The sequence below is a fragment of the Hydractinia symbiolongicarpus genome, chromosome 7 (genome assembly GCF_029227915.1).
Source record: "Hydractinia symbiolongicarpus strain clone_291-10 chromosome 7, HSymV2.1, whole genome shotgun sequence".
Taxonomy (NCBI): domain Eukaryota; kingdom Metazoa; phylum Cnidaria; class Hydrozoa; order Anthoathecata; family Hydractiniidae; genus Hydractinia; species Hydractinia symbiolongicarpus.
The window spans coordinates 9,519,090-9,663,268 of record NC_079881.1 but is presented as its reverse complement, the minus strand read 5'-3'; the positions used below and the strand labels follow the sequence as shown (position 1 = coordinate 9,663,268).

At 33.5% G+C, this 144,179-nt stretch overlaps 10 protein-coding genes across 13 annotated transcripts; 5 read left to right on the top strand and 5 right to left on the bottom strand.

Annotated features, from left to right (window-relative positions):
- The first annotated feature begins 6,430 nt into the window (after window positions 1-6,430).
- LOC130649254 (gamma-aminobutyric acid receptor subunit rho-3-like) lies at window positions 6,431-10,226 on the top strand. Its single transcript, XM_057455508.1, has 5 exons — window positions 6,431-6,626; window positions 6,912-6,994; window positions 7,353-7,484; window positions 8,941-9,275; window positions 9,483-10,226. The coding sequence occupies exons 2-5, from the start codon at window positions 6,913-6,915 to the stop codon at window positions 9,717-9,719; spliced, it is 786 nt and encodes a 261-aa protein (XP_057311491.1). The 5' UTR covers window positions 6,431-6,626; window position 6,912; the 3' UTR covers window positions 9,720-10,226.
- A 16,255-nt stretch (window positions 10,227-26,481) lies between these two features.
- Window positions 26,482-27,581, bottom strand: LOC130648477 (uncharacterized). Its single transcript, XM_057454529.1, has 3 exons — window positions 27,398-27,581; window positions 26,867-26,976; window positions 26,482-26,706 (listed from the first exon to the last, which is right to left on the bottom strand). Exons 1-3 carry the CDS (start codon window positions 27,579-27,581, stop codon window positions 26,482-26,484), a joined length of 519 nt encoding a protein of 172 aa, XP_057310512.1.
- A 4,108-nt stretch (window positions 27,582-31,689) lies between these two features.
- LOC130649385 (uncharacterized) lies at window positions 31,690-34,294 on the top strand. Its single transcript, XM_057455656.1, has 2 exons — window positions 31,690-32,298; window positions 32,397-34,294. The coding sequence occupies exon 2, from the start codon at window positions 32,428-32,430 to the stop codon at window positions 33,397-33,399; it is 972 nt and encodes a 323-aa protein (XP_057311639.1). The 5' UTR covers window positions 31,690-32,298; window positions 32,397-32,427; the 3' UTR covers window positions 33,400-34,294.
- A 27,754-nt stretch (window positions 34,295-62,048) lies between these two features.
- LOC130648912 (nuclear distribution protein nudE-like 1-B) lies at window positions 62,049-70,846 on the bottom strand. The gene is made up of 8 exons (XM_057455042.1): window positions 70,667-70,846; window positions 70,416-70,569; window positions 67,388-67,536; window positions 65,526-65,662; window positions 64,558-64,913; window positions 63,836-63,945; window positions 63,441-63,501; window positions 62,049-62,641 (listed from the first exon to the last, which is right to left on the bottom strand). The coding sequence occupies exons 1-8, from the start codon at window positions 70,771-70,773 to the stop codon at window positions 62,612-62,614; spliced, it is 1,104 nt and encodes a 367-aa protein (XP_057311025.1). The 5' UTR covers window positions 70,774-70,846; the 3' UTR covers window positions 62,049-62,611.
- Window positions 70,847-73,609: 2,763 nt separating this feature from the next.
- On the bottom strand, window positions 73,610-101,821 carry LOC130649464 (uncharacterized). 3 transcript variants are annotated; one of them, XM_057455739.1, is made up of 11 exons: window positions 101,734-101,821; window positions 88,104-88,229; window positions 84,463-84,606; window positions 82,074-83,528; window positions 80,640-80,753; window positions 80,259-80,357; window positions 79,806-79,931; window positions 77,488-77,576; window positions 76,610-76,681; window positions 76,121-76,186; window positions 73,610-75,287 (listed from the first exon to the last, which is right to left on the bottom strand). In XM_057455739.1, the coding sequence occupies exons 2-11, from the start codon at window positions 88,215-88,217 to the stop codon at window positions 75,140-75,142; spliced, it is 2,427 nt and encodes an 808-aa protein (XP_057311722.1). In that variant the 5' UTR covers window positions 88,218-88,229; window positions 101,734-101,821; the 3' UTR covers window positions 73,610-75,139. The 3 variants fall into 3 exon arrangements, with proteins under 3 accessions (XP_057311722.1, XP_057311720.1, XP_057311723.1); XM_057455737.1 differs by lacking the exon at window positions 101,734-101,821 and adding an exon at window positions 88,687-88,780; XM_057455740.1 differs by lacking the exon at window positions 101,734-101,821 and adding an exon at window positions 88,687-88,780 and having other exon boundaries at window positions 76,121-76,174.
- On the bottom strand, window positions 95,155-98,671 carry LOC130649465 (uncharacterized). The gene is made up of 5 exons (XM_057455741.1): window positions 96,872-98,671; window positions 96,598-96,730; window positions 96,312-96,445; window positions 95,880-96,057; window positions 95,155-95,696 (listed from the first exon to the last, which is right to left on the bottom strand). Exons 1-5 carry the CDS (start codon window positions 98,198-98,200, stop codon window positions 95,431-95,433), a joined length of 2,040 nt encoding a protein of 679 aa, XP_057311724.1. The 5' UTR covers window positions 98,201-98,671; the 3' UTR covers window positions 95,155-95,430.
- A 2,130-nt stretch (window positions 101,822-103,951) lies between the features above and the next one.
- LOC130649468 (protein chibby homolog 1-like) lies at window positions 103,952-106,322 on the top strand. Its single transcript, XM_057455745.1, has 3 exons — window positions 103,952-105,177; window positions 105,644-105,768; window positions 106,028-106,322. The coding sequence occupies exons 1-3, from the start codon at window positions 104,979-104,981 to the stop codon at window positions 106,100-106,102; spliced, it is 399 nt and encodes a 132-aa protein (XP_057311728.1). The 5' UTR covers window positions 103,952-104,978; the 3' UTR covers window positions 106,103-106,322.
- A 151-nt stretch (window positions 106,323-106,473) lies between these two features.
- Window positions 106,474-121,846, top strand: LOC130649466 (netrin receptor DCC-like). Of its 2 annotated transcripts, XM_057455742.1 has the most exons (9): window positions 106,474-107,107; window positions 107,179-107,349; window positions 118,045-118,254; window positions 118,539-118,561; window positions 118,673-119,012; window positions 119,128-119,358; window positions 119,600-119,899; window positions 120,477-120,698; window positions 121,458-121,846. In XM_057455742.1, the coding sequence occupies exons 1-9, from the start codon at window positions 107,005-107,007 to the stop codon at window positions 121,751-121,753; spliced, it is 1,896 nt and encodes a 631-aa protein (XP_057311725.1). In that variant the 5' UTR covers window positions 106,474-107,004; the 3' UTR covers window positions 121,754-121,846. The 2 variants fall into 2 exon arrangements, with proteins under 2 accessions (XP_057311725.1, XP_057311726.1); XM_057455743.1 differs by lacking the exons at window positions 106,474-107,107; window positions 107,179-107,349 and adding an exon at window positions 116,823-116,982.
- LOC130649467 (hemicentin-1-like) lies at window positions 109,824-115,667 on the bottom strand. Its single transcript, XM_057455744.1, has 8 exons — window positions 114,814-115,667; window positions 113,065-113,268; window positions 112,687-112,709; window positions 112,273-112,612; window positions 111,495-111,725; window positions 111,039-111,341; window positions 110,517-110,735; window positions 109,824-110,402 (listed from the first exon to the last, which is right to left on the bottom strand). The coding sequence occupies exons 1-8, from the start codon at window positions 114,920-114,922 to the stop codon at window positions 110,110-110,112; spliced, it is 1,722 nt and encodes a 573-aa protein (XP_057311727.1). The 5' UTR covers window positions 114,923-115,667; the 3' UTR covers window positions 109,824-110,109.
- Window positions 121,847-126,510: 4,664 nt separating the features above from the next.
- LOC130649493 (uncharacterized) lies at window positions 126,511-132,020 on the top strand. The gene is made up of 2 exons (XM_057455775.1): window positions 126,511-127,140; window positions 129,378-132,020. Exons 1-2 carry the CDS (start codon window positions 127,121-127,123, stop codon window positions 131,494-131,496), a joined length of 2,139 nt encoding a protein of 712 aa, XP_057311758.1. The 5' UTR covers window positions 126,511-127,120; the 3' UTR covers window positions 131,497-132,020.
- The last annotated feature ends 12,159 nt before the right edge of the window (window positions 132,021-144,179 follow it).

Sequence of the window (144,179 nt, the reverse complement as noted above, 5' to 3'; positions counted from 1 at the left end):
CAATTTTTGTGTTTGTAGCCTCGACTGTGTTAAATACTAAGGTATCAAAACCTTTATGTATATTCTTTATTAACATATTATTTACACCAAAAATTATAATTTCGATCGAAATATTAGAATTCGGTAGTCATGTTCGGTATGTTTATCTGCGAAGTGTTAACTCGCATGACTTTTTCCCACAAGGTTGTCAATACTCTCAAATTTCGAGGTTGTGGCAGCTTATTTGAATGAAAGATCTTGCAAAGCAAAATGCAAAAATAAACTTAGAACTAAGTGAAAAATCAAAGGTCCTACTAATCAGGTCAATCTCTCAGCCTATGTTAGCTTCACATAACGCTTTTCCTATTTCTCTAAGTGGATTTACAAAGCTAGAAACATTTGGCAAACAGAACGGACACGAAAAACATTATTTTACCAAATTCTGTTTTTTCTTTTCTGCTTAGGTTGACATTGCAATCAAATCATTATTTTAAATTGAACCACTTTGACATATCTTTATGAAAAAGAAATTGCGCTCTACAAATGCACCATAACTGATCCCATTTTTAACCCTTTTAGTACGGGGAAATAGGGCAAAAAGCCCCCTGAGCATTTCGTTACTTTCTTAACTTTTATTGGGGGGGCTTTTAATTAAAGAATTTCGAAAGTGTCTGTCGTTGTACATAATTACGTGGTGTATGTTGGATGCTAGATAGATACCAAGGTGTTGCGACGGATATATACAGTTGGGGTGGATAAAACACAGAGCAGATTGGAAGCAAACAGAAAATACCGAATGCGAAGTCTTTGAATGCGGTATTACACAGGTGTTTACAGCTATAAAAAATAAACTTTCTTGAAAAACGGTTCATTATATTTTATCGTCAAAATAAGAAACTTTCTCGTTGTTATGACGTCATGTATAATCTCTGTGACTTCACTAGCAATGTAATATTTTTATCTAGGGTGAGTGATATTAATACAATAATAACCGATTACCCCGGGCTGTACCGCAAAATATCGCCCGAGGTCTAAGTGTTGACCGAGCTTGCGAGGTCGGTGCAATGACTGATGGCGATATTTTCGGTAGAGCACGGGGTAATCGGTTATTATTGTATTTGTTAACCGTCTAAGTTAGATAAAAATATAAAATAAGAATTTTGGTTTAGTGTTCTTATAATAATATAATTCACTAGCACTACTTTTGTTAACACTTGAGGTCAAAATTCGAAACAGTCCTGTCTAAAAACAAACATTCTATTTAGAATTCGAAAGTCCCTATAGAATAAAACATTACGATGTTCGACACGTACAGAATAATGTGTAAAGTTGAATGCGCAGCTAAAATATAGTTACAACGAATATTGAAGTAATGTTTTTAACTAGCTAGCTAGCCAAGAATAACATGGGCTTCAACGAGTTTTATATTGACTCGGTAACCACAAAGCTGAAGGAACGAATCTGAAAATGAGAGGAGACGTATTTGTTATGATTTCGTCGCCCTGTATTTAGTATTTTTAATAAAACTGTTTATCAGATCATCGTTTTTTATGGACAGTGTAGCTATTTAACTAGCCATGTTGAAGAAGCATCCAGACGGAATGTTGCTGAATATGGTTATTTTAACTGTTAAACTTGACATTGTTGTTGTTTCTGTACTATGAAAATGTTTTTATCGATAAATGTATTGTAGGAGTTAGATATATAATCATTTCCAATGCTTCTTAAAACTTGTTTTTCGTGCTTGTTTACATTTTAAGCTACCATTTTTCTTAACGACGGGCAATACCGCAAAATATCGGCCCGTCGTCAAGAGCGCTAAGCCAATCAAAATGCCTAAAAACCCGTATTGGCCCGCATGAAAATCCAGACGGTTAACAAAAAATAAAAATACTTTCATGTCAGAAACGCGACCATAAAAGAAGGCCGGTAAATCTTTAGTTGGCAAACACAAAAATAGTATATCAAGATTAGGAGGAAATTGATTAACACTTTTCCCGCGTTTATGTTATTATTGTTTTGCATTTCACGGGTTGCCATGACACTGATTAACTTATTCTTTAATTTCTTGTTTTTATCTCATTCCACTGTTGTAAGAAGCGTAAAAAACATAACTGACATTTCTTTTCTAATTTACCTTCTGTTTTTTAGGTTGTTGTTGTTGTTGTTGTTGTTGTTGTTGTTATTTTCACACCTGAGCACTTAACGGGACATGCATGTGTATTTTGGAACACTTAGCGGGACACGTTCATTTAGCGGGACATTTTTTGTCCCGCTAAATGTTTAAGGCTGAAACAGCGTAGTTTAGGCTAATTAACACGTTTTCATAGCTTAGACGATGTCCCGCTATGTAGCAAATTTCGTTACAACAGACTTTGTAATTTGAGGCACTTAGCGGGACACGAAGTAGCTCGCCAAAAAATCAAAACCGTTAATCAAAATATGTTATATCTGGTATGAAATGGTTGTCATTGGTAAAAGTAACATTTGTATTGTAGCAACACTTGTTAAAACAGCTTTAAATATTTTACAACAAGCCCCGGCATATCGCCCACATATCGGGACATCTTATGCACTTCGTCATGAAGGCACTTAGCGGGACACAAAATTTAATATTTACATTTGAACTAGTAGATTAATAGCAATATATATTGAATTTAATTATTTCCAAGCAATCTAGGCCTATTGCCACCGTTAATAATTTAATAAATATGGTTTGTATTTATAAAACATATTACGGAATAAGCTGGAGCTTTCTCCAAATCAAATTGCAATATCAATTCTTGTCCTAAAAATCTCTTTAGTTTGCAAATGCGTAAATATCATAACCTACGCAGCAATTTCGTCTGTAAAACTGATGAAATTTTTAGCAGATGACAAATACTTTCCCCAGTGAAAATTTGACTGGACGAATTTAAACGAAAATACAAAAGTGAAAACTTGTTATTTTGTTACTTATCTTCTAAAAATGTCTAAAGTTTCTGAAATACAAAGCTTCTTTGATCAATTCAGGAGATCTAGAAAGTCTTAAGTCGATTGGGTTCTTAAATATCTCAAGTAAAAATATCCTCGGTGAAAGTTTTCCCTGACTAAAACCCCCTATAAGGTATCTATAAGCTTTCCTCACGATAACTGTTGAAGAAAGAAGGGCAATCGTTGTACTGTTGCATGTGAAAAAACTGAACTCTGCATAAATTGTTTACGAACTGTTGAATGCCAAAGCCTGGAATATCTATGGATATGTGAATGTAGGATATACATTTTCTGCTTTCAACTGATAGCATTTTTAGTTGATATATAACCACTTTTGTTAACCATTGTTTTCTCACTTGTCTATTCAGAGAACAATTTTCTGGTCTATTATCTACCGCACTTTCAATGTATTTTCTAACTACGCTGATCTTTTGAGAGAGTTAATCTCATGTAATCAAGAAATCAAGAAATTATAAGCAGATATTCAGCAATGTAAAATCGGATATCCGTAATTATTCAGTCGAGCTTGTGATATTGGACGACGCGCAGCGGAGTCGAATATAAACAAAGCGAGACTTAATAATTACGATATCCGATTTTACCGCGCTGAATATCTGTTATGCACCATTGGAAAGGAACTATTATCTAAAGTGGCGAACCTCTCCATATTTTATTTTATTTTGTTTTGTTTTTGATTTTGTCTTTTTCGTTGTTCTTGTTTCTTGTTGTTTTAAAACGTTCGCGCTTCAGTTATTTTTAGCTCTCCATCTGATCGCTTATCCTTTGTGTACTACTATCGAGAACAATAAAAGATGGAGTGCGATATAATACATCCTTTGTTTGATAACTTTTTTATATTTAATTAGTTTAAACTCTCCATCTGACTGACTTGCGTGTAATTTTTTAAAGGAACTATATATATAAACGAAATATAAGTGCCGGAGAGACTATCGAATATCTCGAGCAGATATTCGATATCGGATATCTGCTGAGATATTCGACTCTCGGCTAACAACTGCAACGAATATCCAAAAATATTCTGTCACCCGCTCCCGCCTGAGGTGCATGATAATGCTAATTATTGCTTTCCTTTTGCTCACGATATTCTTATTATCAAATAAGCTTATCAAAAATGATTAAGAATACTAGTTGATCACTCGCATAACAAAATTGATCAAATGGTAAACTGTTTTTTTTGTTTTTGTTTTTGCTTTTGTTGTTTTTTTGTTTTGCTGTCTTTTTGTTAAAGCACATGTTAACGAACAACGCTAACCAATTTTATAGTCTTACTCATCAAAATCCTCCAAATTGCAGGAACAAAAACTCCAAGTCCTTATAAAATTGCGCGTCTTGGCGGAGCTGCCCTTTGGCGAAGAAACAAATTGATGATCGATATTAGGGCACTTACTGTTTCAAGGATAAGTGTCATTCATAAGAAACTATGGAAGGAGAGGAAAAGCGCTCTCTAATCATACGGTCTAACTTTCAAGAAACTATCCAGTGAAATTTATGCATTTAATTATGCATCTAAATACTTATTAAATTTGTCAAAAACAACAAAAGCATGTTTGCATTACGTTTCCTGTTCTTGCAGTCACGCAACGTTTTATCTTTAACCCCCATAGTTAATCCAATGAAAAGAAAACGAGCCATAATTCACAAAATTGAAAAATTTGAAAAAAGAAATACTCATAATCTCGAAAAATAATACAATGGAATGTTAATAATAATTATTCTGAAGAATGCTTTAGTCGTTCTTAATCGCGTTAGCAGACGTAAAGGTTTGCTTTATACTATTCAAGTTATAGTTAAGAAGTGGTAACGTAATGTATATCTACTTGACTTAAACACCGACGTTTTTTTTAATGTATTTGTGTCTTCTGTTTGGTATAAGCTACATATTTGATTGTGTTTATCTATGATAGATTAATCTAGGCTGAACAAATGTATTTACTGCTATTAAAGACATGGTTTTTCTTTGGATTGATGCACCATTTAGTAGCTCAGAACTTTCATATAATCGATGAAAGGATAGCTACTGGAAAATATGATAAAAGAATTCGTCCTAAACTTAATGGTAAGTTTGCCTTAACTGACAAGATTTGGACCAATTTACCTATTTCTTCAATTTATAAAAAAGTTTGTAACAGATAATAATACTAGGCCCTTCAAATTTTAATATTTAATTTTGCACATGAGAAAGCATGCTATTATATTTTCTTGAATTCAATTTATATGGAGCAATATTTTCAATTTATTTCCCCATTCACAAAAAGGTCCAAAAATAAAATAATGTTTAATTAGAGCAATGATCTCCATTTCTTCGATTTTTCGTTCTTCAGGTTCCTACCAACTTTTTTTTAAAATAGTTTGAATACTCAACGTTAGTGTCTTGAAATACGTAGTAGAATTCTTTCAAACTGTGACTCCTGTATTTAGAAGTTGAGACGAGTTAAGTAACGACCGTTCGCAGGTGTACAATTAAAACGCATAAAAGGTTTTCTTTAATACATTGAAAATCCCAGCATGATGAGTGCCTTGGTTAGGTTTTTTTATTACTCAAGTCGTTAGTTAATCGGAATATTCCACCGGGGAACGCTTGCCGGGCATGTTTCTCACATAGATATTTAGTGTATCCTTGGCCGCCTGTTAGCACGGAGAAATGAGATTTAATATGACGGGGCTTGATACTATGTGAAGGCGTTTTCGATCATAAAACCCCCGGTTTTGAAAGTATATTACAGACAGCGAGTATTATGGTATGGATGAAAATACTGGCAACTCTAAAAACCACAGTGAATAAATCAATGTTTCGCGATTGGTATCTTCTTTGTGAGATAAAGAAACTAATTAAATTTCCTGAGGTTAGATAGAAAAATGATTAATAAATGTTAATTAGAATAGCTTTCATTCTTGCATGAAACTCTTGCCATGAAATAATCATCTAATAAGCATCAGCCAATCACGTTTCCGGAGCCTGTGTTTTTAGAATAATGATACAAAAAACTCTAAATTTGTACGCAAATGTTTTTTCCGCGAAGTGCAAAAATTCTGCGATAAAGCTGAAAATTTTATATAAAGAAAGAAAAAGTCTCATTTTCTGGGGTAGCACTTGTTCAAATTCAATTTGAGTGTTTAGCCGTAAATTAGGAATTGGTAAAATTCAGTTAGACCAAAGGCAGCATTAACTTGCACATATTATTTATTCATATTTATTCAGGTTATGGTAGCACGGTATATAACTGTTTTTAAATAAAACCTTCTTTATTATTTTTAGAAGACACAGTTCGTGTAACCACACAAATTCACTTATTGTATCTTGGGCCAGTAGACGAAAAAACATTTGTAAGTATTCTAGTGGCTGCGATTAAACAAAAGAAATGACATTACATTTTTTCCCAAATTATGTTTTATGTCTGTCCTGGTTTACGTAAATGGAGTAATTTATTTTTAGACGTATGAAATTGGATATTACCATCGTTCCATCGTTCGTGGTGGAACGATCCGAGATTAAAATTCAACACCTCAATTGGAGCCATCACTTACACAAAGCCACCAGCTGATTTCATCTGGATTCCTGATGGTGCTGTAACTAACGCAAAGAAGATTGAGCGATTTGTCACATCTGTGCGTACGGTGTTAAGTCCAAACGGAGACGTTTATGTTTCGCAAAGGTAAAAAACGGTTTTCAAGGAAAGAATGAAGACTGGAAAGCTATTTCTTTATCTAACCATATATTTAAAATGCAGCCAAAAAATTAGCCAATTCATTATTTTGCACATCATATTTATTATTCCTATAAAATAATAATTATGAAAATTAAGAAACTAGAAAAAAAATTACGGATATGTTTATAAATAGACTAGACATTTTTGGACTTTTAAAAAAAGTCCCAAATTAGAATTATACATCCTGAAATTTACCTTTTTTTATCATTTGCAGTATTTGATTTTCCTTAGGATGAAAGCGATTTGTTCATGTCCAATGGACCTTAAAGAGTTCCCAATGGATACGCAGAAATGTCCTTTCTATATGGAAAGTTGTAAGTATCTTCATATCAAAAGATTGCTTGTAGAACTTCATTATGCTCTCCCAAACATTCCTTCTTGCAACTGTAATATTTTCACAGATTCTTGGAGGAAGCCATAAGTGTCAGTAATTTTACAATTGTTGTAAAATATTTTTTAGTAAGCTGCAACAAGCGATTAGATTCATCGATCCTAATAGACAAAATTGTGGCATAATTCAGATTTGCGAAAGTTTACAATCGAGTAACAATACCCACGCCCTTTTACATAACAGTCATATTTAACGGAGTACCGTGCCTCCTTAAAACTTCTGATCTGATCTTCAGAGCACACCGACATAGAATGTATAAATAGAAGATTTTTTTATTTCAGTTAGTTACAAGTCAAAAGATATGGAACTTGTGTGGCATAAAACACCAATCATCAAAGAAAACGCCGACCTGGAAGGATACGTGCTTGATAATATCGAATCTACAAGTTATCTGAAGAGTTACCTTATAAATAGTTAGTAGCTCTTCTTGATCTTTAACACTTTCCTGCATTGTTAAGTGGGCTACAAAACGTTTCAAGTAAGATCTCTCTTCATCCTCGCATATTCTGAGGCACATTGTGAAATAACTGACGGCTTAGAAGGTCAAGGTACAAGAACTATACCCACTTTATTGCAAGAATATAGAAAACCTGTTAATGAATAATTACTTTATGAATTTCTCCTTTTTTATTTTTTTTTTTGGCAGTTAAATAAGATACAGTCTGCAAAATATATACTATATAACAGTAAGAACGAAAGTTTGTTTTGATGAGGAAGTAAGACAACACGAGTGATTGTATTTGTAAAAATGTTACGCTAAAAAGCCTTAAGAAGGCAATTAATACCTCTAGAAAGATGTTGAAGTCATTGTTGTTGCTTTAACTGGCTTTATATGCAATAACTTAGTATGTTTCTGTGCAGAATAAAGAAGAAAATAGCTAGCTAGATCAATAAAGTGTAAAGTTTCTTTTACTAGAAAACTTGATTTAAAAGCAAGGTAAGTGCTTATACAGAATAAATACCATTGATGCCAAATATTTTTAAGATACTTTTCTGTCGTCTTCAGTCATATTTAAGCGTTAATATGATATCTAAGATGATTTATGATGTTGTTTTGGTTCTCATGGCTTACCTTTTCCCGCCATAAGTTCGACTTTCGTGTAAGACACTATAAAAAAAGTGAATAGCTCGTTTTGTACCCCTTTAATCAAATAAAAGTAGAAGTTTCATTTATTTTAGGTCATGTTATTAAAATTTATAAACCAGCGGTGACCGTCAATTTAGAAAAGTTCTAACAAGTTCCATGTTAAGAAGTATACAACGTTTGCATATAGAGATTTCATTACAAGAACAAATTATAGCTTAATCAGTTTGTACAATATTAAAATCTTTCTTTTTTTCTTTTTTGTAAAGGTGCAGCAGTCTTATCTTTGTGCAAAATATTTGGCAATGATTTCAAATGATAATAATTTAAAATACTTTATACGAATTAGCAGCCAGTAAAATTGCCTTTCCGAGATACAATACAGCGTACCTTGAATGCACTCAATTTCAAACATTTTTTTATTTTCGAAACAATATTTTGACACCTCGCTTTTTTTCCCTCTTCTTTTATTGTCTCTGTTTCTCGATGTTTCTTTATCTAGAACAAAGTTTCTGACCCATATTCTATAAAAACGTTGCATACGACTGATCTTAGAATGAGAACCATGAAATTGCGACTGGTTTCCATTAGTCGCTTTTTCTGCGCATAAGCTCACGAGTTTTTGTTATAGTTTGGGTGAATTTAACAAGGCCTTTCGTTCCTCTGAAAAATTGAATTCAATTAAAAAAAACAAATTTTATTACATAGGATTATCTGCATCCACATTGTCTCTTATTAAAAGTTTTAGAAGTCAATATGTAAAAAGATACAATTTTTCTTTTTAGATGTTACAGAGAATTACAACAATTTAGTGTTAACCTTCGTCGTTGACAGAACCTTTGCGTTTTATTTTTATCGTATGTACGCTCCCACTGTTGTGCTGATGGTGTTTAACTTTGGTTCCTTCTGGATCCCACCATCTGCTGTGCCAGCTCGTGTAGCACTCATTGTCACTACTTTATTGACCAATGTTGTCATACTGCAGAGTGTTACAGAACAGATTGTGAAAGTTGAATATGTAACAGCTATGCAGTTGTTTTTGTTGATCAACATTTTATTTGTGTTGCTTGCTGTCGTGGAGTATTTAGTTGTGTTGGCTTTAGAAAAAAGAAAAACTCAGGTAATGTAAACCATTTGCATAATGAATTCCATTCCATCCAAAATTATTTTGGAAAATATGCAGTTGTTTAAAAAGGCATTGTATTCCATTATTTAAGAGCTTTTTCTGTTTTTATTTTGATATATAAGAACTAAGGTGAATAAACAAGCAACACGTTTTCAACCAACTCGCCCATGAAAGGATTTATGTTACTTGTTTATTCTTTAGCAACAATCAACAGAGAAAGAGAAGACCAAACCATCAGGCTTTATAAACAAAACATTTAAGTCAGATGTTCAAAACGAAAATACAATAACTGCACAACCAGTTGAAGAGGAACATTCTCCACAGCATTCCGAATTAAAACATTTTAATGCACAAAAGATTGATCATTGGTCTCGATTAATCCATCCTCTGCTTTACTGCATATTCTGCGCTATATATTTTGGCTATTACAAAAGATAAATCAGACAATTCAAGTATTACCAGAGTTAGGCTTGCTAGTAAAGGCAACATTGGAATTTTTAAAAACAATAAGATTTGTAGTTTGTTAATAATTTGTTATATATTTATATTCAATATATTCAAAGTTTAGATTTGAAAATGGCACAGTCCAGACATGTTGAAATATCATCGTAAATAAAATAGTTATGAAGGAACTTTCATAGAAAGAAAAACTCAAAAAATTGTGACAAATGTGTTGAAAATGCGTTGTATATAATTTTTAAAGTTTATTCAACCAATCCTGAGGCTGCTACGCCCTGCACAGCATTCGTGTGGTGAAGATTTCGAGTGCACTCTTTACTGTGAAAAAAGGCGTAATGCAGAAAATATTTAGGAATGTATAGATGGTTACAATTTAAAACGTTTTTTTTATTTCTTCTGAGCAATGAATTCCGTAGCTACTAAACGTCTATTGTACTAATTATAATGCATGGATAACTATGATAGTAAAACATATTTGTTAAGTTTTGCCTTGTGAGTTTTTAGAATTTAATCTGTTATAATAATACAGGGACTGTGTGTGTCTGTAACAGGCAGAGTGGATGTGTTCATTTTCCTTTGATGTAGTCGAAAAGTTTATTTCTCAAATCTTTAATATTCTGACATTACGGCGCGAATGCAATATCACTACTTCAACGTCAATATCTTACTTTAAATTAATGAAGCCATTACAGTGACCTTAAAATTTGAGGCCTAATAACTAGGAAACAAGATGGTGACGTCAGTCACTTTTCACCATGCGAATAACTAGGAACCATCTGGGACCAACTTGGGTAAGTTTCCCAAACCTGGGTCCCCGAATCAGTTTCGGAATACACAGGTTTATGACGTCATCAAAAAACCTTTAAACCACAATATTTCCGTAATTACATGATCCTATACATTTCAATGATCAGTGACTCAAGATCTATCCGATGAATGCAACAGGTATGCAAATTTCTAAAAAATTTTTACGGTTTTAGTAGGGACTTTGCTGACGGCAGCAATATTTTTAAACCTTTATATTTTCGTTCGTCAACAGCACATGATACTATACATTTTTCTCATCGCGTTTTAAGCCCTGCACATTACAGAAAACGGATAAACGAGCGTTTTTTTATTCATGCACTGGTGACGTCAGCAAAAAAACCCAAAACAACTTATTTTTTTCCATTATTCTTCTGCCTAAGTGGATTTTCCCACGGGCCTTATCGACTAGTTTCACAAAAAGGCACAGTTATCATGTTACACTTTATTTCAGCCAATCAAAGAAAAGGAATCAGCTTTCCGCAAGGTATAATTAAAAAAATAAATACAAATTGCACTGGCTAGTTGTTAGAAAGTAAAAAATAGCATAAACCAATCACAGTACAGGAGAACACGATAACGTGAAACTTTTTTAAGAAAGACAACATGCTTCAATCACATTTACGTGTTGAGGTCGGTGCATTTGGCGACGTTGGTACATTTATATAATACAAACTCATTTTAAGCTGTTTCATAAAAACGTCTATAAAACATCTAGCATTTCTTCTATTAGGACTAGGCGTATTCAATGCGTCAAAACAACACATTGTCGTCTAACGGAGGCTTTAGGAAAACGCCTTTAACCCTATTCGGTCTGGGGGGAGAGGGGTGAATTCCGTCCTCTGATTTTTTTTTAATAACTCCTTATTACTATGTTATATGGCTATAAAACGTACTGAGTTTCAATATTTACCTATTAGACACCTGCATCCCACATTTTTAGGTCCTATACCTTTCAGAGGCCTTGATATTGGCCATTACTCGAAAATACCCCTAAAAATTTAATAACTCCTCTTAGGATTATCCTTAGAACTTGAAACTTGCAACACGACTTTGTTCTATTAAGAAGAATCATTCCTCATAAATTGGACAATTGTATAATCCGATTTCCTGATTAAATGTTGAATTACTTTTATTTAGTTTTCAGAAACTTCAAGCAGAATGCAAAAATTCGATCTGGAACATAAGTTGTTCCTTTTATGACGTACTATAAGTGTGCCAAATTTGATTCAATTTTAACAATCCTATGAAAAGTTATTGAGAGGGACCGGATTCCACCAACTCCCCCCTCCCCCTCCTCCACACCGGTCATAGTATGTTTGAAAACCCTGGATCAAATAGGGTTGTCTTTGGCACGTTTTTTAAACGTCCTTGCAATCTCCAGCTTCTTGAAACGCTTAGTTTTTTTATTTTCTTGCTTCCATATTAGCAACTTATTACAATTGTGGCGGTAACTTAATTTCACGGATGACGAGTAAATTTTTGGCGGTACAACCATAAGCTTAAATGAAATTCAGTCAGTCATCATCAATGCTGCAATGCTGCATTCGAAAGCTTTTCCGTTAAAATCTCTACGATTTCCATTCAGAAATATCTAACTGTCGCTATAACTGATATATACTTTTTTATTCTAAACAAGTAGATAACATAATCTAAATTTACACAGTGCTCAATGTTACACCTCATTTCTGCAACGGTGATTTTTAAGAGATGGTGAGGTTCTTAGAAACTCTTTCAAAAATCTTTTGCTTTGAAATTTTGCCTTGCAACAATATATTAACGGGTTGATTGCAGTTTAACTTTTTGCTAATAAAGCAGAAGCATTCATAAACCACATAGGTAATGCTATGTGTTGCGAAAGTAATCCAATTAGGGTATAAGGTGTCCATGCCATGATGAAAGAACCAAACATGATAAACCATAACGCTAAACTTTTCTGTTCTCCTCGTTTCGCCTTTACGGTTATTACATTGTAGCGACCATAGATGGTGGAAGAGTAACCTGTTAGTCTTTTTATGGTTCTTTTTGCGATTAAAAACGATATTGCGTGAATTATTACAGGCAAAATGAAACAAAATGTGATTAATGAATAAATATATGATTTTGCATTTACCGTTTTTAAAGTCTAATCCAGTGAGCACCATCTTCCAGTAGGTTCAAGAACGTAACGAGACCATCCAAATATAGGACTAAATGCCCAAAATGAGGCGTATCCCCATGCTAAAAGTGCAAAGAAGTTAATTTTAAGTAACCGTGGATGGTCACACGATGTTTTTTTAACAAGATCGTAGGTTCGGAACATTAATAGAACACTTATTATAGAAATAGACGTTATTGCCATCTGTCCGACCACCAATGCAGATCCAATACAGAGTTAAGTAGGTCCATTGCTGCTTACACGGTTAACCACAGAGGGGATGTAGCCACACAACGCTCGAAGCAAATCACATATTGCTAAATGGTTGCAAAACACAATGTATGCGCTCTTTTTCTTGATCCGCATGAGCAGATAACATGTTCCGCTGTTTAAAGCGACCGAAATTATTACAATAATTGCCAGGAAGATTTGCGTAATCTCGACCATATTTTTCTTGCAGATTCAGCTAGAAAATATTAATTATTAGTAGCGCTAGAGATTACAGCTTTTGCATGCTCGTAAAGAAGAAATTATGCACCTGAAACATTTTTCAAATTGTAAATATGTTAGAATGAAGCAGCAGAAAAAATCACTGTCGGATGCTGAATTGATACAGAATTACATTAATGAACATTGGTAAATCTTAAGTTCCCACCTATGCAAATTACGGATCATTGATTTGAGAAGTACATATTAAATGATAACTTTTTAGATTACCCACCACTTTTCTTCTTTTATCCAGTTAAGGTATACTTCTTACTTTTTCATTCCAGGCTGAAAAACAAGATCAGCTTTTCCCTAATAAACTTTTTGGGTGCATAATTTTTTGGTAGGAATTGTACTATTTCCATCGATTTTTTTTTTGGCATACGGAACATTTTCTTTTGCACTTCTGAGTAGATAACAATGGCTTTCCGTTGCTTGTTAGGCATGGCCTTTGAGTTGAAATTTAAAAAATCTTAACCTAGTTAACTAAGATTTTTTTGATTCGACACTATTAAAAGGAATTACTCTTTCGATTTTCCGATGGTAAGGGAAAACACCATGGGTCTACTGTCTGTAACAAAACTCTAACAATTTCAGCACCAAAGCAGTCACATGAATTTGGTGAAATACATTTAAAAAGCTTTGTGGTATTTACATACCGTTTTGCACAGCTATAGATTCATACACCTGGTCTCACCTTTTGCATATGTCGAGATATTATTGTGGTCTTAGAAATATTTACATATCGTTGCTCAACGATGTAGTTTCTTGCTCATTTTAACGACGTACTTTCTTAAGAGTCGGAGAGGTTTTTTGCAGTTTCAAAGGTCCTACCCTGTACAGTCCCGGGATCTCGGGACCCACTTTTTCCGTATGCCATTTATTTTATGTAATGGGTAGAAATTGTATAATTGATTTAAAAGATTACCTCTGTTTTCTTTAATAGTTTCAATTGATGAAAAGACTAACGAAATCTTAGTCAACATAGCTATATATATATTCACAAGAAACCTCCAAAGAAAGAAGCAGATGGTTTCTCTTAACCGGAAGAAATGTACAGTGGCAAGAATATATTAGTCTGTTTAGTCACGTGATCAAAAGCCGTAGATTTTTTTTGCCAAAGTGAACTTACACATTCTGTAGACAGATTTTTCCGAGATTTTACACGTATGCGCCCATCCAAAGTTATTTTCACGACTATGTTTTTCCTTATTAGGCATTCTTCGATAGGCACCTCTTTGTGCAGAATAGTCCGACGTCTGTTTTGATTGATGATAGAAGTTTGTAGCTGTTAACGTTGAAGGGTTACAGGATTTTGAATTTTAAGTATGCGATATTTTTGTATTGTATGTGTTATTTAAACTTCTATCATATCAATTCGTAAAGTTTAAAGTATGTAGAATTGTTCTTATCAAATTAATAATTAGTTAGAAAAAGGAAAAGCTGTCGGATTTCACATTTTTTCGTTGACACTTTTGGACCCCTCCTGGCAGACAGAGCTAAACAACAGCTACAAAGACTGTTCACAATAAGAGATGTTCAATGTTTAGAGTTACATATATTTATAGTTTAGCTAGATAGTGATAGATATTAAAAGAAAGATTTTAGCGACTATAGGTATTTGGGGTTATATTCTAGCTAGTTAAGCTTTGTGTTTGCTATTTTACCACTATAATTACTTTGGTTGCTAAGGTATGTCTAGCTAGTTTTCACAGCTTTTTTAGTGTTTTTTAGTGTTTTCTGCAACTTTAGTGGAAAAGTCTCAATAACACGAATAACTATGCAACAAAAACGTAATTTTCTGAAAGAATTTCTAGCAGATCCAAACCTACTTGTTGGAAAGGATATTCGTCATCGACTTAGAGAGGAGGGAAGTGGGAAAAGTTATGAGCTTAAGTAAGATTGCTAAGAATGTTAAAAGATCTGAGTATTGTGTGCTGTACGCTTCTGAACCCGATAACGTTTGGAAATTTCCATTGCTTTTGGATTTTGAAAAGGAAGATTTGATATTGCTGTAGTTTGCTTATTCTCTCGTTAATTCGGTATATATACTAGTTTATGTTCACATGGTATACATTAGTTTTGTTGATATATAATTTCTAAATGGGAAAAAGTCTAGTCTATTTTAGTCCATTTAATTTTAATATAAACAAGTTTTGTATTGGCATTTGTAGACTGTAAGAGACTTTGTTCTGAGATTTTGTTCTTTGAAATATGCCGCTCTGCTTATATGCTTTTTTTTTATTACTAACTAGAATTTGACTTCAAGATATCTTGGCCAAACATCTGAATGCAGTGGTTGTACAGTTAAACGTGTTTATATACTTTGTAAAAACAATGGTATTTCTGGCATGACTATAAAATGCTTATATTATGTCAATGGCTTTACATTAAAGTTTTTATTTAGCTTAATTTTATGATTTTTTAAATTTTTTTTTTCTGGATTTTTGCCCATCTCTGCCCGCGGCATTTTCAAAGTGTAATAACTTTTTATATACTGGATGAAATTATATAGAATTTTGTGACTTTTCCTAACTTTTATTGGACTTTCAAAAAATAAATAAAAAATATTTCTAAAAATTGTCCTGTCAATGCCACTCTTTTCTCTTTGACAAGTGGTCATATCAACTTTTTTACTGCAGTGCTAAAAATAAATGCTTTTTAAACAAACCAGTTGTATGAACATAAGATTATGTACGTGACAGTGACAAAAAGTCATTATACAATGTTGACATACATACTGTGTAATTTGCGGACCAGAATATTGGTAATTTACAGACCACTATATTTGTAATTTCCTATTTCTTTATTTTTATTGTCATATGATGACGTCATAGGTTATTTTCTCCCACGTCAATCCAAATTCTCTTTATTGGGTAGCTACTGAGTGCCAATAGATATTACCAAGTTTTATTCCATGACAGCTACTTACACTTACAAGGTTCTCAAATATAGATTTTTCAAAGAAAATACTTGAAAATTTGAATTCTGATCGATTTCTATTTTCTCCTTAGAGAAATCTTTTGTCTTTAATCTTACATTCTCATAGTACTTTTTAATGAATAGTACTGTAAATAGTATCAAAAAAAAATACAAAAAGGAGAGTTATATTTTCTTCAACGATTGTGCCATCACTTCCTATGATGACATGTCAACCTAAACATTTTGTAACTAATTAAGTCACAACATATTGATGCTTCTTTGTGCCAAGTTTTGTCACTTAAAACCAAACTGGACAAAAGTTATAGCCTGCGGGCACTTTATACTATACTTACAAGGGCCAAAAAAGACCATACCAAATAGGGTTAAAACTGGTTTCTTTTTTGTTTTACCCCTGTCTTTTTCTATTTAACAGTCTGTTCTGTAAAATACACACCTTATCACGTGGTATTTTTTGTAATTTTAATTATATACTGTTTTATCACAGTCCTGCTTTTTTATTAATTTAATGCAACTTCGCCAATGCCTTTTTTATCACTGGTTTCTTTTTAGTTTTATCCCCATCTTTCTCTGTTAACAGTCTGGCCTGTAAAATAGACATCGTATACGTGATAATTTTGTAGGATTTTTTCTTTTAAGTTCTAGTGACATTTATAGTGACTTATTTCTAGTGACGGGATAGGATTACTTTTTATTTTCAAGTTAGTTTTTACCGTTATTTTACCAATGTTATGTATATTTTCCCATATATGGAAAAGGTAAAAATAGCGGCAAAATGACGTCAGATTTAAAAAAAAATTAGAAATGTTTTTCTTATCATAAATTCTACCAACCCTAAAATTTTTATTCTATAATGTTTAGTTATACCAAAGTTATTGTACATGTAGCAAAGGTCTCAAAATGAGTTTAAAAACAGTCGTTTTGATGCCAAAAATGTTCTACGTGGAATGCACTTATTTTTTCTAATTTTTGCTACCAATTACGCATACTAAAATAGTCATAACTTTTGAAATATTTATCGTAGAAGGAAGTTTGACCCCTCGTTAAATTTCAAATGGCCCAGACATTTTGAAAACAAGAAAATTATACACTCTTACATCTTTAAAACTCCCGAAAGTGCCTATTAGCATTTATTTATTTCTAATAAAGAATATATTAATAATGTATGGTTGGGCACTCCCTACGTCGTAATTAAAGCTTTTTTGTCTTTTTCTCTTTTGCAAGAAAAGATGTACCGTGATAAATAAGCACCTATATATACACGGCATCCACATAAACTATCTGCACGCATCACTATCATATTAACGCACGAAGTGCATTGTGTTCTTTTACAGCTCTTATTCCTATGGAACGCGGATCAACATGCAGTATGTTAGTGATGCGCAATTAGTTTACTGCAATATTATCCGCACAGATTATACTTGCCCGCCATGATCGGAGGTGAAGGTGAAATCAAGGTGAAACATATCTTGTTGAGAATGGACACTCGGATATATCATGGTAGAGATTCACCTATATACACTCTTTATCACAGCTTAACTCTTTAAATTATCCTCAATCCAGCCAACTTTTACACGAGCTTAATAAATGATCATTAAAAATTCCTCGTGCAAATCAAATCGTAGAGAACCAATAAAATAAAATCCTGACCAGTCACCTCACAACATCTAGCCTTGGTTTTGAAACGTAAAGTATATAGTATAAAGTGTACAATTTATACCCATAACATGTTTTTCTGCCTAATTGATCAAAAGAGCTAAAACCACGATTATTATAACAATACATTTTAAACGCATATTTCCGTTTCTTACTTGTTATTTTAGCTACAGCTAAATTACTAATAACAAGGCTTTTAATTATTTATTTACTTCCTACGCTCAAGTTGTGATTGTTCACATATGGTCGTGCTCAATAGATCATCGACGTAACAATACTTATTGTTATTTTTACATGATTTTTTTTTCAAAATGTTTTAATCTTCTTTATACTGTTAGCTCGAGGGACATCGATAGAGTTTTTTTTACAAAAAACTCCCTCTTTTTATTCTGCTTTTTTCGCCTGTTGCAAAAAAATAAATAAAAATAGATAGCATTAACAGTTTTGTATATACGTACCACGGCTGTTTTCGTCATAGACCAACAATATACAGTTACAATAGACTACTGAAACAGCTGCAAAGTCAACAAAGTCAACAAAACATATCGTAGTTGTTATTTTGTGTGTCAATAGAACGACTTATACTCGTCCGCACACAAAACACAGATATAGAAATATTACCTTTCTCCTTTTATAAAATTGACACATTTATTAAATGCGTTTTTGGGGTACAAAAATTTCATTGCAATCTCTGTGAAAATAGACTACATAACGTAGCAAATCTAAAGTGCTTAATTTTCCTAGAAAGGTCCAGAAAAAAATATCCAACTGTAAAATATCATTTAAAACGATTATATTCAAAGGAGGGTTTTATGAAGCATACCATGTCTAGTTGAAACTTATCAGTGCCTTTTGTTTTACGGCTTTAGCCGGGAGAACTTTAAGTTAGGTTCCTTTTTTATCCCCGTTGTTACTACCGAGACTAGTGATGCAGGGAAGGGGACCAGTCTAGTGTAGCAGTACTTACATTGTTAGTTTTTGAGTGTTGATAACAGTACTACTTTGTTGAACGGTACAATAGGTACAAAAACTTATTCTTTCACCATTTCAAATTATTATTTTATGTTCAGTTGGTTTTGCCAGTTTTACCAAGCTACAACGGTTGTTTGTTATTTTTTTTTTTTTTTTTTTGAGAAGCTAGATTTGTATTTGTTTACAAGGAGTTTCAACAGTCTAAAATTCTTTTTAAAAACGAAATAGTTATTTTAAAATAGTTAATTTTAATGATTTTTACGTTTATGTTTTTAAAAAAAGCGGTTTTTCCAAACTTGAAATTCATCTTTCTAATTTCATATTTTTCCTTCGTCTTTTTGTTGAAAATAATTAATTATTAATAATGTGATCATTTATCTGCACAATTACAGAACTAAAGAAAATTCTTGTGAATTGGCAAGTTAATGTACAGTGTATTATTAATCGTTTTTGTTTCTTGGTGTTTGTAAATATTTGATCTCCTCTTGTTGAGGGGATGAAGGTATAAATAAAGCCATAATTTAAAACGTAAAGAAGTCTTCTTTCTAACAAAAACATAAACTACACATAAATTTTATTGGTATTGAAACTACCATCTTTCACACAGGAGAATAATTTACTGGTACTTGTAAAGCATAAACAAAATAAAACAAGGGAAGTTTTCACATTGTTGATACTCAGTTTGTACAAAAAGGGTTGTGAGATTATTCTTGTCTTGGATATAATTTTGAAGCGAAGCGCCACATTATCTTGTCTTTCTTAATCAGAGAGAATTCTGGAATGAAAATATGTTTTAATTGCTTAGACTGCTATTTTTGTGTTGTTTTTTTACCATTTTTTTTTCACAAGAATTGTTAGCTTGGCTGGGATACGCATAAACCGAACAAGTTTAAAAATAAGTTTTATTTTAAAACAGTAAGGTCATTTTTAAAGGATTCGCGCACATTAAAAAAATTATGAACACAATTTCTAAAAAGTGCTTTATAGGCACTTTTCTATTCCGTAACCAAAGTTTCCCTTAATTAATTCAAACTTAGATTGTATTAGGTGTTGTGGTTACAATCTGGATTTATAGCAATAATGTTAACAAGTAGTCAAACTATCATTGACGTCAGAGAGCAATGGGTTAAAAATGCAAGTTTTATGAAAGTGTAGCTGCACTACTGTATTGGTCGGAAAATGTCTGTAGACTTTGGCAGAAAAACTAACATTTTCTTGATGAGTTTTTTTTAAGCTTAGCAAAATTCCGTTCTTAATAAGCTGTTTTTAATATCAACCATAGTAGAGCAATATTGAAAATTTAAAATAAAAGAAAGGATAGATTTATGTAAAGTATAACAAAATTTACATTTAGATTCATAAAGAATGCAAAACAACAAATTAGCAAGCTCAATCGATAGCAAATAAATGCTATTTTCTATTTCTTTTAGCAAAAGTTCATAAATTAACCACCTTATGCGCGAAAAATGTTTTGTAAGTTTTACAAATAAAAGTTCTTCCAAGAATACCCAGAAAACCCATGGTCTCCAATACCGTAGAAAATGGATACATTACCCAAGAAATGTGAGGCAAATTCATTTAATTTTCTGAAATGTTAAAGCTTAGGTCTCCTAGTAAAAAACTGTATTTTTAAGCCATAGCTATTTTTTTTAAATTACATACAATACATCTAAATAAAATTGCAAATAAAAAATTTGCAAATAAATTCCGTTATATAAATCTTGTTGATAATTTGAAAATAACCAAACAGTTCAAATATTTGATTAGTTTAGCAATGAAAATCATATTATCTGGATTATTTAATCCTGGCTCAAGTTATTTTGAAAATCCTATTAGATTACTTTAAAAATTGTTGCAGAGCAACGTAACCCTACGTGCAGGTAATGTTGTAGTCTTGCTGCGTCACATGCATCAATTGTATCTTAATACAATACCTTCAGTTTGAGAGAAAGTGAGCCAGATTTGTTTTTAGCTTTTACTTTTAACCCAAAACGACCAGGAATTTTTTGATAAATTGTTACCTTAGCAATTTGTTTCTGGTAGAGCATATCTAGATGCAAAAAGGATGTTTGAGTTGTGAGCACATGTAGATGTAAGTGAATTTTCAGAAAAAAGGTTAACCGCATGTTCACATGGTTATACTTATGCACAATGAGTTTCAATGACAAATGCTAATGATATTGACTCCTTGATTGGTGCACAGAACCTGAATCTAAACAAGGATGCTGAATTGTATAATGTAATGAAGTCTTGTATGATCCATAGGCAATGTAGTCACCTAAATAATACATCTCCGTTATTAAAGAGGGTGAGCTAAGCATTTTCCTAAGCAGTTCAAGAACGGTTTTATCTCTATCAGATGAATTACTAGACTCACTCAAAATATATACAAAAAGATCTCATGTAAAAGTATACCTGTTCACACAACCTAACATAACATAACCTTGTTCAGACAAAATATTTTACATTTCTCCACACGAAAAAAACTCAACACAAAAAATTTAATGACCAAAAAACAAGTCTATATACAGTTGTAAACAGTGTCTTTAAAAATCTAATTCATAGCGCTGCTAACTTTGCTGCTTTTCATCGATTTCTCGTTCCCCCGTTCATTTCACCTTCTTCTAAATTTTCTATTACGGGATTAGGTTTGTAGTTGTTATTAACACTTACAGTTTCAATCAGGTTAGGGCAATTTATAGGGCGCTTAAGGGAATTAAAGCCGGGTGTTCTCACCACTGATACTGATGACGTAATTCCGGCAAGTGATCCAGTTCTCCAGCGATTCCAAAATTGATCTACTATTGTGGAAAGTTTTTTATATTAACTGCTAAAATCGATCTTGACGTTAGGGGGGCGGGGGTGAAATTCGATGGAGTTTTGTCTTTTGGTTTTCTGTCTTTAGTTGGTCAGTTTTGCATACGCAGACCATGTAGCAAATGATTAGGTTTTAAACATTGCTCCACGTCTCCGGGATATAATTAAGTTAGTGGTCTGTTATTTATACTGTTTTTAAATTCCACAAGGACGGTCTGTATTTCCTTAATAGTCAGTCTCATTTATTTTCATATTACTGTACCGATCAAATTGGTTTCCATGGCAACCTTTAAAACGTGTCGTGTTTATCTGCATTTTGTTGAAACAATATTTTCATTTCCCGCCTTAACCGCCTGAAAACAACCACTTAACACCCACCCAAACTTTTATTCAAGCGCAATTGCCCCATTCTGACCCCTTTTAATTATTCCTGAAAGAATATTTTAATAACGTCGGAGCATGCTAACACATCGACATTTGCCCTGACCTTCCCCTGCCTCAGCTAAATCTAAATCATTCAATTCTTCACAACAATTCTTCGCATGGTTCACATATTGTCTGGTTTGGTGCAGTAAGATTGAGGGTACAGTAAGTGCGCTTATCTTTTGCTTTCGTATTTGTTTTGAAATTGCTTATAACTATAGGTACGAAACCAAAAGGCTTTGGTGGTTGCGAGCTGGTGCCAAAAACACAAAAGGAAACAGTCTCTTTTGTTTGCGGTTTAAGTGAAAGATTTTACATATTCATTTTGATACAAAAAACCTTTCAGAAACAGAATAAAAAATAACACGAGCTAGTACACCTTCTCAATTATTTTCAGCTGCAATTTTAACCAAAGCGATTTGGAATAAAATTGAAGTGGTCGAAATTTTCACTAAATTTTTCGACTGATAAAGATTTTTGGGTTCACAAAGTGAAACATTCGCAAAAATTTCATTCACCAGATATCGGTTATTGCTACATTGTTACATGTTAGCATAAACCCACATATAACACAATTTTAATGTGAAACCTAAAATGCGATTTAGTGTCGGTGTTACACAAAGTTACTGTCCTTTTACTTTATTTTATAAAATATTGTGTATTATATTACACTTTCCTACTAATTATAAGTTGATGCTATCAATATAGAAAGTGTTGCGGAGCGTGGGACTGAGACCCCTAGGTTCACAAGCGAAAGATTTTAGATCCCCTTTCGGTTGAATCGTATAATGAATCGTAAAAAAATAAAGTTCCCACGTGCTTCATGATTTCAGGGACTGACAACATTCGAATATTACCTATCTGTAGATTCCCAGGGAAAGGGGATCTACAGACCTATTTTCATTTAGCTTGAACTTTTGCGTTTATGAAAGAGCTGTCCCTTAGTTATCTTACAAGAATTATTCTTTTTCCACACGGACACAAAGATACACAGTCGCATAAACGGCTATACGAAGCCTGTGACCTTAAGTCAATAAACAAAAAAACTAACAAAATTCCAACTAATATACATGTAACTTAGCAATACTCTATACCAAACTAACATACACCTCCATACATTTTTTGACCGCCAAGATAGTGTTTACATAAATTGCCTCAGTTATCTCGTTTAGCATTGGACTTTAATTAACAAACAATCGAGGTCAAGTTAAAACCTTTTGTTCTGGTAAGAAAGAGATTTAAATCACGCGTTTTGTAAGAACATCTGGTGGTTTACCACTTTTAAGAATAATTCTTGAAACAAAAGTGTCTTAAATCCAGTAAAAACTAAAATATATAAAGTATTACTTACTTTAAAGCAATGAATTTATTGTCTCTTGCAGAGGCAGGATGAAGGTTTGGTTTGAAACAACAACAACATGGCACACGTGGCAATCCATTTCCAATCCTTTTATTATTTAAAAGGGTTTCCAAATTCAAAACTTTTTCATTTAACTTAGCTAGCATACAATTGCTTTGATTTATTCTAGCCACTTGAGGTGCTTTCTGCAATTGGACCTGACCCAGTTAAACCATGTTGAAAAAGAAGCATCTACCTGTCGTTCATGTAACCATACACGTGGTTGTTTCAGCCGTATAAACTTAAAAACCCACGGACGTTTTAGGCGTTTTTTCTTTCCATTTCAGAATTTCATTCATTGAAACTTGAAACCCGCGGACGTTTTAGGCGTTTTTTCTTCCACCAGTGATTTTCATTCATTTAGAACTTTAAAACCGACGTTTTAAGCGAATCGACATTTTTGCCTAAGTTCGCCCCGGGTTTGTTTTTATGTAAAATATCAATGATGGAAAAATCGATAAAACGCCGCATCGTCATGACGTCAAAATCGGCGGATGCCAAAACCAATTTACAAAAAAAATTCCTTTTTTTTAGATTTTTTTTTTCTAGGCCACAAAATGAGGCTTAGGTAATCGGCTAGCCTGCCTAACCCTAGATCCGCCCCAGCAATCGATTGTCGAGAAAAACTAAGGTTACAATGTTTCAACAAAAACGAGAGCATTACGTAAAACTATGGATTAGCTGACGACTGTTGTTCCTGGTCCGTGGATTAAAGCTTGGTTTTCACTAGCTACTGATGTTATATAACATGATTAAGTTTTTGAACATGATTTCTTTTTGCAGTGAAAATGTGTTAAATTTGTGTTATTTCAAACTCGCCTTTTTCCTGTTTTATGGAATAAGGTGAACTTAAAATCAAATTTTTTTGTTACCAAGTTTACGTTTATTTTATAAAATAAGAAAACGCAAATAAATATTTTTACGCGAATGGGGTTTGCAAAACATGCAGAAAACTTGCGATATAACAGTGCGGTAACCGTCAATAATTTTCCTACTAAAAATAAAAAAAAAAAAAAAAAGAGAGAAACAGTAAAAAAAAAGAAGAGAGATAGAAAATTTTGACAACGTTAAGCCTGTTTTTCAATTAAAAAAATGATACGCGTATCGAAGCAAAATACTTGTATCGAAGCACACGATACGCTACTACTTTCAATTTCCAATGAACAAAAATTGGCGAAACAATAAAATTTAAACAAACATGGCGAAAATTCTTAGCAGAAGAACAGCTATCCTTCTCCTACTACAGCGATGTTTTTAAAAGAAAAGAAGATTTTTGGTTTCGAAAATTGTTCCAAGAGAGAGAAGAAAAAGAAGAATGTTATCTTCTCGAAGAAGAACATTTCTTCCGATATTTTTGAATGAATCCCCAGCAGCTTGAAATTCTTCTTTCCAAAGTGGGACCACGTATTTTAAAATCATCAAAAAGGAAATGTATAGGCCCTAGTGAAAGACTCTGTGTCACTTTGAGATATCTCACAACTGGTGATGCACAGACAACAATAGCCGCAAATTATCGAAACATTCCAACTACTATTGGCAGAATAATTGATGAAACCTGTGTAGAAATCTAGAATTCACTGCTCGAGGAATATGTTGCTCCCTCCCAAGTCAAAAGAAGATTGGAAAAAAAAATGTTGACGAATTCGAGAGAATCTGGAACTTCCAGCTTTGCAATGGTGCGCTTGATGGAAAACATATTGTTGTGCAAGCACCTGTTAATACAGCCTCTTTGTATTTTAATTAAAAAAAGATGTTTTCTATTGTCTTGATGGCTATTTGTGATGCCAATTATTCCTTCACTATTGTAGATAGTGGTGACGTAGATCGAATTAGTGACGGGGTGTTTTTTCCAACAGTAGAATGGGAGAAGCATTTTTGGAGAATAAACTGAATGTTCCAGAGCAAGACAAATTGAGAATTACCAACACCTATATTCCATATCTTTTGGTTGGTGATGCAGCTTTCCCTCTAAGAGAAAAACTCATGAGACCATATGCAAAAGAAACACTTGGTCTTAACCCTATTTGGTCCCGGCGGGGCGAATTCCGCCCCCCCCCCCCCCTCCCTGACTGTTTTTTTTAATAACTCCTTATTGCAATGTTATATGGCTCTGAAACTTACTGAATTTCAACATTTATCTATTAGACAGCTGCATGATAAATTTTTAGATCCCATACCTTTTAGAGACTTTGGTATTGGCCATTACTCGAAGCTACCCCTAAAAATCTCTATGAAATCCTTATAATGGGGAAAATTAACTTATGTTAGGATTATTCTTAGAACTTGAAACGTGCAACACAACTTTGTTTTATAAAGAAGAATCATTTTGCATAATTTGGACACGTGATTAATCCGATTTCCCGATTTTGTTGGATTTTAACCGAAAATCGGAATAAAACGGATTTTCGGGCAATTTTTTATGCGATTCACGTAAAAACCGGAAAACATGTTAAATAACTTTTATTTAGCTTTCAGAAACTTCAAACAGTATGCAAAAATTCGCTCTGGAACAAAAGTAGTTAAATTTTAAGCAGACGGTGGTATATTTAACAAATTTCTAGCTTTTGATGACGTCACAGAAAATTTGCTGACGCAAGCAAAAATTTATTGATGCCATTTTGTTCCTTTTATGACGTACTATAAGTGTGCCAAGTTTAATTCAATTTGAACAACGCTATGTAAAGTTATTAAGGGGGAATCCCCCTGGTCATAGTATGTTCGAAAAACACCGGACCGAATAGGGTTAAAGAAGGAATCTTTAACTACTGACTTTCAAGGGCGCGTAGAACTATAGAGAATGCATTCGTTCAATGCAAAAACAATACGAGAAAGATATCGTGATTATTTCAGTTCTAATGATGGTCAAGTAAATTGGCAGTGGTCTATGGTGACTAGTACTTAACAAATGGCAAAAAAAATATTCAAGAAAACAGAAAGACTATCTTTTTAATATATAGCAAATAAACTCTAAAATCCAAAATATAATAAACTTAAACTGCATATATATTTTTTACTTTTGTGCAGTTTACATTGAAACATGTATATAACATTTTTTTGAACATGTCCTTAATCATCATGTTAATAGTCTAAAAATATTTGTATTATCTTTATTCTGGCTTCCTTTTTTTTTGCCGCTTTGTAAGTTCACGAAAGTGTTCGATAAGACTTTTGCAAAATAAATCATCCGAATCATTGTTATCCAGCTTTTCCATTTGTTTTAACCCCTCCTCCTGTTTGCTCTTCTTTAAATCTGCAGCAAGAGATTCCCTTAACAAGTCATCAATATCAGTTTTCCTTTTGAAACCACAGCAGAAGAATTTAATTGATGTGCACTAGCAGAATCAAAGTCAGGTAATGTCAAAAAGTTAATTCCATCTATCTGATTTTTGGAATTAATCGGTATCGGAGAGGGAGGTGGGGTAAACAAGTTGGTGTCGGTTTGTTTCCTAGATACAACATCATATAAAAATGACAGTTCACTAAAAAATTCACACTAGAGCAATTTTTGTGACCAGTTCCAGAACGTGTTGCCTGTTCTCTTTTTCTTATACATTGTCGATAATTATCCTTCAATTTTAGAAATATTTTCTGCAGTGCGGTTTCTAAAAGAAATTAAGGAAGACTAATTAAATATATATAATGAATCCAAGATTAAGCATATTTTCTAGGTGTAAAATAAGTTCCAGGTATTTCAAAGAATTTTCCAGGTGGAAAACTATGTCTGTGCTGTTTAGCTATGCATGCTAATTATGTAGCTACAATCCTGGACAAAATATAGTGACAAAAACCTATTTTATTCCCTAATATCTCCCTTTTCCTGTCTGATATCAATGCGTTTGAGCCATGTGTACAGGCTGGAAAGCCAACATTGAGGCTGGGGAAGAGGTAATCTTCAAAACTACATAGTTTTCCACAGTTTTTCTCCGAGATTGTAGCAACTATATACATCTTTGTTTAACTAGCTGCATTTCAGTACATTACAACAGAAATCTTGACAATAAATATCATTTTCATTATTTTTACCTGGATGTTGTAAAGCAGCTGATAATCTTCTCCATGCTTCTGCTATTTTGTACTTATCCTTGTGAGTTTTAGAAGACATATTCCAAACACAAGGATATTTTCTTATTTCGTTAATAAGAGAAGAAAGGAGGTTTACATTGGTTTTATTACCATCTTCCACTTCTTTTTGTGTTTCTTCTATCATTCGTTCTGTTGTTGGTGGTAAAACGATCTACTGCTTCCTGCGAGGCTTCTTGCATAATTTGTGACTGTCCACAACAAGAAAATATCCCTGATTGATGTAGAACATCTATAAAACTTTCCACCGTTATTTGTTCTTGTTGTGGATTCGGTTGTTTTACGAAAAAAGAACGCTGATTGGCTGATTCACTGACTGATACTTCGTAGCACGCGGAAAAATTGGATTGATTTCTACTTTATTTGTGCACGCACAGTTCACTTTCAAATACGCGTATTTCAGGATTTTTATAAACTGCGCCTGCTCATTGATACAATACGTTCGTGTCACTTCTCCAAAAGTAAGATAACCCAAGAAAACTACTTTTGTCTGAAGTTATAAAAGTGGGAAAACTGATGTTAGTTATGCCTGCTACAAATGCTGTTAGCGAACGATATTTTTTCAGCTTTGAAAAAAAAACTTACCTTCGAGCTACAACCACTAATACACGGATGAATAATCTGATGGTATGACATAGTCACAAATCATACACTGATAATATGGATTTATTTGAAGTAGCAAACGAATTTATTAAAAAGAAAAAAAGTCGTTCAGAAATATTCGGAGCCATCCCATAGATCATTATTATAAAAATCACTGAGTGTTTTAAGGGACCGGCAACACATTTTAAAAAGTCCTAATGCGATGTAAATCGAGAGATGCAAATTTAAAAAATTCCTTCCTCGACGCCCAATAAATAACTACAACAACGAAATTACAGTTTGTTTAAGCAGAAAAAGAATTTAGGAAATTGTGGAAGCGGCTTTTAAAAAGCATAAGGTTCGCACAAGAAAGGGTTAAAATTATGCATTCAGATGTTAGTTAGTCTCGTATCCTAGGTGCTAAATGCAGTATTTACAGTGTCGAAGTCAAACTCACAGTTTAATCAACATTTCTATCAGATTTTACAATAATGCAGCTCTCGCAGTTCTTTAGAAATTGTTTAAAACTATTGTGACTCAAAAGAAAGATTCTATGGAGAAGTTTTATAAGAGATCCAAATTTAAATCCTGGCAGGACTTAGTAGGGTATGTCACTTATGTTTTTGAAGATGTGTTTGAGTTAAATGTGGCATGATAAGTGATCTAATGTATTTTTGGTGTTAGGTTTTAAACAAGATGTAATGGTTTTTGGCACTTTAAGAGATTTTAAGCTTGAAGTCGCGTGTTTAATGTTTTTAAAAATCAACACAACTAGCTTTCTCTCGAGGTATGAAACATCTTCGTGGCTGAAGAAACATTTTTAAGGTATGTACTTCGTTTAAAAGGCTATTCAATGGATAACCTAACGGAAATGTTAAGTTTATCTCATGTCGAATTCCGTCCCCCACCCCTGATATTTGCCTCGCTTTGGTCATGTTGATTCAAGTTCTGATGCTTTAAAAGTTGATTCCTTTGTGGCTAGCTGCAAAGTATTATCATAAAGTAGCGAAAAGCTGAATAGTTAGCTAATACTTTTATTTACCTAACCTACAACTCGCATCAGGGGATATTTCCCCTTTTTCTGTGTCTCTCATTCAAGAGAAACAAGCAACAAAATAAGCCAATTGCTATGGCTATATACATAAAGTCGTTTTAAGCAGACCTCCCAGAGCAGATTTAATAGACTATTTTCTTCGTGATGCGTATAGTTAATATTCCTCGGATCTCTTTCACAAATCGACAGACAAGATAATGCAGACGGTTAGCCTGCCCATTTTAAAAGTTATTTTTGAGTGAAGGGATTTTTCGATCTTAAAATTATAAAAATATACAGTTTACGTGTAGTATATAACATTGAAGAGATACTACTAGCCACAATGGAAAAGCTTTTAACCAAACCTTTTTTAAAGTCTGCATTTTATTTCCCTTTGAGTTGGCGAAATTTTTTCCCTACATGCGCGAGAAATCCGTCAAAACTTAAACATTAAACCTCGTCTAGAAGACCTCTTAGTTGAACAGATGACCCTCAAAAATTCCCAGGCCATAGGGACCTATCGATAAACAATGCCAAGAGTTTTTTAAAAAAGGGTTAGCATATATTCACCATTCACATTTAGTCAGGGTTTTTTTCGAACAAAACTTATATATCTACTCTTTTGTTTAGACTTCGATAAACATTTATGTGGCATGTGACGATAATGATACTGAATACTTAGCTTGCAATTTTATAGTATGATGTAGAATTTGTGAAAATAACTTCCCATGAAATCTTGATTTATTTTGTAAGTAATTTTTAATGATGCTTAAAAATTATTGTGAACTTCTACGTGTTTAGTAAAAACTGCAAAGTTTTTTCTGCGAAGTCACAAGATCTTTACTGCAAATTTTCTTTATGGATCAATTTCTGATAGTCACCTATTCTTATCGATAAGCTTCAAATTTTTTTTTTATATTACAGCTTTTACATATTTATAATTGACAGGTAATTTGCAGACCTGTTGGTAAAAAAAATTTAATGTTCCAAAAAAATTATATCCAATTTCTTCTTCAATTTTTCCTTCGTTGTTGAATTTTGTTATGACGGACGTTTTACGCTAAGGCTTGCGATCTATTTAATCAGTTGTGTGTTTTGGGCAATTTGTACTCTCTCATTTTACTTCATGGTCTATTCAAAGCGCGTGTCGTCTTTTTTGGTATAGGCCGTCCCGATGTCAGAAAAGATACCTGATGCTCTGGGGTTGAGGTTGGCTCTACTTCCAACTTATTTCACGTGACGCGTACCACAAGATCAATAAATAACAAAATGGATTATTCTATTCCTGAATGTAACTTTCATATTTCAGAAAAAAATTATTAAGTTTGACTAACTATATGAAAAGTTTGTTTTCATAAGTACGTTATTTGAGTGTCAAAGCTGACAAAACTATTTACTATCTGGCGATTTCTTTTCGTGAAACTTCACTACGGCTGGATATTCAAACATGTGGTCCCAATTGCACCTACATAACTGTCAAAACTTTAGAACTATTTGAGCTATAGACCTTATTGATCCCTTAGTAGGCTTGTATTAATCTTCTATTATCTTTAAAGTTGTTATCAAAAGGTGCCTTTTATAAATATCATCTTTTTTTTTTTCATTAATCTAAATACGGCATCTAAAAACATGGTTTCTACATCATCATTGTTGAATTTGTAATAAAGATTGCAATTTGAAAGTTTGCTGATTACCAAAACTTAATGTTGTTTCCAACAGTGTGCAAAAGAGACTTTTTGTGAGACATATGAGTTTTATATAACCTAAGGGCCGAAATTACGGGCCGTACTTGTTCTGTTCATTAAAGATTAAAAAACATTGTGAGTACCAGTACCAGAGTAGTTGCCATAGTGATAACTATTCGCTAATTAGAGTTTAGCAGAGATCAGATATCAACTTAGGACCCAGTAAACTAAATTTTTCTTGTAAATTTGTTTATCTTTAGTATTTAAGGGCAAGATGAATGTGGTATAAAAAGTATTTTTTTTCAGTAAAACTGCCGACGAAAATACAAGCGATGTTGTTATAAATTGATTCATTTGTTTTTCAATTGGAACGGAACAGGCTAGGCTCAGTAAACTACAGGTAAACAGCGTGGAGGCTAATTGAGATTTAGGTGTGGATGTACAAAAATATTTCGTTGTGAAACCTAAAATATATGTTGATAAGATCAAGAAACCTACCGAAAAAATGTTTTCTTCTTCAAATACGAATCCTGCATGAGGTGGTGCGACTTTTTTCAAATAGTGGTTTCAATTTGTTGTATTTATATATGATTAAGGAACTGGAAATAGTTGTTCTCCAGTACAAGCAAGAAAAATAACTTGTATGTTTGGTGCATAGTTCGGGAATTCATGTTTAAATAATTTCACGCAGTGAACATACGCATCCACACCTGCTTGGTGCGATATATTGGTAGATGTTGCATCTGCCGATACAAGGATCACTTTTTGGCGTAATTTTGGTGGAACGTATAAGCGGATTATCTTTCGTATCTTCTATATATGACTTATTTTTGACAGTAGAGGTTTTATAAAAAGATTCATAACTTCAGATTGTGCTGTATTTTTGTCCAGTTAACAATGATATAGGTATAAGTCTCATATATTTATGTTATTAAAAAGATCCTTTCTTTGATCCTTGTGAATTTTTGCATCAGAAGCTGACATGCTCTTGTATTCTTTTCATACTGGTCATCTTTGTTTATGATGACAATGAAATCACTTTTTTGATAACCATGTTATTGTTTCCCTATTGTTTTTTAGCGCCGTACATAGATACAACTGTTTGGATTCTTAAAAGCGGGATATTTTTGATAAATTAGTAAAGATCCTGTACCAGAGAGTCAAAGTAGTTACGAGAGGTTTATTTTATTTATTTTTTTTTTTTGGATTGAGTACAATCAAATTTAACCTGTGACTGAGTCCCTCTGGAGGGCCGTGGTTTGCCTGTTTTAAATCACCAGCGAAGGAGCGTTAAATGGACTTATCTATCTATACCCGTTATTAATTTGGTTTAAAAAGAACGGATTTGCTGACTATAATTTGCAGCATTCAACCGCAATGCTGTTATAGTAATGTAAAACCCGGTTTACACATCATTACTTTTATAACTCCTGATTTCTAATCCATTTATTTCTCCAGAATATTAATTTTTACAAGATGATAACAAATTATTCCAAACTGGTTGGAAAGTGCGAATTTCGTTAAGAAAAGCTGTTTAGTTTTCTGTAAGTAACCATTTTAACAGTGTTAAAAACAGCTTAGTGAGAACAAACCTTAAAAAACATTTTTAAAGAAATGATTTAACTTTTATAACTCTTTTTAGAAGACGAAGAAGTCTAAAACAGGATTTCACGATGCGAACTGTAATTTTATCTGCTGTTTTAACAGCTCTGTTAACCATATATCTCCTGTACTGGTGCTTTGTTTTACCTTTTAAATCCTTTTACATGGAAGAAGACAGGTATATTTTATTCACGATTGGTTTGGTGATACACCTTCTGCTGGTAACAATTATTTCTGCATTTTTAATATCGTCATTCCTCATTCGGTCAAACATATCTGACCAAAATTTATACCTGTATATTGTTATGGCAATATGTGACTTACTGTATTCTTGGATAAACCATGTTTTTGTAATTGCTATATTGTGGGGGAATATTTCCGATAAAGGGACAATTAAAAGTATGACCAGGGTCTTTAATTACATGGCAAACACAGTGTACGTACTTTCGATTTCAAGTTTTATCGCGTATTCTTTCTGGACTGCATGTCAAATAAAATTCGCACGTCCGACTGTGAAACTATTATACAAGGTGGTAACAATAGTGGATTTGATAGTCGTATCCCACATTTACGGGGCTGTTGCCTTAAGGCTATATGACGTGGATTCCAAATATGCAAGTTATGTAGATGCCATCATAAAATTTTTTGTCCCAATGGTCATCCTAATTACTCTTATCATCTTTTTTGCCAATATCAAGAAGACAGAATCGACTTCGAGCATCAATGCTATCAGTGTTAACGTAGTGTACGGTGTTACAATGGTTTATGGATCTTACCTTGCTGTCGCTAACTTGAACGCGCGTGCTGATTATAACTTAGCATCCGTGTTTGCAACGTTTTACTGGTTGATCCTTTTGATAAAGCCGCTGTTGTTTCCGCTTTTTGATAAAAATGTCCGTGAAGTGTTTCGCAAGTTTTTCTGTCGTAGCACAAGTACACAAACCACAAATAATTATGCCAATTTCTCCAATGACGAAGTTTGTGTGGATGTTCGGAGCGTTGATGAAACGCCATCGCTACAAACGCGGGGAGGTCTAGAGTAGTGAACTTAAAACATTGCAGGGGAGGAACACTGTTATTTTAAATCAATGACATGCACTTTTTCACAGTTATGCGAATGACACCTGGACACAAACGTCCACAACAAATTGCAAGACCTCTGACCAGGGTTACATTTTACTTTGTTTTTTTTATTAAACAGATTTTGTATTTTTATTTTCAACGAGCATAGCGCTAGATGGTAATAACAGAAACAGTTATTGTAATCAAGAATTTTACTGTTAGGCATATAGGTATATTCCAGAAATGACAATTGTTTCGATTCGTTTTCCAATTCGTTTTTCAATGGAAATTCACCCTTACAGAGGGAGGGAATTAGCCCCATTCCCCTAATATTAGGGGCATTCACCCCCAAAAGAGCCCAGCAGGAGTAGAACTAACCATTTTATTTAATACATCTTGCAATACCGTGTCTTAATTGTCAGCTATTTTAATTAATATTATTATATTGTATTTTAGTAAATTTTTGTATGCATTTTATTATTATTAGTTTCCAAGATTTTGTTCCAATTGCCAGCCGATACATTTCATTGTATTACCCAAAAAGAACATTAAAAACCACGTTAAATCTTAACATCCACACTGAAAGTATTGGATCATTTTCGGTTAAATTGTATTAGTATTAATTATTGTTTAGTATAGCTCGTTATAACTTTCATCTTAACACAATGTATTTTGTATGAAGTATTGGTCTTTTTCTTTTCTCTCCCCCATCATCAGGGTTTTCTTAAATTAAACCTAAAAATTAAGTTTTACAAATGCCTCAACATTTTTTTAATGCTAAATGGGTAATCCTGGGTTGTTTGCGTATGCTTAATAAGTTACGCTGATATAAAATATGTTATGGTAAACAATCGAATTAAACAAAAAACTCCCTTAACCTCACTAATCCTAAAGTCACAGTTAAACTAAAAATCTCTATGATGGAGAGCACTGGCCCTTATCTTTATAAAAAAATAATTCGGAATAAAAGAATAATTAAACTGTGAATACTTTTTAATAGCTGTAACACACAGCTTCTAGTTTCGGCTGAAAGCTCTTACAAAATCCTGATCTTCTGGGATTAAGTTAAGATATGCATATCTTGGACGTGGTTAGGAAAATTGACGTTTAATCTATAATTTTAAAGGCTGCATAGCTCAGGTTTCGAAAAGATCTCTATATGGTCTTTTTTGTCTTGTAAATTCTTTGTATGTTGTCTATACTTCTATATGCTAATAAAAATACCATCAAATCCATGTAAATCTCATTAAAATCATTTTTATTATTTTGGCTATAACTGAAGTATATAGCAGGCCAGCTAACGTAGTCACTGTCAGTAGATAGCAATAGACAGACAGCTAGCTAGGTAGCTATTTTGTGCTTTTCTCCTAAGTTTTCTGTTTAGTTTGGTATGAGTTGCATTTTTGTACTTGCCATCGTTATTACTTCTTGTGTTATTTTTTACCTACCTGAAGCTAGCCACAAAGAGTAAGGAGGCATATATAGATCTTATAGTAACTATCCTGCAATTCTACCTATGATACTCCGAACATCAAAATCTATTGTCTTAACTTCACAGCAACAAAATAAAATATTTTCTCCTAGTGGTATAAACGAGTTTCGATGTTTATGTTCTGACGAGATATATTATCGACAGATAATATAAAATGTAGACTATATAGAAGAAGAAAGTTAACAGTCAGGGAGAACTGATAATTAGCCTGTAACAGGATAGTTAGTCGACGCTTATGCGGCTATAATACGGTGGTGATCTTTTTTGTTTAGATTTCCACAATTTTCTTCAATATATCGCCCGACTACGCCTTTTCAATGTTTTTCCATGAACTCAACGTTGTCATTCAAAGAGCATTTATAATTTGCATCAGATAATTATAAATACACTATATATATAGCTAATTATACAGTAACAGCTGCCAAATTTGTTATGATGAAGCTGACACCATGCAGTAGCGGCAAAGTTGGTATTTATACAGTTAATTAACCAGTATCAGTTTGAAAATGAATATCTTTCATGCCAACAGTTTCTTGTTCTTTTTTTGTTTGTTTTCGAAGCATAACATGCTATGGAACTATTTAGATGACTATCGAATATCGATATCGAAGGAAAGCGTTAAAATTTAAGCAAAAAAGATCTTTAATGCATAATTAGCCACACAAGCAGCAAAATCAAAGTTTTAATAGGCTGGTTAGTATACGGCCTATTGGATGTTTATTTTTCCGGTAAATTTGCACAAAAGATCGTGGGAATATACACAACACCACATCGCAATGAAACTAGTCTGAAATTGCTCATATTTGTAAAACATTTTCAGCAGGCCATGTACAAAAGGGTGTTTTATTCGACTATTCAAAGCAATGAAACAAGGGTTGACTATATATATATTTTTAGATTTTCGCCAATGATATGTCTCCTTGTCATCCTTTTTCAGGCGTCGTCGGCACAAAATTATAATTCGGCTACCAGTTTGAATAAAATACGTATATTATTATTAAACTTGCTGCTCAGTGACTATACAGGAGGGGTTCTACAATTTTACCAACCTGTTTAATTTGTAAAACAAGCACCAAAAGCTAATTTACAATGCAAGCTCAACTTTTTCTGATACAGTGTATATGTTATATTCAATCTTAACCGCTCAACCGAGAGATGTAATTAATTGGCAAATTAAATTAATTGGCAAATTAAACGACAAATTGTAGCCTGTTTATTATTTTATTTGATCAAAGTTACGTTGATGTTTTTTTAAAGGCAAGCATTTCTTAAGGGCTTCTGATTGGATCTGTAACACACGTACCTGTATCTTGATGGTCAATGTGGTTTTTTGTACTTACTGCTTGGCCGGTCATTGTTTAACATTAGTTTTGCAACCTTTTATAGGGAAGTAAAATAAAATATGTCCTCTGGCAGTTTTTGGTATAAACAGACCTCTGTAAGATGTCACTGGAAGCGAAAATGGTTTAATTTATCAGAGTGGTCAACCTAAATTGAAAAGCTTACCTTTTGTTGCTTTAATGAATTTCTTATCTTCCGTGCTTTAAAGTGTTTTCTTGATGCTGTATATACTTTATTGACATAAACTAGCTCTTATGCAGGGATTTTGTTTTATTAAAACATGCTTTTACTGGTGCAACTTTTATAGAAACCTTATTTACTCAAAAAATGATGTAACTTTTTATTTTATTATATTTCAGTCTTGCGTTCGTGAAAAATAATAAAAAACGATTTGTAGTAATTAGTTTAGCATCACCTGTTGCAAATGCTAGGCAAGCCAGGCTTGAGTTTTTTGGTGGATTGCGATGCGTCAATGATAGAAATAGGCTTCGTGTATGCTAGAGTAACAACAAAACCCAGCTCAGTTATAACATACAGCTATCTTGTTGATTGTTTATTGAGGAAATTAAGGAACAAATATACCGACAAGTTCTCCTTTTTTAAGAAAACAATAAAATTACTCAGCGAGTTATTAACCAATCAGGAAAAAATATCAGCTTTTTGTTCTGTAGAATTGAAAAAAAGTAATAATTGCACTCGTTTCTCGATAAACAATAAAAATATGACATATATATCGTGCAGATTAGCCAATGACAGTGTGAGAAATACTAAAACCACATGATCATTTATTTTATTTCTTTGTACTACACAAATTTCTTTAGGCTGTTGGACTATTAGTAAAGGTTTTAAAAGAATATTCCTGCAAGTGCGTGTGACTTACGCTTTTCGTTACTCCTGTTTTTATTGCTTTTAAAAATAAAATATAAAATACTACTTAATACAGACGTTTCTTACTGGCAAATATGGGGAAAACGACATTAAAGAAGAACAATAAACATCTCTTTATTTTCTAGTGACTGCTTTGTCGAAGTGCAGTTTACAAGATGCATTTCTTAGTGATTACAGCTCGTTAAAACCTATGCACCTCATATGGCCATTTTTAACAGTAATTATTCGTTTTGAGCAAAATTTGGACAGGTAGAATAAGAATAGTTAGGTACAGTCATAGCTATGCTGGTGTTGTGCATCTACTTTAAGCATGTCAAAAGCAGACGTAGATTATTACGTAGTAGCTAAGAATAATAACGTAACTCTAATTGTTATTGGTGAAGTAAAAGCATTCCCTTTAACTTCTAAAGGCTGATCTACACTTGTTGAAATAATTCCTGGACAATTAAAATTTTCCTGCCCCGAAAAATATCTCAAAAAATTTTATTTAAAAGTAGGGATCAGCCTTAAAGATCATGGTAAAGTTCAGGTTAATAATTTATTAGTTGTCCCTGAAAGTTAATAACTTCATATGGAAAGTTGCAGAAAGGTTTAAAAAGAGATTTTAACATATCTTCATCGTCCAAACTATAAATGGTAAACCTTTGATCCAAAAGTTACCAAGACCCTGATGTTACGATGATAACAGTTCACTATAAAGCTGTTTAAAGCTGTTTTGCGACAAAAACAGTCAAATAATTGGTGTAGGTTGTGATGACTGCGAGTTAAAGGGCGGTATTTGGGAGTACCAGGAGCTTATTTCAGAAGTATTTCAGTATTATGTTATCATCAAAATAGCCCTAAATGATATAAGTCTAGAGACATTTTTGTTGAGTTTCTAAAATACAAAATATATACAATTCCGAGAATTAATGCAAGAGAGTTAATGATAAAAAGGCTTTAAAACGAAGCTACTGCTAAAAAAACATTCATTCCTTTTGCCATTAAGCACAATTTCTGCCACCGTGCTGTCATCAAGTCGACCAAATAGGGTATTACCGGATAGGTAATTTAATTTTCTTTAATACGGGCGGTTATTTTGATAACTGACAGTTGCGCGATCATGAGTTATAGCTAAAAGTTGACACGTCAGTATTCTGGCCGCTAGTAATAGACGTACTTCGAAGTCTGCTGATTTTAGACAATTTTCTCCCAAATAAACGCAGAGTCCACACTACTGTGAAAAAACTTTTAAATTTGGCTGAACCGTATTTCTTATAAACTAGCGATTACTCCAAAATTGAAACTTTCAAATTTCAACTGTAAGAGGTAAGAGGTAAGACACGTCCGTTACATTCGACTTTATGGCAACAGTTTACCTTTGTTTTCTCTTAATGATTAGTCAATTATGCTGAACAGGCTCTTCGTCAGATCAACTAAACTGTCAACCAAAACAGAAAGGACATTGACGTAGAAGGCATGAGGATATGTGTATGACAATTAGATAGGAGTACAACGTTGATGAAAAACACAAAGAATCTATTTTGAAAAACGTTTTCAAGAGTATGTAGTATTAGAATAAAAAAAGGATGTTCCATGATCTGTAAAGCAGTTTAAAGGTAATTTTTTCAGGTGACACATTTCGTACATTCGTATATTGGTACTTATAAGAGCGAAATAAAGTTCACATAAGTTTTTTATATCTTAGGCGCCGTGTGTTACAGACGCTGTTATAGCTATGGCATCAAACAGAAAACAGCATTTAGACGTCATGGCAGAAACAAAATCACCTCCTTACGGATTTTACGTATCTTTCCAGCTTTTGATAGCTTTAATTTTACTACAAATATTGTTTCTACGATAAAATATACAACTAGATGCCATGTTACCTTCAAACTGTTACATAATCATTTTTCTTGTTAGTCTTATATAGGATGTATCGGATATGATCGCAGAACACCTTTACAAGCATCACGAGTCAGAAATTTCATAAAATTTAAAGCAACTACTAAACAACAAGGAGTGTAATACAATGCTTTTTCTTTTTTTTAAGCAAGAGCGTCATAAAATCCTATCAAACTCCGTTGTAAGAAGATACCAGACTCTTGAAAGTTCAATATACGCGTGATCGAAGAAAGTCCCGGAATTGAGATTGGAAATAATTGGTTATTTTGGGATAAGCAACACACGGGAACAAAGGGCTACAGTTATTGTGCATAAATATGAATTACCAAGTGTCAATATGCCAGTGTAGTTTACCGAATGTGTATACTAGTTGGTTATAAAAATAATTGTTTTTTAAAAAGCGTTTTTTGTCGTTGTAAGCCATTCTGGACTGTTAACATTGCAGCTACAGCAGATACAACGTTGCTACGACGGCGATAAGACATTGTGCTCTGAAGTCGTACAGGCGTCTACGTTCGACTTTCCATTCTGAAGTTCGGCAGACGATGCAACGAGTTTAAACTAGACGTCGTTGCGTTGATCTGCCGGCTTGGGCGAAGCTGAAAGTCTTTAAAAATTAACCAACAGCGATCGAAGATTACCGTTACTTATGAAAAAAAGTGTTTAGATAAAAAAATACTTTGATGAGTTAAAATGGTAACCAATTGAAGTTAGCATTAGGGAGCGTTCACATATTACGTAATCAAGTAGGGGTAGGGGGATCATCGAAATTGCTTACGCTTGATTATGGGTGAGGGGGAATGGGTCAAGAAGTTTGATGACATAAGCAAATCAAAACAAATTAACATCATACTTCATCACGAGTGTGAAAAATATGAACTATCTAAAGCGTTTGTATTCGCCATATTCTATATCTTGCATGTAAAATATAAAAGTAAAATATAAAACTGTAAATATTTAAAACTTTTGTAGGGTCTGGTATAACCAAGAAAAGGAAATATTAGGGGGTAAGTAGATGATGACGTAATTTTGGGAGGGAGGTCAGCCAAATGATTACGACTGATTACATGGGGGAGGGGGGAGTAAAAAGTAGGCAAAAAGTTGGTTACGTAATATGTGAACGCTCCCTCCCGCTGCATTGCAAGGTTTGGATAACGTAAAAATAAACAGACAGACGCATACTATAAACGAATTAAGTGAACAAGTAAATTTACTTGCAGAACGTCTTCGCATGTCACATAAATCTTGTTACTTTACAGGGAAAAAAACACGCAGAAAAACAATATTGTTCATCCATGCCTATCTGTCCAAATGTGCAAATATGGTAGGTATTTTACCACGAAGGTATTCTCTCAATTGGAAAATTTTTCCTGTTGGTACTAAATCTTAAAAATTAATAATTTTCAATACAAAAAAAAACTCTTTTGAGCATTACGCATTATTACTTTGATCGCATAAAAAATATTCAAGAAACATTTTTTGTGTCAAGCTAAAACAATGTCTTGGGAAAAATAAATAATTTTATTTCGGGAATGCATAGTTTTAATATAGTTTTCGAGAAACTATCTATATTATAACACCCGTATACGTCTGTCCGTCCGTCTGTCTGTCACGCAAAATGGTAGCTTAGCTGCGCAGGTAGCGAGACGCATATTTCCTAAACACCTTCCAATGCAACTCACACTTCTCTCATATTCATGCTTTCCTTTCTTTACTGTGTTGGAGATGAATATGACATTTTTATAACCTTCAAAGGATTGTCGATTTGTCACCTTGAATGCTGCTCTATGCTTAATCATGGCGGGATACAAGATTCTATTTCGCAGATTGAAAAATAGTCGGTAATCTAATATGTTCAGTTGACTCGAATAAATCACCAGATGGAGTTTTTTTGGATAATTTTTGTTGCTGTTGTTATAGTCAAGTTAAATAGAAAAACCCATAATTCATTATAAAATGTCGTGAATTTGATCCTTATTCTTTACACACAAAAAGAGAATACAGTTATTACTATTACAGATTGCGTATTACTGACAAACATATATTGGCCAACTTAACGCCATAATTTTCAACCATTCACGGATACGCAGTGTCAGAAGCAGTCCATGAAAATCCGTCCTGCCATAATTTTGTCCACCACAAATGAATAAGATAATTTTGTGTATACACCGAAACATGATATTCTCCAGGTTGAATTCGCTTTAGTTGGTCAACCATGACGAACTTGTGTAAATTAAACATGTTTATTTTGTACTTTTTAGAATAATTTGTTTGACACTCAACATCCCATTTCACTTGCCATTTTTTTATTTTTGGATGCCACATAATAGCAGGATTGCTTTGCCACACTAAGTTCACTTGGTTTTGTAAAGATTTAATAAACAGCCCTGTACCCCCAAACGTTTGATCGCAGATCGAATTAAAGTTGGATGGATATGGTATCCATAGACCGTGCGTTATAAAAAGTAAATCAGGTTTTCCTGACTGATTGAAAACTTTGTTTTGCAAAGAGGGAGGGTGTTTAGCGGTGCAAACATCTCCACAATGTCGAATACTTGACCAAGTTTCATTGATACGTAATATCTCTACATCTTTACCGTGTAAAAAACGAAGACTGAGACGTATGCAAGTCCCATTTTTATAATATACTATACTATCCCTATCAAACCATCTTGCATCCCCTTTACTATTGACATGAGATATTGTAACATGTTGGACTTCTGTGTTTTCTTCTTTTGTTCTGTTAATAAAGCGATTTAAAAGCAACCAATATGTTTTCCTCATGTTGGAATCACCAGCAACCATCAGCCATTTCATGCATCTATTTTGAGGAACAAAACTTCCTTTATTTATTCTGTTATCGTTGTTTCTGTGTTGTAAAGTAATCCAGAACATTAATTCTTTACTGGCCGAATTTTGTAAGTTCACTAGTACCAAAGTGAATCCAACGCAGAATGCAATTAAACACAAAATCTTTCTAATTCTTCTCATGTTGTTTTTCTAAAACATAAAAGGCACCAATGCATGATGTAAAATTACTCAAACATGCTACAACGAAATTTCCTATAGCATGAGAATATTTTAGCTTTCATGTAAGATTTTAATTTTGCTACATATAACCTAGTCAGAGAGCTACCGACATATATGTAGAGGAGCTTGAAAGTTAAAAGACATGTTTTTCGATAAGCGTTCAGCTTTTTAAGTCATGACGACACCAGTTTATACAAACTACGTTAACAATTCTTTCATATATACAATAAAGAGACTCTCCTTGATCTCCAGAATAGAAGAAGTGGCCTCCGAAATCTAAACAGTAAAGCTGCTTAAATCTCCATTATGTGACGGAAATTACAAACCGGGGGACTTTCAAAATCGCTGCACAGATTTAATTAAATAACCTAATAAAACCAGAAAGCATTTCCGGAACTCCCAAATTAAATTAGCTACAGACCTAAACAGTTCCACTTACTGAAATTGAAAAGTATTATGTAAATAATATCCCATACTGTGCTAAAAAATCCTTATCCTATGTTGTTTATGTTTTCAACAATCGAATTAGTTTTTTAAACATGTTTGAATGTTCGAATTCTACTCAAAACGTTTGAATTCCATTGTATCAATAAAACGGTTATTCTATGTTCGCCATGCAAAAAAGAATTACAGAGGAGTCGCCCCAGATGATGGAATGCAAAAAAAAATAACAACAAATTTTGACGTTGATTTGCATGCTCTGGGCCGAAAAAATTGGAGAGGTTTTATCGACAGAAATGAGCCAGTAAATTTGATTGACAAGTTTGACGTTTGTGTGAAGAAGAGAAGAAAAATATGCTTAAAGTGTTTTTGTCCTTTTTTTGAGAGCAGATATGATTTTTGCAATGAAGGTTTCATATACTTTGAACTTAATCAGTCGAAAGATATTTAGTAATACTTTACGGAAAACATTAAAGTGCTAAAAGCTTTAGAAAAGAAATTATTTTCCAAGAAATATGCGCATAAGACTTTATCAAAATTATTCCTAACTTTTTTGGTGGAAGAGTTGTCACGAATATTTTGAAGCCCTTTCTGTATTTCTTTTTCATTTAATGTTTTTACAGTAAGCTTTTTTTGACAACTTGAAGGGTAAAGGATACTACACAGCATAGATATATAAAAGATACATGAAGTAAAGAAAAAGAAAAAGCATCTCTTAAAAACATCTCTTAAACATTTGAACATCTCTTAAAGAATTACGATAAGCGTTGTGATACGTTGCAGATTTCCCAACTCACAGTTTCGTAAGATTTTCCCGCTCACACCTCTTTCAACTTTCAACCTATCAGAACAGTGTTGGAATATATATATATCCAGTTGTAAAAAAGTTTCCTAATATCAAGCACCAACAAAAAATATAAAAAAACACCTTCCAATGTAACTCACACTTCTCTCATATTCATGCTTTCCTTTCTTTACTGTGTTGGAGATAAATATGACATTTTTATAACCTTCAAAGGATTGTCGATTTGTCACCTTGAATGCTGCTCTATGCTTAATCATGGCGGGATACAAGATTCTATTTCGTAGATTGAAAAATAGTCGGTAATCTAATATGTTCAGTTGACTCGAATAAATCACCAGATGGAGTTTATTTGGATGATTTTTGTTGTTTTTGTTGTTGTTATAGTCAAGTTAAATAGAAAAACCCATAATTCATTATAAAATGTCGTGAATTTGATCCTTATTCTTTACACACAAAAAGAGAATACAGTTATTACTATTACAGATTGTGTATTACTGACAAACATATATTGGCCAACTTAACGCCATAATTTTCAACCATTCACGGATACGCAATGTCAGAAGCAGTCCATGAAAATTCGTCCTGCCATAATTTTGTCCACCACAAATGAATAAGATAATTTTGTGTATACACCGAAACATGATATTCTACAGGTTGAATTCGCTTTAGTTGGTCAACCATGACGAACTTGTGTAAATTAAACATGTTTATTTTGTACTTTTTAGAATAATTTGTTTGACACTCAACATCCCATTTCACTTGCCATTTTTTTATTTTTGGATGCCACATAATAGCAGGATTGCTTTGCCACACTAAGTTCACTTGGTTTTGTAAAGATTTAATAAACAGCCCTGTACCCCCAAAGGTTTGATCGCAGATCGAATTAAAGTTGGGTGGATATGGTATCCATAGACCGTGCGTTATAAAAAGTAAATCAGGTTTTCCTGACTGATTGAAAACTTTGTTTTGCAAAGAGGGAGGGTGTTTAGCGGTGCAAACATCTCCACAATGTCGAATACTTGACCAAGTTTCATTGATACGTAATATCTCTACATCTTTACCGTGTAAAAAACGAAGACTGAGACGTATGCAAGTCCCATTTTTATAATATACTATACTATCCCTATCAAACCATCTTGCATCCCCTTTACTATTGACATGAGATATTGTAACATGTTGGACTTCTGTGTTTTCTTCTTTTGTTCTGTTAATAAAGCGATTTAAAAGCAACCAATATGTTTTCCTCATGTTGGAATCACCAGCAACCATCAGCCATTTCATGCACCTATTTTGAGGAACAAAACTTCCTTTATTTATTCTGTTATCGTTGTTTCTGTGTTGTAAAGTAATCCAGAACATTAATTCTTTACTGGCCGAATTTTGTAAGTTCACTAGTACCAAAGTGAATCCGACGCAGAATGCAATTAAACACAAAATCTTTCTAATTCTTCTCATGTTGTTTTTCTAAAACATAAAAGGCACCAATGCATGATGTAAAATTACTCAAACATGCTACAACGAAATTTCCTATAGCATGAGAATATTTTAGCTTTCATGTAAGATTTCAATTTTGCTACATATAACCTAGTCAGAGAGCTACCGACATATATGTAGAGGAGCTTTAAAGTTAAGACATGTTTTTCGATAAGCTTACGGCTTTTCAAATCATGACCACAGCAATTTATACAAACTACGTTAACAATTCTTTTATATATACAATAAAGAGACTCTCCTTGATCTCCAGAATAGAAGAAGTGGCCTCCGAAATCTAAACAGTAAAGCTGCTTAAATCTCCATTATGTGACGGAAATTACAAACCGGGGGACTTTTAAAATCGCTGCACAAATTTAATTAAATAACCTAATAAAACCAGAAAGCATTTCCGGAACTCCCAAATTAAATTAGCTACAGACCTAAACAGTTCCACTTACCGAAATTGAAAAGTATGATGTAAATAATATACCATTGTTTATGTTTTCAACAATCGAATTAGTTTTTTAAACATGTTTGAATGTTCGAATTCTACTCAAAACGTTTGAATTCCATTGTATCAATAAAGGGTTACGTGGGGGACGGTTTTAATTTTGTTTACATACCTCTGATATACTGAACAGTAGCAGATATGATTTTTGCAATGAAGGTTCCATATGAACTTAATCAGTCGAAAGATATTTATTAATACTTTACGGAAAACATTAAAGTGCTACAAGCTTTAGAAAAGAAATTATTTTCCAAGATTTTCCAAGAAATATGCGCATAACACTTTATCAAAATTATTCTTTACTTTTTTGGTGGAAGAGTTGTCACGAATATTTGGAAGCCCTTTCTGTATTTCTTTTTCATTTAATGTTTTTACAGTAAGCTTTTTTTGACAATTTGAAGAGTAAAGCATACTACACAGCATAGATATATAAAAGATACATGAAGTAAAGAAAAAGAAAAAACATTTTGTTACGTGTTAAAAAATTAGTGAGGTAGCGTTCGAACAAAAAAGATTGTAATTTGTCCCAATGAACTTAAAATTATTTTGAGTAAAAGGAAAGTTTGAGATAGAGGGAAAGATTTCAGTTAGCGATATCGTAAATGCTAACGGGTCCAAAGTTTTCCTTCGAGATAATGAAATATTCGAGAAAGCGCATGTTAGAGATACCGCTGAAGTGCAGAGTGATGAAGAGTATTGTAACAAATGAGAACGATGCCTTAGACTCACTTTCACTTAACGCATACGAAGACGAAGAAGAAATGCAAGATTCTTAGCCGCGTCCGCGGCCAGCATGCACCAGTAGTTATGTATCGAACATCAGGAACATAGAAACATAAATGTTCTTTTAAATCTTTGAAATGTACGGAAATCGTCACCACAAATCGTGGTGTGATATCACGTGTGCAGTGGATTTGGCAACACCAGCAGAACGGCATCTAAAATTACGTAAAATTACATGATGAACTATATGCTTTAGGAACAAAGATGGTGATGGTTAGTTATGAAAAGATGCACCTTTCTTATGTACCCAAAAAGCACAATAAAATCCATAGCACACAAAAAATTAAAACGATTTTACGAACTCATTATATAGAAAATATTCAAGAGGGACGTTAAAATAAGGGTCTAAAAATATAGATCCAGATGTCCATTTTTACCAACAAGTATATAATATGTTGTTGTATTCACACTAAACAGTTTCTCCTATTCTAAAAATATGTTAAAAACTGAGACATAGGATTTTTCATCATAATTCTTTAAGTTTGTTTGCAAACAAAACAAAACGAAAGCGAAGCAGCTTGAACACTCTTGCCGATTTGAACGCTTGCCGATCCTGGTGTTATATACAAATGACATTCAATTGCTTGTGGTTACGATTACGGCCTTACTTGTGATTATGTCCAAGATTATAGCTAGCTCGGCCACAAAATTATTTAATTGTTTAATATCTAAAAGTTACTGGGATATCTAGCTTATATACTTTCACTGTAAAGCATAATAAAATTGCAGGTAGCTAGCGGCCAACATCATTAATGTTGAAGGTAAGCAACAATAAAGTTCATTTGCTAGCTTCCCAACCTTATAAATGTATATAGCCACTGCATTTAGCCAGCAAAAACAAAAGTACCTCTGCTGATCTCATGTCAGGTTTATGGGTACATGTTTTTTTTTTTATAAGCAATTGAAATTCCATAATTTAAGCCTAAATTTACTAAATTTATAACAACTAAAATATAGTTAAAAACCTCAAAAAATATTTTTAAAGATAAAAACTAAAAGTACGTCCTTGCCAAAAGAGACGCCCTGGGTGGCGTAAAAAAAAGTAAGAAGACAAGTTGAAGTGGCTATATTAGACAATTTGCTTTTTAGCTTAAACGGAATTACATCGTCCTAAATTAAGGTTTCCACGTGGTAAGACATGTATATTGACAGAAATTCGTTAAAACGTGGTCGACCCATCAAAAAGGGAGAACGGAAATGGCAAAATGAGAAAATCGATGTGCTAAGTTTATGAATGCATTAATCGGTTCAAAATGATAGCTTTGCTTGAACTATTAAATTGCACTATAACTGTGTAAGTTATGAAACATGGGGAGAAATCTTTATCAGAAATAGCTAGGGACATATCAAATACCTGCTTGAAAATTTCAAAAAATTGGTTATTATTTGTTATTATTTCCTTCTTCGAAAATAGAATATAGAAGGAGTTGTGTAGAATAAAACTCGGGATAAATAAACGACTCTAAAGAAGAAGCTAACCTTAAATAATAAAGCAACAAATTGTCACCTGACAGTATTAACGATAAGAAGCGGTATATGCAGTTCCCACTTATTTCAAAGCTAAAGCAAGAAGAACAAAGCCAAACTGAATCTTTCTCTAAGCAGTAATACATTCACAAACATAAATAACTCAGCTGCCATTTATATATTTGTTTATGACACGTTTCGTTAACATTGTTCTGACCTTACTAATCATTATAAACAAAAGAATATTTAATGAAAAAGCAATTTAGGTCAGCCATATTAAAGTTTTGTCTTTTTTTTCGGTTTATGACTAAATTATCGCATTATTTTCTAATTCGCTGCGCTCAACCGAGAATAACCTTATTTATTTTCTTATTTTTGCGACAGGGAAGACTCAAAGAACTTCGACTAGTAGTAGTAGTTATGTACGAAAAAGTTAGCTTTAGGTGTTTCAAAGGCCTAGATTGTAACATATAGTAAATGCTCTGCATCGTCCTCCACATAACCATCTTTGGCTGTCTCCCAACGCCATCTACCATGTCGTTTAAAAAGACGGTCTGGGACGTCAGCGTTTGCTGCTGCTGTTGCTCCTCCAGCATGTAGGCTGTGGAGTCCAAATCTTGTCCTATCCAATCCGATTGATGCCAGTGCATCGAGTGCATTTTCTCTTGTTGTTGTGTAGCTGATTGGGCGATTCATCTTTTTAAAACTTCCGAATTTGTTGTTTGATGTAACTGTGACCGCTCCAAACAGATAGGAATCAGGCTCAGTAGGTACACACTTCATATACTCAGTTAAATTATATACTGGGCAGATCCAATTTCCGCAAGCGCTGATGTAAACCCAGTATCTTCTCTGTAGATATCTGTTTTGCTTTTCGCTATGAGCAGCTTCATAAAGCTATTTTTGTAATTGACGCCACATCTTTTCAGATTACAAATTTCTGAAAACCTAACAATGCCACAGAATCCCAGGAAAAAGATATTAAAAGTTCGAAGTTTGTAAAGGTTAACAGCTTCGCTTGTAACAAGTTGTTTATGTATGATTTTTGTGATTTTCCAATTGTCTGTGTCCGTATAACGATTTAATTTATCAGCGTATTGAATTTGGTTTCTTGGGATCCATTCGACATTTAAATCTATTTTTTGTTTCTTGCAAATATCAAAAATATTTTCTGCCAATGTCTGTAAGTTTTCCTTTGAGTTGCCTCTTTTTATTATACAATGGCTCGCGTAATTATCTGTCTTCCAAAGTACTGCTTTGTTGCATAAAACTGATTTTAATGATTGTAGCGAATATTGTATAGCGTATAGCTCTCTCCACGTGGAGTGCATTATGCTTTCCGTTAGTGTGAAATTCTTAATATAAAGATGCATTCTATTCTTGTGCTACGTGTGTGCACCCAGCCCTGTATCGTTCGCATCAGAACAAAGGATCAACCAGGAAGTATTTCCCCGTGTCATTGGTCTCTCAGTGTGTTTTAGCAGATTGTTCTTCAAAAAGAACAGTTCTTTCACAGATTCTGAAGCGTGTGACATGTTCATTCGGGAGTCCCATGATATTCGCGATTCAATAAAATAATAAACTCGTCTAATTTTAAGTTGAGCCAAATTGCCTATAGCATGGATATGATTTTTCCGCAAAATTTTGCTAATTTTCGTGCTGACGTGTGCGGTAGGGAATCAAGAATGAATTGCAAACTCGCAAGGTAGAAATTAATCGCTGTGAAGGTATAGAAAAAAGTTTTTTCTTCAGATCTAGATTAATGCCGAGCCATGTCATGTTTGAGTGGGACTCCACAGAGTTGTTTGCGACCAACCCAGATTTATTAAGAGAGTCTCGGACGAAGTTTGATGCCCTCAGAGTCGATCCATAGGTATTGATTGTGCCATACATTTTTTCGCCATTTGTTACCCAAGAAAATCTTAAATATTTTTGATGCTCTGGAGCAATTTCTATGTGAGGATAGCCTTTTTTAAACATGAAACCTTTTTCCTCAACAAATTCTCCGAAAATCTTCCAATCATCGAATGTGATTTTTTGTTTGTACACGTGTTTGTTTACATGTCTCAGGTTTTGGACGAAGTAACGCTCAGTGGATTAACCACGTGTGGCTCAGTAGCCATCTCTTTTATTCTTCCGGTTTTAAGTAACTCGTGTAATACCTTATTTACAAAATCTTCATTGTCAAGAGCCGAACAGTTGTTTTTGAAAGAAGCCTTTTTAGGGGTGGTGAAAAAGGGAATTTTGTATCCGTATTTTATAAGTTCTAAAAAAATTTTATTAGTGCCTATGTTCTCCCAGTAAGGAAAACTTCGCCTGAGATTGCTCTTCACGGTATGTGGAGGATTAGCTTCGCGCGAATAAGACCTATTGCATTCAGAAAAATTATATACAGTAGAAACAGTATCACACTTACCTTTTGCCTTTTCTTTAGGGTTGTTTGAGGTCAGGGCAGTCCTTTCGCCAATGTCCTTGTTTTCCGCATCCGAAACACAGAGATCGCTGTTGTGGCTGTTGGTAACTTCGCTGGTATTGATTCGCGAATCTTGGTTGCTGTTGAGATAGCCCGAAGATAGGCCTCCCCGGAGGTGCAGATTGTGAGCCGAAGGGGATAAAATTTTGATGCTGCGAAGGGTGTGTGAATGAGGAAGACTAACTTTCTCATGGTCGCCTTTTTCTTGTTCAGACCCCGGTTTTTCGCAGCCTTCATCTTTTTGTCATCCTCTGAATCGCTGGCAAGATCGTCGGGTAAGTATTCGTTGACACCAGCCCATCCAGCCGGAGATTTATCTGCAAAACGGATACATTTGTTTCGCTTGTGGAGATCATCCATGACATTATCGATCTTTTTGGAAGATCTTGTAATCAAACCATCTTTTACTAGTTGTTTTATTATTTCTAGACTTTGAATTAAATCGCTATTGAATTGATGTTGTATTTTATTACCTCTGAATTTAAATTCGATTTTACTGATCTTGCACTGCTCCAGAAGACGTTTTTCCAAGTTTTTTGATCCAGTGGTAAGCCTCTGTTCTAGATTTTCGTTCTGTTCATGGAATTTACGGTCAAAGTAGTTTGTTAGATGTTGCAGTATGTCGGGTTCAGCGTTATTTGTGTCCATTGACGATTCTTGTTGCTCAGTCATTTTGAGTGAATTGTGGACAAACAGTTTTAACGTGTACGGTTCAAGAACTAATTGACAGGTGAGCGCTTCCATGCCTTGTACGCCCTTTAAACACTTAAAAAACCACGTGACCGGCCTTGGCCATACATACGAAATTAAATTCAATTGTTATAGCTGTACAAAAACTATATTGTGCACTTCCTGTTCTATTAACAAAAAACAAAGCTGAGAAAAATGTAAAATAACCTACCACAACAGTGCTTCAGAGTTCTTTTGAACAAGCTTTGTAGTGCAGTCCAAAGCAGCTAACTTATATTTTAATATATTTCCATTCTCCAGCGGCTCCGGAAAATGGGTGACAAATCACCAATGCGGGAGTTAAAAATCTCTTTCATCAAATCGACATTTTTACTTGCACAAGCACTAGACATGGTTTTTAAAGCCACTCAAGTACCCTGCCACACAAACTAGTCTATGTTGCAGGTTTGTTCAACCCTGTAAATTGTATGACTTTAAAGGTCGGTAATAACACTACCAGTTAACAATTCGTCAAAATAATCACGCAGCATGCAACTTAAAATAGATACAACGCACAGACGTGGCCCTGCGGCACCCTGGACCGTTCGACCCCTATCTTATATTAGCTTCTGAGGTATACGCACGTTGTTTACATAAAAAGAACTTTACGCGTTACTGTGCCCCTCTCGATTAACATCGTCACGTTAAACAGGTAGATTATTTACCTTCGTCATTTGATGTATTTGATGTGGTATGCTCCGCCCCTGAACAGTTCATTGTCAATCAGAATCTTTACAGAAGCAAAAAAACTGCGAAATATTCAAACGATCTAGCCAAAGTTCAAAGTTTCAAAGATATAATGTTATAAATATGCGGAAAGTTATTCAGGATGTTATGCTTGCTTGCACACAAAAGTTCACCCCGGGTTGAAATTCACCTTTGCCTCGTAACAGAACCATGTAAGTACACGTGTTTTCTGGGCTGAAACGTATTTCATCTCGTCCCGGGGTTAATTCGCCCCATGTCTCTAGAACATGAGCGAAATTCAACCCGGCCTAGATTTGAGCATGGTTTTAACGTGTAACGCCAAAAGTTCTACTGAAGCCGGGGTGAAACTGTTTTCTGACGTAAATATGCGCAAAGTGATATGGAAAGTTTCATCACATCAGCAAAATCACAAACTCTCACTCAAAAAGCAGTTCGCTTTGTGTTGGTTGTGTGAAATATATGAAAACTTGTCAAAAAGAAATGCACTGGTAACAGCGCTCTTTATATATAACTTAATGTTTATATATTGAATACAATATATTGTACTTTAAACTTATGGTGAAGGCCAATTTTTTCAAAATGTGAATGGGGATGCACTACAAAAATGATTGTGAGTTCAGACCTGAGAAAGCCATAGAAGTGTCAGACGATGTCGTCCCTAACGAATTTAATATTCTCAAACCGAACTTGGTTGAGGATAACAAGGCAATTAAACAAGCATATGATCGCATCCACTAAAAAGAAAGACATCCGTCAAGAATATAGGAATGCCATGACCGAGGGAAACCGTTCCGCAAGCTGAAAAATTGTATGCGAAAGCTGAGATACATTGAAAGTCTTGTGGGGTGACTCTTCATCAACAACTTCATTGCCAAACACCTCTGAATCGTGTTCCCAGGATACTGAATTTTAAATCTTTCATACTTTAAATTTTTTTCGACCAAAAGAGAAAAACACTTTTTGTTCAAAGATCAAACTAGATACCCCAGCTGTGGTTCAACAATTTTCAATCCGGAGTGAAAGTCATTTTATTTGCAACCTGCCTTAACATCACATGTAGCCCAAAATATTTCTAGCTCGGGATGGAATTTTAACCCCGGTAAATCTCACTCCACCTGAATGTAAAGGAGGTTTTAGCTTCTACGATGGCACTTATGGATCACTTCTCTTCCAATCTAAACCTTTTAAATTGGAAGAGGAGTAAGCCATACGACCCATTGCAGATTTTAACTAAAACTGTTCGATGCAATCCCATCACGAATTCTTTTTTTCTAAGAAAAAACAAAATTCTTTGATATTGGGTTTAAAAAATTTCTGTTCGTCATCTAATGTCTTATAAACCGTTTAGTCGGGCGCTACAGAGAAATATTAACTGAGGATGTGAACCCCATTCGGTACATACAAACAGATAGAAGTCGGCAACCTGGCTTTCTGTGCTTCCCCAGGTCTCTTAAATTGTCTCAAATTGGTTATGTTTTAACCACCGGGTGCATGCATCAAATCTTGTTACAAATATTCTTATGAGATAAGTATTCAATATTAAGAGAAACTTAAATTAAAAGGGTCAAAGCGTAGGTCAGACTTCCCTCACATGGGCCACAAAGTACTATACACGGTCTAAAAATGTAAGAACTTACCAAAATTTGTAGTCTTAAAGCATAGTCGGACCCCTGCACCAAGCTTTTGATGCAAATGTTGCCTCACAAGGTTCAAGGCACAAAAACTACTTAGGATAAAATAGCAGCATCCGGATTTCAAATACAAAATATCTTACTAAAGTACTTGGGTAGAGGTACATGCAACACCCCTACAAAGAATTAAAAAAGGCTTTTAAAATACCTTATAAAGTACATGCACCAAAATTTGTAGATAAGTACCACTTATATAAAGTAACTTTACCGGAACTTATCAAATATTTTTGTCCTAAAGTCTTGCTTAGACCCTCACAAAAAACGAAAAGTTTGAAAAATGTTTACAACTATTCAAGATAGGTTAGAAAGACTCTTCTTCAATAAAAAGGCAAAAACATAGTATAACTCTTACAAACACAATAACAACTTATTGCAAACACAGCAATCGCAAATCGCAAGTTAAAGAAAAAGAATATAGATTTGATACAACTTTATAAATAAACTAAAATAAATGCTTCCTTATAAAAGTCAAAAGTGCTGTTTATTTTCTTATAATTCATTGAACAGTTAAACAATTGAACGGTTACTGTAGATGATAAAAGGAGATGTTGTAATATCATTACCATTAATATGTTTCGCAGCTTGCTGTAAATTAATCCCCATATCATCTTTATTTTCTTCCTTTTTTTATATATAATACGCTACATTTCTGTTGAAACTATCTCTTCAAATTGTCTTGTATCTTTCACTTTCTCACATGTCATTCTAGCTGATTACATAAAAAATTTTATCTCGAACTGAAAAATAATTTTTAGCCCGGTCTGATATTTATAAGCAGTCTTAGCGCAACAACTTCGGCTCGGGAAACTTTCAAAAATAGCAGCTTTTTTATATAATCAATACACCTTTCCCGAGACTTATTCTTTTGATGTGTCGCAACTTTTTCTGTTGAGTTTTATGAAAAACGGACAACAGATTTGAATTCCTTATCAAAAATGTCATAAACAAAGAAAATTTCGAAACAATGCAGCAAGTAAACAACCTGCTATTCTAATTTAAAGATTTGTGGCATGCCCAACCTCTTTTTGAAATCGAGGCGGGACATGGTAACTTAAGCATTAAGAAGACTTTAACTGTGATATATATCTCCTCAAAATAGCACTTTCTGTTGGCGTATCAAGTTAAACTTTTACACATAAATTAAACAAACTATGCTGAATTCAAATATGGTATTCATATTTTAGGAGTTTAAAAAAAGTATGACTCATGGTCTCGGGAAAGGTGTATTGTATTTCAGTTACTGTTGAATCAATTTATGTTTGTGTCTTGTCTTCAACAGCAGTTATACGGATTAATAATTTTTTATCACGTTTATAAAGTTAAAATAAACTCATTAATAATGATGCAAATCTCTCACATGAAAAACAAACTGGTAAAAAAACGAAAGCAATTACATGTTCGAAAGTTCAAAAGAAAAAGAAAATCGGTTTGAGTTCGTTTTGCTGGAAGAACAGATAAATCTGAATCTAAAAGTCGAATTTTGTTGATCACGTTGGCTCTTTCTCTCCGTCAAGTTAACTGGAAAATATTGCACATTTTGCAAAGTAAGCATATTAGCTAGCAGTCTGGGTTGAGAAAAATTTCAATTACTTGGAATTTCAACCCGGGATTGCTTTACAAAAGCGGGGTAATCGTGATTTATTTTGACAGGCTTTCAACAAAGCAACCGGGGTGATTTTTCGGCCCGGTTAGCCAGGCTGAAAATTCCCATGAAAGCGGTCCCACAAAACACAACTTGCTATCACATGAAAAACGGGTGGCCCAACTAACCGGAAAAGAGGGCTAAGCAAATTTCATGTGATTACTCCAGTCCAGCATGATAACGTTGTTTCAATTGGAGAAATCTTTTTTTCTTTCTGTACTTTAATCTCTTTAATAATAGCCGTATTCCGTCTGTCTGTTCGTGCGTCTGTTTGACTTTTTGTTACGGAAACACGAAATGCGATATATATAGGACGGGCGACCCCGTGGATTTTTCCACGGGTTAACGACTAGTCTATATTATAATACCCGTATACGTCTGTCTGTCTGTCTGTCTGTCTGTCACGCAAAATAGCTTAGCTGCGCAATATCGAGAAGCACGCAATGCGGTAGAAAAAGGACGGGAGTACCCGTGCATTTTCCACGGGCTAACGACTAGTAATAAAAATATTAAAGAACAAACTTTTATCGATATTTTTTATTTTCTTTGATGAATATAATAGTTTTACACATTAAGAAAATTAATTATATATATAAAAAAATGTTGAAAACTTCACTCTTATCATGTAACTATTTTTCAGCACTTCACGTGATAGCGACCTTATTCCTATGGAGTTATATGTGGGACAATATTCGTGGCGTGGTTTTCTTTGCAGCGTAATGGTTTTCGTCGTGTCGTATTACTCATGTTGGTGTGATCTCATGTTTCGTCGTGTCGTATGTCACTTCGTGGGGTATTTCACTTTGAGGCAAAATAGTTATGCTTTTTTTACACGGAATTACTAATTTCGTGAAGCTTTTACACAATATATTTCACTTTCTTTCTAGTGGCTTTGGGTAAAGCTAGCTATTATTTTTGTCATTTTCTTTTAATAAACGATACATTCTTAGCTATAGATTTAGCTAGCTAGCTAGCTATACATTTTAAGCATGCTACACTGTATAATCTATTATCTATTTTGTAGTTTAAATGGATTCTGATGAAAATATCAAAAATCAAGTAAACTAACTACATAAACATAAATTATTACATAAAACTCTTACACAACACATAATATTTCTTCATAATCACAAAATGTAAAACTAACTTAAAAATAGAATATAATTTTTAGCACTAAAGGTTTTGTTTATTTTACTGCACTTTATTCATGTGACTTGGATTTCTTGTAAGCGCTACACGAATTTAGTAATTTCGTGTTAAAAAAGCATGAAAATTTTCGCTACAAAGTGAAATAAGCCGCGAAGTGAAGTACGCCACGAAGTGAAATACGCCGCAAAGTGAAATACGCCGCGACGAACACAAATACGACTCGACGAAACGTTAAACCACCCCACAAAGAAAGATACGACGCGACAAAAACCACACCACGAAGAAAGATACGACACGACGAAAAGCATTTACGACGCGACGAAAACCATACACGAATATTGTCCCATATATAACTCCATATATTCCAGCCTGACATACTGAACCAGATCGGCTAATCGGACTCATCTGATTAGAACCTAAAATTCAAAACATGTTCTGTATAAAATATACTCAATAAAGAAAAGTAAAATGAATTGCTCTATAGCATCCTAACAAAATTGGAAACTTTTTTCGTGAACTTTGCATGCTTGATAATAGTTTTTCGTGTTTGTGGGGTTTAACCAAGGCACAATACTTAATAAGTTCTTTTTTAGTTCAAGTTCCTTTATATAAGTGGAACTTGCTTACAAATGTTGGTGCATTTACTTAATGAGGCATTTTATAGGCCTTTTGCGTTTTTTATAGAGGGTCTGTACTTTGACGCATGTATTTTAAGTCATTTCTCATTTTGTATTTGAAATCTGTATGCCTTCAGTCCGGACCTCTCCAAAGCATTATTGCCTAACCATATAATTCGGACCATGTACCCCATAGGGTACTTTGTGTGCCTTTTAAGACCTCTTTGAGGGGGATCTTTCCTACACTTTGGCCCTAGTATTTTGTTAAGTTTTTTTAAATTTCAAATACTTAGCTCATAAAGCATGTTTAAACAAGATATAATACATCTACCCGATGGGGTGAAACATGCTCAATTTAAGACAATTCCAAATGCCTGGGAAAACAAAACGCCCCTAACATAATGAAGCTTACGAAATTTTGTTTGCATTTTCAGTTAATTAATCCTGATACGTCAGAACAAACTTTCTGTGGCGAATAAAGAGACAAAGAAAACAGACAATAAAAGTTAATTTACCGTGAATAATTACTTTAGCTCGCATCTGTTGCTTCTCCATGGAACTTTTTTTGTGTTTAATATTTATTAGCCTTCATCGTAGAAAATTGTGGATAATAAAATCGCATATATATGTCACAGGCAAACAGACGAAATTAAAAAATACAGATATTTATACACATATACGGTAGCTTCGTTTGCAACATTTTTGTTTTCCTGGCATTTAATATATCTTTTCTTCAGTTTTTTTCTCTCACTACCCAGACTCCTGGAAGTTTGGATTGGTCGTACTTTACCTAGTCGTTAGCAGGGTAAGAATTTACAGGAATTTACTGTATCCTGCATCGGTACATCACCAATCTGTGTGCACCGGTTACTGTAGTCTGGTCTCTGAATATGGCTATGGTAAAATTCACTTTTAGGCATTGAATTATTAAAAACTGCATGGTTTTGTTTTTATAAGAACCTAGTTTATTCGAAAATTTAGGCCGAGATTTAACAATAAAATTAAAAACGCATTAACACCATGCTGATCCTTAATGGATTTATGAGCTTAAAACATTTTACGAAATTCAACGAAAACAAAATAAATTAAGTTTACCCGCTTTATTGTGACATAGCGAAAATAGGTTATTTTACAGCTAAATCTGTTTTGAGAAGGAGAATCTATAAATAGCTTTCAAAAACCTAAATATTTTCTTCTTCGCTTTTAAGGATTGTTTCAGAACGTAATAAGGACTATTTCAGCAAATAATAAACACATTCAACTTTAGTCGAAACATAAACGGTAACGCCAAACTTAAATTAGAATACAATAGCTAAATGTCATTGCTAAACAAATCGCTTTTATTCTAACCAAACAAAACTGTCAACAAAAGATTTATAAAATACAGAATATAGTTTTTAAGGGAATGTTTTGTAGGTGCTTTTATGGAAGTATATTATGAAAAGAGTAATTAATTCAACTCGATGTTATTAATATGTACTATGTTTGCTAATTGGATCCTGTGATAACAAGTTGGCTATTGTTGTTGGAGAGTGTGACCATCCCCATGTACTTGAAAACAAAAATGAGATAAAAACAAGCTACTTTAAAGGCTGTATGGTGGTTTTTGTTGAATTAACACTGAGTACTTGTCGAGTAAGATTAGCTTAGTTAACTAAGTTTTCTTTAAGGATATCAAAATTTAGCTTAGACAAAAACAAATATGTGAGAGCAAATCCATAAAATTCGAATCCACCAATCAACATAACATGATTTCCAATGAGCAAAATGCGTGATCCCATCTTACCCTCTTAGACAGTACGAGAATTAATTTTTTTTGTTCGTGTAAGTGAGGCCAACTGAGCTTAAAACAAAGATTTTCCGATGATTACGCGAGAAAAAACAATATGGAAGCAACCAATCAACCAAAATGCGGTCAGTTCTCAGGCTGCAAAAAATTCCTTTTGGCTGGGTCTCCTGGCTAGAGTGGTAATGATTAGTTGTTAAAATTGAGTGTAATTATAACTAGTTAATCGCAGTTTCGTCGGCCATCTTGAATGTTTGAATGAGGGGACAAGATCATGTGGGTGAATGATGTTCAATCATGCGCACGAAAAATTAGGACACATAATTTATAAAAAATATATTTAAAAAAAAATGCGCCATAGCCCTTTGTGATGCCATCTAAATGGATGACGTCATTTGTGAACAACCCTTTTAGAACACACACTTGAATGACTTGAAAAAAAAATTATCATTTTTTATGAACCAATTCAAATAGTTTCTATATCTATAAGTATTTTTATATATATATATATATATATTATTTATATATATACACGAAAAAATGAATAGTTGATTTGTGTAAAACAAAACCGCATAATACAAGTTTTCTAAAATAAAATTTTTAACGGTTAAAGTATTCGACTTTTTTTTGCGATAAATATGTTACGACTGCATAACGTTTTACGTTTAGTTTCGCTATGTATTGCAGTCTACGGCTGTTACCTAATAGCACAAATGCTTAGCCATATGACACAGGCTTCACCAGTTCAAGAGAATCCGCAAAATTCAAATTTGAACACTCAGAAAAAAGGAAGTTTTGTTCCCCATAATCGATGCATGAAATGGTTGATGGTAGCTGGAGATTCCAACATGAGGAAAACATATTGGTTGCTTCTAAATCGCTTCATCAACAGAACAAAAGAAGAAAACACAGAAGTCCAACATGTTACAATATCTCATGTCAATAGTAAAGGGGATGCAAGATGGTTTGATAGGGATAGTATAGTATATTTTAAGAATAAGACTTGCATACGTCTCAGTTTGCGTTTTTTACATGGTAAAGATGTAGAGATATTACGTATAAATGAAACTTGGTCAAGTATTCGACATTGTGGAGATGTTTGCACCGCTAAACACCCTCCCTCTTTGCAAAACAAAGTTTTCAATCAGTCAGGAAAACCTGATTTACTTTTTATAACGCATGGGCTATGGATACCGTTTCCAGCAATTTCTAATTCGATCTGTGATCGAACTTTTGGTAACACACCGCAGTTTATTAAATCTTTAGAAAACCAAGTGAACTTAGTGTGGCAAAGCAATCCTGCTATTCTGTGGCATCCAAAGATAAAAAAATGGCAAGTGAAATGGGATGTTGAGTGTCAAACAAATTATTCTAAAAAGTATAAAATAAACATGTTTAATTTACACAAGTTCGTCATGGTTGACCAACTAAAGCGAATTGAACCTGGAGAATATCATGTTTCGGTGTATACACAAAATTATCTTATTCATTTGTGGTGGACAAAATTATGGGAGGACGAATTTTCATGGACTGCTTCTGACACTGCGTATCCCTGAAAGGTTGTAAATTATCTTTACGTGAAGTTGACCGTATATATCAGTCAGTTATAAGGCTTATCTGTAATAGTAATAACTTTATCCCCTTTAAAAGAACGAGGATCACATCCAAAAAGCTGCAAAGTCGCTACTTGGACACACGTTGCCCAGGCAGACGGCGTTTATTATTAGCCAGTTCAATTCTATAGCATATCTTGGCCAGGATGACACTCTGGCTAGATGATATACTTGCTATATATTTAAAACACAAAAAACACTTTAATCTATTCTCACAAAATGCAGAAAATCTTACATTACATTTTAATTGACAATCTTCATTTTGTATTTGTAAATTTTGTGATTACGATTGTCAACGTGTTAATAAAATTCTTAATTCAGTGTTGTTCGAAAATTAGAGTTGTTTTTTTTTCTGACGTGAATAAATTGAATAAAAAATGCTGAGGACACAAACTTCCGACATTCTATATGTAGACACTTGATTAAGTCTCTGTGTGGGTTACTTGTCAGAAATGTTTTTGAGGATAGGCGTTGGTTAACATGAGTAGAAATAATATTTTGTGAAATCATATAGCTATAAAAATATCTATAAAAACAGTCAGACAATGGAGAATTGGTCCACTAGTTAGCTAGGAATAATTACTAGGCGTTATATGCCTCTATAAGTCAACGGTTGAAAATGACCAGGTTAAACCAAGTTGAATTCTCGAGAAGAGAACTTTTGAACTAACTGGCTGTTTTTTTTTTTTTTTTTTATGATTAGTGTGTTAAAGGTATCTTATTTTTAGGTAATTCTCTCACTGAACTGCTATAAAATGCTTCATAGCAGGCTAGCTACTAACACTTATGATTATGCCTCACTGAAGCACTTGAGATTGTGTATTTGTTGTTGTATTCCATAAAAAACGTCTACAGTACCCTTGGGACATTTTTACGCGTAACTAAAGACTACATGGAAGACTACACCTGAAGTAACTATCAACTGAATTGTCCATAAATAATTCCAAACCCACTTGAACATGGAGCTGGATGCACTGTTTTGCGGTTGTTTGTTTGCAAAGTGCTCAACACTAGCCTCGTTTCAAAAAACACACTCTCGTTTTTATTTATGGCTGAATAGAAATACGTGTACATTAAGAACAAAAATTTTCGGCGGAAAATGTTTTGGAGAAAAAATTTCGGCGGAAAAACTTTCGGATACAATTTTTTATTTCAGCGGAAAAATTTTTGGACAAGATTTAGAAGTCAAAAAAAGTATGGGTTAGTCTTTTGAACGAATTTTAACCAAATTTCAAAAGAATGATTACGGTAAAGGGCACAAAAATAAGGATAGAAGCATTAAAAGTGTACATATATTCAATCAAGATCTAAAAAGGGTCTTCAGAATCCAACTTTATAGATAGAGTCTCAGCCAAATGTGAAATTAACGAAAATAATAAAACTGCATTTTTTTATTGATTTTCTGTCCGAGAATTTTCGTTTCTAATGTATTCTAAAATTTAATCCTTGCCAATATTTTTGTTGAAAAAACAAGCTAGTTCTGTTATCATCCAAACCAACTTTATGACCTATTCCTAACATTTCATAAAAAAATTAAATTTTCCTGATATTTCGCCTACATTTTTGAAATTTCTGACATTTTTGATAGGGTGGAGACCCTGTTATACTAATTTTGCAAAATAAAAACCTTTTTAAAGATGAACTATATTTACTGCGTCTAATAGACCACTTTCTGCGTGACGTACTTGATTTAATTTCATTTTGAAAACAATGGGCATGCGCGCACTTTTGTGTAGGTAAAAAGAAGGACTCGCACAGGCTAAAATGGTTTTTAATACAGATTAAAGATTTTTTGGGGTAGCATAAGATGCAAGAGGAACTGTAATTGAATTTTAACTACATTCTTTTAATTCTTAAAAAAAAACAATAATTTTGGGTGTATATTTCTTTTTTGGATGGATTTTTTCGATTATTGTGGTCTGTTGTTTATATTTTCTGCCTACAGAAATGCTAGCGCATGTGCAAAAAAACCCGCAAAACTTTTTAACTTTTTGTAAACATTGGCAAGTAGTCTATAGAAAAGCTGCATAAAGTTATTTAAACTAAAATTCAGCTTTCCCAGTGGCACCCCAAAAGCCCCCCCCCCCCTTAAGGGATAAAAAAAACAGTGTTCCGTATATAATCTACTTATTTTCGTTAAAAGATTAACCAAGTTATATTTACAATTATTATGTTAACAATACTCTTATGAGTACACGATGCGAAGTAAACTAAAGCACGAAACTTTATTTTCATCATACAGATAATACAGAATACGATAAAAAGCGGAATGGAGTTATGATATGTATCTTTACTACTGCCGAAAAAAAAAAGCAGAAATTGATTGTTTTAGAAGGGAAGTTAATGTAAGCAACAGCCTCACTGAACCTTTTAAAGTAGTAATCAAAACAACACTATTTGTCTGCGTAGGTTTGATCATGGATAATGTCAATTTAAACCGGGGAAAATCTTGCGAGAAGTGTTCTCTTAAAACTGAAGAACTGTAACATATTATTCATACGTGTAACAAACATAACTAACCCTCCTTGCTGTTTTAGTGGAAGAGTCAGAAACGTGATAACAAAAGTGGAGCAGCAACGCAAGCAAGGGGTTACAAATAACTTATATTCACAAATTTATATCTTGCTCATAAAACAGAAAGAACCTGAGTAGCTTTGCGAGTAGTGAAATTATCTAGGTTTCCAACTTCGTATTCGCCATATCCTGTATGAAATACAAAATAGAATTTTTGTGGTCTACACGAAATGCAGACCGTGTAAGGACCTTAATACCAAAATAGATAAAAGAAAAACAATTTTAAAATTTAGCTAATAATAAATGAAAATAAATTAAGGTTTTTCACTAGCTAGTTAGTTTTCGTCAAAATTTTCGTTGTGAGGTGTGCTAGGTAGGAAACGAAAAACAAGAAGGAGATAAAAAAGCAAACTCGAATTCGACTTCACAGAAGATGATCTGTTTGTTTTGTATTTGAAAATGAGACAAACAGCGCTTCATTTTGCATTATTTTAACCAATCGGTCGAATTTGACTGACAAGTAAAAGCGGATTTCCTTGCACGTAGCGAATTATCAATGAGGAATTCGACGGCAAAGAAGTTGCATAATATCTTTTTTATTTTCACCACAGAAAATTTTAACGCGGAATATTTCGTCGCTATAAAGTAGAAAATGATTCTTCTTTTCAACGGAGCGAATTTTTTAAAGCAAAATCAAAGCAAAATCAAAACAAAGAAAACTCCGCATGCTCACATACATTCTTGCTGGCGAATTCGCCGTCCGATTCGCTTCGTGGAAATCCACCTTATCAGTACAGCTACGGTTGAAAAACGTTTCGCAATTGAAAGTGCAAATAAGAAACAAAAGAAAGTGCAGAATAACAAAGCCAATGTTAAAACTAATATAAAATTAAATTATAAGGTTTTAATAACTTTTGACAAAAATAAACATTTTTTTTTTACTTCGTAAAACAAATCAAAAAAAAATTTAAAAAAATTAAACATTGACTTTTACCAAGCCGGATACGTTTTTTGAATTGTTTTTTGTGTTCATATTCTTTGGCTTGCCTCTGAAAAAGAAAATAAATAAACATGCCAATGTCGATTTATTAAAAATTAAAATAGAATAAAACCGGGACGGGGAAGCAAAACTGCAATTTATTGCGTTCTTTTTCAAAAACACAAAACTATTGGCGAGCGAAAACCTCTTTCTCTCTCTGTCTTACTCGCTTTCTACAGTACAGTAAACACAACATTAAAAGTGTTAATGTTAACTCCTTATTTACAGCGTTAAGAACGTCTCAGCGATTCTGTTTCATCGTGAGATATAACCTCTTTTTATTATGAATGTAAACTTCTTGTATGTATTTTAACGGCTCACCATAGCAACAACATAAAACTTACTTGGGCGAATCTGTGATTGGAGTCACACCGTGCACGTTGTGAGGTGTTTTACCGTTCCTAGGATGGTCTTGAACGAAGTTTCGACAGCTGGCAAGTTTGGATTCTAAAGCCTGTGAAAATAGATGTAACATCTTTATTACGACATACTTACATCAAACGTTCAATAATACAATAACAGCTTTAATAAACAACACACAACATCTAAGGCCCAATCTTCAACACAAAATAAAACAAGCCAAACATTAAACACACAACACTTCAGGGCCATCTTCAAGTTAAACAGCAAACACACAACAACGACAGACCCCCAAAGTTATCGTTTTAATAAAATTAAATGTCAGCACTATTTTAAAACGAAAAGATGGTTCAACGACCATTATAATACGCAACATCTTATAGGTTGACAGTAGTTACAACAAAAAGGGTTAAACGCTCAACGGCAACACAAACTAAAAATTGATAATATTTACAACATAGACATGATGCTCAGAGAAACAGAGGGAGGAAGTTAGAATTTTAGTTACAAGCTAGCGGTTGTGGACAGGCCAATTTTTGCGAATTTAGGAATATTGAAATATATATTCGTTATAATAAAACACAAAAAAGCTCTTTCCTTCTTTTTGTGCAGTGCAAGTGTGATGCCGAAGTAGGACTCTACAATCACTCATGTAAAGTTAATCTTACGTACACATGGTCTAAGAGCAAACATAATGATAACTTACCCCAACTTTTCGTAGTAGATCACTAACTATATTTAAAGCGGAAATCCTCGCCGACGGAGTCATTGAATTTGGATTACCTCTACTCATCGGCGTCGTAGAATTTGCCGACAGTAAACTATTTGTTCTGTTCTTCTCCAATTCAAACGAATCGTGGTGTGTTTTTGGAGTATTATGTTCAATTGTGTCGATCGGTTTTTTAGGCGTGGAGGGCTCTTTGTGCAACTTGTTCCCATCTGGTGTATCATTAGCTTGATGCGATATATGTGCGTTGTGTTCGGTTTCCGTTATTTTTGATTTCGACTCGCTCAGCGACTGGTGGCGCTGTCTACTATTAAGTGCCAAATCAGCTTTTAAGTCTAGTGAAAAAACAAAAGCAAAAAAAAAAAAATAGTAATAGTTTGGTTTATTGATGCAATGAATACAGGCTGTCTGCTAGAATCTTAGGATGGGTTTTCCTCATATTTCCTTGTTGAGCGATGAAAGGTGACAAATTGTTACTAGTCAGATTCACCGATTTTTGTCGCATTCCCTGATGTTTTTAAAGTTACGTCAATTCCCTGACCTTCGCTTGATTTCCTTGATCTTGCAGCGTCCATGTAATATTTCTTAATTCATAAAAAACATTACGTTTATGGACCTTTTGAGAAATACATTTCTGAGGGTATCCATAATACATTTCAGGTCAGACAAATGCAAATATCATCTTTTACATATTTATAAGAATTTTACGATGAATCTGTTGTAATTTTACCAAGACAAATGTGGAAATTCAAGAAATTTTTTGCATTTCGCAAACATCACGTGTAGTGAATAAGCGACATCAAAAGATTTTACGACCAAAAAATTCTCCGAATCGATGCTCTTGGAAAAGAATCAACAAAGCTAACTTCAAAAACCTAAAGGACTGAAACTCAAAAGGTATTCTCTTATTATCAAAGCATAAATAAAGTGCACTATTCTTGACATACCCCTGGCTTCATCTTTTAGTCTTTGTACAGTGATCATCAGTTCTTCTTTCTCTTCTAATTCATTTTCAAGGAAAGCATTGCGTTCGATGGCACTATTTAGTCTGGCGTCAAATTCTTCCAGTGAACATATTGTTGCTCTGAAATGAAAACATAAAACAACATACAGCCTTTCTGTTCTGATCCAATAAGTAAGCGATTTTACAGTATAAAAATTATTAAAATTAGAAAAAACCAGACACTTATGTAACTCGTTAGAATTTAACGTAAAATGTGTAACACCATCAAGAAAAAATGAATCTGGCTTAAATTTTTCAAACTTGTAATACATGTTAAAAGAACACGTAGCAGCTTTTTCAACATAAGTCCAGACTTTTTTGGTGCCAGTTTCTCTTTACCGGTGTATAATTTCATTCACACATATATCCATTGGGGTATAAAAGAACTTGTTTTATACCACCTCCATGATATAACTCTTTTTAGCAGTGGACAAACTACAAAGACAGCTGGGCGTGACCAGCTATACTTAAAGCAGAGTTAATACGGTGGCGATGTTTATAGAAACCAATCGAACGGCCCATTAGAAAAGTTTCTTAAATTCTGAGGTCATTTTACTATAAAAAGTTTTTTAGCAAGTTTTTTAATTCTCACAGGATCTATAACAAAGAAAAATTGAGCCAAAAAAATGATTTTGACACAGCATAGAGACTTTCATCGACATATATAATAGATGTAACCTTTTCGCCTTTCATTTAGAATAACCTATTCAGGATATACTACTGAAATTTTTCCAATTGATAGGAGGCATATGACTTAAAAATCTTACATTTTTACAACTAGCTAATTTTTTAAGGCAACTATAGTCAGTTTTCTATAAAGTAGTTCCTCCTAAATAATATCTCAAGGAGACTCTCAAATGTGAAAAATTGCAATCTGTACAATGAAAACAAAACTGTGTTAACTACATGACATCAATATTGATGTCCATGACATAGTTTTGTTAAGTATCATGTGATACATTGTATTCTTTTCCTAGTGGTTCGCATTCCAATCATGTTTCTAACATGAAAAAAAGACTATCATTTTCCAGGGTAATACTTCATGTATGCTTCGATCCAATTCCAGTTTCTGTCAATAGACATTTATAATCAGACAATGTTATTGTTTGGTTATGACTTACAAGATAATTTTTTTGAATGTGGATAGTTGCAAATAGAAGAAAAAGTCTTGATTTACAGATATCAATAATTGTCAGATAAATAAAATCTGGGTCTTGTGGACTATTAATTCATAAAAATAACAACCAAAGTCAGTGTAGCAAAAAGAAAAAATCGTTTTTCGTAAAGCCACTTTACTGTATACTTCATACAATACTAAGTAGACATAAAAAGGTTAAAATTTAGTCCTAAAATTTAGGTAAAATACCCAGTAAGGGAGTAACAATAGCTTTTACAATAACATTTATACCAATTATGTCAATTTAGTTGTTTCATTTATTTGAAAGAGAAAAACAAATCATTAATTTTTAACAACAATAATATCCTCTTTAAGTTTACTTGCAGCAGATGGTGTCGGAAACATAAATGTTATTTTTCCTGTTCAAGATACCTCTATTTGTTTAATTTTCAACGAGGAGGATATTAAACACTTATCTGCAACAATGTAATTAATTTTAACAATTATTTGAAAGATATTATAAATGTTTCTGCCATGTGTCTAATTTTAACCAGGCTTATCTGTGGTGATTTAATTAAGATCATTAGGCTTTATAACAAAGACACTTAAGGGCAAAGTAAGGGAAATATAGAATTATAAAACTAATGACTAGCCTAGTAAAGGAAGATAAATTTTAAATACAATCTTACCTTTTCGATCTTTCCAGGTCATCGTTACCTTGCTCCAGTTCACGTATATATTTTGACATTTCCTCTTTTACAGCTTTTACCTGGGCATTTTCATCCTGTAGTGCTGTTATTTGTAAATATGTGTCTCGAGAAGTTGATTCAAGTTTTTCCTATAAAGAGGAAAAAGACATTGCACAAAGGTTGTATTATTATTAAGGGTGGGTAAATGCAATTAAAACCCCCTTCAACCTTTGGCTTAATGACAGAAGAAGGATGTCCAACAGAGGGTAGCTAGCAAATTACAGTAACAAAAATCCAGGACTTTTTAGGACTTTTTCAGACAATAAAAATAAAAACTCAAGGCTAATTTTACAATTTTTAAGTCTTGTGATCAAAAAATACTTGATCATAAGCCAGTATTTAGAAAACTCCCATTTAATTAATAGCAAAAACTTGTAAGTTTAATTTAAGATATTTAAGGATAGCATTATAATAAAAATGTTACAAACCAGTTGAATTTAGAGTTGATTCAGGCTGTAACAATATAAAATGTTTTAGGAAAAGGGGTTAATATAAGCCAGTAACCCGATTTAATCACTGGAGTCCTCATCAACAGGAGAAAGAGCAAATTATAATTAAACTTTAAAGCATGATTTAAAATACAAATAACAATGATGTTTACAATGTTGCCTGTTATTTTTTTAAATAATAGAACCTAAAATAAGAAACAGGCGCATCCTATGTTATAGTAATGTGTTGCTTTACAGTAAGGATTACTAGCAAAAGATCACAATAAAATTTGTTGCCATGTGTACAATGATTGCTGAGAGAACTATTTCCTCATGACACAGCCAAAAATTATGTTATTGTCATTTTATTCATAATGAAGCTAATTATCAAGGTTAAACTTTAATACCTTCTGATTAATACATATTTACTTGTGAAGCACTCACATATGAAGTGACACTATGTAAATAATAGGGAGTGACATTTCTGTTCATACATAACATCTTAAATGCAAAAGTCGTGTGTCTACTGGAAAAAATTATCTAACAGGCAATTTCTTTATTCCTTCCCTTTTTTGTAATTACAAAGCGCCTAAGAAATGTCTTATGCTATTGTCTGATTTTAAAAATGCATTTTTAAGATTAAAAAAAAACGCATGATTGTAAATTGATAATTTCTACCATGGCAATAAACGTATTTTCCCACATCATTAAGCCTTATTGACAAAAGAAATGTATACTATTCTTTGCTCTATTCTTAGGAGAATATATAAAGCTTCAATAAGTTAATAAGTTTAATCTCTTAACAAATACTCATAAAGATCATAATTAACCGTCATAAATAGGAAAGGTAGAAAATAATTTTGCAATCTTGTGCAGACAAAAATTTTGACAGGGAAAAAAATTTGAAAACAATAAAAAATTTAAATGATAATATTTTTCAACCAGGCTGAAGCACTGTTTGTTATCAACAAAACACCATAAACAACAAACTGATAATCAAGGTAAACATTGTGTTACCGATTATAATGTAGTTCATCAAAACAAAATCCCACAGCGTCACAACTTTTACTATGTTGTCTACATATACTTAGACTTATCCAAAGCTGCGCTAACAACAGTACATCTCAATATAAAAATATTCTTTTCTCAAAATACTTTAAAATCTAACAGATGTGACAGCAAGAGATATTCTGTAATCATCCTTTTGAGATGGGAAGTTAAAAACAACATTTGATTATGTGGAAAAAACATTTTTCATAGTGCAAGATTTTATGTGATAATTTTTTAGTGCCAGCAAAATCAAATTTAGCAACACATCTAAAGAATAGTAGCTTAGAAAATATTGAAAAGAACTGTTCGGAGTTGTGAGTTGGACTTTTAATCACTGTCACTGTTGAAATATGCAAATAAATTGTTGAAAGAAGAATGTTAATTCCTGAATATGATGTGTTTGTTTTGTTTGTAAACACAACCAAACATGCAACACAGCTATATAGAAGAAATTTTGACATTTTATTAAAAACAAAAAAAAAATTCCCTGTATGTACATGCATGTACTTGTTTTTATTTCACACATTGTGTATGTACTTAAATTAGCAATTAAAGTGTTACTTCTTCATGTCAACAGGAACATTTGTTCACACTGATTTATCACTACCAAACAATGAAAATAAAATAAATTTAAAATTTTAATGAAATATCGTTATTTACATGTAAAATTAATATCCCAAGGTTTAGAACACCTACTTCATTAAAAAGAAGTGTAATAACATTTTTTACAAACATTCAGAAACTGTTCAAACACTTTCACACTCAAAAATAATTCGGCATTGTTATTTTTCATACAGAAAACTTTTTCAAGATCAATTGGAAATTCATCATGTGGAAAGAGTAAAAGGTCAACCAAAAACCAAAAATAAATATTTAATAAAAAGTAATGAAATGAAAGAAATAAAAAGAGTGTTTATTTATATATTAAACATATATGATAAATCAAAAACCAACCACAAAATCACAAAGTTTGATTTATATATAATTTATAAATCGGCAAAAAAATTTTCTTTTAGAATTACCTAGTGCTTATTAACAATTCAGTTCCTTTGTTTAAAATCAGACTTTGTCATACTGCAAACACAATTTTTCTATTTCCAACAGAGAAATACATAAGCAAACTTATTAATAATTAGCATACACTTAAGCCATTTTTAGGTCACAGCATATCCCAAAACATTTTACCTATAATATATTATGCTGTTCGAACAGTAAATTATTAGAAAATGTCGTCAAAACAAACATATCAATATGCTCCAGTTAATGGCTCTTGTGTTTTCTTTGTAACTCTTGACAGAAAATAAATGACTGATCACAAGGTTAAAAAAAACAGAACAATAGCCATATTCAATAGCCAAATCTGATCAGTTATACCCGATGAGCAGTCATAATTCTAGCCCAAGACATTCAGTATATAGAAATTACGTAACCACTTTCTAATGACGCACTTAAAACTACAATTAAAAAATGAATTAATGAAATAAATATACCTTTAGCATTTCATTTTCTTCTTCTAATGAACTCTTTGTATTAACTAAATCTTTAACTCTTTGTTCATATTGTTCTAATTGAGCCTCAAGTTCTTGTTCAAGTTCTCTACTACCTTCTTGAAACTCATCAAATTCGTCCCTGACATCTTGTAGCCTAGGTAACAAATTACAAAAATCAAATTGCAAATTTCTTAGAAAATAATAATTTAAGAAATTGTATACTGTGAAGGGTTTTCGTTAGTTAGCCTTACTTTTGTATATAATCTTCAGCAATCTGTTTCCAGTATAGAGCTTCGTCTTTTGGATTATCAAAACAAGGTTGCTCTAAATCGGTTTCATTACTGCGGCTAGACACCATGTTTTTTTTAAATATATGTATATTATAGTGATTCTGTACCTAACCCTAAAAAAAATTGAGAAATATATTCAATGGTTAGGGCGAAAAAGTAACCATCTTAAAATTTCCAGGATCTTTGTTTTTTACAGCTTTGACAATGGATTTTTTTGTGAAAACAAGCACACAAAACCTGGAGCTATGTAACACTTGTTATTTTAAGGCTTTGTCATTTTTGCATTTTAAAATTAAATCGTAGCAAAGAAAAGTATATTTAGAACTGTGAAAGAAAGTTAAAAAGTATATCACTGAAATCTCCAAATTTTTGTAGTTGTTGTGCTATTCATAGTTTTGACTGAGAATAAAAACTGATGAATTTAATATGAACATAATAGAAAATCTGTTTTTGTTGAATGTGTTTTGTTATGATTTTTAATTTGTAAAAGTATTAGATGAGTTTTGCAGTGGTGTAATGTTTGTTTTTGAGCACTATATTCATGTGCATCAGTTGGTTGGTCAGGTAGATTTTCCTCCAAAATTTTCTGTCCCTACGACCATAAACTACTTAATTATTTTTTGCTAAGTTTTTTCTGACTTACTGAACCAGGTGTTCAGAGGAAACGAACATAAACAAGCAAACATAAACAAGCAAAAATAAACATATTTAAAAGGCTCTACTATACAGTTAAAAATTTTGGTGCTTTTTTTTACTCATAATGGTCATTTACTCTATGTGAACTATTTATTGGCAGTTAGATGGCCTTGAAATTGTAACAGAATTGTGATACAACTTGCTAGCTATATTTTGGGGCTCACTACTGTAATTATAGGGTATCCCAAGATCTGGCTACCAAAAACTTTAGCTAGCTGTCAAGCAAATTTTCCTGTTTTTTTTTCTGGGTGTCTAGGTAAGTGTGTATTTCCTAAGCAGCTATTAACTAATATATTAAGGACACTCAAGAAAGATATGACAGTATATAACTAGATATCTAGCTAGCTATAAATACTAGCTAGCTACAACGATAAAAAGCTGGGGTAGGTGCTCTGGCTATAAGCTACCAGCCAAATACACGGCTGCAGCGAAAAGCAATATATATAAATACTCTGACATAGTAGTTTAGTAAAGCGAGAAAAATTCCCTGGTGATCAAATTTATCAGTTCATATGTATTCCAGAGCGTCTTCAAATAAGAAAGTAAATTTTATCTCTGTATCCCACTGCTTGCCGTCCATTTTGAATTTTTTTTTCAAGATTGACATGAACCAGGCTGGCCGTTCAATAGCTCTGCGATATTACAGAACGTCTATTTACATCTCGTAGCAATGGACTGATAGCTAACTATGCCAGGATAGAACAACAACATTAGCGTCACTCTGTGCCGACCGTAGGTATTTTTTGGCTGTGATGTCATATTCTAGGAATTTTACTTTCTTTACCCTCTTTCAGATTTTAAAAAAGGTTTCCAAAACTTCCACAGTGAATTTATAATTTACATAAAAAAAGAGATATTTCCAATGCAAGAGAGATTTTCGTTAAATTTAAAAAAAAATGCGATTTTTTGTTTGTCGTATTTTGAAAAATTCCTATTCTTTCAATTCATATTTACGAATTGACAATCTGAAAAAATGTTGGACGCTTCTTCTTTATGGCTTTTTATGCTCTTATCTTATATTTCAATTAAATACTCCTTTCCTAAAACCTTTTAAGCGCCCCTTCATATTAACGCCTTTCCTAAAAATTAATCTAAAAAATCCGTAGACATTAAAAAACCGACTCAACTAAAGTTAACACGTAGCATTCATTAGTACCTTATTTTGATTTGAAACTACATTTTCATGAGACACTATCCATACCTAGTTTTAACGGTGTTTTAGAGATCTCTGATTAAACGCCCTTTCTCTTAAAATATCAACAATTACAAAAACGTCAAAGGATTTGAAAATTGAGATGAGAAGCAGTTCAACACTGAAACCCTTTGAAATTAATTAGCAAGGAATTCCAATACATCAAAATATTTCAACAAAGAACTAATTAATACATATTTTTCAAGCAATTCAACGAGCTAATGTTATCCTTGAAATTTTTATTAAACCGTCTGTTAGTATTTACGGCATGTTAATAATTAATCCCGTGTTATTTAACGCCAACGAACTTAAAAATTCCATTCTCACTTGAAATTCGTCTTTTCCTATTTCATTTCCATCCTAACTTTTCCGTGGCTCCTATTTTTTTTATAACTTTTAGATAAAACACGCAATCATCACAATCATCCTCATCCACCGAAAGTTTTTGGGTTCTCTCTTATATCAAAAAGGAAAAAATTCTCGAGGACGAGGTTGCACGTAATCTCTTATGACTCTTTCTCATAATTTCGCACAATACATGAAGAAAACAAAACCGTCGTAGCATTTTTGAATTTTTGATTCATTCTCTTAAAAATTCTTTATTACCAGATGACCTTTACGGAGCTATCACATGTAACATTTTCTATAGTTCTCGAATTTTTTGAATAAGAAGCCTTTTACACTAAAACTGTAAAATTTTAAGTGGAACTCAGAAAATTGTTCATATTTTAGTAGCATAGCTACTTGTTTTTCTAACAAGGTGCAGTATGACTCGAGAGGTGCTAATGTCACAACCTCGTTCCCAGGGCTCCCTGCTTCTTTTTTTTTACATCAAGGGCGTCAAGTAAGCGCGAACGGCTTTGACATCAGGCAACAAACCCTGGGGACAATGTACGATCACATTAACAAGATTCGGGAATAAATGAATTGATGTTACGTGTTTTTCGATATTTAGCTGTCTTTACATTAGGTTACATTATTTCTAGCTTGGCTTAGGGAAAAAATCACCACATAAATGTTGTGAAATTGACCAGCAAAACAAATATATAAATATATGCTGAATATACAATATCGAACATAAACAATATCTAACACAAGGTTTCTTGGGAATCGCTTTTAGCTACGATTCCTGATCAAATAAAAAAAATTTAGGGCTTTCCCTACCTGGCTCCAGTTATTTCCAGTGTTATAAAAGTGTAAATTCCAGTCTAAGATTACATAATTAAATAAATATATACGAACTAACAAGAAATGGGAAAATGCAAATGTTATTGCAGTGTCTTTTGGATTTTTACTTGCAAAAATATATATAGATTTCGTTAATAACCCAATGTGCGCATTTGGACTAAAATCCGCAAACATTTGTACACATTGACAAGCTGCCTATCCTGCATGGTTGGTTTTGTTTTCACTTAATTGTCAATCGAGCCTCTTTACCGATTGGCTGGTTGTTGTTTCGTACCCACAGTAAAAGTTAAATGACGCAGTCCCCTCGTTTCCAGGTCCCTTGTCTTCCAGCAATATTGGGTTTTAAGCTGTCATTTTGCAAAAAAATTATTTTAAGTTGAACTTTCTTAAAAATAAAAAATGGCAGACAACTAGAATTTTTACTTAAGTGGGGGGAGATGTATCCTTCAAAAAAACCGTACGAGCATTAATATAAACAAGAATATAAATATTATTTTCGGAGAAATAAACATAAAATAAGGACTATTTTATAGACTTTTTGTTCCGACGTAGTAACAATATTCTATTTTCTTTAATATATACAAGATTTTATCAGTAGTTTGATATAAGTTGGTCGTCACAATCAGTACAGTTGATGCTGTTAACCCTTAATAAAAAAAGCGAGGCAAACGAAGACTGTCTTGCTTAACCTGATCCGTTTAGATATTTCAACAACAAAAATGGTCGACATGATGTAAATTAAAATCTCTAGATTCGTCAAAAAGGTATAAAAACAGGACCCTGCACCAAATATAAAACAGAGCATTTAGTCATATACTCTGACTCTGAATATGCTATGTTTATTTTGAATTTAATAACTCCTCAAACTCCCACTTACTGATGAAGTCACTATTCTTGGGACTAAAATTTTCATTTAATTTACAAGAGTTAATCATAGGGACTTCACAAAAAAAAAAAGAACGAGGACTATCTGCAACGGCTTTGTTAATGACTTTTCATGAAAACCTGTCTTGTGAAAACGGCGCCAAAAAGCACAGGGAAGCGACAATGCAAAGTAAAGTCAAATCAAGCATGGCTACTGTAAAAATTGCAGAAAAAAGATGCGAAACCGACAAAGAAAGTGACAACAAGCCGTTAAACATACAAAAAGGTCTAAAAACAGGACCCTGCACCAAATACAAAACAGAACATATAGTCGGGATATAACTCTGAATATACTATGTTTATTTTGAATTTATAACCTCCACCGCGCCATACCCTATTAGTGATGATGTCATTGATCTTGGTAATAAAATCTTCCTTCAACTTATTACAGTACATAATATCAACATAGGCGAAAACCTTGCAAGAATTACGTGTTATAAAACGGAAGAATAACGACTCGCTAACTTCGCCGCCATTACTCGGTGTGTCGGCGCGTTCGTCACTGAGTTCATGTTTAACTTTTTATTGATTTGTTTTTTCGGATATCTGTTCTGCAGCGCACTTCCTCCAGTTGACTTTGGTCTAAAAAGTTAGTTAGTAAGTATTACGCATGCGCGCAACAATTTAACAAGTACGAAAACGATGCAAGATTTACTTCAATGTTTTACACTGAATTGTGGTTGTATGCCAGAGGTTAAAGAGAACTTGAACCATGAACCTGGTAGAGTGGCCACAGATTCAAAACTTCGTAATTTTGAAGATTTTGACCTAAAAATCTCCTAAATATTACACTGCAAAACATATAAAAACTATTTCATATTTTTAGAAATTTGCTACAATTTTAGAAAGAACTAAAATTAAGCACGCCTTTCCCTAATTCAATATCAGAGAAGGTTGTTTTCAATTGCAGTATTTATGTAAATATAATTCACCAGTCCTAAACATATAATGCTCAATTTTTTGCCACATAAAAAATAATAAATACTATCAAAAAATTGTGAATGTCAACATTAAATAATTTTTAGAGATTTTAAGAGAACTAGTCATCAGCCCGTGGAAAAATCCACGGGTTCGCTTGTCCTTTTTATACTTGCGCAATTAAGCTACCATTTTGTGTGACAGACGGACAGACGTATACGTGTATTATAATATAGATTGATATTTTTGGTCCAAATTTTTAGGTTTGTGGTGTCCATGTTTTAAGTTATTAAGGTAATTTTAAGAGGCCAAATTTATATTTCATGAAATATTTACAAAACTGCAAAAACCTGAGACTGAGTAAACTAATTTTACACGCATTTTAACTAAAAATTGGGTCTTATCAAAATGCGTTTCTATTTTTCGTTACGTTTTTATTCCTAAAATAGTTTATAGTTTAGTTGCCAGCTACAAACACAGCGACAACATAGTCAAACCTTGATCTCTCGCTCAACACTGGCGACGAATGACTTTGAATAGGTCGCAAAGGTCTAAAAATAAAACTGGTTACAATTAGTTTCCCGTAAAACAGTCAGGTTACCGATGGCATTTTGTCTTATTTAACTAAACATCGCCATATCCCTACCCAGAAATTTTCAATTTTATGTGCGAACGCACGAATTTGAGAAATATAATTCGAATTTATTTTTCCATCGACCTGGAAAATTCGATTTTTAAGAATATTTGAGTTCCTCCGAAATTAAATCCGCGCAGAAATTAAATTTATGCAAAAATTAAATCCGCGCAAAAATTAATTCCGCGCAAAAATTAAATCCGCGCAAAAATTAATTCCGCGCAAAAATTAAATCCGCCCAAAAATCAAATTCGCGTAAAAATTAAATTTCACAAAAAATTTTACGTAAAGTTAAACAGCGATGAACATGCGACAACAATGAAGAAACAAAATATAAAAAAACACCTGTTACCTCTGCTCCTTCTCAGTTGTTTTCTTTACACTTTGGATTTTCTCTGGTGCTGTTTTTGGTCGATTTTCATTACTATTTACATTTTACAGTGAAGGAGAATATCAAAGAAAATAACAAAAACAGGAAAAAACAAAATTCACTCGATTGCAACTGTAACTGTATGCATAGGGTGGGTACCAGTTTTGCAAGGCAGCCAAAACCTTTCTTAGGACAAATTTAATGAATTTTCATGATTTTTTAAAAAAGTAATAATGACTACTAAACCCTGTGAAAATATTTCTTAAAATTATAAATTGAATAATTCTCGTTATTACAATGACAAGTAAGTCGCACGTGGCTTTTTTGTCCTAAAGGTGTGGTCCATAATAATCTTCAGACTAAAGCATGTTTTTGGGCTTGCAGGCTACCCTACTTTCGGGCACAAACCTCCCAATCTTAATCTAGTTATATTTTTAACAGCCTTTAGAGGGCATAGTGTCACAACACATTGCCCTCTAAAGGAAAATGAATAAGTAGCAGAATTTTGTGTAAACACGTCTTTGCAAAAAAGTCAAGAAGCATGCTATTTTGAAGAAAAGCTTATGATCCTTTTGATAAAATAATAAATAAAAAATGAGTTGAAAAGCCTAATGTGTGGAATTAGTGGCACCGCTATGAACAATGGCCAAAACGATTTAACAATTACATATATCCTTAGTTTTTCAGCCCACCAAGGATAAATGGAAGCAACATATTACTAGTCACTGAGACAGTCAACTAGGTGATGTTTTGAAACCTCAAATACATAAATAAAATACAACAACGTATACGGACGCTTTCTGACGACACAATGAGACAACACAATGGTTAGCCCATATGTAGAAAGTAAAAAAGGATACACGTGATCCTGTCTTCTCTTCATAGATCTTTGAGAAGCTGTGGATAGCTTTTTGTGGACAGGTTCTTTCGTTGTCTTAACCTCTTTGTTCTAAGAAGAATATTTTATTTATATAAACCCGATATATAAGAAAAACAAGAGTGTGGCTCGCTCAGAAGAAAATGCAAAGTTTTTACGTTTAAATAAAAAAATGTACTAGAAGAGGTTTTGCACGTTTTTGAAAGGAGACTTGCTAACGTATATAGCTAGCCAGGAGACCCAGCGTAATTTTACTACTAAGTAATTACTACTAGTAATTTAACTACTACTACTACTAGTAATTTAACTACTCCGATTTCCCGGTGGTAAGAAAAATTACGCTGGGTCTCAAACGATTTTTCTGCGGCCAAAATCTGGCCGCACGTTTTTATTGGCTAATTCTATTGTTCTTTGCTCACGTGGTCCATGACGGGGAAAGCCCTTTTCATCCGAATATTCCAGCGAGTGGTTTCACTCACCCTAACAAACATTAGTAAACTATTAAAGTTTTTACCATAGTAAGATATGGCCAAGCTTGGTAAACAACTCACAGATAAAGTAAAATGGCCCCTGAAACGATTAGTCACATTGTTATAATTAAACTCGGGGTTTACGCTGAATCATTCGTTCGCGTCTAAGCTTTTGTTTGAGAGAAACTCATTTTATCAACTCGAAGAGGAAAGCTTAGTTAACCAGGCTAGTATATAGCAAATTTTGAAGAGATTTGATAGTGTTTTCAAGTTCACAGAACAACAACAACACAAGTCGACGTCTTTAACTTCACTTAGATGTCCCTCTTACTGGCATTCTTAACGATTAAAAACAACGCGCGGAAATATCTGTAAATAAATCCGGCAACATAGTCCCACAATTGCACCGCCAAAGTTCTAAGGACTAGGTTCTCATAAAAAACGCTCCGCGTATTAAGCCAAAGAATGAATTGGCCTAGCCAACGGTGTCCAACATGAATCATCAACTCTCTTCCTCAACCCTAGTGCAGCTTCACTTTAGAAAGTTAACCATTTGACCTGACAAAAGATATTTCAAGTGTTTTAAGGGTTGACGAGTGTGATTTATAAAATATTTAACTAACTAATTTTGTCCAATAATTCATTTTGAACACTTTAAATTCTTGCACAATTCTCCTTAACATTCAACGACGGGTCACGGGCAGGCAAAGGCAAATAAAAAACAACACAGGTGCGCCAATGTGCGCCTGAGGACTAGGTTATTAAAACAAGTGTTCCCCACGTTTTACAAGGAGAATGAGTTGGCCTATTCAATATGCCCAACATGAACTGTCTAGTTACTTTAATAAGCCTAAAATCACAGCTCAATTTTTGGAAAGTTAATTAGTTTCCTACTAGAAGAGACGTCTCTCTAAAATCGAATGCGGTTTAGTTAGGATTAAGGTTAAGTTCACAGAATCAAGATTTGGAAAACCTTATGGAAAAAACGTGTTGAAATAAATTACAATTAAATTAGGGCAGGCAACACCCCACTCTGGTGTTTTGACGGACTTATTTTAGGGAATGCATCACCTCCACTTAAGTGAAAACGACATACCCACTTAGTGGATGCGGCACCTCACTTTAGTGGATACAACACCCTAATTTTGGGGATACAACATCCCAATTTTATTGGACATGATACGCGATTTTGGTAGATGCTACACCCCTACTGGAGGAAGCGACACCCCGACTTTGTGAAATACACATCATCCCCTTTACATGGATGTGCAAGACCTCGCTCGGTGGATGTTACACCAACACCTGAATGAATGCAACATCCCTATTTTGGTAAATAAAACACCCTAGTTTTGGGGGATGTTGCACACACCCAATTCGGTGATGCGTCAATTCTGCTTTGGTGGAAATAAAACTCGACTTTAAAGACTGGGAAACCTGACTTAAATGTATAATTCATGCAGAATGAAGTGGTCACACTTCCCAGCAAATTCACATTACGAAAACCACCCATACCTGTACAAGGCAGAAAATTTCGAAAGAAAGTATTGACGTCAGCAGACTTGAGATTTAAAGAAAATACCTAAAAATCTAACTTGCGAGTTCATTAATTGTCTTGGTTACTCAATACAAACACACTTATTAATAGAGAATGTTGTATTATGACAAATTTTTAGCATATATCATACGCATGGAACGCAACTTGTAAGTTTAGAAAAAATGGATCGAGCTAATACTGGACCACCCAGTTCGAATTGTTTGAAATTTTACTTTAAAATTGACAAAGAAAAGGAATTTTTGCCATCGCTGGAGTCCTAGCTGGTGTCAAACATACCTGAAAGTTACTTAGTTGTGTCTTTCTCTCCTCTCTTCGGAGTCGTGATAGCATTATGAGTTTCATTTGATCTGTTGCGGAGGTATCGAAGAAAACATCATGAAATTTGTTTCGTTTGTTCAACAACTGTAACAAACCAGTATTAATATATCAATAGAGAGACACACAAAATCAAACAAACAAATAAACAATTTTAAAACAGGTTATTTTGGTACGATTTTAGCTTCAAGGAGCTTAAACTTCGCTCTTTTAAAAAAAAAAATTGAGCATCTCATTACATTATTTAAAAAATGGATTTGAAGAGTTTTGATAAACAAAATGGAATATGAGGAGTTTCGAAAATTTTTCTGACCATCTTTATGAATCTAAACAGGCCTATTTTTGTGAACTTTGAGCGTGATCTACCAAGGATTCTTAGTGTAAGCAAGTAACAGTATAACGAACGAATCGTACCTCTTCTTGCAACCTCATGCGTAATTGTCTATCAGCAGAACTTATATTCTTTTTGATAGATTTCTCTTTTTCTATATCATTCAAAAAGGCTTGTGTATCCTAAAATAAGTAGTACAATTTGTGTTGACTAAAAATGTTTTTGTTATTATTAATCCAGACTCCAAAGTACCTTATCGGTGTTGGAATACAAGCCGATTTAAAATCCGGCAGTGCCCAACATTGCCAATATTGCGCCAGCAGTTGGCCAGAAATGACGCTCAATGACGCAATATTGGAAAAACATAATGCTTTAGAGTCTAAATCTCAAATTTCATGACAAAAAGCAATTTTGAAAGGACACAAATGGAACTTAAATACAATTTTTTATATCATTACGCATACCTTTATCGTTTTAATGATTTCCTGAACTTTATTTGTCTTCATTAACATCCTGACCAAACATCCCTCCGCCACAGCTTCCAATTTACTTTTTAAACCTTCATTTAAATCTTTTGCCTTAATGATAGAAAAACATTTGCATTAAAATAAATTAAGTAGTTAGAAGAAGATTTTACCGACAGAACTTAATCTATTACTTTCAGCAGCAAGAAATTTTTTGTTTTAAAAACAAAAAGAGCTAACACTGCAAAGCTTGAATGCTTACTGCTTTAGTTTGTGGAAAAAGACGTAATAATTTAAAATTTTAAAGTTCTGGGAAGACACTTATAACATACCCTAGAATATCCCAGATTAGTAAAATACACTAGGGACCAAAAAAAATATGAGCCTCAATTCTAATAATTTAAATAATCATATATATACTTCATGAAGTTTATATGTCGTGTCTTACAACATTTTAGACTTTTAGACCCGAAAACAACATTGTCATAATTCAAATTTATGAGAAGAGAATCTTTATAAGGGTGCTAACCCAGTGAGTTACTATCATACAATGTAATGTAACTAGACAGAACTTTTTTCAAATGATCTCAAGGTTTTCAGGGTTGAATGGATATCCAACTTTTCCAAGTTTAACCGTTTTTACGGTCTGGCAAACACTGTGGGACTTATACGGCACTTGTGCTACAAACTGACCAAGTACAGAGTGAAATATATTCAAAGCTACAAGGAGGTTATTTAAACATTTAAATCTTCATGAATATTTTTAGATTATACAAAACTATGATAATGTTTTATTAAAAGGGGCTAAAAAACATTTCAAGTAAGATGTCTGTCATTGATGTTACTCTCCATCCTCAAACATTCTGACTAACAGTGTGTAATAAACAGACCAACTCAAAAAGTCAAATACAAGAATTTATACACATTTATAGACAACCTGATGAAATTGGCACTTATTTCGTTATTTTCAAAAAATATTATCTTTCAAGTAATTTAGCATTCTTTTTTGGCAGTAAAATAGGTTACAGTCTGCAAAATATATTAACATGGAGCTGCATTTGGTAAAAATACTATATATTAAGAAGGTATATAAAAATACCTCTAAAAAGATTCCAGAGTGATTTTTAAGATGACTTTAGATGTTGTTTTTGTTTTAAGTTCCCCCCACCACCATTAGCTTGACTTTTGTGTCAGTCACTAAAGTCTCAAATCTACAGCCGGTTTTGTAGCTCCTTTAGATTGTCATTTGATATGGTATAATAAATAATGTAAATTCCTTATTATTGTAATCAAATGGCTTTCGCTTTCATATTTTAACTGATCTAAACACTTCTTGCTACTAGACAAGCAACTGACATAATAAATATTTCCTCCATCATCTCTAACAATCTTAACTAAGAAAAAAAATAATAAGACCAACGAAAAAATACATACCAATGGGTTTTTATCAAATTCATGAGCATCATACCCAGCTTTACCATGCTGACCAATAATTTCATCTTCATAATGCAATGTATGTTGAAATCCCTGTGCAAACACTGGTGAAAATTCATGTACTAATTGTTTACCAACTTCTTGTGGAGTGGAAGTTGATGTAGCTGCAATGGTCCCACTAGCATCTTTTTCCCTTGATTGCATTAACAGCTCGTGAGAGTGATCGCTTAGCTTTATCGGTGATCTACCGTTCTCTGATACTGGCGTAGTAAAGAATTTAATTGGGCGGCTTTTACGCCTTAACTTAAGTTCAGACATGGTGTCTTTGTGTACGAGTTGAGCAACAGTTGCGCTATCAGACTTATTTGAATCAAAAACATCATTTGCTGCAGTAACAGGTGTTGCAATTGATGGTGTATTATAGCCCACTGGAGGAGTATCCAATTGGTCCTGCAATGGTGGCATTGTTTTTCCAGTTATAGATTCAGAATGATTGAAATTACACAAATCAGGGATCAATGATATTGGTTCTTTTAAGGGGACATAAGTGTTAGTTATGACTGGTGGTGTTGTTTCAACTAAGTCTGTATTTTGAAGCAACAAAGGTTCTACAGTCACAGGTGGAGGTGAGGGAAGTATTCGTTTAACTTTTGGCTTATTAAAAAAATTTTGATGCTCAGTGTTCTGCTGTACTGGTGGAGTCCAACTTTGTGAAGAGATTATGCTACCATCATGCGATTTAGTAAAATCGTTCTCATTGAGTTCTATCAGATTTTCTTGAGAACATTCTAACACCTTTTGAAATTTCTGAGGTGTACTTGATTGTGATTGGTCAACAAGAGACTGTTGTAGGAGTACATTTGGACTCATATGCAAACTAGCTGTTCTTAAAAATTCTTGGCTGCTATCAATAACGTGTTGTTGTTTTTTAATATTATGTAACTTAAGTTGATCGTACTTTTCAGCCAGACGTACTTTTTCTAACTCCAGTTGTTTTTGCATATCATGGTACCAATCGTCTAATTCCTTTTGCTGTTCTTGTAATATATGCAACGTCTTCATTTGTTCTAAAACTTCTGGAATTACTTCCTCCGTGCTTTCTTCATGCACTGCTAAGTCATCTCCTACATCAGATAAAGATTCCTGAGTATCAACATTCAATATCTCTTTTGATTGACACTTTGTTTGCTCATAACGATTTAGATCAAATTCGTTATTTTGTTTAGTTTCAGTGAAATCTATCATTGGTGGTGATTGATTTTCAATATCACGCCTCCTTGTGGTGAGTTCTTTAAAATTAATACTATCCAGTGAAAGAGGAATGGACATCCCCAAATAATCATCTTCAATACTTTCTTTAAATTCTTGCTGCGAACAAGTAGATTTACTGTTGCTGTTGTTGTCATACAAATTATGATTTTCGTCTGTTGTTTGTAAAGATGATTTGTTCTTGTGCTAAAGTAAAAAATAAAAAAACAATATCATCAAAACAAAATATAACATAAGGATTGTACAGTTGATTGACATAGAAATAACCACTTGATAAAAGGAGGCAAACATTTAAAGAAATAAAATCTGGATGATGCCATCAATGAACTACAGAAATTTTAAAAAAACTGTTCTTTACTAATGTGTAGAGTTTAAAATTCTAAGTAAGAATATGTATAGGACTATATGTGCTAATTTTAAAAGTAATTGAGATCAGTCTAATACATTGGTGTTGTGATGTAAAGCCGAAAAATTAAGAAACAAGACTCTTTCAGCTACTTTAAAGAACTATGCCTGTCACAGACTGAATATATTAGCAGGTTGGCCTGTGAAAATATCCACTTGATTAGGCAGGCAAACAATGGAGAAATCTTTGATGACATCAGAAATGCCCCATCAATATATGAAAAAACTTCTACAGAAAACCCATCCCCACTACTGCCTGTAACAATAATCCATGAAATGATGACAACCCAGCTTTAGAGAACTGTACCCACACTTTGGCTCAAGGTGGTCCCTAGTAACCCAAGCAGATGACATTTTCCAACTGTTTCTGAGTTATTCATTGCGTTAAAAAAGTTTGAGGCATTCAATGGCTGCAGTAATTGTATAATAACTCCCCTGCCATCAGACATAAGATTAGCAATAAATTAACATCATTCTTGGCTTAACGTCTGTTTTCCATGCTAGCATGGGTTGGACGGGGTATATTAATGACCCTCTTCCAATCTGATCTAGACTGTGTTAGATCTAAACTTAACTTCCTTTCTATCAAGTCTGTCCTTATAACTTCCTCCAAGTCTTTCTCGGTCTGCCTCTGGGCTTTGCCCCAGGAACTATCAAGTCTCTACACTTACTTACCATACAAAATTTTTAAATATACACACAATTTTTGTTATACCTCAAGCCTTTTCTCCACAGCTTGCATCTGTTCTCTCAGTATTTCCATTTTTCTTTTCTTTCTCTGTTGAATTCGTTTTTCAACTTCCTTTGCAGTTGTTCTCCATTCAGCTATGTCTTCTTGCAGTTGAGGTGTCATCTGAAGCTACATAAAAAATTGTTTACATATAAAATTAGATAATAAAGTTGTCAAGCAATGACATCAAAATAAAAAATTCGAACATTCACACTCATCTATATTATAATACTCGTATACATCTGTCTATCATGCAAAATGGTACCGCACATAGCAAGACACATGCAATGCAGTATATAAAAGATGGGTGAACCTGTGGATTTTTCCAGGGGTCACCAAATAGTTACCCATAGTTGTGTGTACACATCACAACAATAAATGTCATAAACTATTCTTTTAAAGTTTTTATTCAGTTCAGTAAATTGTTATTTATTCTTATGTTGCAGTTAGGTCTACGTAGCCAGCTCCTTCTAGCTACCTCTGGCTAAAAAGTGAAAGTAGGCAAATGTAGATGGCTGCAACACAAATGCAGTTGGTAGCGACTACTTTCATTACTGATTTAAAAATTTATAAAGCCTCATCTACGTGAAAGATTGGGTGGACCTGGCCATTGAAACACGTGTTGCAATGTCAAATTTGCTTAACATGCCAGGTAAGTCTAAACATCCTCCAGCTCACCCAAGCATTATTTAAAAAATTTAAAATCATGGCTAGCGCTTGTCGTCCCATTCAAGATAATTCTGGGCAAGATGGTCTCAGTCATGCTGATCTTGGCAAGACATGTAGTTGCAAATTTGCCTTGCCGGAGAGTAATGATAACGGCCAAAGGCTTTCAGTGTCCAAGTGAAGAAAATGCGGGTCGGTTCTTCCTGGGGACTTAGACTTTAACACATCTTCTAGAGCCACAAACTTGAGGCAGCAAATATTTTTTACATCAAGGTCAAGACCAATTACTCCCTTTTCCCCTCTTTGCTTCTCCTTCAGCCGCCTGTTTACTTTTGCTGCATACCATCCATAATGGTGAAAATAGCAACGTTAAGTAGGTAAACCCAGTACGCAATGAAGCTCTACAGCAAAGTGTTACTCTTGATTATGCATCTAGTGTGTGTTTGTTCCCAATACCCAATGTTTACTAGATAACATTGAGTTGCATAAGTATGTAAACTTCAATTCTCTTTTGCCTCCATCTCCATATCCTTTAACTACTTCTGGTTCTTCCCCAGTAACATCCATGGGAGGGGTCTCAAGGATTATTTTTGGGAATTCCATTTAATATTCAAAATTTTGGTGGTCCACCAAAAGTGTCTTTATCTGAGAAAACGGCTGGGAAGGGAAAGGGAATTTAATTCAAAAGTTAGTGATTTTGCCTTTAATGTGTTTGCTTCGGTTTACACCTATGACCAGCTTCACCTTTTGCAGCCGATAATCCCACCAGCAGATGGGATGCTATGGATGATGCCCTGACCCACTCTCAGTGCCAGTGCCATACAAGCCTACCTCAGATGGACTAATTCTGTGTTACCCTTGGCAGACCATAGGACCTTTTTGCTGCTAAACGCTAAAATAGGTTACTTGGCTTAGCACAGCCACCACCACACAGTTTTCAAATCCCCTTCTAGGATTTTGGCCTCCGACAAATGACAATCTCTGAAACAACTTCAATCAAGGAATCAAGCAGTGTATTAAAATGCAACTGCTCAACATTGGAAAAGATTTATGTCCAGGTAATGCTGTTGGACGATACCTGCTGTTTCATGGTGTTGGACAAGGTCTTTTGTTTGTACTGTCTAGCAGCTTCCTCACACAGAAATATCTTTTAGCCTTTTTAAACATTAGCCTCAATAACCTTATACATAACACAATTTCTGTAGGGTCTCTGCAGCAACCTTGTGTAATATTTTGGAATCTGCTTTAAAAATCTCGGTGTGGTCTGGTGATTGTTGTAAACAATATGTTTACGTTTCCAACAGTGCTTTGCTAAAATAAAGCAGCAGTATGGTAACCCAAATGGTGTTATTGAGTTACAGGGACATGCTTCATGTAACTTTGTGTGTATTTTTGTATTCCGATGTCATTTTTAATGCCATTGTACTTATTTATGGAAGTTATACATATATGTCACCTTGCACAGAAAAATTTAGAACAGTTTTCTGTTTGAGCCCACCTTGAGTTTCACTTAAATATGTGGTATGATATATGTACTCTCATGAAAAAGAATTATTTTTCTCGTGATTATGCTGTCCAGATAGATATCGATCAAAGCAATGTCTTGTAGTCAAATTTAGGAAAATTTGGCGATGCTGGGCTGCCTTCCTCAGGCTTCTGCTGTGTAGTCCTGTGTGTGCACTGGAAGGAGAAGTTGTAAAAAAGAAAGAAAAAGAAACAACAAGAAGATAAACAAAAGGAACCAAAATAACCAGAATTTGTAAAAATTAACCCAAAGGAAACAACCAGAAATTGTAAAAAATATAGAAAGCAAACAATGAGAAGTTGTAAAAAATAAAGAAAACAACAACAAGATAAATTAGTGTTTGTCCAAGTGTTGACTAGAGAAATGGTTTTTAGCTTCGGGTACAAGCAATAAAAGTTTGTATGGTGTGCTTTTAAATAGACCCAGCAACCTCACCCATTTTCGCCAAATGTGTACCTTTACCTATAAATCACAGGCTGAAATACATTTGGCTCTTTAATAATGGGCTTTTCGGGGAACTTACAGGAAAGAATGTTTTGGAAAACATTGGAAAATGCAAAAAATGCTGTTTTTATTAGTTCCCCCGGAGGATGAAAAAATGATGATAAATGAGAATATGCAAATATTTTTTTATGTGTGAATGTAAAAAAAAACGTTACCTTAGAATATTCAAAAAAATTTAAAATATTAAGTTTTATTAAGGAGATGTTTTTAGAAATATGACAGCACTCGGGAATGTACAGGATTAATGTCACCCTAAATTTGCATTGTACATAATAATCATGCATAATTTATTTAATATCATTATGGAATTACTCTAAATTTGCATTATTTATTTTGTGTGTTCTGAGTGACAAATTCGAAACAATTTTTTAAATCTCCTTATTTTGATGATTCCTTTAAGGGTATAAATTTTCGTATTTATTATTTTAGGTTGCTTTTACATACAGTATGCAATCTTAACTTTTTAAATTTAAAAATTTCAACTAAAAACCAGATTTGCACACTTGACACTTTTACCACCTCTAAATGAAAACAAATGAAGAACGCAAAATATCATAAAGAGATTTCATATAGTACACAGGTTTGTTTAAACAAAATAACTCAGAGAAAAAATTTTTTTTAAGAGATTTGCTATTTTGGCAACTTTACGAAGTGGTTTCTACTCAAGACTTTAAGCCTTAATTAGGTAAAAGTATACTTATTTTATATTGGAACTTAAAATATATTAAGAAACCCATTATATATAAAAGAAAGTTTGAAACTAGACACATTTAGAAATAAAAATAAAGTATGTGCTTATAAAAACAGGTAGTTAGTTATAACTTACTAAAACTACTTTAATAAAAACAGTATTCCTTATCCGCAAATGTTAAAACTAGACCTCCTTAACCTGACCACAATATAACTTATTTTATATCTAAAAACAATTCACCTGAAAACCTTTCATTAATGCATATTGACAAGTGAACATAACAGGATTGTCTTCCTCTTCATTGTTACTTTTCAAAATTTCTATCAAATCTTTTATTGACTGTGCACATGCCATCGTTTATAACTTCTAAAAAGAAACAAACATTCAAGGTGTAATGTAAAAATATAAAATAAAAACACTTGAAAACTATGGCTAAATAGTATTGCTCAAGTGATGGTATTTGGCCATTTCAAGTATTATATCTAGGGTTGTAAAAGAAAAAAAGAAAACCTATTAAGGCGTTTGTTTGGCATTTGTTGGTACATAACAACTTGAAGGGTTCAAATTTAAAAAAATTCCTTTCAGCAAGCAAAATGCCACCATGGTTAAACTCTTCTTAGTCACTTAACAGAAAATGTCCATAAATCAAAATATTTTCCTTCCAACTGGGAACCTGGGGTTATTATTGTCACACACATTTTCAGACCGTGTCAATCAACTTGTGGCAATTACACATGAAATTTATAAAGCTTTTGATGGAAAGACTTCTCTTGAAACTAGAGGCGTATTTCTTGATATGTCTAAGGGGCTATTTCTTTCATACCTGAGATTCAAATCTGTATGCTCCGACTGCTCCGGTGACCAAAGAAACAACACGGAACCGAATCCAAGTGCTCCGACATTTTTATGTGGTTTAAAAATATAGCTTATATTTTTGCATAATTTTTGCATAATTAAGAAACCACGGCTCATTTGTAAACAAATATGGCTGTTTCAAAAGCGAAAGCGCTAGCGATTTTAGCCTTCAGCGAATTAGAAAATGAAGAAGATAAAAGAAATGCGGAGGATATCACTGAATTAATTTTGCCATTGGTTGCTTCAATTAGTTCTACCGATCGTGTCGATGCTGTTAGGATACCAGGATACTTTGAGACAGTGATACCCTTGTATACCGATGACACATTTAAAAGCCATTTTAGGTTGAGAAAAACATCAGTTGAATCATTGTGTTTAAAGATTGGCAACTTCGGTCAGTTTTTTAAATCAAATAGTGGTGGAAGACCAATGGTCAAGTTGCACAAACAAGTATGTATTTTCCTGTGGTATTGTGCATCAAAGGAACCACTTCGTAGCATTGCTGATCGCTTCGATGTTACCGAGTCAACAGTACTCAGAATTATACGTCGAGTATCGAAGGCAATTATGTGTTGTTTGGTCCCAGTTAACATTGTTTGGCCTTCTGGAAGCTCCATAATCGAAGTAGCTAATGGCTTTAAATTTCTAAAAGGGATGGAAGGTGTGATTACACTTTCATCAGCTTCTTCCTCATCGACTTCATTTTTTCTTTGAACATTACCCATACCCGACGAACTAACGGTGCACATGGGCTTGACGTTTGGGCGATAACCGTAAACATTTTTTAGTTCCTCATAAAATTGGCAACTTTTTTTATCATTTCCTGATTTATTATTATGGTCGACTGTTTTCCTATATATTTTGGTAATAGTTTTCCATCTTGAGTTGCATTGTTGCCAAGATGGAAAATTTGTATACTTTAATTTTAACAATTCCTTTTTAACTTCATGCGCTATAATTTGCCATACTTCTTTTGCTTTATACTTTAAATTTTTAAATTTGTCGACGGATTTCTCATATTCTGCAATTAAGATATTGGTTGCCTCTTGTTTCCAATAAATTGGAGTAGGTTCATCCTCCACTGTTGTACAAGCAGTTGATGGCACGCTTTGGTCAACTATTTCACCTGTTTTATTTTTCTTGTTTTTGTTACTTTTTTTATCCACCCCGTTTAATTTAAAAGTCATTTTTAATTTTTTTTTCGGTGGAGACGGCGACTGACGTATGGCGCTGGTATCTATCGTAGATAATTCTCCTGTTTCATCATTTCCTCCCCATATATTCTGTAAATAAAAACCGTAATCTTCGCAAGAAGTGTTAAATGACATCGCGCTTTCACTTTTACACAAGTTGTGTTTACATTTGAAGCTGTCCTGTTTGTTTATTTTTCCGTATAATTAAGTTCCGTCTCCCGTGGTTTTTTAATTTATGTAAAGTATTCAAAATGGTTTTTCACTGCAAGAGTTTCACTAGCGAAAAAATGTGCGCCAAAGAAATGGGTTTTCGGAGCAAGAAGGCTTTGACCGTAGTAAGTCAAATTATTAGTTCTGAGTGCTCTAAATGCTCCAAGTGAACTGCTCCTCGAGGAGTTCATCCAGATTCGATTCTGAATGCCCCAAATTACCAAAGAAATGATAGTTGGAGCACTTGGAGCATTTAGAACCGATTCTTGTGTGCGAAAGAAATAGCCCCTAAAGCGTTTGACAAAGTTTGGCATGATGGCCTTCTTTTCAAGCTAAAAAGTTATGGTGTTCAGGGAGAACTTTTTAGTGTTCTTGAAAACTATCTAAAAAATCGTCAACAACGGGTTGTTCTCAACGGGCAACATTCGACGTGGAAGGATGTACTTGCTGGCGTTCCTTAGGGGTCCGTTTTGGGTCCATTGTTATTTCTTATTTATATTAATGATCTACCTAATAACTTAGTCAAGTTATTTGCTGATGACACGTCCTTGTTTTCTATTGTAACTTCTATTGAAAAGTCTTGTAATGATTTAAACGGGGACCTCGATGCCATTAATATGTGGGCTCATCAGTGGAAAATGTCATTTAACCCAGACCTCAAATATCAGGCTTCAGAAGTTTTTTTCTCTAAAAAAAGAACTCCCAAAATCCAACCCCCACTTTTTTTCAACAATGCCCCTGTTTTAGTTGTACCTTATCAAAAGCACCTTGGTCTAACACTTGATGGGAAATTAGCCTTTGATCATCATTTAAATGAAAAGATTGCCAAAGCTAATAGAGGTATTGGTCTTATCAAACAACTTTTCAGCAGCCTACCCAGAAGCGCTCTTGTTACCACGTACAGGTCACTTGTGCGCCCTCATCTCGAGTGCGCACAAATGTACATCACATTTATGACCAGCCGCATAATGATACCTTCTGTAGTAGGATCGAATCTGTTCAATATAATGCTGCTCTAGCAATAACAGGTGCTATAAGGGGGACATCAAGGGGGAAAATTTACCAAGAACTAGGTCTAGAAAGTCTCCGTGATAGGCGATGGTATCGTAGGTTATGCTTATTTTATAAAATTGCAAGTGGAGATGCTCCTCAGTATCTCATTGATATTTTGCCTGGTTATGTGTGTTCGCGTAGTGTTTTTCGTAGAAATTTATTTAATCGCATACCATCACGGAGTAACTACTTTGCAAATTCTTTTTTCCCGTACTCCATAAATGAATGGAACAAACTCGATGTAGCAATCAGGGAATTAGATTCTTTGCCCTTGTTTAAAAAATCCATTCTCAAGTTTATTCGCCCTAAACCTTCTCCTATTTATAATATAATGGACTCTCTTAGTTTGAAATTGTTAACACGTTTAAGAGTTAGTATGAGTCACAAGGACCATAACCATCAGCATAACTTCACTGATACGCTTGTTCCTTTATGTAATTGTGGACTTTTAGAATCAGAAACCACGTCTTACTTCCTCTTGCACTGTAGTTTTTATGGTAACCAAAGAAAACTCCTTGATAATATTATAGAAATAATTGGTGATATTTCGAATTTTTCTGATGAAAACCTAGTGCGAGTACTTCTTTATGGCCAAGAAAACACTAATATGGTCGAAAACGTATCTATACTGAATAACACAATTGTGTTTCTTAAATCGTCAAGAAGATTTGACGGACCTCTTTTTTGAGTTAACAGTCCTTTTCAAACCCTTCTCTTAAACTTTTTTCTTGCCCATTTCTTAAAGCGTTAAAATATATTGTATATTACTTATATATTTTATTTTAGTTTATTTTGGTAGTTAGGTTTGTCTCACACCTATTTAAATGTCGTACTTTTAGTATTTTTTCATTTTTTTTTGTATCTGTCTTGTAATTCTTTTCTAAATCATTATATATATAAAAAAAACACATTTTCATGTTGTTAAGGTCCTCAAAGTCTAAACTGCAATAAGTTTTGTGATGCCTTGGTGGCAGGGTGGATACAGGATGTTTTCCTGCTTAGGTCAATTTTTGAGCAGAGGGAAACAAACAAATATTTTTATGAAACTAAAAATGTGTGTAAATGTGCTGCCAGCCTCCCTAGTTCAATCTGTGCTAAAGCCCAGAAGGATTCACTAATTCACCTATTTTAGCACTGTAAAATGCCTCAGCGTGGACCTTTACGGGTGCATTGTTTTGCAAAATATTGTACAAAATTGTAAATTTATTTGTCAAATTAGGCTTTGATAAAAAACTCTGAAATTCAGAATTATAAGCAAAAGAGTATTTTTTAAAATCAAGGAGAAATGTGTATATATTTTACATCGCTAGCCTCACAAATATCGAGGGATATACTTTATTATTATTTCCAGGAGGGGCCATGGCTTAGATGGAGAGTCCAAAGTATTTAATGCTCAGTTTGAGCTACACAGATCCAATTAGGTCCAGCGCTCTACCAGACAACTCCCGGCAACATCCACCGGCTCACACAGTGTGCCATCTCCCCAATTTCCCTTACGTGGCTTGGGTTAACCCGGGCTATGGTAACATTCACTCGCCCATGTTGAATGGCCTTCACAAGGAATCGAACCCCGGTCGCCTGCACAGAGTACGAGAGCTATAACCAAAAAGCTTCATAATCTTTTAGATTATGAAGCTTTTTTTTTCTGTTCAAGTTTAATAAAACAAGTAGTTTAACATTTTATTAGTTCCTCAATGCAAATAGCACCCTCAGAGTTTTGGGTGATGGTGGCTGCCTTGATCACAACTGATCTGAGAAACAAAGGATTTTCAAATGAGAAAACAATTTAGCTTCCAGGCCAACATTTTGTGAAAGTAAAAAATGAAACAACTGTGGCAAACAGAAAAATATTGACTTAAAATTTACAATTGGGTGTTTTTAAACTTGTATGATAGAATTAGCATAGCAAGTAATTTTGCATAACTATAGTTTTTAATCATATTGAAGAACTACTTTGTTCATCACTAACATCTGTGGGTTTGTCTGGAGTCCCCAGAACTGGGCGCCACAGACAAACCCACTACACTATGTGCGGCAATATGTTAGTGATGAACTAAGATAGTTTATGCGGATAGTGTGTATACATAGGTGAATATTTATCATAGCACATCCGTAATTTCTGCTGCCCCCAGAACCTAACGAATCCCGCTGACTGCCAGGCAGTATGTTAGTGATAAAAAAGTAGTTCTTCTTCAATATGACTTACACGCATTATACTTGCCCCTCATGATCAGAGGTCTGATCGGGGTGAAGCATTCTCTGTTGAGAATAAATTATGGATGTGCTATGATAAATATTCACCTATGTATACTTTTTAGGTTTCATATTCATATTCATATTGTAGGTGAGAAGTGTATACGTAATGATGAAGGTGTTTTGGCTAGCACAGAGGAGGAAAAAAGGGTAGCTTGGAAGAATCATTATCAGAGGTTGCTTAACACTGAGTTTGATTGGGACGAGGATAATTTGTCTGATGATGATGTTATAGAAGGGCCAGCTATGCAGATCAAGACAGAATGGGTAGTGGAGGCTATTAGGAAATTGAAGATTGGCAAGGCTGCAGGAGTATCAGGTATTGTTGCAGAGATGGTAAAAGCATCTGGATATATTGGAGTTGAGCTTATTACAAGTCTTGCTAACCAGATTATAAAGGATGGTGCTATTCCGAGTGAGTGGCAGTCGAGTGTAATAGTGAATTGTTTCAAGGGCAAGGGTGATGCATTAGAAAGGGGTAACTATAGAGGTTTGAAGTTGGTTGATCAAGTAATGAAAGTTATTGAAAGAGTGATTGATAAGTTACTTAGAGAAAGAATTGATATAGATAAGATGCAATTTGGTTTTGTTCCAGGGTGTGGAACTACAGATGCAATATTTTTAATCAGACAGCTTCAGGAAAAGTATTTAGGAAAGAGAAAGAATCTCTATTTTGCCTTTGTAGATTTAGAGAAAGCTTTTGATAGAGTGCCACCTAAAGTTATTTGGTGGGCTATGAGAAAATTAGGTGTGGATGAGTGGCTAGTTACGATGGTACAGTCTATGTACCGCAATGCTAGAAGTCGTGTCTGGATTAACGATTCACTTAGTGATGAATTTAGTGTAAATGTTGGTGTACATCAGGGTTCTGTACTTAGGGGTCGTCTACAAATTTCGTATGATATTTTATACGAATATATACGAATTTAATTGCTTTTAATTCGTATAAAAATCGTATACAATTCGTATAGTGTTAAATAGTTATACGATTTTTAAAAAATCTAATACGAATTTTATACGATTTTCATACGAATTGTATGGAACGCCAAGGCTGCCTTATTCGATGATTTCATTCGGTCATAAAACACTATTTGTCGCTAATTGTATTCGATTTTGTTAAAATTCATTCGATTTTGTAAAAATTCATTCGATTATGCGCTAAATTCATTCGATTATGCGCTAAGTTCATTCGATTATGCGCTGAATTCATTCGATTATGCGATGAATTCATTCGATTATGCGATGAATTCATTCGATTATGCGATGAATTCATTCGATTATGCGCTGTTTGCATGTGATAAATTATTCGATGCGCTGAATTCATGCGCTAAATTATTCGATGCGCTGTTTGCATGCGCTAAATTATTCGATGCGCTGTTTGCATGCGCTAAATTATTCGATGCGCTGAATTCATGCGCTAAATTATTCGATGCGCTGTTTGCATGCGCTAAATTATTCGATGCGCTGAATTCATGCGCTAAATTATTCGATGCGCTGTTTGCATGCGATAAATTATTCGATGCGCTGAATTCATGCGCTAAATTATTCGATGCGCTGTTTGCATGCGATAAATTATTCGATAGTTTTGGCGCCTCAATCAAAATTAAAATTAAAAAATGGTAACCTCTGAATTTCTTAGAAAATTAACAATTTCGCGGGAACACTTTACCATAGTGTTACGATTAAGCGTCAGTCTAATCTTGCAAAGTACATCGAAAATTTCTGAAGAAACTACGGAACATTTATTCTCCTATAATATAAGAAAATGAATACAAACGATAAGAGCTAAAATATAAAAAATATTCTCTCTGAATAAAACAAAAATTAAGTGTCCCTTTGGAAAGGGACACCGTAAACAAAACGAAGTTTACAAGTAAACAACTACCAATTATAAAATAAGTTTTGAATCAGTGAAAAGGTAACGAAAGAAAGCATAAATGTTTGCATTTAATCACAAGAGTTAAGTTCCTAATAGGCATAAATAATAAAACTGTCGACGACTTTTAAATTTGTCCAAAAAATCGACTAGAAAAGGCTAAGTCATATAAACCGAACAGAGCGTTTTCGTCTGGAAGGGAAATAGCATTACTTTCCATTGGTAATTGCAATTGATTAATGCAAGTGTTACTTGTCGGAAGAAATCGACCTTCTTCCATCACCGGAACAAATTTTATCGAAGGGGCCAGTGCAAATCCTAACAAAGGCTCTTCTTCACTTCCAGTGACAAACCTTAGTACATCGGGAAGCGAAACACCCGAACGTTTTCCACCTAAACAGTAACAAAAATAGAAAGTTTATATATAGATATTTCTTCCGCACATAATTTCTTCCCTTAAGGTAGCAGAAGCCAGCTTCCTTTGTGAAACTCTGCTCATACAAAATAAAAAATGTTTGGCTATTTAGTTTATAGAAAAGCGGAGCGAGCGCGTGGAAATTTAAATTTGACACTTACCATGTGCTTGCCTCAAATATTTCATTAATGACGGATAAAGCTTTTTCTGCCTGTAATGTTCGTTTGACCCTTCAGCTGCCCATTTTGGCTGAAGCAAGTTGACCAGTTTTTTAAAAGTGAAAGTAGCATTAGGATTGGGTCGGAAAAGGTGTAGCATGATAGGAAAGGCTTCCACAATCTGAAAGCAATGATAACTAATTATAATGATAAATAAACTCATTGAGTGTAGATGTAAATACAATGCTCAACAGATCTTTTCCTTATGTATTTACTTACCGTATTTCCTCTATTAACGCCCCCTCTAATAAACCTTAAAATGCTGAATTTAGGTATTAGAAAACAGACGGATAAGAGGAAATACGGTATGTTAAGAGAAAGCTTTATGAGAAAAAGCTTCTTTTAGAGAAACATCCAAAAATATATAATACAAACTTGGAAAATTCCAAGATCCTTGAAAGCTCTTCGGAGTTCATTGAATTTGCCAGGTTCTTCGTTAAAAAATATTTTTTGCAGGTCATCTTCTTCCAAAAACTGTGGAAATGGACCATTCTGAAGCAAACTCAAGCCTAAAAAAATAAGAATAAACACTCATTTTCATAGAATATTTATCTTTTTAGATTTTTTTTTAGTTTTTAAGAAGCTCACAACAACAAGAAATGTTTTTGTGTTCCTTTTTTCAATTTCTCACAGTGGTATAACGCTGAGTGTAATTACGTACCAAAAACTATTCCAATATCATAATAATCACTTAAAGGAAACAAGTTTATTTCACAATCAAAGTATTTTTCTTTGATTTCTCTTATTATCTGTTGAAAAAACTCTTTTCTTGGCCCTCCATAATCTTCTGCCAACTAAAAATATAATAATATAAATGATAAATAATATAATATAATGATTACACAAACATGTCTGGTAAAATAAACAAATTAACTGATGAACAAAAAAACAATCTTAATATTAAACATGAAGATAAAAATAATACTCTTTCCTACCTCACCATAAAACTGCACAGATAAACAAATCAACTTATTTTGCAGTTCCCGTATCTCTTCTAAACCAGTTTCAATAAGATTGGCCCGATCAACCATGATAAAATTTGTTGGTCTGTCATCATGAACCGCAATATCAGTTATTTCTAAACTTCGACCTTGAACTAACTTCTGCTGCATATACCGTAATATCTCGACTGGTGAATTCACTTGATTATCAATGCAATAACTGATGATGTTGTTAATGTTTGCATTGAGATCAAATTCTTCGTTGTTATTAGCATTATCCTGCTTTTGATCTCTTGTTTCTGGAATGTACTCATAGCTTATTCGAAAAGCAGATTCAGTTTCAGTTATTTCATTGTTTTCCTCTTCATGGGTCACCTCATTTGATAACACAGGGGGTAATGCAACTTCTGAATCATCACTAGATTCATAGTATGGCATGCATAACTCAGTATGTTGTCTCAGTTCTTCGAGACAAAACTCCTCAAAACAATTTAAACATTTTTCTTTGATAGAAGTTGTTACTGTACTTGCCTTTTGCAGAGGTATTACCGACAACGACTTTTGAATTGGACGTATATAAATCTTTCCTTGTCCTATGGTAGCTTTCAAAGATATGGAATTTAGTTTGCAATTCAAAGGTTCAAGGATCCTGCAATTTGGGATACATTTTAATAACTCAAACCCGCCACAATGTTTTAAAGTTGGAAAACCTTCAGTTTCTCTTAACAGTTCTCGTAACATAACTTCGCCACAATTAGGAAACTCTTGAGTCACAGTGCTCAGAATTGAATCACACTCTTCATTAGACATTTCTGTAAAGTTATGCTTTTTAAGCCCATACTCTTCCATTCTTCTATAAATTGTTCTTTCTGAAACGCATAAGATATTGCTGATCTCCGAAATAAGACAGCCGTCATTGAGTAGGTTTTGTAGGACTTCTTCAGGTATTAGGAATTTTGGAGCTCCTCCATTTTCCCACTTTAACTTTTGTGGTTTAATTCCACCAAAGCTGCAAAATTTTACCCTCAAGTTCATTATAACTCCATTATCTGTTACACCTAAGCTTTCGAAATGCTTTAGAGAAAGCTTTGGTATCAAATCAGCGGTTATATTTTCTTCACTAAACTTCAAAATAAGGTGTTTCAATCCAAGTTTCTTTAATATAGCTCGTGTTCTTTCGTCAGCCATATTAATTTTGTAATCCTTGAGTTTTGATTGAGGCGCCAAAACTATCGAATAATTTATCGCATGCAAACAGCGCATCGAATAATTTAGCGCATGCAAACAGCGCATCGAATAATTTATCGCATGCAAACAGCGCATCGAATAATTTAGCGCATGAATTCAGCGCATCGAATAATTTATCGCATGCAAACAGCGCATCGAATAATTTAGCGCATGAATTCAGCGCATCGAATAATTTAGCGCATGCAAACAGCGCATCGAATAATTTAGCGCATGCAAACAGCGCATCGAATAATTTAGCGCATGCAAACAGCGCATCGAATAATTTAGCGCATGAATTCAGCGCATCGAATAATTTATCACATGCAAACAGCGCATAATCGAATGAATTCATCGCATAATCGAATGAATTCATCGCATAATCGAATGAATTCATCGCATAATCGAATGAATTCAGCGCATAATCGAATGAACTTAGCGCATAATCGAATGAATTTAGCGCATAATCGAATGAATTTTTACAAAATCGAATGAATTTTAACAAAATCGAATACAATTAGCGACAAATAGTGTTTTATGACCGAATGAAATCATCGAATAAGGCAGCCTTGGCGTTCCATAGAATTGTCATACGAATTATATTCTCTTTTATACGATTTTCATACGAATTTTCATACAAATTATATTCTCTTTCATACGAATTGTCATTCGAATTATATTCTCTTTTATACGAATTTTCATACGAATTATATTTCGTTTTTAAACTTTTAAAAATGCGATCTAAAAAAAACATTTCTATCGCCGTTTTTCGTTTTTCAACTTTTAACATGCGATCTAAAAAAACATTTCTATCGCCGTTTTTCGTTTTTCAACTTTTAAAAATGCGATCTAAAAAAACATTTCTATCGCCGTTTTTCGTTTTTCAACTTTTAACATGCGATCTAAAAAAATATTTCTATCGCCGTTTTTCGTTTTTCAACTTTTAACATGCGATCTAAAAAAACATTTTTATCGCCGTTTTTCGTTTTTTAACTTTTAAAAATGCGATCTAAAAAAACATTTCTATCGCCGTTTTTCGTTTTTCAACTTTTAAAAATGCGATCTAAAAAAACATTTCTATCGCCGTTTTTCGTTTTTAAACTTTTGAAAATGCGATCTAAAAAAAACATTTCTATCGCCGTTTTTCGTTTTTAAACTTTTTAAAATGCGATCTAAAAAAACATTTCTATCGCCGTTTTTCGTTTTTCAACTTTTAACATGCGATCTAAAAAAACATTTCTATCGCCGTTTTTCAACTTTTAAAAATGCGATCTAAAAAAATATTTCTATCGCCGTTTTTCGTTTTTCAACTTTTAAAAATGCGATCTAAAAAAACATTTCTATCGCCGTTTTTCGTTTTTCAACTTTTAACATGCAATCTAAAAAAACATTTCTATCGCCGTTTTTCGTTTTTAAAACTTTTAAAAATGCGATCTAAAAAAACATTTCTATCGCCGTTTTTCGTTTTTCAACTTTTAAAAATGCGATCTAAAAAAACATTTCTATCGCCGTTTTTCGTTTTTAAACTTTTAAAATGCGATCTAAAAAATATTTTATTTTGAAACTCATATACGAATTTAATACAATGTCAAACGATTTTCTTTTTTTTAAAACCATACGCATCTAATTAAAATCTCATACGAATTTTTTGTTAAACTCGTACGAATTTAACTCATACGAATTTAATTTAAAACTTATACGAATTTAATTTAAAACTCATACGAATTTAATTTAAAACTCATACGAATTTAATTTAAAACTCATACGAATTTAATTAAAAACTCATACGAATTTTATACGAATTTAGAAAAATTTCATACGAATTTAATTACTGTATGGCAAAAGAAAATTCGTATAGTATATACGAATTTTTTTGATACGAATTGCTACGAATTTTGTAGATGACCCCTTAGTCCTTTGTTGTTTATTCTAGTCTTAGAAGCGTTGTTGATGGAGTTCAGAACAGGTTGTCCATGGGAGTTATTGTATGCAGATGATTTGGTTCTCATAGCAGAGTCGATGGAAGAATTAGTTGAAAAGTTTGAGAAGTGGAAGAAAGGACTAGAAGAGAAAGGGCTAAAGGTAAACACAGCAAAGTCTAAAGTCATGATTAGTAGCATTGCAGCCAAGTGTGACCTTGTAGTTGGAAAGTGGCCTTGTGGAGTTTGCAGGAAAGGGGTTGGTAGTAACTAAATTTTTTGTCAGACTTGCAAGCATTGGGTACATAAGAAGTGCAGTAGTATTAGTGGAAGGTTAAGAGCTGACATTCAGTTTGTATGCAAGCGTTGCAAAGGTGAGATTATAGAGAATGAAGTATTTCCAGCTTTAATGATGTACAACAGTGGCTCGTTAGAGATAGTTGAGAACTTCTGTTACTTAGGTGATATGTTGGGCAGTAAAGGGGGTGTTGGAAGAAGTGTTACTTGCAGGATAGGTTCTGCTTGGAAAAAGTTCAGAGAGTTACTTCCCTTGTTGACTAGCAGAGTCCTGTCAATTGAGGTAAAAGGTAGGTTGTATGAGGCCTGTGTAAGAAGTGTTATGTTGTACGGTAGTGAGACATGGGCAGTGCAGCAGGAAGATCTTGACCGTTTAGAAAGGAATGATATGAGAATGGTTAGGTGGATGTGTAACGCCAGTATGAGAGACAGAAAGAGTTCAGATGAGCTAAGAAGCAGGCTAAGTCTCCGTAGAATTAAAGATGTTATCCAGATAAGAAGATTGAATTGGCTGGGGCACTTGGAAAGAATGGAGGAGGATAATTGGGTAAGAAAGTGTACAGACTTGATAGTTCCTGGGGCAAAGCCCAGAGGCAGACCGAGAAAGACTTGGCAGGAGGTTATAAGGACAGACTTGATACAGAGGAAGTTGAGTTTAGATCTAACACAGTCTAGATCAGATTGGAAGAGGGTCATTAATATACCCTGTCCAACCCATGCTAGCATGGAAAACGGACGTTAAGCCGAGAATGATGATGATGATGATGACCTGTCCGAAATTGGCATATTTAGGCCAAAATGTCTAAGAATGACTTAAAATTATCATTTAGATGAATGTCTTCCACAATATCTCTAGAATAAAGTTAAGGAAACATGTTTTTTATGGTTCACAGGTTAGGTTGAATATCTGGAATGAATATTACTTAATTTTATTACTGTCCGAAATTGTCCAAAGGGTTATTTTTGGGCCAAATGTGAGAAATTATGTGAAAAACTGCCTTTACAGCCTGAATGTATGCTTAAAACTCGTTTATTAACTGAATAAAAAACATTACTTTGGATTCTGAGGCCATTTATCGGCACCCTCGTCAAAGAACAAATGCTTTAAAAAGTAAAACAACACTTCCATGCTATTGTAAACTCTCAGAATTGCTATCGAGGAGAAAGAATCATTGCTTAATTGACAAACCCAAATAACATAACTGGATCGCTTCCACGAAACGTGGGCTGCTAGCTATATTGCTAGCTATACCCTTTTAGTTTAGTAGTTAAAGCTAGCTAGCTGTCTAGCTATCAACATTTCTCACAACAGATCAAGCCAGTAGAAATGGAAAATCTTCCTAAAATTATGAAGAACATATTTCTGGTATTATTTTTTATTTAAAAAAGCAAGGAAGATCATTTTTGGCAACCTACTTTTTAGCTTGCTGGCTGTTTTGTTGTTCAAATCAAACCAATAAGCTGTGTGTGCCGTATTTCATGAGAATTTTGCGCTTTCGCTTTCCCCGCCATTTCTCATGAGGGTGTTTATTCTCCCTAAAAAGACAAACGCAATTCCAAATAAAATTTATGTACAATTTTTTTAAAATAGTAACACTAATAAATTATAGATCTAATGCTATAAATTATCTTTAAAAGATGTCTACAGATATTTATAATTATTAAAACTAACATTTTACACATTATGCTACCCCCGAACATTTATGTGTTTAACACACAACTGAGGCTAAACCAATAAGTCGGCTTTGTTTATTTTTTAAACGGCGGTAATGTTCTGCCCGGATAATAAACGCTGCCCTGATTAAGTACGGCAGCTTGTCCCGTTAAGAACAGGACAGAAAATACATAATCAGGGCAACCTAATCAGGACGGGCGGAGGCTTATTACTCATAAAACATTATTTGGTACTTATAAAAGGAACATAATCAGGGCAGGCTGGTTTATATACGACAGTCTAATACTATTTCTCACTTATTATAGAACGCACATAATCGGGGAAGACCGGCTTATGTATGACAGCCAAATATTATTCGAGACTTATAGAAAAATATAATCGGGGCCGACCGCTTTTATATCATTCATCATCACTTCTGACAAGCAAATAGCCCTGGTGGCAAAGTTGTTGTTGTTCTCAAATGAAACGAAATTTCGTGGCAGGCAAATACTAAACTTTGGGATTCGCAAGTTTAATAACTTTTCACCAAACCTAATTCCTGCAAAAAGAATAATTTAGGTTCCGTGAAATTTAGTTACTTCAAAGTACATTATGTTGAAATGTATTTACTACAAGAGTAGTTTATACTAAGAATTACGTTGAGACTTTTTTTTTCGCCATGTCTAGTTTTTAGGGGTGTTCTATCTTTCAGAGAATGTTTAATTCATAAAAGTTCGAAGAAAATGCCAATCACAGCCTGCCTGGCCAGCCATTTATATCAGCGTTCATAATCCGGACACCACGACATAACCAGTGCAAAAAAACATAATCAGACCATGCGTACATAATCCGGTTGTCCCTGTTGTAAACAGGCCGTTTTCGCAATCTGGGCAGAACAGTAACCGTAAGCTGCAGTGGGAAATGTTTTTCCAGCTATATCAGTTTGATATTTTAGATAACTATAAAAATCTCTCATACTTGGTCTGAAACGCAGTGAAAAGATCTTAACTGCAATTGATTTGCGTGGTGATTTTTATAAAAAATTTGCTGCTTGAAAAGCAGTTGTACTTAGTGTATAAGCTTGAAAATTTGCATGTTTAGCTAGCTACATTGATAGATTATACATGAATTGAGATATGTTGCATGTTAGCCAGGATATGAGAATTATTATTATTATTTTTAACTGACTTCTACCTAGGGCTTTAGCTAGCCATAAACCACTTTTGGTGCAATTGATGTAGCTATAATGTTTTGATGACGAGCTGAAACATCACAAGAATTTAGTGTTATTGTATAGATGACTTGCTACCTTGATAAATTTTTTGTTTTCTTTACTTTTTGGCAAGCAAAATAATGCAATTCAATTGGCTAAGAATATTTTTTACAGGTTATGATTGGTTAAAAACCTATTTGCCTGCCTTAAAAACGGGTCTCACTACACCTAAAAACGGGTCTCACTGTTCTGCCCAATCTTAGGACACTGCCCAATCTTTGGACATAAAAATGCCCAGTCTGAAGACTAGCCGGCCAGTCTTAAGACTGGGGAGTGCGTCACAAGATTAGGCAGGAGACCATGTAAGGCACATTTTCAGACGCCTTTTTTTATTCTAAAGAAGGGATGTGCCACACAAGCTCTGTTATTTCCAAGACCCAACAAATATTTTTAAGCACATTAAAAAAAATCATATTTGGAGTATTTAGCTACACCACAAAAAACAAATTTGCCAGTACTGTTGAATTGACCAGGCCAGTTTTTGGACACAATAAAAATCGTAGCTAGCCAACTAACTGTGTAGCTATAGCACCTATTATACATTTAGCATTTTTATACAGTTTGTTTTAGCCAAGTTTTGAAAAATGTTTATATATGAAGAGTCTGATAAATCTTATTTAACCATATTTAGTTAGTTTGCTGGTAACTTCATTGGATGAGAAGGTTAGCTAGCTAGCTAATATGTTTTAATAGTTTACATGGTATAATTTTTTAGCCTTTTGATTTACAGGAAAAGTTTCATTTTAAAGTTCCTGTAGCTACAGTCAAAATTTTTTATTCTTTTTTTTGTCTTCCACATTTGTTCTAAGATTGGACATGTACGTCCGTAGATTGGGCAGTCCAGTCTTAAGACTGGCCGCCCATTTATCACTGTCAGAAGATTGGCCTGGCCAGTCTTAAGACGGGGCCGGTTTCAAGATTGGGCAGAACATCATTACACGTGTCTCGCTCCACTTTAAGTATCAAAATTTACTTCTGTTTGAGGCCATACAATCATCGTCAAGTCAGCTCTTTATATCACCACCCTCTTAAAAAAATTTAGAAATTTATGTAGAAAACTTTTTTTCAGAATAAAAACGTACCCTGTATAAATATTTTAAGTTGAATAATTCAGAGCTCTCAGTTTAAGTATGTCTTGTCTTAAGTGTTTTCTCAAAGTGTATTGCTTCTTGTGCTCCCAAAATTAGACCATTTAATCTAATAATTTTAATATACATATGGTTTATGCCATGGGAAAACAAAAAGTGATGGAGGTGAATCCTGAAGTTAGATGTTCTGTGCATCTGTTTATACCAAAACAACAACCCATAGACAAAGCGTTGAACACTTGTTTTCTTTCTGAAGGCAATATTAGGACGATGGTGATAATAGGGTGCTATGCACTAGAATCACCCAACTGACCCTATTTTCAGATCACAATTTTTTGACAATAAGGTCGCAGGAACTAGAACAACAACAAAAATATTCTATGTTCGTTATCTTCTCATGGTCTTGCATCGCTTTTACGTTTCAGCCATAAGTGCTATAGGTCCCGAAGCACTAATTTAAAATTGCCATCCAGAAGCTTCAAATAATCAGGGCGCTCAAGTTATATTTTTAAATACTGGTGTAATGGCTAGTAAACTATGCTGGATAGTTGGACACAACTTTTTTTTATAATTCCCTTTAATTCAGTCCTCAAAGACCTGGTAATTACAAAAATAATTTTTCATGTTTTTCACATTAAAGTAAAATATGCCACTGTTTAAACCAAGTTTCAAAGCAAACCGAAAAGTTCCAAAACGACGAGCAGATGCAGGATCAACAAATCCATCTCAACTTACGGATAAAGCTGCACTTGATCCCAACTTAGACTTTTCAAACACACCTTTGAAATTAAAGTTAGGCGGGCAAAATATGGTATTTCAAAATGGAGCATGGGTTCCTCAAGATGGTGAGTTGTTATTCATGTTATGTTTATATATAGATTATATATGTTTTCTGGACTTATATAATGTATATAATTAAATAATGTAATTTACAATATTTAGTGTATTAATAAAAACGTATAAATATATAAAAAAAGTCATAAAAAAGGGAAAGAACAGCTGAAATAAAAAAAAATGCCTTAAAATTTGTAACCAATTTAGCTTGTACAAAGCAACTGTAGTTCTATGCCATTAATAAACCCTTAAATTGCACCATACGTTTTACCTAGGATAAGGAAAAAATTACATATTTAAATTTTCGAGGAATTGGTTGCGTCCTATGAAATGCTCAGAAACAAAACCGTTTTCTTTTAGGTAGCATACCTTTTTCAAACTAACACAACAAGTTTAGAAATTGTTATTTTTCCACGAAATACTTTAATATGTGATTACAAATAGTTTGTTGTTATACTTTTTATGATTTTTTACTAGACATGCGCGGTAGTCCATCATCTCTTCACACAAATGATGAAAATAATTCACTAAAAGAGAAATTGATAATAGCAGAAGAAGAAAATAACATGTTAAAGTATAAAATCGAGTTATTGCTTGATATGGTAGGTGAACAACAACAAAACCTGTATGCTACCTTATTACTTGTTGAAATTAATGTGGAATAAAGATAACAGAAGATAGGAATATGGAATTATGCGATTTGCCTTGCATCTGCAAATTTAAATTTCACATTATTTTTAAGGAGTCCGGTCTTGTTTTAAAAATCCTTAGTTTTTTCAGCTTGTTTCCAATTTAGTAGGATTACTTCCAAATTAGTATGATGAAAGTATTTTGTTAATTTATATCCAATTCTTTTTTAAGCTTGCTGTTAGTCAATCTGATATCCATTGTATGGAACAAGAAATATCGCAATTAAAGAAATTAGCTGGTCCTTGAAACGTCATTAGCCTTTGGTGCTTTTCACGTGCAGCAATCGAATCGCTATTATTGCCATAAGGGCACAGGCCAAGAACAGTGCGTCAGAAAGACTTCTATGAGAAAGTATCATAGTGATTCGGTAATATTTATAGTTTTATTTCACTTTTAAAGGTTCTGGTATTTTATGTAAAATATTATTTGTATATATATTTTTATTAAAAAAAAAATTATTATTTTATTGGGTTTGCCAATTTTTTTTTTTTTTATTTTAATTAGCCGATTACTGTTTTTTTTTTTGTTTTTTATCTGAAAAGTTAGTCCAGCCATATTTGGGAAATTACAACCTTAAAGGATAACTCTCTAATGGATTTTCGAGGATGGCAAATCGTACAAATCATGTTTTTTAAAACATTTTTCTTTACTCTGTCGAATGCTTGAATTGATTCACTCACATCACCGCGCTGGTGAGACTGGTTAACAACAAATGTCGATAGCGCGCTTTTTTCACTAAAATTCAACATACGTATTTTGTTTCTAATGGCGTCCTTTTTTTACGCTTAGATATTGTTTACGCTCAGACATTGTTTTACAACTTTTCCTACTTCTTTTTTTCCTACTTTTTTATTTTTTATGTAATTCTAAACATTGATGGGATCCTTATCAATTATGTCAGCTACATACAAATCCCAAATATATATTTCTTTTACAGTTTTAAGCTACACATGAACCTGACAACAAGGGGAATGGCCTTTTTTAATTGCCTGTGTTAGCTAGCTAGCTGCGTGAAGTAAAACATTGAAACCGCACAAAATTATTTAAAACTAAAAGTAGGTATATATACCTCCACTTTTAACAACGTCTCTAGATATAACTAAACGTTGTATCAAATATACTCATTTGGAAAGAAAATCGCTATCATCATGATCACAAGAAGTCGGTGTTTATTATATGCGATCTTTTTCTTAACAAGTTGTTTATCAACTTTTGACTGTGTTCCATTTAAAGATTCCAAAAGTCAAAGTGGTAAGAAAATACGCATTATTATACTTTAGCAGTACACTAACATAAAAACTATATCACTGTTTCATATATAGCTGACATATCCAGCAACATTAATGATACAACATCAGATCTTGCAAAACTCATTGGTTTGATTCGAAGTGAAGTCAATATTACAATCCAAGAGGAGTTAACAAAAATCATCCAAAGTGTCGTGACAAATCTTCCTGCAGGTCAATTTTGTCAAGCTGTTAGCAAATGTAATTGTAAGTATCCACGGTGCGTCATACATGAACACAAATATATTAACAAAAATATATAAATAAATATATACAAATAAAATATATAAATAAAATACATAAACAAAAATACATAAACAAAAATACATAAACAAAAATATAGAAACAAAAATACATAAAAAGTATATGAACAAAAATATATAAATAAACATATACAAATAAACATATATTTGGGATTTACCAAGAAAGTTAGCGGTTGCTCGGTACTGTAAAATAAGTGAATAACCATAATTACATTTTTTACGTTACTTTTTGACCTTAATTGCAACGCCTTGTTTTGACGTTTAACCTGTTAAAATTTTAACATCCTATTAATAAAATGGACCTTGCTTAATTTGAATGTGTGTATTTTTTCCTGGATATGTTATTTAAGTTTTTTAAAAAATCTATTATTGTTTTAATTTTAGCGTCTGCAACATCATATACGTTTTTTTTAAAAAAAATTGAAGGTCTGGCTTCAGCATCGTTTATTCATTATGTGTAAGAACAATAAGAAATAAATAGATCGAGGGTTTGTTTTTCTATGAAACCGTGTATATGAAAACGGAAATAAATTCAAGTCCGTTTGAGCCACGGTCTGTTCCTTAGAACTGTTTGCGTAAGTCTTTGTCAATAGACCTATTTCCATATCCCTTTGGTGGGTGGGTGGGTGGATGGATGGATTTTTTGCCATCCCCAATTTCCCTCCCATGGCTTGGGTTAATCCAGGGCTATAGTAACATTTACTCGCGGATGTTGATTCGCCGTCAAGAGCAGTCGAACCCCGGTCTCCTGCACAGAGTACGAGAGCTATAACCACTAATCTACGGCGCCATAAAATCTACGGAGCCATGCAAGTTTGAAGAATGTATCAACAAAATGTTGACTTTTATAGCCCTTTAACTGGCAGTTTCACATAATCGTAGTTAACACAGTTATAAAGAGGGTTAATTAGTAGTAGTATGACAAAATATTGATTTTAAGGGCGTATTTGTTAGGAACAAGTCAGCAGCCAGCCAACTCGCTAGCTATTTGTATCATATTCAAAGATAGCTAGTACCTAGCTAATTTAACACCAAGAATAATAAACAAAAGCATTAGAACGGCCCATTGATACATGCTATTATCTCATATTATCACCAAATGTTAATAACAATCTGTATGACAAATTAATTTTAAAAATATTGCAAGTGAACAAAAAATATCTGCACTACTTCGCTGCAAACTAAAAATTTGCTCTCAACTAAATAAAAATTTAAAACATGTGCGAGATTTCCGTGCAAACAATTCATTTTCCAATAAATGCGCATTATTTAAAGTCATCAATACAAAAGATTCGACCCTTCTCCGACCAACCCCGAAATTAAACTCAACCATTAAGTAATTACTAGAATTTTTAAATACGCCGTGGAGTTTCAATGCGCCAGTATATCACTTCGGTCGCATGCAAATGGCCTCTTTTTACTTTAAAGTTGGTTTTGGTTGCTTTTAGATCAAGCTAATGCATTATATACATTCTTTTTGTTGCATTGCAGCAGTATTTTTTGACTTCTATAATTTAAGCATTTTAAGCGAGGGCGGCAAGACTTTTAAGGAACGTGAGAATTGAGCAAGTAATAAAACAAATACGTACGATTTTTGGTAAAGCAATTTCGGTGCAACTAGGTCATTATATTTTAGATTAAATGTTGGTTAAGCTCAATGCTAGGTTTAAAAGTTTTAAATCCCCGCATGGTGTGTATTAAAAGGATGCCAGAATAAGAAAAGAGTAAACGCAATTTTATTTTGCTTTGATTGGAAAACAAATATGGACAGTCATGATGGATATATTTGACACAATGTGCTGCTATTATTAAAGCTGTGTGACAAGTCTAGCTATCTAGCCAACTTAGGTAAAAACTATCAGAACGTCAGATTATTTAAAAATTATGTAGCCTATAGCGAGGTACAATCCTTGACAAAATATTATTGCATACATGGCCAAATTATGGGTATTTGACGAAACTGACAAGTAGAATCGCTTTTTCAAATCTCCGACCAAGTGCTATTGCAGCAGTTTAGGGCAGGTAAATGACGTTCAAAATACACCACTGACTGTTTCTGCATTACGGAACAGCAAGCTCGACGAGCCTCTAGGGTCAGAAAATCGTAGTACCGTTTTCGATTATTTTCAAGTTAAACTAAACATAAAAATACCTCTTTGAAAGTTTAACTATAATTACATATAAAAATTAATAGAAGAAAAAGAGTAAAAAGAGTAAAAGGACCTATGAAATAGATGGGAAATTGTTACTGCCATCCCTGATTTTGATGTCGCATGAACATATTTTGGGGACGCTAATCGGGGTTAATACGACGAAGATCTTACCATCGTAACACTGTTTCTATTAAAGAAAAATCCTTCCTAAAGTTGGTCTATTTAAAGTTGTCATCTTTTGGTTTATACACGGACAGATATACAGATAGCCATACACACGGTTAATATTATAATATTGTTCGATTAACAAAGCCCAGATAAAGGCAGGCCTGATGAAGAGAAAGCAAGATCATGAATAACGAGTCTATAAGAGAGTCTATATTAAATTCTTAGATAAACTGAGTGAACAACTTAAACTGTAAAGAGGTGTATTGTCAAATGATAAGTCATAATATTTTTATCTGCATATTCAGGATATTTTATACAATACAATAATCCATCCATACAATACAATTTTTTATAACAAGCATCAAGTTAAAAAATTTTTCTCATTATACAATGTCTACTCTGTAAAACACTTCTATCTCGCTCAGTCTACCAATGTACCCAGAAAATGGTTCTGTAGTCCCTGCAAAACTTTTACCTGTTTTACTTGTAAAAGTGTTCACAATTTTTTTATAACCATATTCAGGAGTTCTGATTCTGAATTCCCTATGTCCATAACAGGGCCCTGAATTTCTGTCATAACATATTGCTTTTGAACCACTTCGGATCAGTACTTTTCGCGGTCGGTATTTTAAGTTGAAAAGAAAAGCTTTTGAGCTGATTTTTGAAGCTGTAGAGACTAGAAAAGAAAAAAGAATACATGTGTTATTACAATAACTATTAATAATTTAATAGTAGTTTTTAGACTTCGTTACTTTTGCAGGGGGGGGGGGAGTATGATAACAATACGTACGGCTCCATGCAATGTCTGAATAACCTCCATAGATTGAAAAAAATGATTTCATGAGTGTAAGAGTATACGGCTTATTATCACAATTTTGATGGAATGTTGTCACGTTCCAACCATCTCTTGTCCCTTTCCAACATAGAGCATATTTTGCAAATGCATTTTCTTCTTTTAACCACCCGGCAAGACGTGGTGAAAGATCTTTTGTTAATATTGAAGATGGTACTAAAAAAATTCAGAGTTACGTGCATTCGGTAGATTTAATAAAGTTATTAATGGAAACATATTTAGAACCTGGAATGAATAACAATTGTGCCCAAAATTAGTACCGTGAAAGTATTTTCTTAAGTATTATGTTGGATTTACGCTTAAAGTTACATTCCTAATTTCTAAAAGTGGGAAATGTCTGAATATTCCTTTTACTAATATGTCCTGATATCTTCTGGCGTATGGCTCTGTCGAGTTGATGCATCGGCAAGTTGCATATCTGAAAGTGAATATAATTAACGTTTCTAAATTTTAACTTACATGAAAAAAAATTGACTTTAAAACTACTTTCAACTACTTGTTGGAGCTCCTGAATTATACACTTGTAATATCCAGGCGTTGTAATTTCTGCAGTCAACGTAAATGAGTTGGCAGCTGTGGAAATGTTAACCGAAAGTTCCTTTTTGCTATCAAGATCCACAACCTTTCCAGACATGTGTTTTGGCAAACCCAACGCTGAGCATTGGATAACTTCTGATGAATTAACTGATTCAATAAGATCTGTTGGTTTCTTTGTGAATTGCAAAGGTCCTGATGTTAGTAGTATGCCTTGTGTTGATTTGCCTGTGCAAGAAAACAAAACGGATTAAAGAAACGAAAAGGTTGACAACCTGATGATATAGGAGCAACAATCCATACATAAGCATAATAATTTACCAAGTGCTACAAAGATGACAGTGGAAAGCCTAATATTTTTTTACATTTTTCAAACCATACCTAAGTAATTTTCTGCTTCGCAAACGTAATAACCTTCATCTTTTGCGCGCACATTAAAAATTTGAAGAAATGTGTTGTTTTTCTCGTGTCGTCCAATGGGAAGATTTACATAACCGCGTTTCCATGTTATCGTAGCGGGTGGATTAGAAGTTACTTTACATTCAGGAAATGTAACATTGGTACCAAGATTTGCATGAATAGGACCGCTTGGTAAATGTATAATTGGTGCAACTGCAAAAGATAAGAAAAATGTAATGATGATACAGTTTGGGTAACTTAAACCGGTAGCTAACTCGTTAACTCGACTCCATTTTTGACCCCTTCCCGTTGCGGCTAATCTCTATGAATAAATCAAACTTTTTGTTTCAGAAAAGGAAATAAAAGACTGAATAAATGTCAGATTTCAGTTTTTTAGTTTTAATCCCTGATGTAATATAGATAGATAGTGTTGTTTGTTCAGGAGAGTAAAATTTATAAGGGACTTGCATGTCCTTTCATCGCCCAGATTGCACCATTTTTTAATAGCTGTTGCCCAACTTCTTGAAAAAATCGCTTTAACTTGAATTATAACCTCATTTTAGATTAAATTATACTTAACGGAAGCTTTGCTTTATATCCAATATTTGTTAAGTCGAACTATTTTTGTCGGTCCCTTAGAAGTTTAAGTTACTGAGATTTACCAAGAGTTACCGAGAGTTGCCGAGAGTTAACCGTATGCTTGAGTTTGTGAAAAAAAATGTAAATATATTATTCTAGAAAATAGAAACAGGATTTATACCATGAACTGTAACAAGCCCAGTAGCATTTGCACTTCCTAAAACACTTTCCGCAATGCAAGTCACCTTGCTACCACGCTCATCCCACGTAATGTTTTTAACGTGCAAGTATGATGTAATAACCGATTTGTTATGATTAATCTCAATTGTAACATTCGTGTTTGAGAAGTCATGTTTCCATCTTACAGAAGGTATTGGGTTTCCAAAGAATTGACATTTTAGAATTTTATTGCTTCTGACTATAGATAAATGATGCAGGTCTTTCATTCTCAATCTTGGAGAAAATAAACCAAGTCCTCTTTTACCGTCTTTACCTGGTGGTCCAGGAGGACCTGTTGGACCCTAAGATTTAAATAAAATAGTTTTTAATTGTTGCTCTTACTGTATAAGCTAACAACAGAGAGAAAAAGTATTACCATTGGTCCAGGTTTCATTGTGCCTAAAAGAAAATAATGCATTATAATAGAAATGAATACACACAAACTCTTTTTTAAAAGTCTGACGAATCCAAATTTGGTTTGAACATCTTAAAACTATAATTTTTCATTTTGGTTTCTTTTTGATATTTTCTTTTATATTTAAAGTTTTTACTTATATATTTACCTTTTCACCAAAATAAATTGTAAACAGTTCAACTAACAAGACTTTATAATAAGACGATTCGTGTCTTCTTGCTTCAACCAAATGTATTTTTAACTTTATCTACCAGTTATTATGGTAGACTTTCAAAACAAAATCTTTAACGCAAGAACTACTACAAAAGGCAAGTGTACACTGTGCATAGCTATACTTACAATTGCATTCCCTAACAGCTTTACATATCTGATCTTCTGATAATGTGGTGTTTCTTACAATTTCCAGTATTTTTTCGCGAATGGTAGCTGTGCTATCATTTTTTTTCATCACACCAAAGATATTCAAAAGATCGAATGAAAGGTTTTTTGCGTTTACATCTCGTCGGTTTCTCAGGCTGGAATCTCCATTGCTAGCAGTGTTTGCTGTGAAAGTGAGAAAAGTTAATGTTTACAGCATTCAACAAGATTATAGTTCCAGCCTTACGTCCATGTTTGTGTTTGTGAGACAAAAATGACAGAGACAAAGATCCCGTGGATTTTCCGCAGGCTAATTCAACATGCACTCTAACATGACTTTCAAAGGCAAAAACAAAAATAAAAAAAAAGTTAAAAACACATTTCTACAGGCGACATTTTTAAATAAAAGGGAAAATGCCAAGCAAGATTGTCAGCCTTGTTTTTTATAAATATTCATTACTACAGAATGTGGAATCCAGACATTCTAAATGTTTTGACTTTCCACGTATAAAGAAAATTAGGACAAAAGCGAAATCTCTTTCTTAAACTTTATCAATTTATTTGGAAAATAGCGTTAAAACGTCAGCATGAAGAGGCTTTTTAAATATTTTTAGGTTTAGGTATAATGCAGGAATTTTTTAACGATTTTTAAACGTTCTTTGCCTTGCCCAAGCGTTTTAAAAAATTTTAAAAATAACATTTGCACTTAGTACGATATAATCGCGACTTGGTATTATTCATCAGTTAAGAGAATGCACTGAAAAGAGTGTTTCTGTGGTACCTTTTTGGCAAGAATATTTATGTTAGAATTTTTTAGGTCGATTTTGGACGTTATAATATTCAGGACAAAGGTACAATCTCAATGTCTTTAAATACTTGAATTTTTAAATGTACCAGCAGAAAATTTCAAAGTTTTAGCTTTCGTAACGTTCGTAAAGGTTCTAAAGAGTAGAAAAACAGTTTGAAAAAAAACCTTGTTCTATGGTTCAGGGCGCGAGATTAAATTTGGTGTCCTATGTATAAATAGATATAAATATATAGCTATAGTGCAACGTTTGAGGTATAGTTCACAAAGAACAAAAAGAACGTCTTCTCATTCCAGAGACATATGAAACTTCTTTCTTAAAATATGCATATTATACAGAACAGAATATAAAGTTGAAGATAAAGTACAGACTATACAACAACATTATAAAAAGAAAATACCAGTTTTCTTTAGCTGCAAAAAGTGTTATAGAAAATAAATTTTTAAAAAAAAGATGATTTTTTGATACAATACATGATATGTTTTGATAAGTAATATAACTGACTAGTTTATAAAGTATAATCAAAATTATCAAAAAAAATTTAACTTAATGTTTCGTACGAAATAATAAAAACAGTGTGTTAATATTTTTTGAACTGGTGAAGAAAGGCAGTGATACAATACATGATATGTTTTGATAAGTAATATAACTGACTAGTTTATAAAGTATAATCAAAATTATCAAAAAAAATTTAACTTAATGTTTCGTACGAAATAATAAAAACAGTGTGTTAATATTTTTTGAACTGGTGAAGAAAGGCAGTGGGGGTGTCGAGGGTGGGGGGGGGGGGGGGGGTGCATCTGACTTACTTTTAGGCAAAAAAAACTTTCATTAGCCATGAATTATCAGTATTTTCGTGAGAATGAAGGTGTAATCAGAGACTGTACCTTTAGAGAATTCAATGCAATAAAAGGTATGGACTTACCGAAGCTTGCATGACTTTCAGAACCTTCAAATCGAAGGTGGTTAAAAATTGATAAACAGCTTGTGAAAAACAAAAACGTATATATGAAGGCTTGGCTCTTCGTAATCATCTTGACACCCAAGCACGTCCTCTTTGTCAATTGATTCAACTCAAATTATTTGTTGCTTATGTATACAAGATATATTTATAGATTTATTCTGACATATAATATTTAGCTTATCTACGCTGTTTGAAAAGATTTGTTTTGTTTTAAGTTACGGTTTATCTAAAACTTGTTTTCCAAACAAATATAAATAGAAGAACCTACTAATGACCTTCCTTCAAATGAATGACGCCAAGTTTATGCTTAGCAATCCAAATTTTTTTTATAATTTATGAGAAAAGTACAAAAATAATTATTTTGCCCTAATCAGCAAAAATTTAAGGGTCATTCATTTGAAGTACGTCAATATGACAGACTTGATATTGATATTGTTATTGCTTGAATGGTCAAGCAAAAACCACCCATTAGGAGAATAAATAGATAAATCATACTCTAAACGGGTAACTTCTTCTGTTGTTAAACCGACTGGTAGCCTTGTGGTAGAGCGTTCGCTTTCAGTGCGGGAGGTCTTGGGTTCAAACTCCAACCGAGTCATGCCAGAGACTATGAAAGTGTGAATCTGTCCTTTCTGCTTACCGCTCAGCATGAGAATAGGATTTATATATTAGGCGGTTGTCTAGTTGAGCGATTGCTGTGCTTGCACGATTTTCGTAGCTCAAATGGAAGCTTTAAATACGCTAGGTCCCCCTTCGCAGGACCCTCGTTGATAGTCGTACCAATAGGAACTGAAGAGGCTGTTCTGGGTGAATAATAATAATAAAAAATTCTTTCAGGAAAGCAGAGCTTAAAAAAATTCTGCAAAAATTATTAGACATGATTTTTTTTGCTAATTTATAATTTCCGAACGCGTAAACATTGGTGACAAAAAAGCGTGAAAACTTAAAAATTCTGCCTGGGAAGTTTCTGTCCTTAAAATAACTACGTTGGAACGATTATCGCTGTCCTGTTGTTTTGCCTCGATTTCAAAATGAGGTTTTGAACACATCAATAAAGTTGGTAAGTTTCTGTATAATATTTTCGTATGAGGACATATCTATAATAATATCCGCATTTTGTCCGTTTGCGCCTCAAAGGCGAGTAGCGCACGAAATAAATACAATCATAATAGCAATTTGGCCGAGATCAAACCATCTCAATGCCGAGAACTCTGCATTACAGATGAACACAATTACGTTGCATGAAATATACTGGATACATGCCTTAACTGAAACCATGATTAATAAGGCAGAGCTCTTAAAAAGCAAGGCCGTCTGTTTACATACGACCAAACACGATTAATTTGCAACGGGCCGCTTTTTGGCCGGAAAATATAGCACGTTGTTTTGTAATCATTATTTATAGACATTTTTGCTTCACACTATATTTCTTTTTTCCATAAAACAAGAATCACAAAATTTGTCATTTTGCTGTTTTCATTAATGCCTCGCAAATAAAAAGGTTGTGTGAGGAGGTTAACAAAATGCGACTCGCGTAAAAATTACCTTCACACAACGGTTTGTTTTGCATGCTCCGCTACCATACCACATCTTTTTAAGTTGCTCTTTGGAAGGTAGGTTTCCCCACGACTGCATTATTCGCTTGAGCGGAAAATGCTCAAGAGGTTTTTCCACAAGGAAATTCAAAGGGAAGGGAAACGATTGCGCGTTCCATTTTATTCAAGAAACACAACAGGAAAAACAATAATTTTTCTGCACTTTTAGATTACGATAGCATATTTCCACAGAAGTTAATTTTTTTCAGATTTTGATTATCCTGTTTATTTATGGTAAAAACATCAAATTAAATAAATATATATTTTGTTTAATTTTATTTTTTAAAACAATATACTAAAAATATATTTTTAAAAACAATAAAATTAACTGAATAAGCATAATATTAAAATATATATAGCTAAGAAAAAAAAGAAGTTTTGTGGGTTTCATTCACTTCACGAGAAGAAAGAAGTTTCCAAGTCGAGATGACTACAAAAAGTGAATGTTCGCTATATGGCTTCTTTTTTTTAACTGGTTGTTTATCGATTTTCGACTATATTCGATATAAAGATTCCAGTGGTCAAGGAACTTTCGGTAAGACCTAAAACTTGATATAAAAATACTTAGAAAAAATGCTATCCTTATGTCAGAGCTAGTAGTGCGTTTTGACTTTTCTTTTTGGCAATTTACCCCTCTTTAAATAAAAAGGACTACCACCCCTCACCCCCTCATCCTGCTTAGAATGTGGGGTTATAATTATAAATATTCGGGGAGGGGGGGAGGGGGGGAGGGGGGGGGGGGTTGTTGACTCCATATAATTATAGGCGTACGCTTTACAAAATATGCACTTGTGCAATTTCTCCGAACATTTTGACATTGAACACCGTAGAATAAAAGAGTATGCGCAAGTGTGACAGCAAAAAATAATACATCTAGTGTATTAGACATTTTTACACTCTTTTTCCTCTCAACAGTCTGGTCAGTCGAAACAAACAGTTTTCCTGCTGTGTTGTACTTCTCGGGTTATCCTCTACATTGAAGTTATATATAACAGTTTATATAAAAAACAAGAAACAAATTTATGGTTTTATCTGCATTATATATTTTTTCCACATTGCAGAAGGTTTGGCAATTTCTACAGATGTAGCCATCATTAAGTTGTAGATATCACCGTTCATAACGTCAATAAAGAGATTCATTTTTTGTTTTTCTCGCTCATATAACAATTTATTTTTTTTGTTAACTGTTCGTATCCTTTTACTACCATTGCTGCAATTGCATGGAAGATAACTGCAAGCCTAATGCGAAAAAAATATACGATTTTATATCGTTCCTTTGTAGTTAGATAAAGGGTACGATTTGTAGATCATATATTGTATTTCTCTATCGTGTTTTTAATTGTTGTACCGCCTTTTTACCGATTCAGTTTTATGGGCTTTATTCCATTTAAACTTTTTTTTTCTTATGTAGTAAACTTAATTTGCCAGATGTGGAAATTAAAGTCGCTGTTCTTGAAAGACCTTAAATTTTTGCGATTTTGTAAAAAAAATTCAACATAACTACTTAACCAAAATACACAGTGCATTATCATAGAGTATTACCAAAATTACCAAAAGGTACATTCCTTCTTAACATTTTTTAAATTATCCTTTGCAGCAAATACTGCCATCAATGAAGATTTGTACCTGAGAAGCCGACGAGACATCGATGCAATTGGTGCTCCGTTTAATCTTGAAAAATTATTAGCTGTGATCAAAAGATACGAAAACGTAGATTCCATCGACGAAGCATTGAGAAACGTTATTCAAAAGACCATACTAAAACTAAGAGAGGAGCATATACGCAACGTGGCGAAAAAATGCAATTGTAAGTTTATGTCCAAATATGTACTTTAGACACTGCGGAACTCTTTTAAAGTTTGTTGCAGATTATAAAGAGAGATCTCTAGATCACATTTTGCTAACTTTGCAGGAATAAAAGTGATTGAAATGTTTTAGCCACTTCCATATGAAAGATAACATGTAAAGTGAAAATTGTTTTCAGTAAATTTTTGTTACTTGGTCGGTACGATTTTGTATTTTTCTTTCTTCAAAATCATAAAATTTTCTGTTTTTCTTTTTTCTTGAAATATTGTTTTTTCTTTCTTATAGGCACAAGCCAGCCCGGACCAATGGTAATTCTATGCTTTTGTTTGTCATACATTGCTCATTTGATTATTTCGGAATCATTCAGCTATAGACAACACCCTAAAAATAGTGTCAATACAATTTAGTTCAATTTTTAGGGACCATCAGGCCCTCCAGGCCCACCAGGTAAGGGAGGAAAGAAAGGCTTTGGTTTGCTTACCCCAAAACTAACAGATGTACAAATCTATCCGGTAGCCAATGAGAGTGATGATAAAATTCTAAAGTGTCAATTCCTTGGAAATCCAATACCTTCTGTAAGATGGGAGCACCACTTTGCAAACATAAATATTACAATGGAAATTGATCCCCACGAATCGATTATTTCATCATATTTGCACGTGAGAAACATTACTTGGAATGATCACCGTAGCAACTTGACTTGCACTGCGCAAAACATTATTGGAATTGCAAATGCTTCTGGTTCACTTACAGTGCATAGTAAGATAATTAGTTTCCTTTTTCCTTGCATTAAAAAAAACAAAAAATAAAAAATTATACAATTATGCAACTAATTAAAATGCTCAATAATCTTAAATGTTTTTTTATTGTGCAGTTCCACCCATAATACATTTACCAAGCGACCGCATCTATGCAAATCTTGGTACTAACTTCAAGTTTCCTGAATGTAAGGTAACTTCTAATCCACCGGCTACGATAACATGGAAACGAGGATATGGAAATTTGCCCTTTGGACGACACGAGAAAAATGGAACGTCTCTTGAAATTTTTAACGTGCGTGAAGAAGATACTGGTTATTACGTTTGCGAAGCAGAAAATTATTTAGGTATAGCTTAAAATATGCATGATTTTATTTCAACTTATAAACCGATTAATCCAAGCAATAATTCGTGCGCAGTCAACAAAAAAATAATTCATTTTCATCAATGAATATCTCTAGGGATTGTTTCTTTAGGCATGTTTTCATACACTTTATTTCTATCCTCTCTTTTTAATTCTAACCCTAGCCCTAACATCATCTAACACTTTTGTTTCAATGATTAAATGCTGTTTCTATGTTTGTACAGGCAAATCAAATCTAGGCATACAGTTAAAGCCGAGACCTTTGCAGTTCGTAGAGAAACCACTTTCTAGTATTAAGTCTGTCGCGTTGCAAGTTATCCGATGCTCTGCTTTGGGTACACCTGAGAACATGTATGGGAAGATTGTTAATCTTGATAAGGGAATGAAACTGCCAGTAGAAGAATCAACAAACGGTACTTTGTTTACGCTGAAGGCATACATTGCAAGACCTGGAAATTATAAATGTATCATTTGGGATTTGACACAAAGTGTTGAGAGCAGCTTTAGAGTGAAATTTAGTAAATGTAAGTCTTTAATTTTTTTAAATACCATGTTGAATGATGTTATTATTTTTCTAATTAAAGGAATTGAATTGCCTAGGCAATGTTATGTATCTATCCAGAAAGGGTTTAGAGAAACAGTATTTTGTAATGTACAGTATTTAAAATAGTGAAATAGAAATGCATTGATACTAAAAGAACAGGTTAAAAATATCCTAACCGTGCTACAAAAAAGCCACTATCTTCTAGGTACCTGATTTTGTTTTCAAAAACAACGTAGCAAAATATCGTCATTTTAGAAACTTCATGAACTACAACTTTATATTTAACGGATACTGATAGGCTTTGATGTTGTACTGTAAAATACAAAGCTCGAGGTAGAAAGTACAGACCAAGCTTGCGAGTTTTGTGCCCTTGACTGAATACTATAGCTCTTTAAAAAGTATAGTCACCTTCAAAAACGATTGTTACTTATGTCTGGGAAATTATTATTTAAAAGTAAACAGGCTATATTTTAAAGTATTTTTATTTTTATATTTCACGCTCTTGATTTATTGTTTTATCTTTGTTTGACCTTAATCAAGCCTTACTTTTATTTTAGTGCCATCTGTACTCTTGACAAAAAAGCATTCGAAAAGTCTCAAAGTATGGCTAAAAGAAGAGTCAGCGTTTGGCCAATATGTTTTGTGTTTTGATGGAAAAAGGGACAATTGGAACACTACCAAATTTCACAAGCGTTGTGATAACAAGCCACACACTGTCACAATCCTTCGAACCAAACATAAAAAGACGTTTGGAGCATATTCTGATATACCCTGGAGTCGTAAGTATTTTCTTTTCGGATGTCACGTAGTTAGTCTGTTCCTGTGTGGAGATTATGAATTCTCTTGTGTTAATAATATTTGGAGCGAGCTTTTTTTATTCTTGTATGTACCAACAAGGGAGAGGGTTGGGACAATTCCCACTTTCCATATATGTTGACAAAGGTCCACATGTTACAATTGTAGCACGAGACGAAAAGACTATGTTTTATCATAATGAATTTCCTGCTGGTCGAGTAATAATTTTTTTTTTGCTGATGTGAGCATTTTTGGTGACATCATGAATAGTTTTACAATCAGGGACATATGCTTATCGATCTAAATCATGTTTGAGAACATTTTGGCCAATATTTTTTATTTATATTTAATATTCTATTATCTATATAAATAATTTACACCATAGAAAAATTGATAGGTACTGGAAAAATCCCTTAAAATCCAATTTATGTCATAAATCGAATTAGAATCTCAAAAATCAGGGAAAACGGATTTCACAGGTGGCTAAACTGAAGAAAAATGTTCAAGTTAAAAACTTGTAAAATTGGCATGCTCAAATGATCAGAATATTATTTCTAAAAAGATACTAAAATTTGCAGCGGGTATTTTATGCCAAATGAGGTTAATGCGTGGCATGTTAAACTATTTGTTTTAGAATAGCGTTCCTTAATTGCCCTGATAAAAGTAATGTCTTTCTAATTGTATTTATCATGTTATTGTCAATAATAATAACAACAGGCCTTATTTTTATTATTCTCCTCTAGCATCTTCAACTTCCCGCACAAGTTCAAAGGCGTTTGTTTTTTCGTTTTATCTCGGCAAGCGAAAACTTTTGATTAAAAGTGGATCTCAAGCAGTATGTTATTCCAGCAGCAATGGGCCCTGTTTTGGACAGCATGAAGTGAAAGTGGGAAATTTTCTTTTTCTTTATAATTACGAACACCAAAATGAAGTGAAGAATAGGTTCAGAACCAGTTTGGGAAAGAGTTTCCCCTATGGATATGTTCCTACTTCTGACTTTCTGGATAATATGCAAGTGTTTTACAGACAAAAATTTTAAGGACATTCTTTGTTTTGTTGTAATTATAAAATATTTTTATAGAAAATATGTAAAACGACGTAAGCGAATAAAATAAAAGAGAAGAAGACAAAAGGGATAGTTATTACCACCATGCTATGCTAACGCCATTTTTTTTTATTTGTAAATTGCTACAGCATACTAAAACAGGAAGTAGAAAAACATTAAGATTGATACTAATACGTTTTAAAAGCGTAAATATCTATGCTTTATTGATACGTGAAAGTTCTTCATGCGAACCGTTATTTCTTTGTGGCATTTTATATTGGACACATACTTAATTAGGCCGATCTTATTGTGATAGATTTCCGCGGGTATTAAATTTCGCGGTTGAGCTAATCCGTGAAAATCGAGCATTTCGCGGGGACTTATTTTCGCGAATGCGCTATTTTCTAGTATTTCGCAGGGACTTAATTTTGCGCTTCGACAATTTTGACTATTTTTTGAAACTGGTAAAATTAGTTCCCTTCAAAAATGAATTTACAAAAGTAGATACATTTTTTTATAATCGACTAGAGGTAATTTATTTTGACAGTTAGAATAGATTATATATCATAAATTTTACTCGTTTTTTATCGGGAAATGGGGAATTGACAAAGGAAGTTAGCGAAAGTACAAATGCTTGTGGAGGTGGAGATTTCGACAATGGAAATTTTTCGGAAATTTCCTTATATAAATTTCACAAATCAGACAATTTTTCAAAAATTTTGCGGGGACAAGTTTTCACGGATAGTTACTTTTCAGATTTTTGCTGATACTTAATTTCGCAAATTTAGCTAAAGTCTGTGAAATCCGCGAAACTTAACACTCGCGAAAATTTATTCTAAAAAAGTAGTTTTTAAATCCAGTGAAGAAACTTTTTGAAATTTATTATGCTTCCTGTCATCAAACGGTTTGTTGTCCATTCCATTGAAAAGGCAAGAGCAAGAACTTAAAAAATGTAAATGAAATAGACAATAATAGTAACACTAATTTATAACACAATGTTAACCTTCCTTGTGGTTTTAAAACCCGTTGCGATAAAATTTAAATTGGTATACAATAAAAGCTCCAACTAATCAAAACGCTTTATCTTTATCACATGGTTTCTTCTAGCCAAATAAAAACGTAACTAAAAGTTTATAAATAACAATAATATAGTTTTTTATGTTTTACAGACGTTGTAGTAGAAAATTGTAGACATTAAAATCCACTATGCCGTCACAGACAGACATACGGACAACTAACGCATTATTTTAAACTAGCTGTTGGCCCAACAATCTTTGGAAACACGCCCGCCGTTCTTACTTCCGCTTCCTAGCATTGCATAATGTTGTCGTACAAACAGACAAAACACGTCTATTATTTTAGCGAAACTTGAAAATCGGTACAAGAGAGTTTGCTTTTCCAGCTCGTCTCCTTCTAAGCGAAGTTTCTTATCCACGTGACACGTTGACTTTTAGAAAATTGTTATAGTCGGTACACAGTGTAATTGCGGACCACACAAGACTATCAAAGAAAGTTGTCAACAAAAACTTCATAAATACGTAATTTATGACGACAAAGAGGTCTTAAACGTAAGTTTCCCTTAATTTCTAAGCAAAAGTTTTTTCTGCGCAAGGATAGGCTCAGGTACTTTAATTTTATCAATAAGACTTTATGAACTATTTACTCTTTATTTTTATTTTACAAGCTGCAATCGTCATACGAAAAAAACTATAAGATAAAAAACAGAGTAGAAACCAAGATTTTTTGCGTCATTATCTCCCTAAAGCTTTCCTCTTTGAAAAAGTCCGTTTGACTGTTGAAATAAGAGATTTTGGTAGAAATAATTATATAAAAAATAGTTTTTGCGTATGGTTTCTTATTGTTTAAATTCCTTTTTAGAATGGCAAAGGTAAAAAGTAGCTAAATTCTATTAATTAATTTACAGTTTAAATCGATATTATCTGTTCAGACTCATTTCCATTTGACTGCATTTCCTGCTAAGCGCAAAAGGCTCACGAGATTCTTTGATACGGCGTGCGCGCTTTGAAAAACTTACAGAGTTTGTCAAAGTGCGCATGCGTCAAAGAAAAACTCGTGAAACAAGGCTTTATAACACTATGGCCACAAAATAGCTTTTGAAAGAAAACAATAAATAACTCTGTATATTCGAGCTATCATAAAAATTGCTATTAGTTTTAAAATATTACTCAAGAATAAGTAAGTTAAATTGTTTTTGTCATAATTTTCCCGCCTTACTACAGATAAGTTATACCTATCGTATTCACTGATTCACAAGATATAAGTGATTACACATGTTAGTTTTGCTGAACTTTAGTGAGAGAAGATCAACTTGCTCTAAAAGTAGTACACTCATGGTCAATGAAGGGAACAAACGGTTAATAAATTTTTTGTACATCGAAGGTTAAGGCTTTTAAAGGGTCTTTAAAATTCAAAAAGGAGGGTGCAGGGTCATTGCGAAGCAAAGAAGTTTTTGGAACTTTAAAAAGAAGTTTTGAAATTTTAAAACTATTTTTATACTTTTCAAAGTAAATTGCGGTAAAAGTTCCATATTACGAACGTGTTAGACCTGCAAGCAGTTTTAATTGATTTTAATTGATTTTTTTTTAAAAAAACTGAAAATAACCACCAACGCAGTGACGTACGCGTTTCATTCTAATATTTAGAACTAAATCAAGATTAATCAAGATGCTTTGAAGAGGAGTGTGGTGGTTCAATTAAATTTCTCTTGGTATTGATGCTTATGTGGGGGTTCGATTTTACCAAAACCTAATTTAAAATATGACTACTAAGATACTGCTCCAATAAGGTTATACCCTGTGACTTTCAATATTCTTACTTTCTGTATTGTCCCAAATAGCAAACCAATCCAACCTATTCGAGATTTTGTTAGCAGCGAAAAGTGTATTCTCAGGGAAATGATGTGCTATATTTCTGATAATTATTTTCAACATGGCGGAATGTTTAAAGTGTTTAAGTCCATCCATCCCCCAAGATACAATTGGTACAATTCGAGATTATGACTGTGTCGGGTCAAGATATTTCATTTTAAAATGGAACAGTAAATTTTTGCCACTCATAGCTTAATAACACGTAATAATATTATTATACGTTACCTATTTTAATTTATTTATTTTTATTTTTATTTGTGCAGATGCAAAACAAACTCTGTATTACACGATTTTTCTTACTGAATTGGATTTGAAAAAGTATTAAGCAACTTCAGTTCTGTACATATATAAGCACAAGCAACTTCAGTTCTGTACAAATATAAACACAACCACACAAAAAATTTATTTATTGCGAAGAAAAAGAAGGAGATGCTCTTTACGATGGCCCCTATGGCTCACTTCACTTCTTAATACAAACACTTCTCCTCTTAGTGAAAGCACTTCTCTTCTTTCCTCCGTAATCTTCTCTTTTATTCGAAGCACCTTTCTTCCAAAGTGTAAAAACACTTCTCTTCCATAAACTCAAAAAAGTCCCAGACTTAATTCTGGTCCGTAATTTTGATTAAGCTGGATTTTAAATACGTTTTTGAATAAATGACATACCGGTTTCGAAAATAAAAAAGATCAAGTGTTCTTAGTAATTAATAAATCTCCAAATATTTTGGATATATTAGTGGACCATATATAAATATACTTTGAATAAAAATACGTTGTGGTATTATGTTTAAGGCATTCCTTTATCTTTTTCAATACACCTTTCCCGAATTTATTTTCTTTGATGTACCGCAGCTCCTTCTTAACTTTTTTTAAAGAAAATGAATGTAATTTTCGAAATCCTCACATGAAAATTGATAAATCGTGAAATTTTCATATTCAAACATCAAACAAACTACCTGCTACAACAGTTTTTTTAATTTTGTACTAATTAACCTTTGCTCGAACATGAGGCTTATTAGTACAAGTCGAAAATTAAGAAGGCTTTGACCGTAACAACAATGCCACCAAAACAGCACTTTCCCATGTTGGATTAAGTTGAAAATTTATGCACACACCAATTTACTGATGCTGAAAATGATGTTAAGGTCAAAACATAAAAATTCCAAAATTTTAAAAAACATGTAATTCTATACATGTAACACTATTTTTTATAAGAATACCAAAATTTCTAACCAGGCTGGTCATTATTCGTATTTCTTTTTTGTTGCAAACAAAAAACATATCGGTTTTAACCTGAAATCTCAGTTTTCAAAACAAAAGAATTAAAGCCCCAAGAAAAGAAAACCGCAATAACTTCTTTGTTACGCACTTCAGTTCCTTTTAATGACTTCATTTCTTGTTTTTCCTTCTTACATAAATTATGAAAATTAGTTAAATAAAATTAAGCAACCATTAAGCAACTTCAGATCTAAAAAAAATAAGCAACTTGAGATCTGTCGAAAATCGTAAGTTGTTTATTAAAAAGCCGTGTGATACACAAAATCTAAAAAGTATCAACACATATACAATCGCGTGTCCGAATTAAGTGTCAATACCTGAATATACATGTGGCTCACTACGTGAATCACACTTGTTTTTGTTGCAGTATGACATAAACAGGTTTAGGTTTCCATAGAGACAGCTGGAATTTTTAAAATGGTATCTGTTTACTTAAGCTAATATTGCCCCCGTATTTTTTATCGCTAGGGGAGCTAATTATGTCCTACGCATTGTGTAATCAGAGAAAAAGATACAAAAGAAAATATTAATCTCATTAGCTTACCATTGTTTGAACACTTAACGAATTCTTCGAGCAATAGAAATGTATCATAGACAAAAACTTCATTTTCCGTCTAACTAGGTTACTTACATTTGTTCTAACTGAGTCATGTTTGTTTTGTAGCGAACTGTTGTCATGGAGTCTACTTTTGTTAAAGAGAAAACATGATGGATTTACGGTGCACTTGGTAACATGAAAATGCGTAGCAATAATATAATTTAGCCACGTAGACGGTGAATGTAGATTTCATTAGTGTTTCATAACCTAAGCTTTCTTTCCTTTTTCATTAAAAGAAGAATAACATTCGATTGCAGCAATGGTAGCAAAAGACAATTGCACACTTCCAAAGAATAAGAGTTACTTTATTTAAGTTTGCTCGGCCTACTTGCTGAGTTAAGTTGCTTAGTAACGCGATCACGTGCCAGTGGGCAGGATGGTATCGCAAGTTGTACCGTGTTGATTAGAGAATTATTGCGATTTGTGTTATTCATTCCGTTGTTCATTCCCAGTCCTTTTCGCGCTCTTTAAAAGCAGGCGACAGCCCGGTTTTTCGTCACACACAACTAAAGAGCGCTCGACTGAAATTATAACTGCAAGGACAGAAAACTGCTTTGAGGTGTAGACACGAAATAAAACTATCATTAGTCTGAGGGAAACATGTACGAAAGTATGCCATGGTAGGTAAAATTATTATTTTTAAATGTGTACGCTTCTCTTTTCTTCTCTTAACTATTGATATATTTATCTATTTCAACTTTCAACCTCTTAAATAAGAGCCTTTTTTAAAAAAAAAATGTAATGTAGATTTTCTATTATTTGCTATTACGTTCTCAAATATTCTTTTTCTTGAACTGTAATGTTTATTCCCAAAAGATATTAGAATATTTTTTTAAATATATCGTCCTGCTAAATTTTCAAATCGAAAAATCAACTATCGGGTGTGATAATTCGGTTCTTTAAAACAGAAATAAGCGCTTTTAGGCGTAAAATATTTTAATTTTTATTTCGGACTATTGTATCTTGTTTCAACTTTCAACTTCAACTGTACTCTGTTTCAAAAATTCCTAGTCTGTTGTAATTTCTAGCAATTCGTAGTTCAACCATCATAAGATGTGTATACACAAATTAAAAATTCATCCGGGATACTGAACTATAGTCTTTGCATGCACCCGAAATGTTTTGGTTACTCAAACGGAGTCCCGAGATCATTCTATTTGCTCAAAGCGTGACAACACAAAAACTATATTTCGATAGGAATAATTGCCTGGGAGTTGAAAGGATTATGTACAGTAATCACATCTGTTATATGTTTTGGGAATTAATTTTAATTTAATTTGTTTACGTGGCCTTTTATGACCAGTGTTAACTTATGCGGTGAAAAATATACGACGAAGATGGAAAGAAGTTATTCAGTATTTGGATATTTTTGCGGCAGTTTTTCTTATTTGCTTTAGATGAGAAAATGAAATGAAAAATGCAATTATAATAAATAAAAAGTAGCGACCGGCAAAACAGAAAAGAAATTGTTAAATAGAATGATTGCGAGTTATTTTTGAAACAACGCGTGATAATTGTACTTTTTTCAACGGGAAATTTCTGATATTCCATTTCTGATTCGTTTGTTCACATTTCCTTCTTTATTTTGCATTCTCATATCTAAATTTTATAATGCACTTGTGGAAAACAAATTGACATTAATGCATCACCAAATCAAACGACTGAATGTTGAATAGTTTTTACCCGCACTATTATTTTATTTTTTATTTTATTTTTTTCGCGCCTTTTTTTTCTTTTCTCGAATGAAACTGACATGTAACAATCACGAATGAAATTAACATATAACTTTATACGAAACATAATTAAGGTTTTAGTTTTTTTAAACCATTTTTGTTTTGACCTTTAATTTATTGTTTAGTATTCTTGTTACGTGAAAATCAAAGATTTTAATTTTTCAGGCCATTTTGAACCATCTATTAGCGCTTTATTACATAGCACATAGGACTAGGACAATGCCTTATAAATTGGCAAAAAGTTTGCTTCATAAAGTACTTATCGACAATTTTTACTAATAAAGAGGCAATTAATAAAAAGGAAGTGTTAGGGTTAACAGATATTGGTAATGCATGGGTCATAATGAATCCAATCTATCTGGCATTGGTGGACATCATAAGATTTTTAGATGAATTCCTTAGTTAACATTTTCAGCGATAAGCTCCTTCGGCTCTGGCATCTGCGTGGCAGGAAAAAAGATGGAAGCGCTGGGTGAAGCAAAGTTATTTTCAGTTTATTTCGTCACACGAAGGCATTGTTAGGACTTTAAATGAATTCAAATAAATCAAAAGGCATCAATCTACACTCGATAGTAGTTTAAAACCTTAAACAATGCTTTTTCGTGTAAAGAAACCTACAGAAAAAGCCTTCTTTTTATCAAATCCTAGCATCATTTCTCCTGTCACGTAAAAACTCCTCAGAATATTTGCAAACAGATAACAAAAATTTTAATTAAAACACAGCATTTATGTTTGATTAATTTTTCACAGAAATAGTAAAAATGAGAAAGATAAACGCCCTCTCATTTTATTGGCTTTAGATTCAAATAACAGAAATAATTAGTTGTTTTTTAATAAACGAAAAATTTTTGAATTTTTTCTAAAACGAACAATATGACTTTTGCCAAATATCTATTTTAACATTGACAAAATAAAATTACTACAGCAACTTAACATGCAATAAGGAGAATAACATCAAATGAAGTTCTTGTTATTAAATAAGGAGGAACACAATGAACAAGGTTCTTTTCAAGGATCACTCCTCAATTAAATTCTATTCGTCGCGTGGAAACCCCACCTACTTATTATTTGCAAGTGAAAACAAGATTTTTGATGTTTCAAGATGTCATTTCATTCTCTCGTAGGTGCATTTTTTTGATGTGGTTGTCATGGCTACATTGTATATATGGACAAAATTGCGCGTGGAAGGAAGTACGTTACAGTGCGAAATATTTAGATGAAATCATTGTACGTCAACTGCCAAATATTGACTTCACTTGGAGTATCGATGCAGATAGCAACGATATCGTTATCAGGTATACAGATGAACTTGCTGGAAAGGTAACATTCGAAAGTAAATCAGTCACCATAGGATATCTTAACAACAATAACAATAACAACAACAACAACAACAACAACAACAACAACAACAACAACAACAACAACAACAACAACAACAATAACAATAATAACAACAATAACAACAACAACAATAACAACAACAATATCACACCCGTCCCTCTTGTTGGCAGTCATTCCTCAAAACTATCAAGTCAAATATTAACATTTGTTTTAATGTTTCTAGCATTTCTTGTAACCAATGATAAAAACCAATCAATCCTCTTAGTTATCTTCTGCCTACTTGCTGTTACATTCTGTGCCGACCAACCAACTGTTTGTACCAAAGAGACCATTCATGTTATCATCCCAACAAAATTTATAAAGAAAATTTGCTTACAAAACACCACATGTGTTCCGTTGGTTTGCCAACTCCATTCCACCTCTTCCTACAGCAACATACCATCTGATAATTCTGTCTTCTTCACTGATAACTTATGCACTGTCAGAAAACCACCACGATGGGATGAATGGATAAAATATCATTTTGATGTAGATAGCCACCGCGATGAATTTTACTTTCAAGATTTCGATAACGACGGTTTAGTCAACCTTGTGGAATATTATGCAAACGTATCTTACTATAATTCGTCATCCACTCAAAGTTCAAATGGTTCTGTCAGTGCTATTGGCACAAACCCACTCAACGCTGACACTGATAATGACAAACTGCTTGACGGATATGAATACAACTTTCGCATGAATCCTACTGTATATGACCATCCAGAAGCAGATTATGACGGTGATGGTATCAGTAATGAAATGGAGCAAAAGTATGAAACGAATCCCTTACAGGCTGATTCAGATGGAGATGGCGTCGGAGACAAATATGAGATTGAAAACTTTGCCAACCCTAATGACATATCTGATCGTGGACAAGCTGAGATCAGTTTGCAACACGCTTATGTCAGATTGGCTGTTGGGGATGATAGTAGTAGTGGTTCGGAAAAGTACAAAATGACAGTTGGGGAGTATACACTGTCTTCGGTGTATTACCATGTTGTCAACAAAATATTTTTGTTCAAGCCTGGCACGTATAAAATTACCGTAGATCATGTTAAATCCAAACTGCACGTACCCGACCATGATTTAAAGACCAGCGTGACGCAGATTGGTGGTTTAGCTTCGATGAAGATTATTGACAACTACAATCTTTTAGGTCATTATCGTGATTTTGATATTCACAATCTAACAAGGAAAGTTGCGTGGTTGGTTATTGAAAGGAACTGCAAAGTAAAGTCGATTCAGGGTGAAAAGGTTTGTTCATGTATCGAAAATTGCAATGATTGTCGCAGTGAATCACATTGCGCTTGGGATAATACCGAGAAATGCAAAAAAAAGAGAGCCTGGGAATATGCAACAAATGTGTTGAAGCCAAGCAGTTGTGGCTGTAACAAATGCAGTGTTTGGTACAAGAGTGAAAGACAAAACGCAACATGGTTAAGTGATCTAAATCAGAACTTTAAATGCCCCTGCAAAGTGAGAAGCATTCCATTTTTTACCAAGCTTACAAAACTTCAGGAGTTGGATAATCCATCAAATAAACGGTGGATACCAGATTCCACGTGCAGAGATAAAGGTCTTCCTTCATGTCAGACATTTAAACCTGGTGCTAATGGATGTTTAGTATCAGCTGAAGCAAGCTCCTATGGAGCTAGACAACAATGTTGTTATGATGGTAATGGAAATATAATACATGCTGGGCAACCAGGAGCTGGTACTCCTCAAAAATCTTTCGATTATTTTGCGCATCAGTCAAATGATGTTGAAACTTACAATTCTTGTTGTAAGAATTGTTATGCTTCGCAGCAATGTCAACATTACCGAAATGAAGTACGAAAAGGAGACACCTCGCATTGCGTTTAAGATACTTACAGATAAAACTTTATGCTTGACGATAGTTATATGTTATAGCTAATTTCTTGTAATTACAGTGTTTATATCTATTTATTTTATTTAACTTACATTTTAGTAATTATAGTGTTTTTTATTATGACAGGTCGTAGTAAAAATATTTATGTCATTAAGTTCTCGATAAAGAAAATATTTAATTGGTACCAAAGCATTTACGGAATAAGTTGGACTAGAAGAATGTTTCACTAATGTGATTGTCTTTGATAATTTGTGTAATTTATTATTCAGATTTTAATTCAGTAGTAATAGTTCAAATGTAAATATTACTGAAGACATACGCCCTATTAGTTAACCACCTTCGAGCGCTTTCTCAATGTTTTTTGACAATATCCAAACTTGTCTGTTGTTGTTAATTAGACTGAATTGCCAAATATTATTATGGAAAATTCGTAAACATATTTTCTTTTTGATTGTTCTGTTGATGTATATACATATACGTTACGGGGATTGTGCTAAATTCAGGAATTATGCATATTGACCGGTTATTAGCTATGCTTAGTAACTATAGCTCTAACTCTAACCCTTATACATAACAACTACACGGGGGAATATGCATAATGTCTAATTGATCACATTCTCCGTAACATGAATATGAAATAATATTTTATTTGAATAAAAGGAAAATCTTTTATTTCGTTTGCTTGTTTTTATGTTCGGAAAAGTTGTCAAAATTTCATTATCAGAAAAATTTTATTTACAAAATCTGCCAAATTCTCTACGCGTTCTTCTAATGGTACGTGTTGATCTGACGTCCTTTGTTAAAGCCAGAATCTTGAAAGAGCGAAGGCTAATGACGCGTTAAGGATGGAGTTAAAACTTGCTTAACTCTCTGCACAGGTTTCGATTATGATTTTAAAGTTTTTGATGACACCAAATATATGTATATATTTTATATATATTATATATTTTATTTCATGAAATTTGCCATTAAGTAAAAACTTCAGAAAGTAGAAGACATATTTGTTTTTGTTATAAATCACAAGTCTTATTCGTTCAAGCTGGTCTTAATTTTTCTCCTTCTTAGACGGTATGTTTAGTGTCCTTAAATAACTTATGGGTGTCGGCAACCAATTTCAATTGAAGTTTGGTGAAAATTACTCGTTACATAATTAGTCCGATTCGACTGATTTCTAACTAACTAAAGCGTCACAGAGTCTACGATTGTGGACATAATTACTAAAATAAAGGGAGTTTTTCATCATTTTCTGAACATGGACAGAAGCGTTAAAGATTCAATACTTTGTGGTCGTCAGACTGTAAAATCTCTAATTTTGCGCACGGGTAGGCTACTCGCATACACTAGTACATCCGCACGAATAAGTATACCACGTCGGGACTCAAAAAGGTTTTGAAATTTGCTAAAATGGTCGATGTTGGCAACAGTTATCACATATGATGTACTCCTCGATATTATTACACATATTTCATAAACTAGACGAATTAAATCAGCGTTTAGTTTGCTTGTTATGGGAACGTCGTCGCTCTAAATAATAAAAGTGATTAACTCTCAGATCACAAATTAGTGCAAAAAATTAACGCGATTTGACGCCATGGAAGTAAGCTTTCTGGCAATCAACTTCAAAAAATTTTTAATGTATTTTTCAATGTCGTTGTACGTGCTAATATTGTTGCTTATAAATAGATAGTGGACAGCTGCGAAATGTGGAATAATTTGAGAACGCTTTATACGACATAATATCCTAAAGGTATTCAGGTTGACGGGAGCGACAACGCCCTACCTCGAATTTTTTTTTTATTTAATTTTTGATTAATTGCGTCACATGATTCATTTCAATGTCCGTTTTAATGTATATGGCATTTAGTAATAAACAAAAATATTGCGTCATGAGCAGGTGGCTAAGTAGCTAAGCTTTCGATATAAGGTCCATACCTAAGAGCCGATATTTATCCTTTTTCTTGATAACAATAGATTGTAATTTTAGTTATGTTTCCACCTTTGTATGTTATTCCTTTTAGTTTACCGCTTTTTTTTCCACCCTTGTTAAGCCCAAGCTCGCGATATTGCGCCCCTACAAGTTTTTTCGTTTTCTTTCGGTCTCACAGCTTTAATATTTTTAACTTTCATTAATTTTTATGTTTATTTTGCGTGAAACCGAATTAAAAGTCTTAAAACAATAGCCTTTTTTTCGAATTTTAAAAAGGTTTGCTTTATGAATTTTTCTTCTGATCTTTAAATTTAGTACAGTTAAATTGGAATGCGGGTAAACTTTCAACAGCTACAGGAAGTCCTGTTTTGTGACATTATTGTTACGGCTAAACCTTTTTTAATTTGATTTCTCTTACGATTCTCACTTTCAAACAAGAATCAAATACAGCGTAATTAAATAGCAGGATATTTCTTTACAGTGTATATCTATTGGAGAATACGGATTGACCTGTCCGACATATGCGATAAATACAAAAAAAGCATCTGGTGTGATCACACATTCGGTTCAAGATAGCGGAGAATTAAAAAATAGTTGTCAGTTTGAGGGGGGAATTGCACGTTGGTGTTTCTCTAACTTCAAATGTTTGTCTAGGATTCAATAAAGTAGGCTGAAACGTGACATGCAAGTTTCGGAACATTGCGGCAACCAAACCACTAAAACGCGGAACGAGAATTAGGCGTAGCATCAAGTTTACAATAGGTGCTAGGTGAATGCCCTTCCCTGGTTCCTACGTTGTACAATTTCGCGAACTGAAGATAACATAATAAAAAACGGACAGGCGAAACCGATTTAAACATTATTTAAATGATTCTGCTGTCATCTGTGATTTAGATGAGCTAGTAGTTAAATAACATAATGTATCAACTTTAGATTAGTATGGGAAATGGTCGTTCTTTGATTTTTATCTCATGTGGAACCTGGATATCTTAAATGCAAGGCAAATGTTTGGTAGTTTTTGCCGATTTGCTTCCTTTAACTCCAATAAAGAAAGATCTTTCAAAATTTTTGGTCCTAAAGAACAGCAGGTAATGGGTTGTTTACCAAATTTTTAACTAATTTTAACAGGATCGGAAATTAAATATGAGGCGTTGTTGAACGTTAGTAAACGACTTACAACTGGGATGTTTTTATCAATTTTATAAAAAATTATTAAATTAGAAATCTTTACAATTAAGTTTAGCATGTAGGGGGCGGGTCCTACCTTCATTACGGTTTGTCATCAGTAAAATCCCTGTGAAGTTGTGAAAACAACTTGCTGCATGTTTTAGATTTCGGTAAAGAAAGTTCTCCAAGAATTAAGGCTTAACAGGCACGCAAGTATCACCTACATTTGATCATTGTTTAAATCAATTTTGATAGAAGTTTTAATAATAATAATAATAATAATAATAATAATAATAATAATAATAATAATAATAATAATAATAATAATAATAATAATAATAATAATAATAATAATAATAATAATAATAATAATAATAATAATAATAATAATAATAATAATAATAAAAATAATAATAATAAAAATAATAATAATAATAATAATAATAATAATAATAATAATAATAATAATAATAATAATAATAATAATAATAATAATAATAATATATTTAGTATATTTAGGTAAAAAAAAAACAACAACACTTTAAAGTTCTAAATTTAGCACGACGAGATGCAAGTGGTTTAATTTCCTGATTAGAAAACAGAGAGATTCAAACTGGTTCAAAACTCTGTGATTGACATTTTTTCACTTTTTATTTTATTTTATTTTTTGTCTGCCAGAGTATTTCCTGGCAATTAATAATTTTTTTCTTTATTTTATAAATATAAAAAGTAGATTTTTTGCGTAGCACCTACATTGTGCCGCATGAAATCGCCATTTTAAATTTGTGAATACACTGGCAGACGCATTTTTTTGTTACCCGACCACGATGAATGCAGACGAATAGATAAAAAAATTAATTTCCAAGTAACCTTTTAAAAAGATCTTTTTTGGCCAACAGATATAGCTTTCCAAACTTTTGGCCACAATAGGTGCCTGGGAAAAAAACCCTGATTGATTCATGTTTGGCTGGCAGCCCAATTCGTTCTTTTTTCTAAAACAAGGTGAGTCTTTTCATGACAATTTTGTCCTTACCTGTTATAACGACTGAACTAATATTTTCGTGCCGTTGTCTAAGGGTTAATAGCGACCTTACGAATCAAGGACAGGACCGTCTACAACGAAGAAAATGTTATTATTTTCTCAATACGTCTGTGCAGTTCAGGGTTAATCCACCAAAACAAAGTTTTTGTTCTCCCTTCGACTCGAAGCAAACCTATTAAAGGTTACGGGCAGAACGTCGAATATTTTAATGAACTAGAGATGTCATAATACTGCTGATAAAAGCACAAACAGAAAGCAAAAAAAAGTTGTTGTTTTTACTTCAAGATTTCCATGCTGACTTAGAATTATCCAGTACCAGGGTTTTTTATGTATTGCGTGCATTGTGTTCCTAGTTCCAATGAAGTTATGTGATTATTCAAAGTCACATTTTTGAGGTAAAAAATTAGATAAAATATTTTTCCGCAATTATGTTTTTGATATGCAGAAGTATTCAGAACATGTGAATGAAATTTAGACGATCCCCCTTTTCCCTTTTTTAGGCCACCTTATCTTCCTAAAAAAATGAAATTAGGAATAACTGCTTAAATGTTGCTTACCAGAGAGTGCAAAAAAGTTAAGCAAGCATCATGCCGAAAATAATTGTAGTAATGTTGGTTAGAAATTTTGATTTTAGTGCAATTGCCAATAAAGTGGTTGCTTATAAAAAAATACATGTATACACGAAGGAATCATTCAACTACACTTGACTCAACATAATGACAATATATAATTATCTAGATAATACAACCACAGATACAAAATCATCACCATGTTAGTCACATATCAACGGTTAAGCTCCTGTTAAGCTTCATAGCTCTGGTAATCTCTGTTATTTTAAGATATGTAATGTAACTTATGATGGCTAATCCCATCACGGGATAATTTTGAAAGAAACATTCCTTCCAACATGACAATTGCAACACAGTGCAAAGAATTAACGTGTGCAATGGCACGAAATAACATTCATAGTAATGTATGAATATATGTTTTTGCTAAGCAGCTGCTATGGATATACAATTTTTTGCATGTCTTTTTACTTTAAGACAGCCAACTAAGCAAAAAAATCGTTTGAAACAACAAAATATCCTTGAAATAACTCCTGGGTAACGTTTTTTTTTCCAATGCAGTTTTATAAATGGAGATGAATTCAGAAAACGTACCCAAAATAATATAAACGAGATTTTGAGTGAGAATTTGGAAACTTAAATGGATTTATTTTTAATTCTAAGAAGAAATTTTTTCTTACGAATTCCAGTGAAGTTAGAGTAATTGTATTTTAAACAACAACAACACTTTTAGACAGATAATTTTATGTACTGATGGTGGCGTAAGCCGAAAAGTTTTCACATTGTATTTTTAATAACATATATATTTTAAAACACATTTACATGACGAATTTTATTACAACATTAGAGTAATTGGCTTCCTTGGTCTGAAGGAAATACTCACATTTACTCGATCTCTCTTTTTAAACTCTTTCTTAACTAGAGTTAAATAAATATCAATTGGTCGATTGATACTATTACCGATTGTTCGGTGCTGCGACTTCACATATCACCAAATGTATAAACACTGACCTTGCTTGCAAAGCGAAGCATTGACCAAGGACGAAATTCTCAGTACAGCATGAAACAATCGGTTATTATCGACTGCTCCGAAAATGGTCACTATCTCGCTGACAGGTGTTGCAGTTTGGACTTTAGCTCACAAATATCCTGCCAAAATTTCCATTTTTTTTAAAAATCGTGACACACCTAGGCAAATTCTATGATGGTTCCAATTTAATGCGTGAAGAGGCACAAGCACTAGTTGTGAAGAAACAAATTTTTGATGACTATGTTTTAATTCCACGGTGATGGTTTAATAATATTGTTTTCTACTTCAAAGAAGCTAAAAAACTGCAGCCATGTTTGTTTTATCGCTTTACTGTTTATTAGTTCATTGATTTTTTAAAACATGATGTTTTTCTGCTAGGTCAAAAACTCTAGTTAAAAATTATATTTTAATTAATACAATTAATCTAACTAATTTTTTAATTATCATGTTGTTTGGATATTGTTTTTGGTAACTAACGTAAACTTTGTTAAAATTTTGTTGCTACGTGAGTGAAATAATCTAGTCTATTGTTTCAGATTATGAAATATTGCCTCCTTGTAAATAGTATCTATTTCGCAAAAAATATGGTAACCCTCGCTGTGGTTATCCTTTAAATGAGTAATTAATGGTTCTATTTACAATTCACAGTGGGCGAACATATTTGTACAAGATAGTTACGCTATCAGCACTTATAAACAACTGTTCTTTTATTTCATTTTTTTTAGGTAATGCTTTTTATCTCTATAATAATAGCCGTCGTCTGTGAGTTAGAAGATCGTGCTACGGAAACACGAATATCAAATGCGATATATCTTTATCCACTTTGTTGCCACGGGTAAATTTAAAGGACGGGCGAACCCGTGAATTTTTGCACGGGCTAATGACTAGTCCTTTTAATAATAGCCGTCGTCTGTCTGTCTCTGCGCGGCCCCCGCTGAGTTAAAAAATCGTGCTACGGAAACACGAATATCAAATGCGATATATCTTTATCCACTTTGTTGCCACGGGTAAATTTAAAGGACTGGTGACCCTTTGGATTTCTCCACGGGCTAACGGCTAGTCTCTTTAATCATAGCTGTATTTTGTCTGTCTGTCCGCGATAGGCGAGTCCCGTGGCGGAAACACGAAATGCGATATATGAAGGACGGGCGACCCAGTGGATTTTTCCACGGGTTAACGGCTAGTCTCTATAGTAATAGCCGCCGTCTGTCTGTCTCTGTGCCGATCCCCCGCTGAGTTAAAAAATGATGTTATATGCGATATATTTTAATCCACTTTGTTGCGACGGGCAAATATAAAGGACGGGCGACTCCGTGGATTTTTCCACGGGCAACGACTAGTATATGTCATATTCTGTGTTTTGCGTACAAAGCAAAGTTGTTTAAAATTTCACTCCTCTCAATACACGGAGCACATGTCTGTGATATTCAAATAAGAGATAGCTTATTTAGAAATAACGGTGGGGTTGCTATTTCATGCATCCCATCTGCTGGTAATATCAAAAAAATATGGATAATTAATACTAAATTTATTAATACAAAAGAAATTGGAAATGCGTTGGAACTCTTGTATTGCTCACCGATTCATATAAAACATTCTGAGTTTAACGGTTATATTTTATTTTTATATATGTTTCCAACTTCTAAAGTTGGACCTTTAGCATGCTGATCATGGCGTATCTGTGCTTTATTCTTTGAATTCTCGTCGTTGTATTTTAGTTTAAGATCTATAAATTCGTCAATGTGCTTTGTATGGTGAGGAATAGTGTATCTGACTTTTCTGCGGTACATTAGGTCTGATGGTGGTACGTTTGGTAGATGTGTGTGATGTGATACGATAGGCCATTAAGAATTTTTTAACTTTGTCAATATAATTTTTTGTTCTTGATGTGTGCAGTGCAAATAACTTTTGTGAGAGGAAGCATAAACCTTTAAACCTCTCCGTTGGCTTGCAGCCACAATAGATCGTTGATGTTTGATTCCTTTTTCAGTGGTGTACTTTTTCACCTCTCTTAAACGAGATGGCGGTCCGTTATCAGAAATCATCTTTTCTGGAAAGCCAAAATGTGCGAAGGTGTTATTGCAGATTGAAATAAATTTTATCGCTGTTGTATTATTTGTAAATATGACGATAGGATATCAAGATCTTTGATCGATCATGACTAGAGCATATTTGTTATCTGGTAGTTGTCCAAGATAATCAGTGTTGATTGTTTGCCATACATGTTCTGGAATCTCAGTTGGTTGTAAGGGTGTTTTACTGTTTGTCTTTACTGTTGCTTGACACGGTATACAGTTTTGGGTTTGTTCCTCTATTAGTTTGTCCATACCTGTGAAGCATAATTCGCTTCGCAAAAGCAGCTACTTATGTTAGCAACTCCTTGATCTCCGATATGACCAAGTTTTACCGATATTCGATGGTAAATTCTAGGTAGTAAATGCGTTTATCCTTAAAGCTAATGTTGTTCCCTTCGTTTAGAATAGGTTTATCTTTAAATGTTCTGTAATGCTTTAACATTTTTGTTTCATTCGAATATGGTAATTGATCTAACCTGTGCCAGCTGTTCGATATAGCGATGTCGATGAGTTTTTGTAAGAACGGATCAGTTTGTGTAGCAAGCTTTATATAGTCTAATGTTATTTCTCTGAGGCTTGCGTAGGCGGATCCAAAGTTGACATGATTTTCAATGTATTTTAAGTTTTTGATATTTGAAGTTGGGTGTCGGCTTAGGTAATCTGCGACGTTTTCTCCTGATTTTATGTATTCGGTAGTGAAGTTGTATCCTTGTAATCGGAGTAACATCCTTTCTATACATGGAGGCGATACTGATTTAGGGTTGTTAAGAATGTTTTTCAAAGCTTTATTGTCATTGTAAAGTACAAAAGGTCTTCTTAATAAGTGAAGGTGTTTTTTCTCACATGCATATATTTCTGCTAATGTTTCTCTTTCTATTTGGTAATATCTCATTTCTGTTTTGGTTAGCGATCTTGAGGAATAAGCTACAACTTTTGTGTCAGCTTTTCCTTTCGTTCTCTGTAACAAGATAGCGGAAATGCCTACTGGACTGGCATCACAATAAATCAATGTTTCTTTATTCTCATTAAGTCGGAAATGCATGAATGTTCTGACAGTGACGTTTTCAGGGTTTGGAATGCAGTCTCACACTCTGGGCTCAATTCGTATTTCGCATCTTTTTGTGTGATGCATCTAAGTGGGTGAGTGATTGTGCTGTATTGTGGAATGAATCTCTTGAGGTAATTTGTCACTTCAAGGAAACTGAGAAGTGATTTCAGATCCTCTGGACGGTTAATTTTTACGTTTTTCCTAGGCTCGGTTTGATGCCATCAGCTGAGAAGATATAACCAAAATACTCGAGGTTTTTTTTATCGAATATACCTTTCTTTAAATTTAAGGTTAGTCCCTTTTCAGTTAACCTTTTGAAGACTTTTGCAAATATCTTATCATGTTCTTTTGTTGTCTTGGCGTAGATCAGTATGTCGTCAGCTATATTTGCTGCTCCTTCAATGTCCATAAGGATGGATTGAAGGGCGTGTTGGAGTTCTTCAGCAGCACTATTTGCTCCGAAAATTAACCCTTAGTATTGCATAATTCTCTTTTCGGTTCTGAAGGCAGTAATATATCTGCAGGAGGGGTCTAATGCTAGCTGATGAAATGCATAGTTTATATCTAACTTTGTAAAATGTTTACTGTCTTTTAGATTTATCAATAGATCGTCAAAAACTGGTGTGGGGTATCGACAACTGACGACAACTATCAGGTTCAACCAAGGAGTAGGTTTCCCGTTTACTTTTCTAGTATTCCGAGGGATTCAAGTTTATCCACTGCCTGTTTGACTTTTTGTCTAAGAGCAAACGGAATTCTGCGTTCTAGTTGATCGACTGGGGGTACTTTTTCATCTATATGTAACTTTACTTGATAATCTGTAAAATTGCCTATGTTTTCATTAAAGATTGTTTTTTTATAACTATCGATTCGCGGCTTTAATCTAAGGGGCTGATTATATGAGGCGAGCTGACCCGCTGCTGTCTCGTTTAAGGGGAAAATTTTTTTTAAACACAACCCGGCTATTGCAGAAATTTCTTCTAACAGACAATTCCGATTATATGAGGCGGTTAGAAAACGGGTTGGCTCACTTGCCGAGCCAGCTCGATTTGTCAACCTGGCTCGCCCCATGTAATAGCTTGTCCCGGGTCAGATGCGAGTTGGCGCATCCGAAGTAGCCGATATCATGAACAATAATGGTAGAATTTTGTCAGTCAGTGGTGCCGTAGATTATTGGTTATTGCGGTGCCGTAGATTATTGGTTATAGCTCTCGTACTCTGTGCGGGAGACCGGGGTTCGATTCCTTTTGACGGCGATTCAACATGGGCGAATGAATGTTACCATAGCCCCGGGTTAACCCAAGCCATGTGAGGAAAATTGGGGCGATGGCACACTGTGTGGGTTGTTGGATGTTGCCGGAAGTTGTCTAGTAGAGTGCGGGCCCTATGTGGGTTTGCGTAGCTCAGATTGAGCATTAAATACTCTAGGACTCTCCATCTAAGCCATGGCCCCTCTTGGAAATAATAGACAGGATATATCCCTCGATATTTGTGAGGCTAGCCATGTAAAATATGCACATCTATCTATCTGTCAACAAACGCACACTGAACTGAACTAACTGCAAGAAAGAAGACACTGCATGCTGAAAAGAAAATAACTAAAAGTAAATTTAAATGGTGCGATGAACTTGTTGATGACCTACTGAATTGCATAGGAGAACTCAAAACATCTATGGAATACAAGGATTAAGATTTTATTAGCGATAAACCTCGCCAATACGAAGAAGTGAGAAAACTTATGGTGAAAATGAAAGAAGACTACAGTAATGTTTTTGTACCAGTGGAAACTCCAATATTACCCAGTGATGAAACAGATGCAAATGCCATCGAAGATGAGCAAAAAGTTTCAAGTGAAAAGATCAGACAAAGGTATAAAAGAATTATGGAAAAAATTAAGAAAATAACACAAGGATTTACAAATGCTGTAGTATCTGGTCGTAGAAGTGGTTCAGGAAAAATAGTGTTGGAACATTACGATGCCTTAACAAAACTTTTTGCTGGTTCAGCATCGGTTAAATCATTAAATTTTGGGTTAGAAACCACATCAGCTATATCTTCTGATTCCTCAGAATTACATAACAGTGGTGAAAGTAGTTCAGCTGATGTGGAAAAGGATGACGAATCATTGTTATTGTCGCCTGATGCAGATAGTTCGAGACAAGTATCTTCTACTCCATGTAATAACAAACGAAAGCTCAGCAATGACGAGAATTGTGTACTGAATCTTATTGATGACAAGAGAAAACATCTCGAGAAAAGGTTATGCCAATCCAAAAGAGATGAAATTTTATTAGAGGAAGCAAAGGAAGACGGTTTGTTCAGAAAAGAGTTATGTCAAGCCATCAAGGAATCTAATAAAATGTTCGCAGACGCCATGTCCAACATGAGTGATTCTTTCAAGTTGATGGGAGAAAGTATGAAGATCATTACAGCAAATGAATCCACCATCTCAACAGATCCCCGCCATGTCTTATAACCATCCACACGAAACTTTTTATCAGTATCAACCAAATAGCGCACATTTTTACCCTGTAAATTCACAATATGCGAGCTCTCAACAACAATATAAGATCAAAAAGTATACATATGCGTGCCTCTGTAATTTGTGCTTATGTACTTTAAAAACATGTCTGAAATGACAACAAAAATTATATGCGAGTAATGTGTATTTCCCTAGTAACAGTCCGGTAAATTCTGACTAACACACTGTGTTAGCAAGTTCCTGACAACATTTCCTTCTGCATTATTTCAAGAATATATTTTATCAGGGATGTTTTCTTGAGATCTTTGAACATTTTTCTAAAAACTTTGTTGACTTCCAAGCAATTCTTCATCGACAAATCTTTTGTTTCTAGTTTAGACCAGAATAGTGCTGAAAAGATAAATGCACCGCCCCTTAGGGGCTGATTTTATGAGGGGAGCTGACCCGGTGCTGGCTCGTTTTCAACCCGGCACCAGCTCGTTATTATATGGAAAAATTCAAATCGAGCTAGCTTATATAATCGGAATTGTCTGTTAAAAGTAATTTCTGCAATAGCCGGGTTGTGTTTAAAAAAAATTTTCCCCTTAAACGAGACAGCAGCGGGTCAGCTCGCCTCATATAATCAGCCCCTTAGATTAAAGCCGCGAATCGATAGTTATAAAAAAACAATCTTTAATGAAAACATTTTACAGATTATCAAGTAAAGTTACATATAGATGAAAAAGTACCCCCAGTCGCTCAACTAGAACGCAGAATTCCGTTTGCTCTTAGACAAAAAGTCAAACAGGCAGTGGATAAACTTGAATCCCTCGGAATACTAGAAAAGTAAACGGGAAACCTACTCCTTGGTTGAACCTGATAGTTGTCGTCAGTTGTCGATACCTCACACCAGTTATTGACGATCTATTGATAAATCTTAAAGACAGTAAACATTTTACAAAGTTAGATATAAACAATGCATTTCATCAGCTAGCATTAGACGCCTCCTGCAGATATATTACTGCCTTCAGAACCGAAAAGAGAATTATGCAATACTAAGGGTTAATTTTCGGAGCAAATAGTGCTGCTGAAGAACTCCAACACGCCCTTCAATCCATCCTTATGGACATTGAAGGAGCAGCAAATATAGCTGACGACATACTGATCTACGCCAAGACAACAAAAGAACATGATAAGATATTTGCAAAAGTCTTCAAAAGGTTAACTGAAAAGGGACTAACCTTAAGTTTAAAGAAAGGTATATTCGATAAAAAAAACCTCGAGTATTTTGGTTATATCTTCTCAGCTGATGGCATCAAACCGAGCCTAGGAAAACCGTAAAAATTAACCGTCCAGAGGA

What these genes read in the sequence shown, in the direction of transcription:
- LOC130649254 (XM_057455508.1), top strand. Translation starts at nt 6,913, where the DNA reads ATGAAAGCGATTTGTTCATGTCCAATGGACCTTAAAGAGTTCCCAATG. An exon ending in GAAGAGTTACCTTATAAATA is followed by an intron (nt 7,485 to 8,940) that starts GTTAGTAGCTCT and finishes TTTTCTTTTTAG; the next exon opens with ATGTTACAGAGAATTACAAC. An exon ending in TAGAAAAAAGAAAAACTCAG is followed by an intron (nt 9,276 to 9,482) that starts GTAATGTAAACC and finishes TTTATTCTTTAG; the next exon opens with CAACAATCAACAGAGAAAGA.
- LOC130648477 (XM_057454529.1), bottom strand. Translation starts at nt 27,581, where the DNA reads ATGATAGAAGAAACACAAAAAGAAGTGGAAGATGGTAATAAAACCAAT. An exon ending in AGCTGCTTTACAACATCCAG is followed by an intron (nt 26,977 to 27,397) that starts GTAAAAATAATG and finishes AATTTCTTTTAG; the next exon opens with AAACCGCACTGCAGAAAATA. An exon ending in GTCACAAAAATTGCTCTAGT is followed by an intron (nt 26,707 to 26,866) that starts GTGAATTTTTTA and finishes TGATTCTGCTAG; the next exon opens with TGCACATCAATTAAATTCTT.
- LOC130649385 (XM_057455656.1), top strand. Translation starts at nt 32,428, where the DNA reads ATGCGAACTGTAATTTTATCTGCTGTTTTAACAGCTCTGTTAACCATA.
- LOC130648912 (XM_057455042.1), bottom strand. Translation starts at nt 70,773, where the DNA reads ATGGTGTCTAGCCGCAGTAATGAAACCGATTTAGAGCAACCTTGTTTT. An exon ending in AAGAAAATGAAATGCTAAAG is followed by an intron (nt 67,537 to 70,415) that starts GTATATTTATTT and finishes TCCTCTTTATAG; the next exon opens with GAAAAACTTGAATCAACTTC. An exon ending in ACTAAAAGATGAAGCCAGGG is followed by an intron (nt 64,914 to 65,525) that starts GTATGTCAAGAA and finishes TTTTTTCACTAG; the next exon opens with ACTTAAAAGCTGATTTGGCA.
- LOC130649464 (XM_057455739.1), bottom strand. Translation starts at nt 88,217, where the DNA reads ATGGCATGTGCACAGTCAATAAAAGATTTGATAGAAATTTTGAAAAGT. An exon ending in GCATGAGGTTGCAAGAAGAG is followed by an intron (nt 79,932 to 80,258) that starts GTACGATTCGTT and finishes GGTTTGTTACAG; the next exon opens with TTGTTGAACAAACGAAACAA. An exon ending in ACAACTGAGAAGGAGCAGAG is followed by an intron (nt 76,187 to 76,609) that starts GTAACAGGTGTT and finishes AATTGTAACCAG; the next exon opens with TTTTATTTTTAGACCTTTGC.
- LOC130649465 (XM_057455741.1), bottom strand. Translation starts at nt 98,200, where the DNA reads ATGCGCTGTTTGCATGCGATAAATTATTCGATGCGCTGTTTGCATGCG. An exon ending in CTGTGCAGTTTTATGGTGAG is followed by an intron (nt 96,731 to 96,871) that starts GTAGGAAAGAGT and finishes TTATATTTTTAG; the next exon opens with TTGGCAGAAGATTATGGAGG. An exon ending in TGATATTGGAATAGTTTTTG is followed by an intron (nt 96,446 to 96,597) that starts GTACGTAATTAC and finishes TTATTTTTTTAG; the next exon opens with GCTTGAGTTTGCTTCAGAAT.
- LOC130649468 (XM_057455745.1), top strand. Translation starts at nt 104,979, where the DNA reads ATGCCACTGTTTAAACCAAGTTTCAAAGCAAACCGAAAAGTTCCAAAA. An exon ending in AGCATGGGTTCCTCAAGATG is followed by an intron (nt 105,178 to 105,643) that starts GTGAGTTGTTAT and finishes ATTTTTTACTAG; the next exon opens with ACATGCGCGGTAGTCCATCA. An exon ending in TCGAGTTATTGCTTGATATG is followed by an intron (nt 105,769 to 106,027) that starts GTAGGTGAACAA and finishes TTCTTTTTTAAG; the next exon opens with CTTGCTGTTAGTCAATCTGA.
- LOC130649466 (XM_057455742.1), top strand. Translation starts at nt 107,005, where the DNA reads ATGATCACAAGAAGTCGGTGTTTATTATATGCGATCTTTTTCTTAACA. An exon ending in CGTGGCGAAAAAATGCAATT is followed by an intron (nt 118,255 to 118,538) that starts GTAAGTTTATGT and finishes TCTTTCTTATAG; the next exon opens with GCACAAGCCAGCCCGGACCA. An exon ending in TGGTTCACTTACAGTGCATA is followed by an intron (nt 119,013 to 119,127) that starts GTAAGATAATTA and finishes TTTATTGTGCAG; the next exon opens with TTCCACCCATAATACATTTA.
- LOC130649467 (XM_057455744.1), bottom strand. Translation starts at nt 114,922, where the DNA reads ATGATTACGAAGAGCCAAGCCTTCATATATACGTTTTTGTTTTTCACA. An exon ending in CGAAGCAGAAAATTACTTAG is followed by an intron (nt 111,342 to 111,494) that starts GTATGGTTTGAA and finishes TTTCTTGCACAG; the next exon opens with GCAAATCAACACAAGGCATA. An exon ending in TTCAGACATTGCATGGAGCC is followed by an intron (nt 110,403 to 110,516) that starts GTACGTATTGTT and finishes TTTCTTTTCTAG; the next exon opens with TCTCTACAGCTTCAAAAATC.
- LOC130649493 (XM_057455775.1), top strand. Translation starts at nt 127,121, where the DNA reads ATGTACGAAAGTATGCCATG. An exon ending in ATGTACGAAAGTATGCCATG is followed by an intron (nt 127,141 to 129,377) that starts GTAGGTAAAATT and finishes ATTCTCTCGTAG; the next exon opens with GTGCATTTTTTTGATGTGGT.